The 115,514-nt window shown below is 41.9% G+C and overlaps 1 protein-coding gene across 1 annotated transcript; it reads left to right on the top strand.

Annotated features, from left to right (window-relative positions):
• The first annotated feature begins 10,133 nt into the window (after positions 1-10,133).
• On the top strand, positions 10,134-90,307 carry IRS1 (insulin receptor substrate 1). Its single transcript, XM_075004400.1, has 2 exons — positions 10,134-14,756; positions 89,270-90,307. Exon 1 carries the CDS (start codon positions 11,197-11,199, stop codon positions 14,734-14,736), a length of 3,540 nt encoding a protein of 1,179 aa, XP_074860501.1. The 5' UTR covers positions 10,134-11,196; the 3' UTR covers positions 14,737-14,756; positions 89,270-90,307.
• The last annotated feature ends 25,207 nt before the right edge of the window (positions 90,308-115,514 follow it).

Below are 115,514 nucleotides of genomic sequence, written 5' to 3'. Positions count from 1 at the left end.
CAGAGACTTTTCAGCTTGGAAAAGAGACAACTAGCAGGAATATGCTAGAGGTTTATAAAACCATGACAGGTGTGGAAAAAGTGAAGAGGAGTTATTTACTCCTTTGTATAACACAAGAGGTAGGAGTCACCAAATGAAATGAATAGGTAGCAGGTTTAAAATAAGCGAAAGGATACTTCTTCACACAAGGCACAGTCAACCTTTGGAACTTCTTGACAGTTGATGATGTAAGTCCAAAACCATAACTGTTTTCAAAAAAGAGCTAGATAAATTCATGGAAGATTGGTTCAACAATGGCTGTTAGCCAGGCTGGATACGAATGGTGTCCCTTGCCTCTGTTCGTCAGAAGCTGGGAAGGGGTGACGGGATGGATCACTTGATGATTACCTGTTCTGTTCATTCCCTCTGGGGCACCTGGCATTGCCTGCTGTCAGAAAACCTTGGTCTGATCCAATATGGCCATTCTTATGTTCCTGTTTATGTTCTTAATCCAGAGAATAATGATAGATAACTGCTTGTCCTCCAAAGACCTGTGAGTTTCCAGGAGAGATCCATCCTATTTGTCCTCTTCAATATCTACAGGAGACAAATGAGAGATAGTGGGACACCAGTGTGAAAATAACACTCAATTGTATATCCCATTTACAAATGATACAATCACTGGCACTGCTAAGATGTCAGGTTCCATACAAGAAATCAGCTCTTGACTGAAGAAGGTACTCAAGGCAGGCAAGATGGAAGTGATATTGCTTGGAAGGAAGAAAATACTGAGTAAGACTCTGTCCAAGAAAATGTACACTCACTAGGAACAGGGCAAAGAAGCAGATAATAGGAGCAAAAACCACTTAAAGAGGTAGAAATTAGGATCAAGGTGTAACAGGAGCACCAAAACTTGGCTCTAAGTTTGGGACTTGTGGTAACTGGCAGGTCAATAAGGAAGTGGTCTGTAGACAGATTCAAGGTAGGAAGGTCTGGAAATAAGGATGAGAGGGCTGTAGAGAATTAGAATGATGGTGGGGTTGAGGGGAGCCTGCGACAGTAGAAGAGGAAAAGATACCAGCTAGGCTGAGTAGAAAGTTGCCTGCCAACACTGGGTAGGAAGGCCTGGGAGTATCTTGACAGAGAATGGGGAAGGATGACCTTGAAATACATGGACTTTGAGGATTTCTTGGCAGTCACTGGATAATGAGTAGGATGTCTTCATGTCACCCTAGTATTTGTGAGTCCCTTGATGGCTGATTAGCCTGATTCTAGAGCCACAGATCTTATCACAGAAGGGGCAGGTGTTGGTAGCTGTTGGAGGGGTGCAGGGCAGTTTTTGATGCTCTTTTCTTCTCTGCCTCTCCTCATCTGCACTGTGGCAGGACCTCTCAAATTGTGCCACCCCCTCATGGATTACCATTTTCCACTGGGGACATTTTTGGGTAAGGTTCTCCCAAGTGTCAACACCAATGCTTCACATTTTCATTTGTGCCTTCAGCATGTCATTGTATCACTTCCATTGGCCCCAAACGCTCCTCTGTCCTTCCTCCAACTTGGAAAACAGTTTTGGGAAGCGCTGATCAGACATCTGAACCATGTGACCAGTCATTGCCCCTTCACTGTTCTGCATCTCCATCACCATTATCCTTCATTGATGGCAAGCTTCCAGATGGTGTGAAAATTGTCTATAGAATGAAGAGGAAGCTTTTCAATCTCAGGAGACTGAAGGCTGAAAGAAAGACCTCCACAAACTTGATCATGGAGCTCCCGTACATGGATGACAATATGGCTGCTGCTCTTTCTCCAGCAGCCCTTCAGACCATCTTAAGTGCCTTTGCTGAAGCGTACAAGAATCTCAGCCTCACACTGAACATCAAAAAGACAAAGGTGCTCCACCAACCCTTGCCTTTGGGACAATCTCACATACCTTCTATTGAAGTCAGTGGAGAACTGCTGGAAAATGTGGAGCACTTTCCATACCTTGGAAGTCATCTTCCCACTAAAGTTGACATTGATGCTGAAATCCAGCATTGTCTGAGCTGTGCAAGCTCTGCTTTCACCTGCCTGAGACAAAGGGTCTTCAAGGACTGGGACATCTGTTCCAAGACAAAACTCCTTTTATATCATGCAGTGGTTGTTCCAACACTACTGTACACATGTGAAACCTGCACAACATACAAGCTTCATCTGAAGGCACTTGAACTTTGAAGATGTATTTTGGAACTGTATATGATAATAAACTCCAACCCAACAAATGGTGTTGGTGGCTATGAGAAAGCCGTTCCGTAATTAAGAAGTTACAACTATATCAGTGAAAACAGAAATAGGCCTATTGATCCTTAGAACTCAGATCATAAAAGTTTGACGTGCAAAGGGTATATTCAAATCATATGGTTCATCCCCTGCCACTGCGGGATTTTTTTTATTAATATTGTCCAGTCTAGTTTTAACTGTCTCAACTGGTTTGTCTTCGATACATCTGATTGTTAAGAAATTATCTCCTGGTCTATTCATATTAAATTATTCTTTATTTCTCCCTATTACTTCTAGCTATATCATTCACTCTTTCTTTATGGCATTTATACCCTTCAGGATTTTAATGGATGAATACTCTATAACAAGAAAGCTTCCCTGTTTGCTACAAGCCTGGTAGAAGACAATCTGCAGTGCTTTGATTTTTCAAGTCCCTATTGATTTTTGTAAATCATCTATGTACATATGTGATTCCCTTTCTCAATCACACATTGCTTCAGATTGTCACTTTTTGCTCCTGCCAATATTGTCCATGGAAGAGAAAAAACACAAAGAATGAAAAGTGAAAAAGCTTCTCTGAAGTGCAGCAGCCTTTTTTAAACTTATCACAGAGAAATCTAAAGATAATAGATCCAGGGATTCCAGATTGAGTCGTCTAATTTTGGAAGTATCCCATCATATTCTTTAGTTTGCTGTTAAACTAATAGTGCTATATTGCAAATTAATTGTTCCTCAGTGGGAAGAAGTGGGAACAGTGCTCCATCTCTCTTTCTATCTTTAGCTAGGGAGAAAGGAGTGAGAAGGGGAAAATACAAAATTATACATATGCAGTGTTATTAACCACAGAGTTTTGAACAGATGGATAAACTGATTATTGGTATATAACTGTTTTACAAATTAACTGGCCAAAACACAAGAGAATATACAGGAGAAACAATCTGAACAAACTGGGGCATGAATAAGGTAATTTAATAGGACTCTTGCAATTCTAATTTCTATGGTTCTGTGAACTATAACTGCTGACAACTGAATAAAGCATTAAAGCTTACTGGTTTTGATGAAATAGGTCTGAAGATTCTCATTACTCATTCTATACTTGTTCCTCATCTACAATACGTTTCTGCCCCTAAGATGTCAGTGTAAGTTGTGGGTGTACAAGGAATGCAGGATCCAGCACAATTTTTCTGTGACTTTTGTATTCGTGCCATAATCATAACATTTATAACATTCCTCTGAGAGGAAAATAAAACAACCTGTTTGCTTAACAAAGCAAGCACAGATTCATCATGTAGAATAAGGGTAATTTGGGAGTGCAACCATTCTCAGCTTGGAGTAAGAGCTTGGCAACTTTCATCTATGCTGGCAGGAGGACACACTGAAAAGTCAATGCTATATGTCAGCTTAGAACAAATAAAAGAGGTAATCAAATCAACATTTAAATAAAGATTACAGTAGGGTCTCAACATCTGTGAGGGTTCCATGTCCAGAACCCTTGCAAATATTGATCTTACGTGAATATGGAGGTGGGGGGGTGCCCGGGGCACCGGGGGAAGTGGCAGCTGCCGGTGCTCCTGCCCTGGGCCCTGGGGAAACGGCCACTCAGCCGCTCATAAATAAATTTGCAAACATTAAGTTTGCAAATCATGACTCTACTGTATAATAATGGGTACATATGCCATCAAATCATATATAGTGGGTAGTGATGTTATGGTCAAGTTGTTTTACAAACACTGTATAATTGAGTGCTGGTGCTATTTTCAAGAATAGGAAAGAGATAATCAGGGAGGAAGTAAAATGGAGACAAGAATACAGTACTTCACAAACTGGAAAAGAAGAAAACGCAGCAACCAGAAAAAAAATAGTCAATTCTTAGCTCTGCCAAATGTGAAGCTCTGGCAGCTTCAGAAAGGCATGTTGGAGAAAGCATTCCTAAAAAGCCTTATACTGAGGGGAGGTAGTAAAGGACAGGAGGAAACTGGGGAAAGTGCCCATATGAAAGAGGCTACTAGTATAGACAACAACAAATCTGAAAGAGTAAAACGTGCTCAGTATAGAAGTGTAAATAACATTTCATTTTTTCAAAACCACTTAAGTGATTCAGGTGCATAAAACAAACTACTTTCAGCTGGACTCAGGTACTTTTGAAAATTTATCTATTTTTGTCGAAATATTTTTAAAATGTGTTTTTTAGAAAATTATAATAGGAAAATAATGTAAATATATGCCACAAAAATACATCTTGACTGAGAATGAAAATGCAGCTGGAGTCTATGCCAAAAAGGTGGAATGTCAATGGCAAACACTTCATGACTTCCAATTTTAAACTCTGTTTACTATGAAAAGTTTGAAGAAATTTAAACAGGAAACCTCATAGTTTTGTAGAGGTCTTGCCATCAGATTTGCTAAAAGCCACTTTGGGAACTGCTTGGTAGCCGTGTTCATATTATCACATATATGACTTCAGTGGGGCTGGGATCAAGCCATTGGAACATGATGGGGGAAAAAAGCCCAAAAATAGGGGGGAAAGAGTTAAGGTGTAGGAAAAAGTAGGGAATCCTGGCATCACGAGTGGTGGAATGTGAGCCTTTTCATGGGGGTGGAGCATGAGACTGCTCTTGCCCTCCTGCCCCTCACATTCAGAGACCCTGAGGAGCAGGGTTAAGCAATATCACAGAAAGACTGGGCAACAGAGTGTGGAAGCTGCATAAATGAGTCCTATGGTGGGTGTACCTCTGCAGCTCCAGCATGGAATGCAGGATGTCGGTTTGCTCCCTGACAGTTGTCAGGAGCTCTGCTGAATCCTTGTTCCTGCAGCATGGTTTGATGCCACTGCTAGGTCTGCCTACTGTCAGCCATGGCTTTGGCTCACTCCTTATCTGCCCTGCTACATTTTTCTCATAAATATCTGCATTTTGTTTGCTGACTCACACAGATTCTTCACCCCATACAGAAATGAGATCCAGCATCTCATTATGGCTCCATGCTGGAGAACTTTTGTGACCCTGAGAACTCAGATCAGAACAATCCTGAGTAGTCATGATGGCTAGATGGTTCCTGAGGTATGCTCCACACTAGTCAGAAAGAAAGTGAATTCAGATTCTTGGGCTTCCTGTTGCCTACTGCCTGCACACCTGCTGGAGAGCAGTGGAGGTGAAAGCAGCTAGAACAGACACCTGTGGGGCATTGTGGAGTACCTGTGGGCCTCCTCTGGAGGGCAATAAAATCAATTTAAAGTAATGCTGTTTCCACATAAGCATTAATTTGAACTTTTAAATTCAAATGCGGCATTACACTTTATCAGAGAATCAACGCAAGAATGTCGACCTTAGTGCCCCTTAGTGACCTACATGTATTTGCAGTGAAGCTAGTCACATTGTAAAATCTAGCTAAGTACATCAACTTTATGCTGTAGTGTAGACATATCCTTAGAAGAGGGAACACAAAAGAGAGCAAAGTATTTAAGTAGTACCAAGGGAGTGAAAGGGAGTTAAGAAAAGAGAGAACAAAAGAAAGTTGTGATAAAAAGCAAACTGAAATTCACCTGAAAAGATAAATATGTAATGGGTTCTCACTGCACTGAAGGTATTGGTAGACTTAGAGCTGCTGACTGACCTGTTAGGATTTCAAATGCAAAAATTAAACATATTAAATTAGAAACTCATGTATGTCAAAGCTCTGCTTGGTGGTGCTGGGTTGTGAGTGTGGGTGGGCAAAAATAGTTTTAGGCCAAACTATTCCCACGGTAATTTAGAGAAGCACTGTGGCTATGTCTAGGCTACAGTGATCTTTCACAAGAAATTCTTCTGGGAGATCTCTTCTGAAAAAACTTCTTTCGAAAGTGCATGTCCACACACAGAAAAAGACGATCAAAAAATTGATGTGCTCTTTTGATAGAGAGCAGCCATGCAGTCCCTGTTCTTCTAAAAGAACAGGCCAAGGCCCCTGGGAGCATCTACTCACATTTTTTTTTCCGAAAGAGTCTTTCAGAAAAAGGTGCTCTTCCTCATCTGGGAGAGGAAGAGGGCCGCTGTAAAAAGTGCTGCATTCTCTCCATTTCAGATCAAAAGGGCACATTTTGTGTGTAGATGCTCTGTGGGTTCTTTCAGAAAAGGCCTGGGTTTGTTTCGGAAGAATTTGCTAGTGAAGACGCAGCCTACACCTCTAAATTCTGCTGGCTTGTAATGACCCTCCTATAGGTTGGTCCACAAGCCCAGGGTCACCAACACCCATGACCCTTTCTGCAGCATTAGGTTTGATGGGGCCATGGTAGGAGCTGATGGCATAGAGCACTCCATGCCATATTAATCCTCAGCTAAGTGTACAGGGCTGTTTTGTAGACCCTTTGTGCTCACAGAATGATACAACAAAACTTTAGTGTGGGCCAAAATCTGGTCCATTATTCTATTTCCTTAATTTTTCCACAGTGAATACATTCATTGGCACTCTATCCATAGTTAATTCTGGAATATTTAAATATGGATAACCTGGATACAGAATGAAGATGTATAAGAAATACAGTTGTGTAGGTTGGTTTAAAAATCCTGACACAACTGCCAAAATAGGGACTGCTGTATCATCCTGGCACAACTAGCTCCACAGAAAGGGAATAGAGAAAATAGAGGCAGAGACTCATCCTGCTCATTTGCTTAATGTCCTGACCACTTGAATATTCTTAGATTGTAATAAAGTTAATATTTCAGAAACTAATATGCTACAGACCCAAGTCAAAACAGGTTGGAAATTCCTCCAAGATGGTATCTGCCATGATATAAACTATTCACTGAAGTTGTAGCTTTAAAAGCCTGATAAAAACATCAAATGTCTCCTTTTATCACATATTAAATAAACAGCTTAGATCTGTATAAATATGTTTGAGGAACATTATGGAAATAATTTGAAAATGAGAAACAGAATAAAAAATCTTGATGTCTGCAAAGGAAGTTTGTTGGCAATAAATGAGGCCATGTCTAGATTGCCGAGAATTGTCAGCAAAAGACATGGAAATAGTGCAAAGCATTTGCTTATCTTTTGCAAACGGTTGTCAGGAGAGGCGTTCTTGACATTTGGCCCATTCACATGGGGCCAAATATTGAAGAAAAAAAAATCCCTCTGTCAAGACATCCCGTCTTCCTCGTGCAACGAGGCGTACAGTGATATCAATAGAATGCTCCCGACCAGCGGATCTCTGCCTTCTGTCGACAGAAGCCTTCAGTCTAGACATAGCAGACAGTATTGTCTGCTCAGGCTGAGTGCGGACAGTAATGATCTCATAACTCTTTTTTAAATTTAAAAGTTTACACAGTTATTCTTGTTCCAAATTATCTCTCCATCATTCTTTGGCAGCATGCTGCACACCAGATGTCTGTCCACCTAGCAGTCGTATTTCAGTTGTTGTATGTCCCAATATAATTTACAAAATATGTTGGGATCATTTGGAAAGAAAAGCATGGTATACAGTAAATTTAATAAATTGTCATTTATTACCAGAAGTGTAACTGTCATCAAAACTTCCATTTGACAATAGCCAGATCTACAGTGGGTCTTTACACACATGCATATGCCTCTGGAGATAAGGAGAAGATGTACAGAAGTCATGAGGTCACAGGACAAGATGACTTAGGTCAGACAGCTGCATCAATCTGAAAAACAGCAGTGTGCATCACTCGCTAGCCTAGGCTGTGGAATGCAAGCTGTATGCTAGCTGGCTTTGGGGTCTGGTCGCTTTGCCCCATAGTCAACAAGCCACACCCTCTTGGAATTCTTCATTGACTGGCTGCCATGGTAGCTAATCACTGTTCTCAACAGTCACTTAAGGCTGAAATTCTGCTAAGCAGCACCTCCATGAAGTCTACCAATGGCGGGTGAGGAAGAGCCTTGTCCCTACGCAGCATAACGTAAGATTCAGTCATAATGCACTGAAATCCAGGGTGCATAGAGCTGATTTATTTTGCAAAGGGTGCTTATTTTGGGGGCTGACAACGGGGAAGGGAAGAGCCATATAGGTAATACATGGCTTGTATCCCTGACCACTTCATACCAACTTGATTCTAATCCTTTGTAATGCACATTATAAATAATAATATAATAGTTATGTGTTTGGCATTTTATCCAGATTATTAACTCTAAGAGGAAAAGACATTAAGGCTGCAGTGGTGCCTCTTGCCATTTCCAAGCTCTCCAAATTTTGCTGCACACATTTCAGTGACAGTTCATTTTTGTTCAGATAACTCATGATCTAAAATCATTTTACAACTAACGATCACTCGATAATTTTCGTTGCAACATATGAACATTACCTAATTATTTTTCATTAGCCATGTTTGAAAGTATTTTAAGTATTAATATTGAAAGTAGTTATGAGTGTTATTGCCTTTTCAGATAAATTATCAAATTAAAAGTATATCAATAACAGCCTGTTCACTCAATGTAGTGTCAGCAATGTGAAGATATTAAAGAACTCTTTTACTGTGTAGAACGTGTAAATTAACTCGCGTTTGAATAAATTCTTAGCAACTATTAAAAAACTGAAACCAGTTTGGAACCTATAAATATGTACTCTGTGTCTAGAGTGGAAAGGAGGAAAGATGTTTAAAGATGCTTTAATTGACTGTCCTGAAGATGGCAGCATTGAGTAAATTATTTTTCTTAAAATTGGATTGCAACACTTCTCGTGTCGTCTTTCGCCCTTACGGTGAAATAAAAGTTACACATACAGCACATTTCAGCACTGTAAACTGCAAATCACGTTGAATATTTAATTTAATTTAGCATATAATGATTTCAGGAAATACAGTTAACTGCTTGACACGGCATCACAGATATGCTACAGGGAATCTCCTACCACACAATTCTACTCTAAAATATTATAACATAGATTTGCATTTCCAACAATGATAAATCTCCACCAATCAATAAAGCCTTTATTGGGGCACAACTGTGTTGACAGAAAAATCTGTGTTTTTTGGCACCATGCTAATAGGAAACAAAAATTATAAAACCGGTCACTACTATAGTTTGAACGATAAACAACCCCACAAATGAAAATCACACACGTTTTAGTGTTTCAATGACAATCGGTCTCCACACCATGCATTCTATATGCAAACTCTATTTTCAATTACCAGCCCCATTATGGGTCTTCGCTGGATTTAAATCGGGACAGAACTTCGGGATGCAACTGACATGGAAAACATTATGTAACAAAGCTGTGGTCTGCATTTTGCAATTTTTGCTTACTGGGATAGTTTCGGACCAATGCTCTGAGCAGCCCAGATAACGACAATCTTACTTCGACACAGGAGCGTCACTATCAATGTTACAAAAATCTCCCAACTCCAGGGACACGCATGAACGATTTGCGGGGGGATTTCGAGTGGGAGAGCCTTGGGAAGAAAGAGGGGATAGACGGCTGCGGGAATGTTTCTATTTTGAATATAGGGGTTGCCTTCATTTCTCTACCCTCTTTGCAAGGGAAGCCTCGGCTGCACCGATATGCTGGAGAGCTGGCGTGCACGAGAGGATTTAAGCCCTTCTATGCCTATACTGCAGATCAGACAGCCCTAGAGTTTAGACGCAGCTTGAACGTTGAAGGAGGAGGAGGGAGTCTCGTGGTTACATGCAGCAGCAGCAGCAGCACCACCAGCCGCACCTCGCTCCAAGTTGCCACACTGCAGAGATTCACTCGCAAGCCCCCAGTTTATAAATAACACGCCAGTGAATGGCGTCTACGCCTTTTTACTACGCGCCACGCCTCAACCTAGCCTGGGCGCCTCCCCCCGTGGCAGGCTTGAGAGACAGGCCGCGCTGCCAATAGGAAGGCGGCCCCCCGGGGCGCCGAGCGGATCAGAGCCCGAAGGTAATCGCAGCCGCCGCGGCGCTGAATGAAAGGAGCGGCGGAGAGGAGGGGGCGGATTGGAATGCCGCGGCACCAGGCTAGGTTGGAGCCTCCCTCGGCCGCTGCTGGGATGGTCCACGCACTGGCGCCGTCACGTGTTTCTCTCCTCGGAGTGAGACTGAGTCTCGGCGGCGGCTGGAGGGGGCCGGACTCATAAACACAGACGCCGCCGCTTGTTTGGGTTCGGGGCGCTCCGAAACTCCGAGAAGCCGCCGGAGGAGGAGAAGCCCCAGCGCCGTCGTCAGCCTGGGGCACGGGAGGGGGCTGTGTGGCTGGCCCCGGCGCCTTGCCCGACTGGAATGAGGAGGAGGCGGCGGCGGAAGAGAGGATGTTCCTTCCCCACTCGGGCTGCTTCCCCCCCGCTGCTGCCTGGTTGTGTTTTGTGTTGAAATGGCACGTTCTCCTCCTAACGAGATGGGACTGAATGGGGTCGCCCGCCTCCTCACGTCCAAGCAGCAGCAGCCTCGGCGCTGATTTTGGGGCTGGGCTGTTTGTTATTTGGGGGTAGGGGCGAGGCGTGTGTTCGGGGGGTGAGCGCTGGACTTTGCAAAACAACCCGCTACCCGGAGGATCTGTGATTTGCTCCAGAGATTGCTGCTCGCTGAAGCGAACTTGTGAAGGGGAGGGGTGTTTGTTTGGGAGCGAAGCAAGAGGAACCCCCTTCCTGCTCCTCTCCACTGAGGACTCCGACCCATAAGACTGAAAGATGCGTTTCTTTTCCACGGCGGAGGGTGCTGAGAGAACCAGGCTTCCCTCTGGACTGACTGGGACTGGACTTTTTAAGGATATTTTGCCCTTCGAAGGGTGCTTTGGGCATACACAGCAATTCAAACGCTGCTGTTGTGCTGGAAGCTGCCTCTGCCACTGAACAGCTGCTCTCGCCCTGCCTGTATCCCCTCCCCCCATCCCGTTTTGGAGAGGGGATTCTGAGCAAGCTTTTTTTTTTAATTATTATTATGATTGTTGTTGCATGAATTGTATTTAAAGAGGTTTTTTTTTTTTTCCTCTCTGCCTTCTTTGGCAGCTTTGTGGGCCCGTGCATTGACAGCTGCAGTAAAAGCACCACCATGGCTAGCCCCACGGATAATAACGAGGGCTTCTTCTCAGATGTCAGGAAGGTGGGTTACTTGCGCAAACCCAAGAGCATGCACAAACGCTTCTTCGTGCTGAGGGCAGCCAGCGAGTCGGGACCTGCCCGGCTGGAGTATTATGAGAATGAGAAGAAATGGAGACATAAGTCGGGAGCCCCCAAGCGTTCCATCCCACTGGAGAGCTGCTTCAACATCAACAAACGGGCAGACTCCAAGAACAAGCATCTGGTGGCCCTCTACACCAAGGATGAGCACTTTGCCATTGCAGCTGACAGTGAGTCTGAGCAGGAGAGCTGGTACCAAGCCTTGCTGCAGTTGCACAATCGGGCCAAGGGCCACCACCACCTCCATCATCACCGTTACCACCACCACAGTGATGTCTCGTTTGGGGGTGGCAGTGCAGGACCAGGGGAAGCAGGTGATGATAACTATGGTGAGGTAGTCCCTGGTCCAGCTTTCAAGGAGGTTTGGCAAGTGATCCTGAAGCCTAAAGGTCTGGGCCAGACCAAGAACCTGATTGGCATCTACCGCCTGTGCCTGACCAATAAAACCATCAGCTTCGTGAAGCTGAACTCAGATGCAGCTGCTGTGGTACTGCAGCTGCTCAACATCCGTCGCTGTGGCCACTCAGAGAACTTCTTTTTCATTGAGGTAGGGCGCTCAGCAGTGACGGGGCCTGGTGAGTTCTGGATGCAGGTGGATGATTCCGTAGTGGCACAGAACATGCATGAGACCATCCTGGAGGCCATGCGGGCTATGAGTGAGGAATTCCGGCCCCGCAGCAAAAGCCAATCCTCCTCCAACTGCTCTAACCCCATCTCTGTGCCCCTCCGCAGCAGACACCATGTCAACAATCCACCGCCCAGCCAGGTAGGGCTCAGTCGCAGATCCAGGACTGAGAGCGTGACTGCTACCTCCCCTGCAGGGGGTGGTGGGGGAGGAGGGACAGGAGGCAAACCCAGCTCTTTCCGAGTTCGAGCCTCTAGTGATGGGGAAGGAACAATGTCCAGGCCTGCTTCAGTAGATGGCAGCCCAGTAAGTCCCAGTGCCAACCGGACCCACTCACACCGGCACCGTGGCAACTCCAGGCTTCATCCTCCACTCAATCACAGCCGCTCCATCCCAATGCCTTCTTCACGCTGCTCCCCTTCAGCCACCAGTCCAGTCAGCCTGTCATCTAGCAGCACAAGTGGCCATGGCTCCACCTCCGACTGCCTCTTCCCACGTAGATCCAGTGCTTCAGTATCAGGCTCCCCCAGTGATGGTGGTTTCATCTCCTCAGACGAGTATGGTTCCAGCCCCTGCGATTTCCGTAGCTCTTTTCGCAGTGTGACCCCAGATTCCCTGGGTCACACCCCGCCTGCTCGGGGTGATGAGGAGCTCAATAACTACATCTGTATGGGGGGCAAGGCCGCCTCATCCTGCAGTTTGGCAGCTCCCAATGGCCACTACAACCCTCGTGGTTGCCACCCTCAGCAGCAGCAGTGCCGTTATCCTGGCACCCCATGCTGTTTCCGGAGTGGCGGAGAAGAAGTGACTGATCTGGAAAAGAGCTTCAGGAAGCGGACTCACTCTGCAGGCACCTCACCCACCATATCCCACCAGAAGACACCCTCTCAGTCTTCAGTGGCCTCCATTGAGGAATACACAGAAATGCTGCCTTCCTACCCATGTGGTGGCAACCGGCTGCCCTCCTACCGGCACTCTGCCTTCGTGCCCACTCACTCCTATCCCGAGGAGCACTTGGAGATGCACCACCTGGAGGGCAGCCACCACCGGACCAACTCCACCCCCCACACTGATGATGGCTACATGCCGATGTCGCCGGGGGTGGCCCCTGTGCCCAGCACCGGTGATGCTCCCAAAGGCGGCGACTACATGCCCATGAGCCCCAAGAGCGTGTCAGCCCCACAGCAGATCATCAACCCTGGCAGAGGAGGTCGCCACGCCCAAGCCATGGTGGACTCCAATGGGTACATGATGATGTCCCCTAGTGGCAGCTGTTCGCCTGACGGTGGTCCTGCCGGCTACGGCAAAATCTGGGCTAACGGAGCAGGCCACCACCCAAAGCTCTCGGTAGAGAGCAGCGAAGGGAAGCTCCCTTGCAGCGGCAGTGACTACATCAACATGTCCCCCGCCAGCGGCTCGGCCACCAGCACCCCGCCGGACTGCTACTTCGCCAGCTCGGGGCCGCCCGGCTCGGAGGAGGCCTCGGCGCAGGGTCGGGCCCAGCCCCTCCACAAACCCATCTACTCCTACTTCTCCCTGCCCCGCTCGTTCAAACACGTGCAGCGCCGGGCGGGTGAGGAGAGCGGCGCCCCGCTGCGCATCTCCCTCGGCTCCGGCCGCCTGCTCTACGCCGCCGAGGACTCGTCCTCTTCCACCAGCAGCGACAGCCTCGGGGGAGGCGGGGGCCCAGAGAGCGGCGGCTCCCAGCGGGCGCAGCCCCCGCCGCCGCAGCAGCCGTTCCGACAGGCGGCCGCGCAGAGCAGGAGCCGCCTGACCAGACCCACCCGCTTGTCCCTGGACGGCCCCAAGGCCAGCACCCTGCCGCGGGCGCGGGAGCAGCCGCCGCTGCTGCTGCCGCCCGAGCCCAAGAGCCCTGGCGAGTACGTGAACATCGAGTTCGTGGCCGGTGAGCAGCCGGCGGCCGCGCGGCCCCGCGGGGAGAACGGCTCCGAGTACATGAACATGGAGCTGGGGCCGCCGCGGGCGCCCTGCCAGGCCGGCTTGGCGGCAGGGCGGGCGGCAGCTGCGGCGCGAGGAGCTGCCCCGGGCGCCCGGGACTACGTGACTATGGAACAGGGAGGCGGTGTCGGGGACCCCCGCCCGGGCTACGCCGACCCCCCGGCCCCCGCCCTTTCGCTCAGCTACGGCGATGTGCGGACGGGCCGTACCGGCCCGGAGAACCCGGCCGCCCCCCCAGCCTCCGCCCAGGCGCCGCCGCCGGCCGAGCTCCTGCCGCGCTCCTCCTCCTCCCTCATGGGAGGCCCGGGGGCGAGCAGCGCCTTCACGCGCGTCAGCCTCAGCCCCGGCCGCAACCAGAGCGCCAAAGTGATCCGCGCCGACCCGCAAGGGGGCCGCCGGCGCCACAGCTCCGAGACCTTCTCGTCCACCCCCAGCAACGCCCGCGGCTCGGCGGGCGGCGGCCTCAGCGCGCCCCCACTCTACGGGGCGGCGAGCGCGGAGGAGGCGAAGCGCCACAGCTCGGCCTCCTTCGAGAACGTCTGGCTCAGGCCTGCCGCCGGGGAGCTGGGGGCGGCCGCCAGGCGGGAGCAGCAGCCGCGGGCCGGGGCCGGGGCCGGCGCCGGCTCCGAGAACGGACTCAACTACATCGACCTGGACTTAGCGAAGGATTTTAATCACCGTCGCCAGCCCCCCCACGAGGCCCCCTCCGCGCTGGGGGGGGGGCAGCCGCCGCCCAGAACCCCTCAGCAGCCGTGCGGGAGCAGCCGCTCGAGCGACGATTTGAGCGCGTACGCCAGCATCAGCTTCCAGAGGCGGGAGGACGTCTGAGAGCGGCAAGAGCCAGAGAGGTGAGCGCGCGGGCGGGGCGAGGAGGGGAAGGCGTTTACACGAGCAGAAACGCCCCCTTGAAAGCGAGCCCGGCGGGCCAGCCGCAGCCAGGCACTAGCTGGAGGTCATTCGGACTCCTGGGCTGTCCCCTAAAGGGTGTCGCTTCAGGTGGGGGCTGTTGCCCTTATGCCTGCGTTGTTTTCCTCTTGTCTCTTTGCAGGCTCGCGTCTTACCCTTTCGCATCGAGCCCTTTAAGCGCGTGGCGTGTTTATTGGTAGGGTGTGGGGGGAGAGCCAAGTTCACTCGCTGAGTTAATCCATTGATAAGGGCAGTTGCAAATATTCCATAATTAAGGCTTGGGGGTGGGGGAAGGGGCAAACAAAAATAGACCTAGGCATGGTCATTAGTTAACTGTTAACAAAAATGGATAAAATCTGGAGCGGTGACTCTCTGAAGCTTATTTCTTAGAGAGGAAGTTTCTGTAATTAGGTTGATGGTGGTGGTTTTTTTTGTAAATTAGTCACTGTTTTTAGAACTAAAAATATGTTTTCATGTGGGATGTGATTTGAGAAATATTGCAGCGAAATTGTCAGAACTCAGAAGTGGTAAAGGATGTTTTTTTTGCTTCGCTTCGATTTTTAAATATGCTGTTGCTTCTAGAAGCAAAATTAGCAATTAACATAGCATCCTTGACTCATGGATGTTTTTCAGACATGACACACTGTAAACTTATCCAAGAAACTGAGTATCGTGATTTGTGAACTGATATGGTGAGGTTGTTAACTATCAAAGGTGCTTGAGAATTGCTGCAGAGGCTAAAATGCTGGTTCAGTGTTACTTTGTTTAATCTTCAGAAATACATATATAAATAGACAGAGTGGGACAGGAGCCTGAGAGAGAGGATGTAAAAGAAAGCTGTGGCCAACCTTGAACATGGGAGTGAGTCTCAGATTCAAAAACGCCTATATTCCAAGCATATTGGGGCCTGTTGTGGGAAGTTAGCTAATTTTTCTACTTCATTTTCCCCTTGTGTAAAATTATGTATCTCTACCTCACAAGGTGTCTGTGAAAATTCAATTAGGTAATGTTTTGAAGTACTTAGAAAAACAACTCTCTGATCATTTGCATGTTGTGCATGTATGCAACCATATACCCACACACTTTTGTGTTTAGGTTGATCTAGATGCTAAATATAATTTAGCAAAGGAAGTTTTATAAGTGTATGCAAACTACAGAAGAAGCAAATGGTGTAGAATAGAGAACTTGTGATTATTAGTTTATGGTGTTTATTTTTACACAAATTAAAATCTAGGCAAAGTTTGTTACACAGCTGTATTAACATTGGTAGCAAAAATACTCCTGGTCCTGTGCACACTTTGTAATGCCAGTATGATGGATCTGCTACATAGAAACTGAATACAGAGTATACTCTGAAGAAATACAGACAGTGTTTCTAAATTACGTTTTCTCTAACTAAGTGTATTTCTGTACATTGATATTTTATACAACTGAGTTTTGCTCTAAGTTCTCTCATGAATAAACAACTATAATGAAAACACTAACATGCTTACGTGTAAAACTTTATTTAATTAGTGTGTTAACTCCTAACTTCAGTTTACACTGAACACTTATAACAAACTAGCTGGACAGATTCATGCTTCTTCACTGTCATTGCAATAATATCTTACTCAGTGACTATTTGTATCTAAGCATTAACACCACAGGGAGTGGAATCTGGTAAAAGATTGAACAACCAAATGTAGACTTTTCCTTTTACCTGAACCGAGTGGGTTTAATGTAGGAGTGTGAATTATATATATATACCTGGAACAAAACAAACAACCCCTTTCCCATATTCACTACTTTAACATTTACAGTTATCATTTATTTGAACAACATAATATTAGTAGGTAGTCTTATTTTTGTCTCATCAGTATATGCTTTTTTAAGTTGTACCACTGAGCATGACTTAAAACTTGGCCAGGGTATTGCTGAAGTGTCAAAGGATGTGCCTTCTGCCTTCCCTTGATGAAAAATTGTCAACATTTTCTGTGGGATAGGTTCCTGAAAAAATCTGTTTGCACATATATAGCAGAATTCTTAGAGGCTGGCCCCTAAATAACTTCTCTGCAGATTCCATCAGCCCAGAGCATATAATCCATTTCCACTCAAATTCAGTGAGAACCTTGGTTGTGTGCAGTTCCACGTGGGAACTGAGTAGGACTTCACTTGAAATTCCCTCTTCCTGCTGCTGGGTTTGTACTGGTTCTAGAAGGAAGTGAGGGTAAAGAAATGCTTTCTTCTATTCTTTCATTGCTTGCTTTGCTGGTGCTCCAGACTCTGAAGGAGAGGGAACAAGCAACTTGATCAGAATGCAGATAGAGGATTAGATGGGGGCTAGATTGGAGGAGGTAAGAGCTTGGGTGTGGCTCATACCAGAGGAGCAAAGGGACCAGTGTCAGGGCAGGGGACAGAGTTGGGGTGAAAAAGCAGAGAAGGCTAGAGACAAGTTTATGCAGCTTTAATTTTGGCTCCCTTCTGCATATTCATTAAGAATTTTTAAGGCTAAAAATTGACAAGGAGCTATACACGTAATCTCATAGGACAGCTTTCATCCCCAAAAAGTTTAATCTCTTTGGAGAGCTTTTATTTATCGAGACCAGAATATCTTGTGGTCCCAGGATGTTAAATCAGGACTCAAGAATATTTTCCAGTTTGCCATAAACTTGTGGTACCTTGTCTGTAATCCCTGTCCCTCCTATCACCGCCCGGGTCATCCATGTTATACACATTTAACCTATGTTGAAACCTACCTTGTCTGCATCTCTCTCAGCAATGATTTCTGTCTCATCTAATAGATGTTCCTGTGAAGAAATCACTTGTTTCCAAATCTGTTGTCTTTCTGTGTCCTCCTCACCATCATCCATATTCTTGGCTCTCAGCCTTTGCTGCTGTCCTTAACCCCACTTCTATTCTGGGTTTACAGGGGGCTCAAACTCTTAGGCTGCGTCTACACTGCAGCAGAGTTTTGTCAGCAAAACTCATAGAGCATCTGCACACACAATGCATTTTGTCGACAGTGGACAAAACTCAGCACTTCTGCTGACAGTGTTCTGTCTCTCTGTGATGAGGTATAACACCTTTATTGGCAGTTTCTGTTGACCCAAAAAAAACCCGAACACCATATAGATGCTCAGCAGGGCCCTCTGTTGACAGACAGGGCTTCTGGTTCACTGGGCAGCCCTGTTTGCTGAGATTCTGGTTGGCTGTTCTGTTGAGAGCACAGCTGAGCAGTCTGGCCGTGCTCTGTCAACAGAGCAGATCACTCTTTTGATCCACTTTTGTGTGTACATAATCTGTCAACAGCAGTTTTGCTGGAAGATAGCTTCTGACAGTAACTTCTGTTGACAGATTGCTGTGGTGTAGACATAGCCTGTTTCTCAGCACCAGGGTCCTCTGCTTCTTGCTCCTCTTGCAGCCTGTTTAAAGGATCAGCAGTTTTAAGTGTCACTCTGTTCCTTTACTGTACATTGGTTCCAGTTGCTCTGGTCCTGAGAAAGAACTTTTGATGCTTTGTCTACTCTCCCCCTTATTTCCACTTCCGTTTTTTTCCCCTGAGAGAAGGAGCCTGTATCTCTTGGGTTGCACTTACTGGAACCCTTGGTGAGCTGACATGCAATTCTAGACCTGTGCCAGGCAATTGAATCTACTGTTGCCCTCCTGCTGCCTTGCATCTCCCCAGCCCCATTTTCTGCTTCTCTTCTTGGGTTATGGGAAAGGAGAGTTCTTGAAATTGAGTTAAGGATGAAACTTGTGTTTTAGCCAGTGACTGTAAAAAAAAAAAAAAAAAACCACCACAAATATTTTTGTGTTGGTTTTAAACACTTAACAGCTGGGATATAGAGTCCTGAAGCACATGTGCAGCCAACACCTGTGGAGTTGGAATGTAATCTGACCAAGATCTATTGTGTACTCTGTTACTTGCCTAACATAAGGGATGCAGCATAGTGAACAGCTGAACTTGAAAATTTCAATTAGGAACATACAGTTTAAATGGCTTTGCAAAAATTTGAACACAACCACTAAGGCTGGTTGAATGCACATATGAATATCCTTTAAAATAAACTTGCTGTGATTGTGTTTGTGCATGCACGTGTAAAGAACAAGGTGGTTTTTTTTTTTTGGTTTTTTTTTTTTTTTAACCATTCAAAACAGACTAAATTAATTTGCTGTTGATCATAGAAACTATTTTAAAAAAAAGTCACAAGGGAGTCCTCTGAAATTCACATCTGTTTTTCATGTCATTCATGTGAAGATATATGGATTTTTCCCAATTTAGGTTTTGGGCTTACATGTTTGTGCAGCACGTTTCATTCTAGAACAGATTGTCATATTTCAATTGGAAAGTCAAGAAAAGTAGGGTTCATCCTTTACTTTTAACTTCTTGGCCATGTCTACACTAGCCAAAAACTTTGAAATGGCCATGCAAATGGCCATTTTGAAGTTTACTAATGAAGTGCTGAAGTACATATTCAGCGCCTCATTAGCATGCAGGCGGCCGTGGTACTTCAAAATTGGTGCGGCTCGTCCAGACGGGGTTTCTTTTTGAAAGGACCCCGCCCACTTTGAAGTTCCCTTATTCCTATGAGCAGATGGGAATAAGGGGACTTTGAAATAGGCGGGGTCCTTTCGAAAAGGAGCAGTGTCAATTTCAAAGTGCTGCGCCTGCCCGCATGCTAATGAGGTGCTGAATATGTGTTTCAGCGCTTCATTAGTAAACTTCGAAATGGCCATTTCGAAGTTTTTGGCTAGTGTAGGCACGGCCCTTGTTTGGGTTTCTAATTTAAAGCTGATCCTAAATGCTATTTTAATACTGACTGCAAAACCTCTGTGGTACCAGATGCTATTATGTTGTCTACTTGATCTCTGATTACGTAGCCCCAATTTATAGAACTCTGTAACCAAACTGAAATATCTTGAAAGGAATGTTCCTAAATCTCCCTTGGAAGTCAGAAGTCCAAGTTAACAGTTGCATGTATCTGTCACAATTCATGGAAAGGAATATATTGTAGTTGAAATATTAAAATAAATTCAGTGCAGTGTAAACTAATAATTTAACAGGAACTGCAAGCACAGTGACACAGCCTAGGTTTTAGCGAACTTATTTGAAGTGAAAAAACAGTGCCTACATAAAGTAGGAAACACTCTGTGCTGCTTTCCAGGGATAATTTTGAAAAATATTCACAGTAGAAATCATTACTCCCTTTTTTTTTTTTTTTTTTTGTAAAATCCATGTATGTTTTTTATTTCTTCATTACTTAAGACAGCTTCTTTAGGAAAACTGTCTCTCTTCCTTAGGGTACGCATGTTGGATGCACCGCCATAGATCCTCTGGAGTTCAATTTTTGCCATGTCTGTGGAGTGAAGGGTGTAAAATAAAAGCCCCACTCTACATCAGGGAGCAAAATCGATCCTGATATGTTGGTTCTAGCTGTGCTAATGTCATAGCTAGAATTGCATATCTGGGATTGACTCTGTTCCCTAGTGTAGACCAGGCCATAGAGTTTCTGCTCCCTAGTCATCACAAAATCTCATTCACATTGTTATGCATCCTTTTGTCCTGAGTGACAGGAACAGGATTTTTCCATTTGCTCATTTGTCCTGTGCTCTCTGTCCTTGCAGTTAAGTGCTGTGATTATATAATAGGTAGTACCCTGTTTGTTGACATCAGGCTGTAAGTACACACTAAGCAATACTGAATAACTCCTTAAGCAACCAGGATCTTGTTGTCATGTAAACATCCTCATAGTAAAAAGAGAATGATACCCATATTGATTCTTTTTTAAATTGTATTTTTTCATTTAGATTTTTTTTCTTATACTGTGCTACTACTGGGATCACTGTAATAAACCTGATAAATGAAAAAGCTTGGTGCATGCTAATTTAATTATTCATATCCTGCATTTATAATTAAATCCCCTTTAAACTATTTAATTTAATGTGTAACCCATCAGAAGAAAACCTCAAATTACAAAATGAATGTGACTTGCTGTTGGAATAAATCTTCTTTTGCATATTATAGTAACAGTTGTAATACAAATAACTATGGCTATAACTCCATGTCAGAATACTGAAAACTGGAATTTGGTTCTGGAATATAGTTTGAAAATGTATGTTTTTCAGTAACCTGGAATAGGTTTAAATTTTGTTCTTACTGTCTCTTAGTTTGGTAATTATTTTGATTATAAACATTTACAGTAGTTTGTTACAAAATAACAGCAGTGGTGAAGAGTCTTTTGTGTAAATACCTTTTTCTGATCTATGTAAATGTGGTGGGCAATGGAACAAAAACAGAGGTATGAATAGATAAAGGAGATTTAAATAAGTCTGGTACTCCTAACTAAAAGATGAGTTGATCTGTATTCTCTCTGATCATGCTTGATCTATTTAGAGCACTGTCTCTGATAGCTGTCATGAGAATTTTAGACCTGAGTAACTGGAAAGTGCATTTTTCTTCACACTAATGCATTTTTGGGTCAGGAGGACAGTGATGTGTGTATAAAACTGCTAATTGTAACATGACACCAATTTAAAATCCTAATATTTCAATATCTAAATTGTAATTTAGATGTTTTGGTGGTACACAAAAGGTTTGCCCCATATATTTTTGTCAGCTGCCTTTAATTTTTTTTTTTAACGCGGTGTAATTTTGTTGGTCCCAGGATAGTAGAGAGACAAGAGTGTGTATGAGATCTTTCATTTGGCCAACTTCTGTTTCTCACCCACCTCATCGCTTCAAAATTTCTCTGATTCAGAAAGTAAACACATAAACTGTGTACGCAAAATCCGATCTGCTTAATTTTACAAGAATGGAAGTCTGTCTTATTTGTAGAAATGTCTGAATTTCTACAACCCAAATCCAAATATTTCTATGGGTTGTAGAAATTTTATTCCTAATGACTTGGGCCCAAGCATGTGTTAGAAGTTGGAAAGGTAAAATCTTTAGATTTGTCTTCTTTGCTTTTATTGAGTTTTCTTTTTAATTTGCTCTGTGGGAAGATGTTTCTAAGTCATAGGAATTCTAAAATCTTCAGTCACCATTACCAAAGGTTTCTTTCAAACAGTGAGTTTCAAAAAGAATTAAAAAAAGAAAAAAAAGAGCTACCCCTCAACCTCCAGTTTCTTCTTGGATTACAGTTAGAAGCCTGATCACATGTACTCAGAAGAGAGCTTCTCTGTTTAATTCAGGTGCTTCTAACAACACAGGAGAAAATATGAACAAACGAGGCAGGAATGAGAAGCTCTAACAACCCATTGCCACAGAAGAACAGGGAAGGGAACTGAGAGACCCACTAGTCAGTCATCAGAAATTCTTTTTTTTTAAATCTCTAAAGTCATTGACAGACTTATTTTGTTTCTAGCTCTGTAAGAGACATATCCCAAAACAGCTTTCTAGATTAGCAGTTTTAGTATCTATGACATGCATTTTTGGAGCGTCCCCTTTTCGTTTTTATTATTGACCAAAAAGTCCTGCATACTATAGAACCTTTTGTGAACATGTGTTCTGTTTTCAACTTCCTGTGGTCAGTGAATGAAATAGCCCTCTGCCCTGTGGGTGGATTTCTTTTTTGTTGTTTTGTTTTGTTTTCTTCAGTAATAAGGATCTTGTAATTTTTTTCTGGTAGGCCTGATGTAACTTGCTCATTAAAGTAATTGGAAGTTGGTATCACTTGGAAAAAATATTTTTGCATATACTCCCTTTAGAAATGAAAGCTACTAGGGGAGGAGTGTCTCAGTGGTTAATTGAAGTTTTGTTTTTTTCAAAGGGGTGCAATAACTGATTCATCAGTAATAATTCAAGTCAGACTTTCTCCAGAGTGTGAGAAAACGATTGATTTTATACCATAGTAGAATCAGTATGATTTGATGGCCAATTTTTATATCATGAATCAGCAAGTAGGGAACCTTGATTTAAATACACAATTTCAGTTATGTTCGGAATTTGTATTTCTCATTTTTCCTTAAGGGTGCTTTGACACCCCACCACATACAACCATTTAAAAACGTTGATTTGCAACTAAACATTACTGTGGCAGCAGTTTTGGTACTGCTGGCTCACCAGAGGATGTTTTACATCTGTATGCATTTATGAAGTTATATCACTTAATTGTGTGTTCAGATTTGTGACCTTTACATTTTTATTGGGGCAGTTCTTACTAGATTAACTTTTTACTTTTGATTTGTGTTAAGCTGCATTTATGTGGAAAGTTTTTAACTCCATTAAAATGCACTAAAATAGTGTTTTTAAAATAGCCTTACTTAATCATAGACAATCTTAAAGGTACTGGATGCCAGGTAGTTGTAGCCTTCTTTGTCCCAGGAGATTAGCAAGACAAGTGGTTGAGGTGGTGTGTTTTGTTGGACCAACTTCTCCTCTTGGTGAGAGACACAAGCTTTCCAGTGAAAACAAAGCTCTTCATTAGGTCTGGGAAAGGTGCTTCCAGTGTCACGCCAAAATGCAAGGCAGAACAGATTGCTAAGCATATGTAGTTTAGCCCACACATGGAGGGGACCCTTCAAAGCTGGGTGGTGTGATAGCATCTCAGCAGTCATAGGACAAAGGGGGTGGGAGTGGGTGTTAGTGTATTACGGATAGTTGTAGTATATCCAGTGTCTCTGAGCAGAAGCAGAAGCTCAAAAAGAAAAGAGCTCAAAAGCTCTTCTCACCTAAGGAAGTAGGCCCAGTAAATGATAGTACTTCTCACCCACTTTGTCTATAACTTCATCCAGTCCTTTTAAAACAACATGTTTTATTGAAACACATTTGCATTTAAAACTGATTCCTTAAATAAAGGAAGTATTAGCTATGATTAGTGAATTGAATTGATTGTTTCTGGTTATTATGTCCTTCAGGATTTTAGTACAGGGCGATCTTATCCTCTCACTTCTTATTTTTATTTATATCTTGGAAGCACAAAACAAAGGTTTCCTGCTTTTTTGGCTGTCGGTCACTTTCTTCAGTATTTGAATGAACTAGTTATTGGACTGAAATTGATGAATCAAATGAAGTAAAGAAAATATTCTCTGCACCTGGAGAAGAGGTAGCCTAAAGCTGGCTTAGGACTTTGAAGTTGTTAGCTAGGAATCTGGTTTCAATTCTTCAACCATTTCAGAGGTTAGATTTCCTTTGTAAATATGATAGAAAACATATACTGCTTGAATGTATTTTGTTTAATGAATTTAACAGATTATAGTAAGGTTAGGCTTTAACGTTGTCAATTTTTAAAATGTTGAAAAAGCAATATGAATAGAAAAATCTGCTTGAAATATGACTTTTCTACAAGGGATTTTTATCCACTAAGTATCTAAAAATAAGCTGTCCAATTTACATTTCGAGTTGTTTAGTGTTGAAATATTTTTTCTGTTTGCTATGCTTACATTTTATAGTAGATTTAAAATAATTGTTTGTTTAAAAAACATGGCTTTTCTACATAGAGCACAGCATGGACTGACATATAAATGGTCAGATTAGATTATTATAAAGGTTTCTTCTGGCCTTTTTCATAGAATCATTGACTTTTTTTAAAAAGAGGTTTTCACATTCCTTTTTAAGCTGTTGAACTTAGAGACACTCATGAAGCATCGAGGGTGGGTGGTCATTTCAGGAGTTGCAGAAAGGACAAACGTCCTAGTAGATGGGGTGGAAAGAACTCCAAAAGACTCCTAAACAGAAAATTTGAAGTGATCGTGAAGAGCTTTTTGAGTGATTCCTTCTCCTGTTGGTCCAAGCTTCAGTTTATGCCACTCGTGTCTTGTTTGCTGTGGGTAGTTATATAAATTCAAATGTTTCTGCAGGGGCAACAGTGCGGGGTTGTGACCCATTTTCAGTGCTCTGTTTTCTGGAGTGTACTTTTTATTTTTATTGTTCCTCTGATGTTACTTGTAAAATAATGGCATCCAGAGTCATTGCCTCATGTTTGTCAGTGAGGAGATTCTTATTGCTAAAATGATACAGAGGAGCCCAATTTTATAAAGCCTCTATTGATGCCTTTCTTTTAAAAGAGGCTACTCTGGGGGAGGCTTTCAGCTATATTTTTTTTAAATGATTTAAATCAGAGCCTGTTTTAAGGGGAGCCTATTCAACAGGAATGGGCTCAATGAGTCTCTGACCTACTGTCCTGGAAAAAGGGATTAAAACCTTCCCCAATAAGAGAATAATAGTCAACTGATTTTTAGTTCCTTTCATCACTAGACAATAAGAAATAAGCCACGGGAAGTCTCTTCAAATTTTAAGGTGCTTCTTGAGTATGGGTAGGTGCATGTGTAGAGCCACACATTGGGAGAAAGGTCAAGAGAAGTAATTTGTGTTTAGACACAGGTGATGTCCAGTTAATGGGTACTGGAAGTTACCTATTCACTAATGCAAAAACACTTCAGCCACTCTTTTTTCATTAAACTCTGCCTGCTCCAGTGCAAGCAGATGAAAACGCAGCTGGATACCTAAGCTGGCCCCTTGATTAGAAGCCATTTGTACAGGCTGTAGTTTCTCTAAACTGTTACAGGAGTGGAGGAGGAGGAGTTTGGGTGCTGGGGAAGGTGTGTGTGTGTGGGGGGAAATGAAAACGAGATTGGAACGATTTGATATGGTCTTAGTTCCTCCTTTCCTACATACGTGTTCATCTAGTCTTTTGAAGTATGGATTGCTTGTTTGCTGCTTTACAGCTATGTCCTTTGGACTGATGTGGTGGTATTTTATGGAAAATTACTGCATTTTCTTATGAACTTTTTTGGCTTTCACCAGTAAAGACAGTCTTTCTTAATTATAGTTTAAATTGATAATGTTTCATCTTTTATTTCTGTTCAGTTTTGGAATTTAATTGAGGGTTTTCTTTCATACCATGGTCAGAAATTATGGAAGTAGCCAAGAGTGATAGGCCCAGATGCTTGCTATTCAGTGGTAATTCACTGTACTTTCATTATTTGTCTTAATTTCCATTTTACCTAGAACTGCTTAATTGAAAGTGTGAATTTTCAATCTTTGAATATATAAATAGAACTCTTTTCTTTCTGACTTGTTCATTTTTTCCTTAACAAATTATGGGCAGACTGTAATTTTCTCTATATTCCTGTATGCTCAATTACGTATTTTAGTGAATGCTCCATTTATTGTTTCATGATCTGGATAATTAACAAGGCCGAGTTGTAATTCTACAACTATTAATTAAGCCAGGCTGATGAATATCTGCTTTCTTGTTAGAAGTAATAAACTGTTCATATATTTAATTGCTAGCATGTGTATGCATCAAAGCAATGCCATTTTTAAAAAATATAGGTAAGAGGACACTTTTCAACTTCTAAAAATGCATGGGAATGGAGGGGGAAGGAGATTAAATATCCTCTGACCTCCTAACAACTAGAGGAAAATTACATCTGTTACCTCAAAAATGGTAAGCACATTTTACCACTTCTAGCAGTTGTATTGTAAGCAGTCTTACCCGATTATTTTGAGTAGCCTTCTTTTCCTGCTTTTTTTTAAAATAAAATTGGTTTTCCTGAGTTCACAATATTCAGACTTCGCAGAAAACAAATTGAATAACGTTGCACAAAAACGTGTTCTGTTAAACAGATGATTAAAGTATTGCTCATGAATTTTTTTTTTTAAAGTTTTTGTCAGTTTATGAAAAATATTTAACTTTGTTTAGGTTTGTGGATAATTAATGGACAATTAATTTATTAATTGCATATGAAATGAAAACTGAGGAGGAAGAAAGGTGATGAAAATATATATCAGCCATTCCCTCCTCTTAGTTTTTTTCTGTACCCCTCAGTTTTAATGAACAAAAGTTGAGCACATCCTGGGTTACAGACAGCATATGCATTGCTAAGTTGTGACTTAGATACGTAAATAACTAAATATTTAAATCTTAAGTGGCTAATATTGCTATTGTGTTTATTCTTAAAATGTTTTTTAAAAAAGCCAGACAAATCCAAGAACCCTCAAGCATCTAAATATTTTCCAAGGTTTAACATGATTATCTTGCTAATTGTTACAAAGGAAAAGCCTTTCAGAAGGTGTGCAGACACGTATTTAGGGCATGTTGTTTTTCGAACCTTTGAACTAGGTTCAGAACCTGGTTGACTGTGAAAGGATGGTTATTTCAAGCCCTAAGGGTGAAGGCAGAAAACTCAGAAGGTGTGGTGTTGTGCCTTCAAAGCCTGTTTTCACATAAGCAGAATCTTGGATAGAGTTTTTATATTTTTAGGGACGCAGCAAAAAATATTGGCCCACCCAGTTTCAGCCAATGGATTGGTGATGTTCAGAAACTTCATGCATTTAGAGACCTTACAAGATGAGGTACAGCAGTAGACTGGTTTCAGTTGATCTGTTTAGTACAAAAATCCTTGCAGAATTAAGTGTTTGTGTACTTGGCAAAATTTGCTAAGATGATTATATGGTTGTGGCTGGCTAGATGTAACTCCCTGTATGGGCATCCTTATTCTGAGATAAGTGTCCTTTTTTTCTATTAGTTTGTTTCCTTCAGAAAAGGATGAGCTTTAAGAGGAAAAAATGTGAAACTTTGTCCTTGTTTAACTTGAGATTGCCAGAGCCCAGAGATGGGCACTAATTTTTGATAGGGAGGCCACTCAAGGAATTTGGTAAGTGGTCAAGGGCTGCAGTTGCCTATGGAGGGGGTGCAGAATCTGGGATGGAAGTTGGATGCAGAGTGGCGCACAAGATGGGGGACTGAGGTTCAGGATAGAATGTGGAGTCTGAAAGGGACTTAAGGTGAGGGAGTGGGTTGAGATCTGGAGCAGGGTATTGGGGTGCAGGATCTGGGAGAGTAACAGAGAGGGAGCTGTGCTAGTCTATATGCTATCAAAACAAAAAGCAGTCAAGTAGCACCTTAAAGACTAGCATAACTAGATCCATTGTTTACAGTCAAGCTCTTAGGTACAATCGCATTTGCTCTGATCCAACCGACAGAGACCAAAAACTACAAGATCTTTACCAAATATTCATAAACCTGAATTAACCACCAGAAGTAAAAAAAACAAATGGACAGGGCCAAATGAATACCCAGAGACCAGGTACTCCAAGATTGGCCCAAAAAAGCCAAGAACAGAACACCACTGGTCATCACCTACAGCCCCCAACTTGAACCACTGCAACGAATTATTAAAGCATGCTAGTCTTTAAAGTGCTACTTGACCGCTTTTTTTTGTTTTGATCTGGGAGAGGGCATGGGTGCAGGAGAGAATTCTGGCCTGTGGGAGGGAATCGTGACCTGGCACTGTGGGAGGAGTTTTCAGAGGGTTTGGGTGGTGATGGGGCAAGGGATTGGGTGCAGGGTCCAGGAAGGGGTATGGGCAAAGGAGAGGATTCTGACTCGGGTGAAGGCTGTAGGACGGGGGTGCAGGGTCTGGGCTTGAGGTGCGATGCCAGTGGGAGGCACCGGCTGGAAGGCACTTATCGTAAGGAGCTGCTGGCTAGCATTACACTCAAGCAGTCTTCCCCGTGTGCCAGCAGCCCTGGCTCACTGGTTGTTCCACGTGGCTTTCTCTGCTGGGGGCAGGCAGCAGGTGGGGGATGGAGATGGGAATGAGGAGATGCCACTATGAGAGAGACCCAGGAAAAAATGGTTAGAGAGAGAGTGGGAACCAAGATAGGACAGGACTGTGAAAGTCGGGAGGATGAGTGCACAGGAGGAGTGATCAGCAAAATTGAGGGCTGCTGGCAAAGTGAAAGGTGAGAATAGAGAAGAGGCCCTGTGCCTTGGCCTGGAAGAGGTTGTTGAAAACCACCATGAGAGTAGTCTGCCAAGAGGAAAGAAGCCAAGTTAAGAGGAATTGAAGCAGGAAGTTACCAGAGGGGAATTTGGGGCCTAGGAGCTTGTTTTCAGAGGATGCAAATGGTATTAATGGCTTAGATTAAGCATAACGTTTAATTAAACGTTAAAAATAGAAATAAATGGTATATGTGGAGGTACTTAAGAAGTAGAAATAGTAAGAGGCATTAATGGTGTGAAGAGTGTAACTACAGTGCAGTTTTCTTCAGTAATCAAAGTCAGAAATGTTGGCTGTCCTTTAAGCTTACTGTTTCTGAGAAAATATCTCTTTGGAGAGAGTCATAAAGTTTCCTCCCTCCACTTAGTTCTACAGAACATAAATTGCTCATTTTGGACCAGATATTGAACTTGTGTGACTCCTAGCCCAACTGAAATCAATGGACTAAGACAACTTTCATTGTCAAAGGTCTGTCCCTTAAACTTTAGTTTTTATCATTTGTTTGCAATAAACCATTACTAGCAGCATTGTTTTAATATTAAGTTCCAGTAGAATTTAATTGCAGCTGTGTCATTAATGTTGCAAAATGATCTGATTCTGTGTTAAATATATCTCATAGCTTTGGTTTTCAGAAGACTGTTTGGTAGAAGTAGAGTTCATACTCTGGAGTCTGTTTTCAGGTCTATAAATCTTATTTTAAATCTACAGATGATAGAAACTTGTATCATCTAGCTTAATTGTGTGTAACTGTCTCTGTTCCTAGTTCAGAAAAACATTTTGAGTTTGTTAATTTCATTTCAGGATGGTATGTCACAGGTGGTTTTTTTTGTTTTGTTTTTTTAAGGCTGGAAGGGATCATTATGATTGGCTAGACTGGTTTTTCTGTGTAACATAGGCTGTAGAACTTCACTGAATAATAACTACATTTAAGCACATATTTAAGTGCTGTCCTGAATGTTGTTTTTTTTCTGTCAGGATCTTATTGAACATTTAAGTATCACTTTTTAAAAAAAGCAATGTCTTATGTTTTCTTTGAGTTGGGGTGGAAATATTTTCCACTTTTGTATTTCTTCTTCTTATCTGGGTGCCTTTTCTTGCCAACACCAGACAGATCCTGGCATCGAGCAGACTGTTCCCTATTTCCAGTGAAGTTTACCCTCTGCCAGAAGTAACCTTGAGTCATTTGTGGACTGCTCATTATGGCCACAGCTCAGTCTGCACTGTTTTCTCAATTTGAGCATACCTCCTGGAGAGTTGATTTCCCCTCCCCGCACCCATGCTCACCCTGAGTTCTCTCACCACTAGTCCTTAACTAAGGGCTTCTGTACACTGGGAAACCTTCCTCTTTCTAGGTATCATTAAAGCAGTGGCCTGTCACCGCCCGCCCCCCCCCCCCCCAAAAAAAAAAAAAAAGTGAGAGTGCAGCTATACTGGTAAAAAATGTTATAACAATATAGCTTAAGCCCTGTCGATGAAAGATTCCTTGGTATAACTATAATTGCAAACCCTAATACTGCAAATGAAACTTATACTGGCAAAAGGGTGCTTAATGGCAAAATATTCTGTGTAGGTTCCATCTTATTCTGATTTAGAAAACAAAATAAGCTACAGTGATATAAGGCCTCTTTATACTGTTATAACTTATGTTAAATTAAAAAAACACAAAAACCAAACCCTAACCAGCGTAGCCATATGATAAACCCTTGCTATAATGCCCATCGTAATAATGAAACTCTGTCCTCAATGAGCATAGCCCTTGCATCCTACCTTCATTGCTGCTGCAGTGGGGCTCTTGCAATCAGTAACCCTGGCTATGAAGATGATTTAGTTCCCAACAGGCTTGTTACAGTGATGGTGTGCTGCAGTGGTGTAACTTCATGTTCAGAAGAATCCTTGAAGTCTGAGAACCTGCCTGTAAAACCCTTTTCAGATATGAAACATCACAGGCCAAATGGATACCTAAGAGGTGAGGTTAAAACATGGAGCACCGATATCTATCTACCACTCTTCGCTTCTCAGTCTGACTTAGTGACCTTGGAAAATCTCAAAGATTGATCAGGAAGCATGTTACAATTTACAAATCTCTGCATCCTTCAGACATGTTTCTTTTTGCTTGACAATATAGTTATAGATCAGATGTCAGTTGGTGATTAATTTTGAATCTTTCCTTTTTCCTTTTCAACTATAATTACATTCTATGGAATACTGACCATCTGGTCAAATAAATGTTCAAGGCAAATTACACAAGTTGTGTGGAAATGAAAGAACAAGGAGTAGGTTTTTATGTAGAAGAACCGTGGTCACAGTTTGGAAGTCATCTTTAAAAGATAGCTTCACTCTGCAAGATGCTCTGGGAACCACTAGGCGTCTGTAGTTTAATTTTTTTTTTCCACCTGACTTCAAGTTCACTTTTTCCATTGTAGTGTTAAGGAAATCTTGTTTGTATTTTGCATTAACTAATTCTTCTGCATATCTTGCACCCTCCCCCGGGTAAAATGATAGCAGTGCTCCCCTTTCAACATTCAGTCTGCTTTATTTTTTAACTGGCAGTTATATTTTCAACTGAAATTACACCATTGGTTGGCTGAGGATATGAAAGTAGTAACTGCAGTTCTTTACCCATTTATTAAAGGAATTTCACTTGTCTCTGCAGAGACCGAGAGTGGTGGAAAGGTGTGTATTTTGAAGAAACTTTGCCTTTAAGAGATTTGTGAAAACTACATTTAAAATTAACTTGACTTATTAGTTTAGGTTATACTTTATAGTAGGATAAAAGATGCTAAATTAAGTCCAGAAGGCCATGTGGATGGGTAGTTTTCTTCTACTTCAAGTGATTCTGGCAGTACTAGAAACTTTAGCACCTTTTCATCAGCATGTTTGGAACTTGGTCTGTCTGTCCCTCCCTCTTTCTCTCTCTGACAGGATTCTATCAAGTTCATTTTGCATCAGCAAGTGAAGGTCATGCAGCATGTTTTCTTTTGCCATCTGGCAGTTTATTATTAGTGATAGTATTAGGGTAGATAAAAATCAATTGAATTAAAAAATTAAAATAGGCTTTTTTTATTTAAATTTTTAATTCAATTAAATTCTTAATTTTTTAAAATCAATAAAATACTCAATTTCTCATTTAAAATAAGTTTATAATTAAATCTCATCACATGTTTAACTCATGAAAATGAAGTAACGGCTCTGGTCTGTCCAGCTTAACAACAAGCTGTTGCTTCTTTCAATTACTGGGCTTTAAATTTCTGTTTCACAGCAGACTGAAAAGTAACGTGCAAAGAGAGACACAAACTGGATAGGATTGTTTTAGTTCTGTGCTTATGGGGCGATGGACATAGGCCAAGTATGGCAGAGGAGTTAGTTAAGACATTCACAGAAAGGCAAAATATAGGAAAGATGAAGGCAGCATAGAAAGGAACAGTGGAATGGAAGAAAGAAAAAACATCAACAATTGTGGGTTCAGCACCTGTTGGCATCTGATGCCTCTCTCATTATTTCCTTCCATCTTTCCTTGTCCAGTGAATAGTGGCTTAGTTTCTATAGACTAGCTCCGCACCAATCTACTACATCATCTGTCCATTCTCTATGGGGTCTGCCTCTCCTATTTGAACCATCCATGATGCTGAATACCAGGGTCTTGATTTTCGTTTGTCATACATTCTGCAAATATGTCCAAATAGTTGTAGCTTCCGTTTTATAAACTTCTGCAGCAGGTTCTCTTTCGGCTGTGTCTTCCTATATAATTCCTCATTGGTGACCTTCTGCATCCATCCTATTCTCAGAATCTTTCTATAACAACTCCTTTTGAACGCCAATATTCTTTTGAATCTTTCGTTTTCACCCATGACTCACATCCATACAACATGCTGCTGAATACACACATTTGCAGGACGGCCAGCTTTGTTCTTAAGCTAATTGCTTTGCTTTCCAGGTCTTATCTGTTGCCTTCAAACTCGCTCTTGCTTTCGCTATTCTAGTTGCTATTTCCTTCTTACAGTCTAGATCATATGCTATGTTGCTCCCCAGATATATGAACTTCTCTACATTTTTTTTAATTCAATACCATGCACACTGATCTTTCTTCCTATTTCCTTATCTCCAAATACCATTGTTTTTGTTTTATCGATGTTCATAATCAGTCCGTACTGCTTCCATTCTTCATTTAACACTCACACCGTTTTCGCTAGTTTCTCCTCATCTTCCTCAATGATAACTATATCATCCGCAAACCTCAAGTTGTTAATTCTTTTCCTGTGCACAGATACTCCTTCTGCCTCTTCCTTGATCTTGTCCATTGCTCTCTCCAGATGTGTGATGAAGATACTTGGCGATTTTGGATCTCCTTGTCTCGTACCTCTACTTGTTTTCAACCAACTTCCCAACTCCCCGCATGTTCTCATTGCTGCCTCTGCATTATCATTGATATCTTTCAACAACCGTATCAGTCTGCTATCCACTCCATATGACTCGAGCATCACCTAAGTCACTTTCTGAGCTATACTGTCAAGTGCCTTTTGAAAATCGATGAAACAGTTGTATACGTTCTTGTTCTTTCGTCGAGCTTTCTCCACTATGAGTCTTAATGCCAATATCTGCTGTGTGGTACTTCTGTCTCTTCTGAACCCTGCTTGCTTGTCTGATATGTGTTCTTCTATCTGCGATCTTAATCTCTCAGTCAGTATTGTCATCAGCACCTTACCTAGACTATGCCTTAGGGCAATCGTTGTGTAGTTCTTGCACTCAAACGTACTTCCTTTCTTGGGTATTGTCACTAGCACAGATCTTGTCCATTCCTTAGGTGCCTTCCCTTCTTTCCATGCTATGTTACATAGTTAGTGTATTTCCTGAATCATGCTTTCTCCGCCATATTTGATCATCTCTCCCGTGATCTTATCATTTCCAGGACTCTAGTTGTTTAGTCGTTTCACTGCTTTTTCTACTTCCTCCTTTGAAATATTGGTCTTGCTTTCGATGCTCAGGAGAGATATCTCTTTCAATTTTTCAGTCAGTCTCTCTGAGACACTCGGGTCCAACTGTGCTTTGTATAGCTCGGTGCAATATCTCATCCATCGCTGCACAATCTTCTCCCTGTTCATGAGCACTTCTTTGTTCTCATCTTTGATTGCTATCTGCTTCAGTTGCCGTTTCCTGTTAATATTCCTAATTGTCCTATACGCCTCCCTGGTCTTACATTTGCTGTAATACCTCTCAGTATCTTCACATTGCTCCTCTGTGCACTATCGCAAGCTGGTTCTTAACTCCATACCCTTGAGGAGTCTAAAGTAGCAAACATTGGGATATGTGGTGTTTTTTATTCCGCTAACTTAGGAACTAGAAATCGCCTCTTTTATTGGGTAAATGAGGTGCATGATGTTAGTATTTGAATTCCTCCATAAGAGACAAATAGCCATCCATTTCAAGCAGGAGCTGCAACTGGCAACTTCGGTAGTCTTATTAGAGAGATCAGAAAGAGCTTGTGGCAAGCAGCCAGAAACTTGGTTCAGTTTATTGAGACCTGGTATTCTGCGTAAATTTAGGTTCTTTTCTCCAAAAAGTAAATAGAAGACCATTTTACAAGCCCTTACTATGCTTAAAGCACTTGAAAAGCTTTTCTTTAATAAGCGTGTTTAATGTGAAATTTGTAATCCTTTTGCAAAAAATGCCAAATGGTCTTCTGTAATACAAATAAGGTGTTTCAAATTTTGTAGCTAATTTTTTTTTCTTCATGGCTTTTTAGCCACCATTAAACTTTCTGCTACCTTCTGTGTCTTGCTACTCAGTACTACTTTTTTCAAACCAGCTCTCTTGCTAGGCTCATTCTGCATGAACAACGAAGTTGGTCATAGTTGGAGATGGCAGGGCAGCTGCAGAAATTCAGAGCTTGCTGCAGGATCTATGCCAGAATGATCTTGAATTTTTAATTCATGTTATGCTTTTCATCCTTGTATGCTGAGGTATGGTAGTGTTTCAATGACAAAGCAGCCTTCAGCATGATTGCCAAACAACTTCATTATGTTTTTCTGTTACAACTGTTTTACAGTAAACTCTGTTTTATCCGATATTCATTCAACCCGAACTCTCAGATAAATGGCACAAATATGCTGCTTTCCCCTGGCCTTGTCATTGCTGGAGTTCCCCCAGTCCCAGCTGGCTTCCTGGAATTGCCAGCATTCCCGTACACCCCAGTGGGCTGCCTGGCCCCAGTGGCTTGCTGGCTTCCCAGCTACAGTGACTTGCTGGCATTCCCCTGGCCCCAGCAGCTTGCCGGCCCCAGCGTTCCCCTGACCCTATTTGGGGATCCCACAGCTTTGCCTTGCCTGAGCCCTGCCTGTGCCTCCCCAGCTGCTCTCCATTAACTGACATATTTGCATGTCCAGCAGGCTCCTGGTACTGGGGTTGCCGGATATGAAAGAGTTTACTGTATAGGCATTTTGTTTCCAGTCTCCTGAGAACTTTTTGCTATTCGCTTGTATTTTCTGTCCAGACTTTACTAATATGTTTTTCAGTTACAAGTAACATTGCTATATATATATTAAGCTGTTGTTGCCACAGCTAAAAGAAACAATATATTTTGACCTTGCTGACTGTTGTTGGGCAGTGAATGCTCTCATTTAGCAGTTTATATAGTGCTGAGCAACATGGCATCCTCAGTGTTTTCAACTGTCATTATGATGACTGCATGTGTTAATAACTTAATTCCTTAGTAAATCAAATGTTAGTCAAAAGCAATTCATATTAATAATTGAAACAAAACAGAATAAACAAACATCAAAATATGCTTAAACCTAGTTAACTACAGTTCGTAGGGCCTTAGTTACAAGATCAAGGGCGCATTCTCATGGACTTCAGCCAATATCGTATGTGCCAACAATGCCTCGTCACTATGTACATTGGACAGACCGGGCAAACGCTTCGCCAAAGAATGAATGGACGCAGAGCACACATCAGGAATCTCAATACGCATAAATCAGTCAGTGAACACTTCAGTGGAGTGGGCCAGTCTGTTAAAGGCCTGAGAATTTTGTCTAGAAAGAATGAGACTTTAAAAACAGGTGACAGATTCATGAATTGGAGTTTATATTCAAATTGGATGCGTTAACACTTGGTATGAACAAAGACAACAATAACCTTACATGTTGTTGCTTCCCTTCCTTTGTTGTTCTTAATTATTTCAGGCAAGACTCTTAACATCCCCTACTCCTCACCCCCTTCTTCAGTCCTATGTACTTGATTTGTCAGGTTTTATTGCAATTTTTTTCGACCTCTGTACTTGTATATGTCCATCTGTACTGGAAATGCTATTGATCTGAGGAAGTAGGTCTGTCCCACAAAAACTCATCACAGACTAAATCATTTTGTTAGTCTGTAAAGTGCTACATTTCTGCTGTTTTGTTTTGCAGTTAATAGGGGCATTTTGTTTTACACCGAATTCTGCCCACCAAAGAAAGGGACTTTTTTCCAAATGTAATATCCCTGCTACTTCCATCAGAGTTCATAGCCCTGGAAGTAACAAGTTATACCAGTGGAAGTAACGGAATGTCTTAAATCCTCCAAAAAATGTCCACTCTTCCAATGGGGTATAAAGCAAGTGTCAAGATTATCATCTGTTTAGTGGAAAGATACTTTCTCCTTTAAGTGATCCCTGCGGGTACTCCACTCAGGTCTTGGTACAGCTGGGCACCGCAGATTGGGAAGCTTTTCAGAGCAGTGTTGTTCCCTGTCCCCTCCTGTGTGCCATGCCTGCACACTCAGCGTCTTCAGCTACCGTCAGTCTGTTGGAGTGCATGCGAGGCTCAGCCCTTGTCAGTTCCTTTTCAGATGTCCCAGGCTGAAGACAGACTTCAGAGCAGCTCTACTTCTGATTGGAAAAAATAAAAATTGATTGTTAACTTTAATCTTTTTCCCTCATATTTTTTTTTATAGTTTTACCTTTTTCAAGTTAACTGGGGGGGTGTGGGCAGGGGAAATGGCAGTTGCTGCAGTGTGTTTTTTTTTTTTTTTTCGCCCTCCAACATGCCAGGTTCCCCCAGAGTAAAGAGATGTGATCCATGAAGAGCCTCAGTGACCATTTCTGAGGGACATGCCTGGTGTGTAAAATGCCTGGGAGAGTCTCGCCCAACAAATAAGTGCCCTCATTGCCTGAAGATGTCAGCAAGGGTGAGAAAAGACTGTGAAGCGTGGCTCAAGGCTGTACTCTGGGAAGAGTCTCTGCTACCAAGTGACAAACCAGAGGAGATGCAGGTGCAGCCAAAACCCTCTGATAGGGCAGCTCTGTTACCCCACAAAAGCTCTCAAGCCACAAGGGCTTCACTGGCACACTCTCCACCAGTGCTGCCCAGAGCCTCGTGTTCCCCAGGGCCATCGGTATCTGGTGCCTTGAGGAACCGCAGGTCCACCTCAGCCAGAAGAACTGAGATGGAGACCAAATGGGCCACATCAGTTGGTGCTATTGAGGCATCAGCTTCAGAAAAGCTACATAGGCTTCCACTAGCAGCTCTTACCAGCGTCACCTCTGTGCCAGAACAACTGGTACCACAACACAGAAAGTGTTGCATAAAACACCACACCTACAGAAATCTCCCCAGCCGGACACACACAAGCAGGAGCTGTTCACCATGCTCCACAGCACAGCTGCACATTAACATACCCCATTCCTTTCCGCCATTTATTCTTGCTTCACACCGCTCCCCTCAAGCCCCTCTCCTTCCCTGCTCTTTCTGTTTTACCTCAGGCTTATAGCAGTTCCTGCTGCACATACCTTACAGCTCTTGCCTGCCTGTTTTACCGGGCTAGATAGAGCCTTTTTATTTGCCTGCAGGGAGAGTCACTGAGCGCAAGGGCTGTTTTTAAGTGAACCCTATTTTCTCTCAGCATTTTACAGGGTACAGTAGTGTTTTTCCTCTCAAATGATGTTTTCTTCAAGACTGCCAACTGCGCCTCAGACATGGGTTCTCTCTCTGCTTGTACTGTCTGGCAAGTGTAGCACAGTTTACTGTCACTTGGCGACTGACAGTTAGGGCTAGGCGAGTTTTATTTGTTTTTGTTTTGTTTCAAATTAAACTGTTTTCCTCATGTGCTTCCTCAGACTGGTCAGATCCTGATCACTCTGCATCCCTGCTTCTACCATCACCAGTAGCAATGTAGGGCAGAGCAGTGTCCCCTGCCTCAGCTGCCTGCTTTTTCTCTTACAAACAGAGGAGAGCACATTCATCAGCTAATGGAAGCCCCTTTGTGTACATAAAGAGTGATCGCTGAAGTCTAAGCCAACTCTGTTCCTCCTCTGGGGCTCTGGACAAGCACTTACTGGGGCAGTGTTTGCCACCTCCCCAGGGTCGAGGGACCTGGCCAGCATGCCTGAGCATTCTGAGAAGCCCAAGCCGACAACAGCTACCACAGGACTGTTACACCATTGCCTGCTGTTCCAACGCAGAGCAGTGGTGTACACAAGTTCTTTCATTTCATTTTTCATTTTCTTTCTTTTGCCTGAGGAGACCACCTCAGACCATTCCCCCTCATCCCCCCCCCATTTACTTCAGGCATCTTGCAGCTGCTGCTGCATCTACTTCACTGCTCTCGCTTTCCTATCTTTATGAGGCAAGTTTTTTATTTGCTTGAAGGGGGCCTCAGCGGGGGAGGGTACGTGCATGTTTTTCGCTGAGCACATGACATGTTCTTGGATGAGCTCTGTCTTGTCTCAGCATTTACACAGCACAGCACTTACTTTGTTGCAGCACTTCACCACTTCTGTGTTTCTCTGCATCCTGTCTACATTATTGATAAAGCAGCTGCTGCTACTCCAGCTGCAATCTCTATATCCTCAAAAACAACCTAACAGTGAATGTAGATGCTGACAGAGAATCCTCCTCACTCAAGAGAGGGTGATCCCATGATACCAGACTAGCTCTGTTCCCCTCTGGAGCTCCGGACAAGAGCTTGCCAGGGCAGCTGTCTCCTACTGTACCCCAAGAGTCGCAAAACCTGGTTGTAAGACCCGAACAAGCAGGCAAGCCTAAGCCAAATGCAGCTCACAAACATAAAGCCATGACTTCACTGCACAGACACCATGCTCTGCCACTGGCACAATAGCAGGTCGAACAGAGCCCCATGTTTGACCCCATCAGCTTGTGTGCTTATCCAGTTGCATGACAAGGTAAGTGTCCACAGCCGCATACTGCCTGCCACTTCTGCTTCACTCATACCCTTTTACCTCCTGGGACTGGTTATGGGCAATCACAGTGTCTTGCACTTTGTTTTTGGTACGGATGCCTCACCGTCACTGGCCAAGCTGTATCCATCAAACATGACAGCTCCTGCACCCTCCCTATACAGTGAGAAGGAAGCTGTGTCTCCATCAAACATTGTCTCACCTAGGTGCCCTTCCCCTAGCAAAGGGACATATCAGCCACGATCAGTGATGCATCAGTGGCTCCCTGGTCAGTGCCAACCACCTGCTTATATCCATGCCTCTTGCCTGGCCATACTAGGATCTCTGGGTACCTCTCGGAATACACCGGGAGCAGGAGGAGCAGCAGCAGCAGCAGCAGCATGCTGCTCAGCCGTTTTCGAGGCACACTTCAGACATATCTAGGGATGTGGCTGAAGATCAAACTGAATCAGACCAGTTACTCAGTGATGATGACTCCTGTGATTCATCACACACTTGATTGCAACTCTCCTCCTCTGAGTTGATGCCACTGCTGCCTTTTACAAGCAATGGCTTGAAATTTTTCCAATATCTGACCCGCTAGAGATTCTACTGATGTCGTAGCCCAATACCCAACATAAATTCCGTGGCATACTCGATGCCATGCTGTCAGTAAAACTGGTGTTGCCCTCATGGATCTGGCTAAACATGTATGGCAAACAGCCACCATTTTGCCACTGGGCATCAAAGCAAACAGAAAACATGTCACCTTGCAGGGTGCGGAGTTCCTCTTTACACACATCTCTATCGATTTCCCTCATTGTTGCTGCTGCCAACCAGAGGGGTAAACAGATTTTAACTAAATCCATTCCTCCTCATGAAGAGTGGAAGTGACTTGGTAGCATGGGTAGAAAAGCCGTCTCCTCTGGTTTCCTCCAGCTACATCTATCAAATTATACAGCGTTGCTAGTGAAATATACACACCATATATTTGAACAGATGTCTACCTTTATTGAGTACATTCCAACTCATAAAAAGAGAGCAATTTACAGTCAATACTAATGAGGGCTCATAGTGAGGACAGCCCTGCACGGCCTCTCTTGAGTCTGCTGACACCGCCGCACATTCCGTAGCAGTGGCAGTGGGCATGAGGGAAGCCTCATGGCTCCAAGTTTTTGGTTTCCCAATGGGGAATCAGACAAGGGTGGACGATCTCCCCTTTGAAGGTCCAAAACTCTTGTGGAGTCCACAGATGCGTCCCTGAAAAACTCCACAGCCACCCTTCACACTCTGGGCATTCAGGTCCCTGTGCAAGATGAAAAGAAAATAAGAATCATACTTACACAGTATAGCAACTGTTTCACTTCTAGTGTTTCACTCTTTAATTTCCATGTTTTTTTCTATGCATCCTGCTTCTACCATACATATGGTGATGTTAGATAACGCAGCTGTTGCTGTTCCACCTGAGAGCTTTGCAACCTCTAAACAATCTAAGAATTTAAATGCAGATACTAACAGGGAATCCCCCTCACCCAACAGAGGGTGATCCCATTACACCAAGCCTTTTCTCTTCCTTGTGAAGTCTCCAGACAAGAGCTTGCTGGGGCCACTATCGCCTAACATGCCCTAGAAGTCGGAAGATCTGGGTTCAACCCCCTAACAGCTGGGCAAGCGAAAGACTCAAGAGCCGAAAACCATTGCATCACTGGCACAACACCATGCCCTGCTACTTGGAAATTAGCATGTCTAACACAGCCCCACACCTGACTCTGTGAGCACGTGCACCTCTCCTGCCATATGGCATGATAAAGGGGTCACAACTGCTGTACTACTCTTGACCTTCAGGACATGTATTTCCATATAACCATTCAGCCCGCCTACAGGAAATACCTCAGATTTATGGTGGGAGGACAACACTTCAGTACATGGTACTTCTCTTTGGCCTCTCCACTGCACGAAAGGTATTCTCCAAGTTATTGGAAGTACTGGCAGCTCATCTGCGCAAACAGAGTATGCATTTCCTCATATTGGGACGACTGCCTGATAAGAGGGGACTCAGCAAAATATACCAACAGCAGTTTGTAAACAAGTAACAATTTTCTAGATACACTCACTAGGTCACCGTTGGAGCCGCTAGCCAGCCCACCACAGTAATACTCATCTATGAAGGTGACCTTCGTGGTGGCAGTAACATCAGCAACAATGGTAGCAGAAATTGTGACCCTCATGGTGGACTCTCCTTTCACCACTTTAACCAGAGACAAAGTGATACTCAGGTCCCACACAGGGTTTCTCCTGAAAGTTATAACCGATTGTCACATGAATGCGCCCATCTGTTTTCCTTTATTTCCCTAAACCTCATGCCTTCTCCAAGCAGGCTATATTGTGCTTGATGCAAGGTGGGCAGTTGTGTTCTACCTTGAGAGAACTAGAGCAACCAGAAGATCGGACAAACTGTGTGGTGTGGTCAGGGCCTCATGCAGGAGCAACTAGCTGTTTTGTCACAATGCCTATCCAAGTGGATTGCAGGTTCCATGTGCACTGCATACAAACTCAGAGGCAAATAGCCACCACAGACTATCAGGGCTCACCTCACACGGGCAATGGCCGCCATGTTGACCTTCCTGAATAATGTGCCCTTAGTTGGCATCTGTACTGTGGCCACGTGGTCCTTACACCATAGGTTTGCACAGCATTGCAGTTTGGCAGATGTGGTCCTGGCTCCATACACACAAGATTCCAAAACCACCCTCCACCAAAGGGTCCTGCTATCCCCCAGGGACCACTCACCTTGTGCAGTAACGATGGTTCTCCGAGATGTGTGTCTGTAGATGAGATGCTCCACTGTACGTGCGTGCGCGCACACACACACACACACACACACACATTCTCTCCTCTGCTTGAAGTGTATAGGAATTTCAGGGTAGAAAAGGAACTGACAAGGGCTATGACGCTCATGCGTTTCAGCAGACTGGCAGCAGTTTGAGATGCTGAGTATGTGCAGGGTAGGGCACTCACTGCTCTGTAAAGCTTTCCAATCTGTGGCCCGAGACACACTGAGACCTGAATGGAGCACGTGCAGGGACACATCTCGGAGAACCATCATTACTGCACAGAGTGAGTAACTTCTTACTATTGAGTGTTTTCACTTGTAACTTGGTAAGTTTATTTTCTTCTTCAAACCTACTATGAATTTTTAAACTAACTTTTGAAATAAATTTATAACTCAGAGAGACAAGATGGCTGGGGAAATATGTTTTATTGAACCCAGCTTCTTTTGCTGAAAGACCAGCTTTTGAGCTTATGAAGAGTTCTTCAGGTCTGGGAAAGGTAATTATAGCTAAATACAAGGTGGAACAGCGTGGAGTTAATGTCACAAGAGATGAGTCAAAGTTAAATGGCAGTTAACGCCTCTGCAGTCCTTGTGAGGTTTAGATTGTTTTATTGGATTACAAATTCTGTCTGTTTAATAAATTTGTTAATTTTTAAAATCTACCAAAGTTAGAAATGTAAGCCCCCAGGCTCCTCCTTTTAAAGATATTCTGTATCTTTCCTTAGGACAAGAGCTGCGAGGTCAGGTACAGAGGAATGTCTTGTAAATGTTTGCCCACGGTAGTATGGTGTTTTCTTTCTGTTGTAAATTCATTCAGTAACATAGACCTAATGAAGGGATTAGTGAAATTGAGAAAATGTCAAGTATTGGAATAAAGATGTTATGCATGGCTCCCATAATATAGATGATAGATTTTTATGTCTGTTTATTGGCCCTGCTTATACGGTGTAAACCATACATTAATAATCCCATTCTATTGTCTGTTGTTCAGGTTTGAGTCTAATAAAATACCACAGATACATACGTTTTTTATTTGTATTTAGTAAGTTACTTTGTATATATGTATTGGGGAAAGTGAGCGGAATCTGTTCTAAGAGCACGAGACCCATTGAAGCGTATAAAGCTCTCAAACTGAAATTAAGAGGACGTTCAAGGTCACAAAGCCAATGAAGTGTCACTTAAGACTTTCAATATCCACAAGAGAGAGACCAAAGTTGGTTGCATATAGAGGCAGCAGTGGAGCAGTGGAATGTTAATGTTTTCTTCAAATGTTTAAGAATGTGGTATTAAGCTTGTCTTACGTTTTCCAGGGTTGAAGTAGGTGGTACGTCTGGAATGGGACATGGCTGGAAAGGATTCCTGTGATGAAAGGAGTAATATTTGGAAAATGCTTCTTTAATGTAATAACATTTACATAATCATTACAGGTAGTTAGAAAAGATTTAAACAAACTTTGTATTAAGTACTCATGTAATTCTGAAAAGATGTTTCCAGAAGAACTGTAGCACTTCATTAAATTTTTTGTTTGAAATAAGAACCTTTTACCTACTTTTAAGAAGAAAGCAAAAATGTTTTGTTTCCAGTCACAAGGTCAGAAATAACTTTGAGAGAATTGCAATGTATCCTGTCACAGAATAGTATCTGTTGATCTGATCTAGATTGAAGTTCCTCCAGGACAGGGTTTGGAGGAAGCTGAAGCTGTCTGTTGTCTGGGACTGGAGTTAAAGAAGCATTGAATGACTTCCTGCTCCAAAATGCTCAGCTTCCAAGACAGCCATGCATGACGTTTTTGGAACTATCTTGTACTATCTTTAGGAAGGTAACCATGATACGTAGTTGAGGCTGCCAGGCACTGGTAAACACAGCTAATATTTTAACAAGAAAGAAGTGTCTGTGTGTGAAATTTATACCTGTGTAGGATATGTAAATATGCTAACAAAGTCTTCCTTGAGGTTGTGTTCAGTAACAGTTAGAGTAGAGGGAGAAGTAGAAGTCGGGACTCCTGGGTTCTGTTCCTAGCATTAGTACTGACTTCCTGTATGGCTTTGGGCAAACCACCTAATCTAGCTGTTCCTCAATTTTATTACAGGAATGTTTTAGGGTTAACTTTTTGTGAATTGCTTTCAGACCATTACAAGCCATGAAAGAGGTGCACTGTTTTTGTGCATTTATCATCTTCCTGTGTCCTGGTATAAATGAGGTCTTATAATTTTTCTTGTGCTGGCATAACCCTTGCCACACAAGTTCAATTCAAGCATCTGTACTACTCATACTTGAGTATCTCCTTTTCGTGAAACAGAGGTTAGCGGGATTATCTGTCCGGGTGCTGTACCTTGTGGCCATTTCATTGTTGAACCCTGGGAGAGATGTGTCCTAATCCTAACGATAGGATATTTCCTGAAGGGCATGGGCAGGCTATATCTGTATTCATGAACTCTAGTGGCTGTTTGAGATCTCAGTCAGGTCATCTGCAGATTAATAGGAGCCCTATTTGAACCCAGGTAAATCCTGGTTGCTCCCTTCTGTATCCTTTTTTACAGAAAAGATTTGCCATTACATCAGCAAGGAGGATGCCTGAGTTAAAATCGTTAACCTCTGACTGGGCCCTCTTCCCCCACCCCCATGGCCCTCTATAAGGACAAGGTGCAACTGAGACCTCACCCAGCTTTCCTGCCCATGGTAGTATGTCAGTTCCCCATTGGCCTTGAGAGGTCATCGTGTCCAGCCTCCTGGCCTCATGGCAGGACCCAGTACCGTCTAGACCATCCCTGATAGACATTTATCTAACCTGTCCTTAAATATCTCCAGAGATGGAGATCCACAACCTCCTTAGGCAATTTATTCCAGTGTTTGATCATCCTGAGAGTTAGGAACTTTTTCCTAATGTCCAACCTAAACCTCCCTTGCTGCAGTTTAAGCCTGTTGCTTCGTGCTCTATCCTCAGAGGCCAAGAAGAACAAACTTTCTCCCTCCTCCTTATGACACCCTTTTAGATACTTGAAAAACGCTATCATGTTCCCCCCCACCCACGAAATCTTCTTTTTTCCAAACTAAACAAGCCCAGTTCTTTCAGCCTTTCTTCATAGGTCATGTTCTCTAGACCTTGTTCTTGTTTGCTTCTTGTTGCTCTTCTCTGGACCCTTTCCAATTTCTCCACATATTTATTGAAATGCAACGCCCAGAACTGGACACAGTACTCCAGCTGGGGCCTAACCAGCACAGAGTAGAGCGGAAGGATGACTTCTCATGTGTTGTTCACACCTGTTAATGCATCTCAGAATCATGTTTGCTTTTTTTGCGACAAAATCACACTGACTCATATTTAGCATGTGGTCCACTATAACACCTAGATCCCTTTTTGCCATACTCCTTCCTAGACAGTCACTTCCCATTCTGTATGTGTGAAATGGATTGTTCCTTCCTAAGTGGAGCACTTTGCATTTGCCTTTATTAAACTTCATCCTGTTTATTTCAGGCCATTTCTCCAATTTGTCCAGATCATTTTGATCCTATCCTCCAAAGCAGTTGCAACCCCTCCTAGCTTGGTATCATCTGCAAACTTAAGCATGCTGTCTATGCCAATATCTAAATTGTTGATGAAGATATTGAACAGAACCGGTCCCGATTACAGACCGCTGCGGAACCCCACTTGTTATACCTTTCCAGCAGGATTGAGAACCATTAATAACTACTCTGAGTACAGTTCTCCAGCCAGTTTTGCACCCATCTTATAGAAGCCCCATCTAAATTGTATTTGCCTAGTTTATTCATAAGAATATCATGGGAGACTGTATCAAATGCCTTACTAAAATCTAGGTATACCATATGCACCGCTTCTCCCTTATCCGCAAGGCTCATTATCTTATCAAAGGAAGCTATCAGATTGGTGTGACGTGATTTGTTCTTTGCAAATCTGTGCTGGCTGTTCCCTGTCAGCTCACCACCTTCCAAGTGTTTGCAGCTGATTTCCTTAATTACTTCTTCCATTATCTTTCCTGGCACAGAAGTTAAACTGACTGGTCAGTAGTTCCCTGCGTTGTTTTTATTCCCCTTTTTATAGATGGGCACTGTATATGCCTTTTTCCAGTCTTCTGGAATCTCTCCTGTCTCCCATGATTTTCCAGAGATGATAGCTAATGGCTCAGATACCTCTTCCATCAGCTCCTTGAGTATTCTAGGATGCCTTTCATCGGGACCTGGTGACTTGCAGACATCTAGCTTTCCTAAGTGATTTTTAACTTGTTCTTTTAAACCTACCCCTTTCCCACTAGCATTCACTATGTTAGGCATTCGTTCCTCAGACTTCTCAGTGAAGACCAAAACGAAGTCATTCAGCATCTCTGCCATTTCCAAGCTTCCTGTTACTGTTTCTCTCTCCTCACTGAGCAATGGTCCTACCCTATCCTTGGTCTTCCTCTTGCTTTTAGTGTGTTTATAAAAAGACTTCTTGTTTCCCTTTATGCCAGTAGCTAATTTGAGCTCATTTTGTGCCTTTGCCTTTCAAATATTGCCCCTGCATTCCTGTGTTGTTTGCCTATATCCATCCTTTGTAATTTGTCTAAATTTCCATTTTTTATATGATTCCTTTTTTACTTTGAGATCACACATGATCTCCTGGTTTAACCAAGGCAGTCCTTTGCCATATTTTCTATCTGCTAAGAGAAAAAGTTTCTGAATATCTGTGCATGTGGCGCATGCACGCCTGATTGTAATGGACATGAACAGTGAGTCTTGAGCTATGAGAAGGTGAATAAATTTTTTTAGTTCCTGTTTTAATAAGTTATTGTAATGCTTGAAATAGGCAGTCTGAAGTCTGGCCTGTGCTAGGAAATTAGGTCAGTATAACAATCTTTCAGGTGTGTGGAAAAAATCCACCCTGCAAATGACAGTTACACCAACCTATTCCTGGGTTATGCAGCTTTAGGTTAATGGAGAAATCCAGTTGACCTAGCTACTGCCTCTTCCCAAGGCCAGGGGGGCTTCAAGATGGGTACCCCACCTATGGCAGTGGGATAAGCTGCATTGGCATAGGTGATGTGCCTTCAATGAAGACTGGAGATAAGCTTTAAAAGAGCAAGGGGGTAGGTAGAAGGAGGGATTACTATAAACAAGTAGTCACAACTATGCTCAACACATGTTGTTAATTCTGCTTCCTCTTCCCGTTCTTAAATCCTCCCCACGTTTCCTCTGCCTCTCAATTTACCCCAATGTCATTTGTTTAAAAATAGGCAATTTAAAAAAACAACAACTTTCATTTAGTCAGAAAACCCTCATCTTGTCTCCACTGTACATCCTTTATCCACTCTGTCATCCAGATGGCAGACTATGCTCATTCTCCAAATTACCCCCTAATCTAAGTTAGTTACTGCAAATGCAGTTCAGAATGGAAATGAAAAGCAGCATCCTGGATGGAGTTGAGGATTTTGTTCCAAGAATTTTGGTCTCATTACCAGGAAGTCTCTTCACTGTGGCGTTACACAAATTTATTTTAGGCATTCCTATGTATTTGCCATTTATCTATACGATGCACACTGTTGTCACTCTGGTATATTTGGAGATATTTTAGTAGTAGATGTCCTTTTACCTTGTGCAAGATGTCCCACATATGGGGAAGCTCTGTGTCATAAGTAGTTACACATTATGGAGAAGTAACGTCACATTGAGAGAAGTAACTTCATTTTGTAAATGGGGATCCTGCTGATAGGATCACCAGTGTGTACTCCAACTTCTTCCATTATTAATCTTAACAATATTTTCTCATTTTGTGCTGTGTCTGTTTCTAAATGGCTGCTTTGAAATAGATTGAAGAGTAGGGATGCAAAATTCCGTTTAATTGGTTACCAGTTAAATGCTAGGTTTAACCTATTAAACTGATTAAATGAGTTGGGGGAGCAGCTGGGGAGGCTGTTCCAGCCCACCTGGCTAGAATGCTGTTCCCTCCACCCCAGCTGCAGACAGGGACAACGAAAGCTGGACTGGAGAATCCCTGACCATGGAGCCACTTCAGGTGGGGAACCGGGTGCTCCAGCACGGCTGGAACAGCCCCTGTCCACAGTGCCCTGGCCCACGAGTGCTCCAACACATCAGGGGCAGCCCTGTTCTGCAATGGCTCCAGGCACACTAGGGGGAAGGGGCACTCCAGCACAGCCGGAGCAGTCCTGGGAGTGAGCAGCCTCTCCGGACACTCCCCACATTCTTCCCAGCTGAACCTCCCACTCAGGACCACCATGGATAGGGCTTCTCTGGCCTGGCTGGAGCATTTCTGCCTGCCTGCCTCAACCCCTCAGGGCTAGGGCAATTCTCTGCTGATGGCAGGTGAGGGGCCAACACCCATATTGGTTAACTGTAGCTGATAAGCCTCACCTCTTTAGGGTGAGGCTTACTGGTTAACCAAATAAACTTTAACATCCCTAATTCAGAGGAGTGTGGTCACAAAATTCTCCTTGTGTTAGTCATATGGGAAGAGGGAACCCCTTGTCAGGAATGGTGAATCAGTTAGCCTTGTCCTATGCTGCAGAGTTTGGATGAAATTTAAGCATTACGTATGTTCATCCACACAATGCGTCATCATCTGTTGGTGGATCCACAGTTCATGCTCTAACATTGATAGGGAGAGCTGTGCATTTTGGGTACTGTACCACTGTAGCTCTCTGTAGATTGACTGTTGGGCTGCAGTAATGGAAGTGTACGGGACTGTTAACCACATCCTGCTGTAAAAGGACTGTCTCTCTTGGCAACGTGTGAAATATTGTATGGCTTTACAGCAATTGGATTCCCTAACCATGCCAGGCCTGCATTTTCCAGTTTTGGCCACAGACATCTTGGAATGGAGTACGTTAATGGAGGGGGGCACTTCTCTGTGGTATTGCAGTTGGTTGTGGATCACCCCTGGGGTGCTTCACAGACATTAGTGTGGGGTGGACCAGGAAACTTGTCACTCACGTGTTAAGGAACGCTGTCCTGTGCAGGAAGCAAGAATTTTTTTAGCAGACTAGAAGATTCCACTGGAGGATGATGAAATACCCATTATGATAGTGGGTGATCCAGTATACATCTTACTCCCAAAGCTCATGAAGTTTTGCATTGAAAAACCTGGACAGCAACAAGGAATCCTTCAGCAACTGGCTGCGGAGGGGCAGAATGACTGTACAATGTCTTTGGTAGATGCAGCAAATGCTGCCTTTATGGCAGGTTAGGCCTAAATGAGGAAAATTAATTCCATGTTCTTTGCAACCTGTTTCTTATTGCCACTACTTGAGCATCAAAGTTGTAACTCTGTGTATTGTACTTTCCATAAGGTTAATATAATACTTTGGACAAACTTTTTTGCCTTTATTTCCAAATTGAATATTGTGCTTCATAGATCACAAGTGATATGCCGTTATAAAAGGTGTCGCAAGCATGAGGTATTAGTAGAATACACCCATCCCTCATTTAATGAGTACTTTGCTTATGAGTACTCGATAAAACGAGGAACATATATACTTACCTTTATTCACTGTACGAGTGAACTTGCCCCACTTATATGAGCAGGGTCCCTGGCCGGTGGGTGGGGAGACCCACAGCCTTGCGGCTGGCTCAACTGTAGTTCTGGGGTCCATGGTTGGAGGCGGGGAGACCTGCAGCTGGAGCCTTCTCCCTCCCTTCCCTCAGACATGCAGCTGTCTGACAGCCCTTTGGCTGGGGGAAGAGAGGGAGAAGGCTCCTAGCCTGGTTCCCTCCCCTGCAATGGTGGGAATGTGAAACTGACTAGCCATGAGCTGATCAGTTTCCCGGCCGCAAGCCATGGGGAGACTGGAACCAGCCTGCCCCTGGAGCTCCTGCCACGCTGGGAGCCAGGAAACTGACCAGCCATGTTTTTTTCTGGCTCCACTCTCCTTGCAGGAAAATTCGAGTAATGCAGGGGTTGCAGGAATAACCCCTGGGTAACTCCAGGGTTTACTGTATTAGACCCCCTGCGCGCCCTGTAGGTCTCACCCTCAGCCAGGTGTTAACTGCCCCCCCATGATCCCAAACTGCCTCCAGCCTTAAACCCACCCAGCAGCCCAAAATCTCTTCCAGCCTTAGACCCCCCCCCCAGCAGCCACAAACTGCCCCCAGTCTTAGAGCCCCCCAGCAGCTCCAAGCTGCCCCAAGGCTTACACCCCCCAGCAGCCCCAAACTGCCCCCACCTTTGCACCCCCCAGCAGCCCCAAACTTCCGCCGGTCGTTGACCTCCTCACATCTTTCAACAGCCCCAGCCTTAGACACTCCTTCTCCTCCTGCAGCCTCTTCACTGGGACTGCTAAGCTGGGTGGCTCCCCCAGCTCTTCTGCTCCCAGCAATTAACTCAAGTGTTAAAGTTTCAGCACGTCGGCATAAGGTAATTGCTATACCTACTGATAGAGCTGCCATCTCCAGCAGTTACTGCTATTGATAGATATCGGCCTGAGGCAGCAGTGTTAAGAAACTGCAAGTGGCTTCTTTAACAGCCACATGCAGCTCAGAACTGCCCAGCTGTTGACCTTTAACAAATCTCTGACTGATAGGTTGGAAATCCCTGCTCTACGTACGTAGACTGCATCCTATTTCTGGTGCCAAACTATTCAAATACATCAGAAAAGTACCTAAACTCAACTGATCTATGTCAAGTTACAAGCCCTTGGAATGAATTGGAGACTTTCCTATGTATTTTAGTGGGAATTTAGTGTTGCTCCTATGCGTTTTTGCTTACGAGCAGAAATTTGGGAAACAATTGTGCTTGTATAATGAGGGATGAGTGTATACAAATTTGCATAGATTCTTCAGAGGCTTTCAGACAAACAGTTCCTTCAACCTTTTTCCTGTGTGGCAGCAATAGCCTGGTCTGCCTCGAAGACAAAGTGCAGTAACCTGCTGATGTAGGAGACTTGCTTCTCTTTTACATTTGAAAGAAAGAATGAAGTCTTGGGCTTGCTGAAGCCAATAATAATCTTGCTGTTGACGTCATAGCAGCGTTCCTTCTAACTTTTTTCCATCCATGGATGGAACAAATTTTATGTGCACCAAGTTGTGTGAATGTGCACCACCAACATAAACACATGCTGCCCACTGTGGGTGGCTGTGGGTGCTTTGCTAATCAGCTGAGAGGCACCTAAAACTCTCCTGGGTGGCAAGCCAAGCACTTGACTTACAGGGAATACTACTTCATAGGGACTATGATTTAACTCTAGAGTTTGTTTCTTAAGTGTAATGTCAACTAAATGGACAAAATGGCCAACTTTGGTCTTCTGTTCATGTTTTTTACTATTGTACAATTAGATCTGGAAGCCTTTCCAATGACTGCCCCCAGCTGTCACATACGCCAGACAAGTGTCTGGTTCATGTTGTTGTTGTTCCCTGGTTGCAGTAGATGATCTATTGTAACATACAATTACAAGAATACTGCAGTCTTTATTTATTTATTTAGTTTCAGAGTTAGTTGTTGCTGTAGAAATACTTTATTTACGGAAGCTACCTCAAACTGATTGCATCTTTAGGGGTTGTATGATATTCTCCTTCCCATAGACCAAAATATGTCTGCTTCTCAAACTAGACACAGTGAAAAGTCCAGGTGTAAAAGATGCATGGATCTTTTGCTGGAAGAAAAAATTTTCAAGCAAATGTTTTTAAAAAAAAAAAAAAAAAAAAAAAGTTCACATTTTCATTCCATTGCTGCTTATTACTAATAAACATGCATGCCATTTTATGTACAGGAAAATTTTTTTTGCAACATAAAATTGCAAGCAAAGTCTTTTTTATTGTTACACAGGCAGAACTCTCGTTTACATCAATAGAAATCTTTCCTGACTTAGCACAAGATTAGGCTCTCTAAATACATTCATGCATACTTAAGCATTTGTCTTGATTTTTCTGGATGCTCAATTTGGCTTCTAACTTTTAGTTTCACATAAACAGCCAGTGAAACCTAGACCTTCGTTTTCACAGAAGCCGTGAGGGAAACCTCAGAAACCCTTGAAGTTCTGCTGTAATGGATATGGATGGTGCAGTTTAGTAGAACAGTACTGTGTTGCTCTATGAGGACTTAAAGTGATTTTTTTCTCAGCATGTGCATATTGAATACTAATGCTGTTTTATAACTGTAAAAAATCTTTCTATCTAGTTGGTTGGTTTTAAGTTCTTAAAAGCAGTTTAAATGGTGCTGGAGAAGAAGTGTTTAATTTATTTCTGAAGATGATTGTTATGCAGCGGAGTTCATATGTAACAGCACTTTTTAGTTTTGGGCTTGCTGAAGTCAGTGGCAGTTTTGCAATTATGAGGTTTAAAACACTGTCTTAGGAAACTTATATTTATAGTATATTTCATGAAATTCTATTGACTTGTTGTAGTGATGAATTCTTTGTGTAATGCATATACTTGTGCTAAATAAAATCTGAACCAGCTGTACTTGTATTCTTACAGAAGCTTGTAGAAGGGTTCCCTGACATAGGTATTAGAGATGCATGGGAATGTTAAAAACAAGTTATGCATGCAGGCTTTATTTATTAAGCTTATGTTGAATCTTTTTTTAACTAAATGCCTGTGTTTGTTATTTATTGAAAGGTAAGTAGGATGCCATGATTGTTTCTTTTAATTGACATTTAAATATTTCTTCAATCATCCTGTGTATTTACTGTAGCTAGACAAGTTGGGGTTCTGATCCTGGTTTAACACATCTGTGCTGTTGTAATAGAAATAATGTAGTGTTAATGAATATTTTAAAATTCACTTATGGACAGTCTTGAATCAACATAAAATTTGTAAACTCTATACAATTTGAATGGTAATATGTTTTCGTTAATGAAGTTTTACTGCAAGTTGTTACATTTCTATATTAAGGGAGAGCTGATGTTATAGCTGATTCCCTGTCCTGCAGGGAAGGTCCAGAACTTCATCAGGTCACTGGCTAAGTAACCCCACTCAAAAAAGGAGAGAGACACCCTTCACAAAGCATTTTAAATCTTTATCTAGAAAATTGAAATATGGGTATCAATTTTTCATCCAATATGGGTCATATTGCAGTATTATGACTTAACATTATATTTTATTATTTGCAGTACCGTTAACTGTCTAGTTCATGCAGATGTTAAAATATATAATATATATATTTATTTATTTTCATAGTAGCTGTGGCAGACCACAGGCAGCATGCTATAAGAGCCTGGTGGAAGGCAAATATACTGGGAGCTTGGTCAGCACCATTTGGTTTTGCCCCAGGCTCACAGGCACCCAGCTGGGTCTCATTAAGAATGAGTCTGCCGCAAAAAGGCTAATCAGACATCTGCTGCCAGTTAAAGCCATCTGGTTCACTATAAAAGGTGTTGCCTCTCTCCACCCAGCAGAAGCAGAGAAGGAGAAGAGGAGTAAACCAGGCAGGGAGGCTGGAAGACTGAGGTTTGAAACAGAGACACGGCTTAGCCAAGTATAAGGGGAAAGGTGCGATAGGGAAGTCATGGGAGAAGTGGCCCAGGGCGAGGCCTGCTCTGTTTGGGGCAGGAGAGGCCCCATCAGTTACCACCCATCTATGATCCATCCTGACTCCAACCCCCAGCCATGGTATCCATCCGTTTGTCTCTGTGCTCTTTGATGTCATGCTCTCATAGTGCAGTAGACCCCGAATTCTTTGTGCAATCCCACATAAGTCAAATTTCGTGTAACTCGGGGGAGCCAGTTTCCTGTCTCCTGTGAGTGGTGGGAAGCTGAGAGCCTTGCTCTGGGCTGCCCACTGCTCACACGAGAGGGGAAACTGACCAGCGCTGTTGTGCTGACCAGTTTCCCAGTTCCTGTCACTGATGGCAGCCAAGAGTCAGGGTGCTGTCCCTCACAGGAATGGGAGGTTTCCCCATTCCTGTCAGTGGTGGCAGATGCTCCTGTGAATTGCGGAGAGCTGGTACCTTGGCTCCCAGCTGCCTGCCACTTGCATAAGCTAGGAAGCTGACCAGCGCTGCTGCACTAATCAGTTTCCTGGCTCCCCGGAGTGGCAGGCAGCCAGGTGCTAGTTTTGTGCTACTCAGTCACATTAACCCAAGATTCGCACAACTTGACTGTGCATATCTCGGGGTTCCACTGTACACGTATAAAGGGCCATTCTGGCCCCTCTGTTCCCTTTTACTGCTCATGTCAGTCATTGAAATGTTATCTTTTGCTCTTGTTCTTGCAAGTACTCCTTAGTGGACTTTCTCTACCTTTCTTGCGTGTAGTTTATTATCTTGAGCAGTAAGCTTCAGTTATTAGCTGCCTAGCTAGCTAGCCGCCCAAGTGTGTTTTCACATGCTTCTCCCTGCCACCAGGGTATATGTCAGTCTTCTTCTGGTTTTAAGCCTTTTGAGTCTTGTTACAAGCAAATGCCTGTGAGTGATCCCCATTCCAGCAGCCTTAAGTTTCTAGGGGAAACTCATGTACAGGAGCAGTGAAAGTTTTGTAGGGAATTGAAGTTCAACACTGAGAAGGATAAAAAGTATCTAGACTAACACGGCTGTCTCTCTGTTTCTAAGAAGGATAGAGATGCTAGACTTTGCTCTAGCCTCCAAAGAGGCAGCTCTCTGACCTCCATCTGAACTGGCCCACCCAGACTCAGCACAGTACTTTGGTTTTGGTAAAGAGTGCCCAGGTCTCACTTTGAGATGCCCAGCACCATTGCCAGAGTCCAGCATTGAGTTGAGACGCTTTGACTATATCTAAAGAACTCTCACACCAACAGTAATTTCTGGTGCCACAGAAAGCTATGCTGGAGAGAGACACTAAGCACCATTCGCTGTTTCTGGTGCGTGGGAAAAAACAAATGAGGACCATAGGAGGCTTATCACCAACAACAAGATTGGCAGGACAAGAGGATATTGCCAGGGTGCACCAACAACCCAGACTCGCCAATTGAGTCTGGCTCCTGAACAGGTGTATTTGAGTCTGACACCAAAGGACCTGCTGCCATGAAAGAGTCTCTGGTTTCCTGCAGACCTGCTGATGCAATTGACAGTGGGGCACTTCACAGCAGTGAGGGCCCTACTAGCACTTCCAGTGGCAGATATCCCTGGCTGCACTGGTAGGAAGGACCTGCAGATGTGATGTCACAGATAGCTTGGAAGGAGAGAGAAACCATGATGGCACAATACTCCTAGTGCCATTCATGGGCACTGCTTACCTAACCTACCCCACTTGCCACTGCTCCACCCGGGTTTCTGGAGGGATCCTCAGAAGTGGATCATGTGCAGAAAGATGAGCTGTCACTGCCTGTCTAAGCATTCTCCCACTAATAGTTTAGGACAGTTTCAAGAGTAGTCTGACTTTCCATCATCATTACACAATTTTACAAGGTAGATTTTAGGTACTGGGATTTTTTTTCATTGAGCTTCTCTTAATCATGTCAAACTCAAACACAATGGTTTTGTTTCCATAGTCGTCATTTTAACATTTTGTGGAAAATGGTACTAGTGCCTGTGTTGAAGAGCCATTGATGTCAATCAAGACCAAATCTGATTGAACACTACCTTCGATGTTATTTAATAACACTTTGATTTCCATTTCCAGTAGTGTTCAAGTTTGCCTGCACAGAGGACAGCGTAGTCCTCTTGGCTATACTGAAAAGATCAAGACAGTATTTCATTTTTTGTGCCTTATGAGATGGTATAGAAAACCTAGCAGTTTGGACTGATATATCAGTGCTTACATCTAAATGTTCATAAATGTGTACATATAATAATCTTAGGTAAAAAACAAGGTTGTTTTTTTTTAAGTATTCAGGTTAAAAAATAAGTCTTTCAGAATCTCAGAAAAACTTGGGTGTGCTGCAAGTTCTCTAGTATACAGCAGCTTTTGTTTTGTAGATTTTAAATACATCTGTGATGTTATGTGTAAATAGTGTCTCAAACTGAAGTATAATTAAAAATTATTTGTAAAATAATCCCTGTCAATATTTCTAACTTTCACCGCCCAGTACATAACTTTTAAAAATAAAATGGTTGTCTCATGCAGTGCTGTATGTTATGGAGTAGCGAGTTAGTGTGTTAGTTTCCTAAGTTGGTGAGGGGCCAAATCCACAGAACTTGAGGAGGTTCAGTGTAACTTTATCCAAAGAACAGATACTTGTATAACTTCAAAAAGAACGTACCAAGTTCTCTCCTGATACACAAATGTTATACCAAGTTATAAATGGCTAATGTGATGTTAATAGTTTCCACATTGATTGTAAAAGGTGTCAGAGGTACAAGAGGGGGAGGGTAAACATAGTTGCTTTACCAAAAAAAAGTTACTTGAACTAATTTTTATTTTACCTAGTATGTTAAGCCTTTTTTGACATCTGCTACTTAAGTTAGTGGAGGTCATGGGGCTGGGGGGATGGAGTTAGGCTTCTGAAGCAAAAGTACCAAAAGTGTATTGGTTTGTTAGCTACATTTCTACCATGTTCTTTCCAGTTCATCATACTCAAGGAAGGAGACTTTTGTAAACAGTGTTGGAATGTAGTATATGTAAAATTTTGAGTTACGGTATCACTATATACTAGCAGTGTTAGGTTTGCTTTAGTAATAAAATGTAGTTGCTTTTGTAGTACAGTTTTTTAATTACCTCAAAATGGTTTTTGGATATTTGTTACTTTTTGTTTCCCCATACTAGAATTTATTTTAAATGTGCCTTGTATTTGAAAAACTCAACAAGCACTTTTGTTTCCTAAATGACCTTTTCTCTTCTCCCAACTCCATTCCTTCCATATAAGAAAAATACTTCTTGAAATTGTTTACCAATCCTAACAGGCACCACAGCCCCCAACTATAAAAGATTTAAAAATGACTGTAAGAGGATAAACAAAACGGAGTCCTGTAGCACTTTAAAGACCTAACAACTTTATTTAGGCATAAGCTTTCATGAGTAAAACCTACTTCATAAGGAGCATTGGAAAGCATTGAATTGGAATTCATTGCAAAACATCTGATGAAGTGGGTTTTACCCACCAAACCTGATGCCCAAATAAATTTATTAGTCTTTAAGGTGCTATAATAGGACTCCTTGTATTTTTTTTCCAGATAGAGACTAACATGACTATGCCTCTGAGACTTGTTAGAAGATACGTATTCCCTGGTAAAATGCATATTGAAAAAGAACTCAGGCATGGCAGGTACTTACATGAACAAACCTTTTGTTCCCAGGTTTTGTTTAAAATGAAATTACTAAAGTTCTAATTAGGTTTCGCTGCCATTCTCTTTGCCCTCAATAAGCTGCTTCTGTACAAGCTTTGGTTTGGTGCGAACTGAGAATAAATGAAAAATATCCACAAATTATTTGGGATCAAGAGAAGTGCACTAAAAGTATTTTATTACAAATGTAATGCCAACACTACCATCATTAGCAGCGCTTTCTCCTGTAACAAAATAGCATTACTCTAATTTTGTGGTTGTATATAATCTCCTACACTTTAGGATGGTATGGGAGAGAGTTAGATCAGGAATGGGTACTTTGAAAATCCACCCCCTAAGTCACTATAGATGTAGCTAGATTTACATCTTACGTAGTCAGTACTGCTGCCAATATTAAAATTAGCAACAATAGTGCACTGTCTAAAGCCATGCTGTCTAGGATTTCTTTTTGCAGCAGTTCAGTATTATGTTAATCACAAAACTCATTGTCCATATTTTATAGCTAATATGCTGTGTAAGCATTTCTAAAATTATACATGTCTTGGGATTTAAAAAGCTGTCTCAGGTGCCAGTCCTGACTTCTCTTTCTAGTTCTCCGCATGTGTAGCGGTCCACCCACATGCAACAATTTGTATATTAGTTAAAGACTTCAAGCACCCTTCTTTGGTCATCCTTATAATGCATGTTTTGCAATGTGTGCTTGGATTTTGTTTTTGTTTTGCAAAAGTTGAGAGAGGCAAAATATTGGATGTATCAAAATATTTGTTTAATAGAAGTTAACAGAAAATACAAATTGAAGTCTATGATTCATTCTTGTAGTATGACAGGGTTCTCAAACTGGGGGTCGGGGCCCCTAGGAGTCGCAAGCTTATTATGTAGGCAGGTGTGTAGCCATGTTAGTCTTCATCTGCAAAACAATGAAGTCCTGTGGCACCTTATAGACTGCTCCAAAAATCTGTTAGTTTGTAAAGTGCCACAGGACTTCTTGTTGTTTTTTACATAGGGAAGTTGTCAGGTGTCAACCTCCATTCCAAACCCTGCCTTGCTTCCCACATTTGTAATGTAGTGTTTGTTCTTATCAGTTTAAAAGCCTATGTGAAAGTGGTCACCAGTACGAAAGCTTGAAAACTACTGTTGTAAGTGATACAGGTCTACTTTGTTTATTTTTGACCCTTTAAAAACTCATGTTTTAAGGACAGCTGTTAGCCTATGCTTTGGGAGTTGGTTTCTTTTAGTTAAATTGAATAATTTCTATTTGCAAATAAATGTGTGTATATCAAACAGGCTTACAGTTAGAACTGACATAAATCTTGGCATTTTGCCACTTTAAGGAACTAGCAAAATCGTTCTATTCTTTAGGCTAATCCATATCAACAGAATAGGAATGTAGGGTTTCTTAGGTCATTTTGCAGTCACAAAACCCATGTTACTTAGGTTACTTTAATCACTACCTAGATAGGAGAATGTGTTTTGTGGAACATTTGGAATGACAGGAATGGCTTGTCTTTTAAGGGGTTAAGGGGTTTTGAAATTGTCAGCAGCGATAATATGTTTATCACTTTGTCCTTAAGATATACCACTGTTAAGAGGTTGTATGCAAAGTCTAAGTTTAGTTTAAATTACCGTAAATGGTGGAGTGTGTTAAAACTAATGCGATTGTTTATCTCTTATTCGGGCATGGTGTATTTTAATCTCTAGGGAATATTTTGAAGAGAGGATGCCTTAGAAATGTAAACAATTGGAAACGAATGTGCAGCTATTTTCTTTTACTTTTTAATATTGTGTCCTTCCATGGCCTGTAATCTAACAGGGTACTTGTTTACTTATTGTAGTACTGTGGCAAATATTTACTTACTTACTGTAAATATACTGTTTATGGGTGTATTTTGGCTTTCTATATAAAGAGAAAAAATGAAGATGTACTTGTGAGAATTTCAGTGTTTGTAAGAGCCAGTGAGAAAACGGAAGTGGAAGGGTTTCGTAAGGGTTTTGGAGATAATTAACTTCTGTCCTTGTACTTTATTTTAGAGCTCTGACAGATTTTAACTTGTTAAAAATGAAATTTTCCATGACTTGGTGTCTACCTCATGTTGAAGTTGATCAGTAAGCTTGTTCTAGAAGAATTCAGCCATTTTCAAGAATATGGGCAATGGAAAACCGCATAGTTTTAATTTATGCAATTTTTTTGCCCAAATGATATTTTGAACATTTTATGTCTTACAGGTTTGGAATAGAACCTTCAGATTTGGCAGACAGATAGCCCTAAAGTTTGAGAGAGGTTTTATACTGTCCCAGCAAATATCTGCCTAGATACATTAGAGGTGTAAATCCCTGAAAATGGTCACTTGTGCATATGCATTAGAATAAACTTGGTCATTAATTCTGAAAGTTATAACTCCTTGTCACAGTAACGGCATCTGTAGATCTTTAATTTTTTTTCCTCATGATAGTGTTTTTCTTCCCCCTCCCCCCAGCCCTGCCCCATAGGGAACATTCAGAACACCTACTAACTGGTTAAATGATGAGGACGGGTCCAGCCTCCCTAGTGTGGCACCCCTGGAACCTGAGCATTCCCAGACAGGGGATTTTGATGGACCAAGGTGGTCCATTCTACCCCCTTGCTGGTATTCGAGCCCCTGCTTTTGGGCTCCCCTCCTCACTGTCACCTGCCTCTCCCTGACTTCCTATGCCTGCAGGCTCCCTGGCTGCTGGTTCCTGGCCCCAGCCACCCCTTCCTCAGATGCAGCTTCTCACCCATCCCTGGCAACAAGCCGTCACTTCCCAACCTGGGGCTTCCCACCTGGCCCCAGGGATGAGCCACCACTCCCTGGCCTGGGGCTTTCTGTCCAGCCCCAGCTGAGGCTTCCCACCCGGCTCTGGGGCTAAGCTGCTGCTCCCTGGCCAGGTACATTCCATCCAGCTCCTGCTGCAGCCCGGGGCAAGGGTCTCTCGCGGTGACTCCCTGGCATCTGCTGCTGGTTCCCCTCCCCCACTTGCTGCCAGACTAGCTGTGGCTGCCATGCCTGGGCTCCTATCACTGGTCTGGCTGGCCCCTCATCCTCCCAGCTCTGGGACTCTTAGGTCCTGCAAGATCCATGGTCCTTGATGATGGATGTTGTTGGATGAGAGAATGCCGGATTTGGGAGTTTCAACCCATAGTATTGTGTAAAGATTCAACTAGGAACCCTAATAAGTCACTATGACACAACTATTCATATTTTTGAGAAATCCCATTCCAGTTAAAAAAAAATTGATGTAGGGATAGTTCTGGTTCTGAAAGTAGTGTGCTATTACTTAACTGAGCCAAAGAATACCCTCCCTTTCTTGTTGTTGGGCATAATACAATTGTCCCACTCTTGCAAGCAAGTTTGACTTACTTGGACTTCTATGAGTTCATCTGAGAGTACATGGATACTTCTGCAGAATGTTAATTTTAGTTTTGTTATAGTCTTACACTTTCTGTAACTTACACTGTACAGCAGGGATGGAGAACCTACAGCCTGCGGGCTGTTAAAAATTCCAAACTTTCTAGAGCAGGAGTGGGAACACTGCTATACTTACCTGCACCTCCATGTGTATCGGGCGATCACAGGTCTCGTTAGCTGCAGACCACTGTTTGCTGCCAATGAGAGAAGCACGAAGCACCATTCCAGTCTGCACTACTTCCCGCTGCTCTCATTGGCAGTAAAGAGCAATCTGCGGCCAGCGAGAGCTATTATTGTCTGACGCCTGTGGAGGCACAGGGAAATACAGAGGTGCAGACCCATCAGGAGTTAACCCTGCTAGACTGGATCCAGCCCAAGGACTGGTGTTTGCTCACCCTTCTTCTAAAGAATCTGTATGTTTTCAGTGTAACAGTTGAATCTCAAGATCTTTTCCTACCTCACTTATATATGAATGCTCACATTTAAAACAGTCACATTTAAGTGTATGTTCAAAAGGCCACCCTGTTCCCCATTGCTGTATAAACTCATAAATACCCCAAAACCTATTTGGGGAAAACATATTCCTCCAAAACAACATGGGTTGAAACACCCTGGCATGCTATTTTGTGTTTAGTGTGGGGTTTTCATGAAACTGAAGGTTTGCAATGAAAGTACTAATTCTGCCTTTACAGTAATGTTGTTGTATGAGGTCCCTGGCCCCTTTGCATGAGTGAATAGGTGGAAGAGATCTGCAAGGTGCTTTCTGCCATCCTACTTCACATCCCTCCTATCCCACCTTAAGGGCTGGGGAAACATTTGTAGTGCCTGTGCTCAGAGAGATGCATGGACTGCCCTCTGCATGCATCTGTGGAATGCGGACAAACCAAAGGTTATTGAATACATTAAAAAAGACAACATAAAAAATCATCTCAGGAAACCGCCAGTTCATTTACCACTGTTAGCTTTTAGTAAATAGATAATGGAAAGCTAGTTTTGTAGCAATAAAGGACATAAATTGGTACATTAATTGGAACGTGCATTTTGGACATTAAAAGTATACGTCTATTATTGATCATGGGGTGACCAGTAAATTTAGGATTTGTGTTGAGAGAACAAGGGCAGGAGTTTTTTTTCTGGGATGACACAATAGGTCTCTTATTTTCTTGGTGACAAATCTTATGTAGCTTATAGACAATGCCTAGCAGAGCGTGCATTTTTTTGAAGATGCAACGCAGTTTAATACGTCTTTTAATGTGGCATTTTGTGTTATATGCCCTTTGTTTGAGTTATATAACCATTGGTGGTGATTTGTTCTGTTCACTCTTTGGTCAACCCAAATCCCCTTATTTTTCCCTTTCCTAAAGTCATAGGAAAATTTGTAACAAATACTTATCACAATGAAATAACAGCTCTAGTGAAATAAGGAAAAAAGGGGGCTTGTTGTAATCACATGACATACTGAATGGACATGTCTTGCAGTAAGATTTCATGGAGTGCAAAACTGAGCCTTAGCTTTGTTACTACCTGCCTAATAAATTGGATTGAGAGAGGTGCTGATTAACAGGTGTCCTACTGATGTTTGTATTTTTAAAAAACTAACTGGTGGTTACTACTACTTACCTGATTTAAAAGTACACTTTTTTTTTTGGTTGCAGTATGTCGACTTTTGTCGATATACTGTTGACAAAATACATTTTGTGTGTGGGTGTTCCACCAGTTTTGTTGGCAAAACCCGCTAGTGTAACCGTAGCTTATGTGTATTTCTTGAGGCAAAGGGTAACAAGATTTCCCAACTGTTTGGACTTAAGAAAAGTTTTTTCTCAAAGGTTAGAAATAGATCTTTATCTCCTCCTTAAATTCTCTCACCTACTGTTTACACATACATAGCTGTTGCAGAGCTAAAGGCTATGTTGGCTTGTTAAAATCCAGCTGTGTGCCTCATCCTGGACTTACAGGAAATCATGGTCCATGTCCAAACAAATTTGTAATTAAAATGCAGACACATACAGGTTGAACCTCTCTAATCCGGAACGCTCTTGTCGGGCAACATCTGTAATCCAGCATGATTTTAGTTAGCTAGATGGTGACATCCATGGTAAGTGGTGAAGTTTCCCCTGGTCCCAGTAAGTTTGTTTACGGCTGCCAGTTTGGGTGCTCAGTGTTCTGGGCTGTTGTTTAGCTGTAATTTTCTGCTAAATGTTTTCTAATAGCTCAGTAAGTAGTGGAAATGTTGGTAATGTGCTAGACTATATTGACTTTCTGTGGTCAGCAAATGCTCTTGTCTGGCACTGGTCAGGTCCGAAGGGTGCTGGACGAGAGAGGTTCAACCTTTACAAGACTGGCTTCAGAGAATGGCGCTAAAGTAGGTTATGTCCAGACTCAGATAAAGGCTCTTTGTTTTATTTTGCTGAAAGTATGTTCTAAAATACTAATACAGGGCAAATTATATTTTAATATGTTGGTTGAGGTGGTCCCTTAGCTATAGCCATACAGCTTACTCTGTTGATGCTGGAGTTGAGAAGTTCACATTTGTGTGACTTTTAGAAAAAATTAAGTCTTGAAGAAGAATTTGTTGTTTTCCTGACTGGAAAGGTAGAATGACTCAGGCATATAGTGTGTTGTAAAAGAAAGGTGTAGAGAAAGAAACATGAAGATGAGTGAGCATGTCATAGAGATAAGCAGGGAATGTAAGCAAGAGCAGAAGACAGGTATGGGTAAAGTTTGTGATGAGCCATGAAACTGAGGATAAGAAACTTGAATTTGATGTGGCTGGTGAGAGGAAATAATTGAAGGAATTTGTAGGGGAATTCATTATGTCTGCACACAGTAGTGAAATTCATTCTCACTTTTGAGTTCTTGAGTCTGGAAGGAGTTAGATGGGATTTGGGAGTGCCAGGAAACTTTTTAAGAAAAGTAATGAAACAAGAGTGTGCTGAACACAGAAATGGACTTGTTTTTCTTGTTCTAACGTCAAACGCATGAGCTATATTTATATTGACCTTTTGTTAAGTGAAATGTACTGAAGACTACACATTTGAATTAATCATTAATTTTAAAAGAATAGTGGAAAATGCAAGATGGAACCTTTTGAAAGAACTAATTGAACTGTGGGGTCTGGAGAAATGGCTTTCAAACTGAGGTATACAAGCTCTCATGGGGATATATCAGAACAATCTTTCACTGACTCACAACACACAGTGTTCAGAGGCTTTCACACTGTGGGATGGATCTCCTACAGGTCTGTGTGGAGGAAGGTGAGGGAGGGAACTTTCAGGGAGGCGAGTTACCCTGTCTGACAAGGCTCAGGGAGGGAGTACCACCTCCATCCACTGAGGCATTGCAGCAGGGCACCCAGCCTGCAGTAAAGGGACACAACCAAAATCTGGAAATCAAAAGGGGGCTTACTAGCTGGAGGAATGAATGTGGACTTGACAATCACAAAATCCTAAATTCTATTTCCAGTTGTGCTAGTAACATTCTTTGTAGTTTTGCACAGGTTACTTCACATTTCTGCCACGCATACCCTTAAGGTAGTCTTATGATAATGCCTGTGTACCTCATGGCATTGTTATTGAGAGTAATTAACTAATGTCTGCAGTGTTTTGAAGTTGTAAAATGCATCATAGGTTTTATTTTCTCTTTAGGTACCTTGGGTAAAATTATGATTTCACTTAACTTCAGTGGAGCCAGCATTTCACTCATAGTACAGTGCACATCCTAGGGAAACCAGGGATGATCAACAAGACTGGAGAAATGAGCTGGTACAGGTTGCAGCTCTCTCAGCTGAAATGCCCTTTTGTCCGTTAACATCTGCAATCCAGCATGGTTTTAGTTAGCCAGGCAGCTGCTTATCAGTGTGGCTAAGTTTCCTGTGGTCCCATTAAGTTTGTTTACAGCCACCAGTCCTGGTTCTGAGCATTCTGTGCTTTTATTTAGCTCTAATTTACTCCTAAATGTCTTGTAAGATCCCAGTAAGCAGTGGAAGTGTTTGATACTGTGCCAGACAATATTGACCTCCCATGGTCCTGCAGATTTTCTTGTTTGGCACTGGTCAGGTGCTGGGTGAGAGAGGTTCAACCTGTAGTCTTTTTAATGTATCTCCGACACTGGCACACAAGCAGTTTGTTATAATACTGAATGACTAGAACAAAATGACACTAATTACTACAATAAGGCTTAAGAAATGCTTTGCTCTTTCAAGGTGAGATTCCATGCTTATCCACTAGTAAAAAAAAAAAACCTAGAAGGTCAGGGCTGATTCTTCTAGAACACATGCTGTCTTCTTGGAGGGAGTGAGGAAGTGCATTTTTCAGTGTATGATTTGTAATACTCCCGTTTAGTGTCCAATCTGCAACTTCTCTGATGTACTTTATGGACTAAAATCCTGTTCTTAAAGAAGTTAACAAAAGTTTACACATACATTTTCAATTTGGCCAGTATTGGCTCTCTCTATTAGATGTATTCAGTTTGTCAATGCAGATCTTTTTGGCGCGTGCGCGTGCATGTGTGTATTTAAATGTGTGCTCCCACGTTACCCTTTCTGCATTACTATAGATGAAACTCTACCAATCTAGTCTTTTTTTCTGGCATGCTGTCAGAAACTTGCTTTGGTCTAGGGTCACACCAGTTTTCAGACTGTGCTTTAGCTTTCTTCTCATTGCCTCGGTATTTGTTATATTGGTGCCTTTAAATTTTAGCTAGAGCTCTACCAAATTCATGGCTATGGAAAAAAAGGGGCCCTGGCTCATGAAGTCTCTCTTGGGAGAGAGCAGCATTTCTCAAATTCGGTATCATGACTTGAGAGGGAATTTCAGGGAGGAAAGCTGTTTTAAAGGTTATTTTGGGGGTGTCACAGTATTGCCACCTCTTACTTCTGCTGTTCCCTTAGAGGTGAGCATCCAGAGAGCAGTGGCCTTTGGCTTGGTGCATAGCTCTGAAGACCTTCCTCTGCCAGCAGCCGTGCAGAAGTAAGGTTGGCAGTACTGTACCATGCCATCCTTATTTCTGCAGCGCTGATGGCTGTGGTTTTGCCTTCAGAGCTGGGCTCTTGTTGGGTGTATAACTGGCTGGATAACTGTTCTGAGAGAGTAGTTATTAATGGTTTGCAGTCATGCTGGAAGGGCTTAACTAGTGATTTAGCTATTGGCAGAGAGTATGCTTATTAAGTGTGCAGATGATACCAAGCTGGGAGGGTTTTCAACTGCTCTGAAGGATAGGGTCATAATTCAGAATGATCTGGACAAACTGGAAAAATGATCTGAGGTAAACAGGATGTAGTTTAATAAGGAGAAATGCAAAGTACTCCACTTAAGAAGAAAAAATTAGTTTCATGCATACAAAATGGGAAGCAACTGTCTCGGAAGGGGTCACAATGGACCACAAGCTAAATATGAGGCAACAGTGTGATGCTGTTGCCAAAATAGCAAACGTGATTCTGGGATATATTATCAAGAGCGTTGAGAGCAAGACATAGGAAGTCATTCTTCCACTCTACTCTGTGTTCATTAGGCCTCAGTGGGAGTACTGTGTCCAGTTCTGGGCTCCACATTGTGGAGAAGTTGGAGAAGGTCTAGAGAAGAGCAACAAGAATGATTAAAAATCTAGAGAACATCAGCTATGAGGGAGGATTGGACTTAGAGGGGATATCATAGGGGTTTTCAGGTACCCAAAAAAGGGTTACAAGGAGGAGAGCAAAAAATTGTTCTGCTTGGCCTCTGAGGACAGGACAAGAGGCAATGGGCTTAAACTGCAGCAATGGAGGGTTAGGTTGGACATTAGGGAAAACTTCCTAACTGTCGCGGTGGATAAACACTGGAATAAATTACCTAGAGAGGTTGTGGAATCTCCATCACTGAAGATATTATTTAAGAGCAGGTTAGATAGTCATCTGTTTGGGATGGTCCAGACATTGCTTAGCCCTGCTGTGAGGATAGGTGCCTGGACTTCTCGTGGTCCCTTCCAGTTCTCTCTACCTGCCTAGTTCTGAAGGCAATACCACCACCACCAGCCTCACAGAAGTTAAGGGTAGCAGTAAAAATATCCCATGTCTGTGAAACTGAGCATAATGGACCACAAATTTGCTAAGGCCCTAATTCTAGCATCAATAGCTAGTTCAGCCCTTGAACTGAAAGCTGATTAAATTCCTCAGTGCTGCTTTTGATGTTTATGCCATTGAAATCCAAAACATTGTTATCAACTTCAACTTTTTTTAAACTAGAAATCCTATTTTGACTATAGACAAGAATAACTTCCCTCTTCTGTGAAGAAAAGACTTTGAAAACCACAGTAACATTTGTTGGTTCTTTTTTCAGGAATTTATTACTCTTATAGGCTTACTGTTTCTATATGCTTTATAAAGAGAGAGTAAATTTTAGAAGGTTGTGTATGTGTACATGTGCTCATTTAAAAAAAAACCCTGTTGAAAAGGTTATTTAGGTTGCAGAGTCAAGCACTCAAAGTTAGGAAAGTCAGATTTCAGGTTGACTGACAAACCTTAATTCTAACCCTTCTGTGCATCTGCATTGTGATCGCCTCTGCCTTCATTGTCACACATGCAGAATGGATGTTGTCCAGTGAATGAAGCAGCCTCTCTCATTTATTGCGCACCAAACTGTACCATCATCCCTGTATCTCTTTTCTCTTCATGAAAGCTTATGCCCCGTTACATTTGTTAGTCTTTAAAGTGTCGCCGGACTCATTGTTTTTGCTGAAACAGACTAACATGGCTTCCCCTCTGAAACCTATTTTACAAATGGGGAATGAGGCAGAAAGGCTGAGTGATGTGTGTATGACCAGCAAGGAATCATTAAAAGACTCAAGGTTAGATTTCAGGCTCTCCTGACTCTGAATCCCATGCTTATTCATCCAGGCCACACCGAGTTATCACATCATCTATAACTTGCATTGGCTTAGTTGCAGTTGAGTGCCCTGCACTTTTGATAATCAGGTCCCAGGTATTAGGCTGGGTCAGAAATGGGGAATAAGCAAATGATCAGCTGAAAAATCAGTTAGTGTAGTCTTCTTTTTCTATTTGCAAAATATTTTCTTGTACAAATTGTGCAAAAAGTGTGTGGATTTTGACTAGACTACCTGGGAATTACTAGCAATAGGCACTGCTAGATCTTCAGGGAAGGCAAGACTGAGTTCAGATTACTGGAAATACAGGGTGTCCTTATAAGTTGCCTCGTAAGTCGTTTCTCATACAAGGTGTCTATTAAAGAAACTAAATGCTATATACATTGCACAGATCTGCTCTTTGGTCATTTTTCAAGGGACCACAGTCTTTGTGACCACTCATCAATGGTGGCTAGGAGCATTAGAGAATCTGTGGCTTGCTTCCGAGAAATATTAAAAGCAAAACAAAAAGTAGGAAAGCAGACAACCCTTGATTCTTTCTTTAAAAGGAAAATGAAGCAATCACTCCCTGATGAACTTGAAGCAGGTTAAAATCCTTTAAAATGTATATTTAAATTTATAATTTTTTTACATGAAAAATGTTTTACTGTATGCTGTATGTGATTCGTTGCTAACAGACATTAAAATAAGAAAACAACTTAAAATACTTGGTCCCTATCCCAATGTATCTCCATGTATTTTTATTGTAGAAAATTCCCCTTTGTAAGTCATCTGGGCACCATTAGTGTATGTAAGGTCCCTATCCCCCTGTATTTACGTGTATTCTTATGGGGAACTTCCCCTTTATATGTCGTTTCGCTTTACATTGTGACTTCACAGTCCCTAACCATGATGTGTAAGGGGACCTCCCCGTATGTCAGGAATGCAGCGAGAATATTCTTATAAAAACAGTTTTACGGTTTTCAGTGTCAGAGTTTTATTTTTAGTGCTCCAAATAAATAATATGCCCGTACTCTGTGATTTAAATGTTTTCTTGACATGAAGATGATTGCTAGCAAACTCCTCTCTTTAATGTAGTCACTATTAGGAGGACAGTGGAATTCTAGTAAAACACTTGTTTGCGTTTAAGTGACCTGTTTTATTTCCTTATAGGCTAGTCAGAGCTAGTACCTCATCACTCTGCGTTGTAATTTTTTCATACAGGACTTCATTCTCTTTTTAATTCTGTATTTACTTATGCATTTTTCTGCTGGGCAGTACCACTTGCTGTGTAAGGCACAGTGAGCTCTTTTACCAGAAAGTTAAGGTGCACTATGTGTACAGTGCAATGCAGTAGTTGGCCGAGGTAGATGTTTTGTCGTCTTTGTATCCCAATTTCTCTCCCTCAATTTTGGGAAGCATTGTTTTTCCTGGTTGGTTCTAATGTATTTTGTGCTACTGCTTTCTTGGATGTCTGTTCATTCTTTTGTTCTGCCTCCCAATTGCACCTTATTGCTGAGTCTTAGTGTCCCCTTGTTGGACACTAGAGAATTTTCTTTCTCTAGTCAGTAAAGCACTTGTTCCATACTTTTAAGTAGTGCTGTGTGTGCAGGCTAATGACTTCACTTTGGACAGGCAAAACTTCCAGGGGAGCAGAAGTGGTACTGTAGTCAAGCGACCAGGTTCCCCACTTCAAAGGCTACTCTGTTTTTTCCTTTCTCTAACAAAGGGTATGTCTACACAGTGAAGCCACAACTGGCCTGTGCCCATTGACCCAGGCTTGCAGGTCTTGGACTGTGGGCCTGTTTCACTGCTGTGTCGACTAGAGGCTCAGCCTGGAGCCCTCAGACCCTCCTTTACTGCAAAATCCTGGAATCTACGCTCCAACAATGAAAGAGCCCTGCAGCTTGAGCCCAGCTAGCCAGATTTCGCTGGCAGTATTTTGTTTGCTTGTTTTTTAAACTTTGTAGACGCACTCCAAACTCTCCCTTCAGGTTCTGCACTCTCTATACGTGGTCATCACAAGAAATGGCTCCAGCTAAGCAGCATTTTGCAAAATGTAGCTTTATGGTGGGCATACGTGAACTTGTGTTCAAAACAAAATTTCAGAATGGTCACCGCAGGACTTCTGTGGATGTGGCTTAATGGTGCTGACATAAAGAAGTTTTGTCTCACGGTACTGCCTGCCAGCTTACTTATCTGTGGACAAATAAGTCTTTCTTGCTAACGGGAACACACTTTGTTTAAATTTGCTCCAAAGCTGTCTAGCGTTCATTTTATATGAAGAAACAATAATATTACTTGAATAAAAGTTGTTTTTGATACCTCTGAATTCTGCCTGTGCCCCTTACTCTGGCCCTGTATATTCTTCATGCTGAAAAAGCTTTTGGTGCTCAGACATCAGTTTTAGATATATGTCCCTCTCTTCTTGTTTTAAACCAGCAAAGAGTTTACCTTCATTTTGAAAACAGCATGTGACTTATGAGAGTTGAAAATTGAGCTCTGTTATAGTCATATTGCATTGAAGAAAACCTTTTCATCTTCTGCTATGGTTGTCCTACCAATCTATGTGATGCCTCAGTGTATCTCTGTAAGTTCAGTAAGGTTTAATTGTGAGTTCAAACTGGCTGTAATTTTGATGCCACGTTAATTTACCAAGAGCCTACTGCTTTCCCTGGAGAGAGGAGAGTTCCAATTGTTACTAGTATTGGTGGGATTGTGTAACTGTTAGCTGCATTAAAAGAAATAAAGCAATGTGCTTTTGGAAGAAACTCCTTTTAAGAAATGAATTATATAATGAAAATGTTACCTTCCAAGGTAGTGATCTTATATATCATTTATATTATTATTATGTCATGGTAAACATAATTGCAGTATTTTAATAATCAATACTTAAATGCCATCAAACAAGAAGTTTAATTTTTTAAAAGACTTTTGGTGTTCTTGTGTTTGTGTGGGTGGTTTGGGTTTTTTGTTTGTTTTTTACGTTAAAAAAATCTGGATGGAAAATATGTTTGAGTTGGTAGCGTATTAAAAAAAATGTGATTATGCTTTTTTTGAACTTCCCCATACGTGGGAGAGGTACAATAGGGTCAGATTTGTAGTAGTTTCCAAAATGAATATTTCTTATAAGACATTATTTCCATTTAAGATTTTTTTTTTGTACAGATCTCTGGCATAAAAATAAAAGATGGGAGTTTTCAAAAAAAAAAAAAAAAACCTCAGCATTTGGCTGATTCTGCTCTCATTGAAGTAATGGCAATTTTGCCATTCCTTTTTTATTGGGAACAGTTAGTACATTGCTAAGTGCTCTTGAAAATCTTACCCAATATATCTATTTTTTTAAAAAAACGTTATTGCGATGAGTAGTTTACATTGAGTAGCATGATGAAAATCTATAATGGTGCTAAAGTAAAAGTTGGAACTTTTTTTAAAAAATTGACTTTTGGAATATAGTAAAAAGAGGTGGTTACTCTTAGGTTTTCTACTTTGGAGACGCTAGGCAGTGGGCCCAATCTTGGAAGGCATTCAGAATCCTTGATTTCCAGCAACTTTGGAAGTTGATATCATCATCTTCTGTGAATGGAGGGTTCCCAGCATCTCCCAGGTCCTTCAGATTCATCAAACAATGGAGCTTCTACAGTAACCGGGTACTGCTTTGTCTGACTTGGTTAGTTTCTGTGAGATTTTTTGTAGCAGCAGCAGCAGCGGCAATTTATTGAACTCATAATGTAATAATACACATTTAGTATCTGATATGTATACCCTTTGTGGCAAATTGAGCTAGTTGATAGGGTAAAGGAGGATGGGTACCATCACTATATGCTTACGTAAGGAACAGGAGAAAACTTGAGATGCCGAGAGTATTAGAGCAGCGTTATGAAAGGTTTCAAGGTGAGCTAGATGAACCAAATTTAGCTGCAGTCTGAATTCTCTGACTTTATGGAAAACTTCATTACTTTTCTTTTCCTGGAAAAATAAAATTTCCCTTCATATTGTTTGGAATGGTGCTTTGAGTGCTTAGTCTAGATTATTAAAAAAGCCTGTAGAGAGGATAGAGAGATCCAAAACACATTGTGTTTTTATTAAACTGGGGCAAAAAGCCAATAAGAACTTCACAAAAAATGAAACATTTATCTATGGGAATACACACGCTCATTTCCCATTTTGTAAGAGAAACTCACAATCTGCACATTGTTTTCCTGTTGTTCACTCAATTGATAGGTAATATTTTCTTTTTCAAAACTGTGGAAAGGTAAAAATGATAAACTAGAAATTCAGATTTTGATTGAGTCAGATGTGCTCAGCTTCTGTCTGCTATTTAACTTTCATAATAAAGTAAGAAGAGGCTTCCTGAAGCATCTTGTTTTCTGCTCTTTCTACATGAAGCATACACTTATAACCTGTAATTATCACTCCCTCCAATATTAGATGGTTGCTGGCTGCCACCCCCATCAGTTTCCTATTGCTAACCTGTCCAAGCCCATTTTTGCTTACTGAACTGTTTGGTTTGGATTTCTCACTGAGTAGACAGAGTCTGTAAGGACAAATTAAAACTGATTAATTATTACAGTTGCTCCTTTTGCTGTAGCCAGGTTGGTCGCAGGATATTAGAGACAAAGTTGATGATGATGTGATGTCTTTTATTGGGCCACCTTGTGTTGGTGAAAGAGATAAGCTTTTGAACTACACGAAATTGCTCTTTGGGTATGGGAAAGGTATCAAATACAAAATAGAACAGATTGTTTAGAGTAATCATCTCTCAGGTACTGAGAGACTATTCAGGAAGTGACCTGTTACAGCCTTAACAGGAACAAAAAAAAAGAGGTATTAGCAAGTTACAAACTGATGTAATAAGTAATAAATCCACACCTTTTCTTAAAGTTAAATCTCTGCATAGTAGAGATGGGGTCCACCTTTCGAGGAAGGGGAGGAGAGTATTTGGATACAGAGTGGCTAACCTAGTGAGGAGGACTTTAAACTAGGTTTGATGGGGCAGGTGATCAAAGCCCACTGGTAATTAAAAGATGTGGAGAGATGGGTCAGAAACAGGGCTGGGGTGGGAGTGGATAGCATGGGTTATAATAGCAGGGATAAATCAAAACAAGGCAATAATGTGGCAGAGGGGATGACAAAATCAGTATCTTTAGTTTGTATACAAATTCAAAAAATGTGGGGAATAAGCAGGAAGAACTAGAAATGCAAGTAAATAAACACAACTATGACATAGTTGGTATCATAAAAACTTGGTGGGATAATATAGATCAATGGACTGTTGATATAGAAGGGCACAGCTTGCTCAGGAGGGATAGGCAGGAAAATAGACATGAAGTGTTGCTTTATCGATTTAAACTAGTTTAGAATTTGAAAGTAGAATGCAATGTAACTGAAAATAATCATAAAATAAGCGCGTTCGTGATTCTAAGGGCTGGTAAAAGGAAGAGCAGCAAAATAAAGATTATGGATTTCAAGAAGGCAGAATTTAGCAAACTTGGAGAGCTGGTAGGTAAGGTCCCTAGAAAAACGAGTTTAAGAGGGAAAACAATAGCGCACAGTTGGCAGTGTTTTAAAAGGGACATGATTAAGGGTGCAAGAGAATACCGTTCTACTGCATGGAAAAGACAGTATGCATAGCAAGAGACCACCCTGTCTTAACCATGAGATCTTGAGTGATCTAAAAGTGAAAATTAAATCAAAGTACAAAGCATGAATATAAGCAACACAAGTATGTAAGCACAAAACAAGCTCTGACTAGCTACAGACATAAAGGGTAGCAAGAAGACATTCTAGAAATATATTAAAAGCAAGAAAAAAATCAAGGACAGGGTAGGTCCATTGCTCAATGAATAGGGGGGAAAAACAAAACAAAATGTGGAAATGGCAGAGGTACTTAAGTTTTGTTTGTTTTCCCCATGAAGTTTGGTGGTGATTGGATGCCTACAATAGTGAATGCTGCATAAAGGAGTATAGGTTCAGAAGATAACATACGGAAGGAACATAAGTTACATGGAGAAGTTAGATGTCTTCACGTCACCAGAGTGTGATGGAGTGCTTTCCAGAATACTGTGAGCTGATTCAGGAGGTATCTGAGCCATTAGCTATCATCTGTGAAAAGTCATAGAAATTGGGAGAAATTCCAGAAGGCTGGAAAAGGGCAAATGTAGTGTCCATCTATAAAAAGGGAAATAAGGACAAACCAGGAAACTACAGACCAGTCAGCTTAACTCAGCATGCATCTGACGAAGTGGGTCTTTGCACGTGAAAGCTTATGCTCCAAAAACTCTTTTACTCTGTAGCTGTCTACATGTTCTGCGTCTTCCAGAAGTGGCATGTTAATGAACCGTCTAGAAGATGCCAATGAGGTACAGATGTAAATTTCCCATGCCTCATTAGTATCTTCCGGATGGCTTATTACCATGACGCTTCTGGAAGAGGTGGCACATGTAGACATAGCCAGTAAATTGCCACAGGAGTTGTTCTTGCTGTTGCGGATACAGACTAACATGACTATCCCTCTGATACTTGTCAGCTGAACTTCTATGCCAAGAAAGATAATGGAGTAAATAATTAAGAAATCCCCCTGGAAGATACTAAGGTGTTAAGTTACAGTCAGCATGGCTTTGTCAAGAACAAATCCTGTCAAACCAACTTAATAGCTTTCTGTGATAAGATTAGAAGCGTTGTGGTTAAGGGGGAAGTGGTAGGTTTAGTGATGCATTTGATAGTCTTGCATGACATTCTTAACAATAAACTAGAGAAATAAAATGTAGATGGGGCTACTATAAGATTGGTGCATAACTGATTGGATAACAGTGACGCTGGAAGGGCATAACGTGGAGTTCTGCAGGGATAAGTTTTCAGACTTGTTTTGTTCAATATCATTAACTATTTAGATAATTGTGAAGAGAGTACTCTTTTATAATGCAGATGATCCCAAGCTGGGGCGGGGGTTGCAGTTGTTTTGGAGGATAGGTTCATAATTCAAAATTATCTGGACAAACTGGAGAAATGGTCTGAGGTACATAAGATGAAGTTTAATGAGGGCAAATGCAAAGTATTCCACTTAAGAAAGAGCAATCAGTTTCACACATACAAGAGAGCAACAAAAATGATTAAAGATCTAGAAAATATGACTTCTCTGGGACAACAGAAATAACTGGGTATGTTCAGTTTGAAAATAGAAGACTGAGAGGGGACGTAACAGTTTTCAACTACCTAACTTTTAACATCCAATGACAGGACAAGTAGCAATGGGCTTAAATTGCAGCAACAGAGGTTTAGGGCAGACATTAGGAAAAACTTGCTATCTGCTAGGGTGATTAAGTACTGGAATAAATTGCCTGGAGAGATCATGGGACTCTTCTTCTTTGGTGCTATCTAAGAGCAGGTTAGATAAATATCTGCCAGGGATGAGAGATGGTCCTGCTTTGAGTTCAGGGGGCTAGACCGGATGCCCTCTCGAGATCCTTTCCAATTCTAGTGTTCTGTGGTACATGTACAGCACTATAGCTGCATCACTGCAGCATGTCTGAAGATACTTCTGTGCTGATGGGAGAGATGTCGCCCAAAGAGATTGTTTAGAGCAAGAAGTTCACATGTACTATAAGAAAGGAAGTGGCCTGAATGATGTCAGCAGGAGAAGCTCTAGCCACACTTCATCTTTTGTTGGTGGAGTTTGTCAAAGAGGTAGTTTATTTACACCCCACAGCAACAGAAGTTCTGCCGACAGATGCTGTAATAGAAACATAGTCTTACACTATGATTTTTTTTTATTGTCTAGCAGAGCTATAAAAGTAGACATCCATGCCCATCTCTTAAAGGTGTTGTACAGATTTCTCTCTCAGATGAGGGCTGAGAGGTCAGATACAGCAATAATTCCTTGAAAAGTATTTGTGGTGGTCTTGTCACTTATGTTTTCTGTGTGAGCTCATTTGAGAGTGTGCTGATTGTTTTATTTCATCCATATTATTGTTGTGGCATTAGTGCACTGGATGAGGTAAACCACGTGTTGTGATAGGCCCCTGGGATCGTCAAAGGTGTGTTATGAGGCCCTCATATCAGTGGATGCGTGTCTCTAGATTTTGCATCTGTTGTTGTGGCAGGATCTGGTTGATGGGTCCTGGGCTTTGGGGATCTCATTTCTTATTGAGTGTGGTAATGTGGGCAGGGTGGCAAGAGAAGAGAGTAAATTTAATGCTGATCTTGGGTAGTGGCAGTCCTGGCAAGGCTGCTTACCACCCTTTCCTTCATTGGAGTTGTGAATAGTAAAATGATCCATTTGTGATTGGCCAGCTCCTGCATTGCTGTATCTTTTTTTAAAGTCCATCCTTGATAATTGCAAGGTGCTTTGGGAACTAGTTCAAGTGATACACCTCTTGTTCTTTTGTAATTTTTTTTGGAGACATGGAGTATAATTTTGGGGCAGGTGAGAATGGGAGGATTTTTCTCCCCCTTCATTATTAGCCTTGTCACAACCTAGCCTGGTATCACTCAGCATGGCCATTAGTCTTTTGTAAGTGAACCCATTCATTTTGCCTATTAAATGGTAATCAGGGCATAAACTAGTTAGATTCTATGCCCAAGTCTGTAGGACAGACTCCTAGGCCTTGGATATTTTGTCTGAAGCCTGTTCCTTAGAATGTAAGACTATGCAGTCTGACTACTTTGGACCACTTCAGACCACTGTGAGTCCCTCCATTTTCCTCCAGTCCATCATAATTCCATCATTGCTGTGGGCTTTCTGGGCTTCTACTTAAATCCCTCTTAGGATAATATGGCAGGAAAACAGAGAACATAGGCTTAGTAAAGGGATCTCTCAACCACAGACCCTTTACTCTTAAAATTACTGTACTTGACAGTTACAGATCTTTGAAAAACAACGAAGTCCTGAGATCCACCCTCCCATGTGAGATCTCCAGCCCATCTATGAGGCTGACGTTCATGAGCATTAGGGGTTTGGTAGTTTCTCCTCCATGTTGTGCTTAAGCAGTGCATAGCATCCTGCTTCAGAGCATCTCCCCTTCTTAGGTAGTCTCTTTCCTTCTTGTCATATCCTCAGCTGCTTCTCGAGACAGTGTGTGGCCATAAATAAAACTTGTGTACTACCACGACTTCCTATAGGCCAGGGACGACAGATTTAGTTCTGTCACCCCTCTGACATGGAACGTGGGGAAGTGGCATTGTGACATGATAAATGGGATGCAATGCCTCTCAAGGAACATTTACACTACGAAGTTTTGTTGTCAAAAGTTATGTCTACACCCAAAAGTCGACAAAACAAAAAGAGCCAGAGGATGCTCATACTTGCTCCCTCTGTTGACAGATCATCTCCATCTTGGGGCACCTCTTTGAGAGTGTGAGCAATGGACTGTGGGTATGTATCCTGTAGTACAGTGTTGTGGGAAGGCAGAGCTGCTCCCTGTGCATCTTGGGATTCCCTCTGAGTTCTCTCACAGCATCCTCAGCTCTTGGGAGTGGCATCATGAGTAGCTCTGGGAGCTCTCCCTGCTTAGGAATGTCAGAGCAGCAGTCTGTCCTCCTCCCCCTGCTATAGCAGTCTGCCTGAACTGAGGAGCATTCCAATGATTTGTTCTTTGCTCCCCACATGGAGCAGCACGCTCAGCTGTCAGATATTTCCCAGAGCTTTGATGGGCGGGGGGTGTGTGTGCATGCCTGCAGGTCAGCAGAGATCAGAATACTCAGCAGAGCCCTCCGGGCAGACATTGTGGGATACTGGAGGAGGCCAGTTCTGTTGACAAACAGCAGTTGTTTACACTGGCTCTTTGCCCACAAGAAAGGGAGTGGAAAAGAATAGTCTCTCCTATCATCATGAGAAGACGCTGGAGATGGATAGGTGACGTGATGAGAAGGGAGGCAGATGCCATTGTAAAGATAGCATTTTCCTGCAGTGTTTGGTGCAGACCACTGTTTCTGAAAATGTGCATCATGCACTTTTCCACACCATCCCTCATTTATGTCTGTAAAACAGCCATTGTGATCTACAAGCACTTGGAGCACCATTTGAGAAGTACCCCTTATGGTTGATGAATTCCAAGGCAAGGTTGGGGGTGGGCGGGGCTGAGGATTGGAATATATGGCCCATTGGTAGCCATTTCTGCAAAGCCAACCACACTCTCATCCATGTTCTCCAGATTCACAATCTGGTGCAGCAAAACACATTTGATTGCCCTGCACACCTGCAGAAGCACTGTCCTGACAGTAGACTTCCCCACTCCAAACCGCTTGGTGACTGAGCAATAGCAATCAGGGGTAACCAGCTTCCACAGAGCAATGACAACACTCCACAGAGAGAGCAGCTCTCATTTGGATCTCCTAGGCTACGTGTACACTAGCCCAAATCTTCGAAATGGCCATGCAAATGGCCATTTCGAAGATTGCTAATGAGGTTCTGAAATACATATTCAGCACCTCATTAGCATGCCGTCGGCTGTGGCACTTCGAAATTGCTGTGGCTCGCTGCCATGTGGCTCGTCCAGACAAGGCTCCTTTTTGAAAGGACCCCGTCAGCTTCGAAATCCCCTTATTCCTATCTGCTGATTTCGAAGTTGGCGGGGTCCTTTAGAAAAGGAGCTCCATCTGGATGAGCTGTGGCAATTCTGAAGTGCCGCGGCATGCTAATGAGGCGCTGAATATGTATTTCAGCACCTCATTAGTAATCTTCGAAATGGCTAGTGTAGACATGGTCCTTGTGTTGCAGTTCTGGTAACAGCTGAGCAGAGAGCTCAAGGAAGGTGGCTTTACGCATCCCAAAGTTCTTTAGCTACTGTTCATCATCCAACATTCTCAGGACAGTTCAATTCCACCACTCAATGCTGGTCTCCCTGGCCCAGAAGCAACGTTCCACAGTGCACAGGCCCTATGACAGAATGGGAAGCATCTGCTGCTGTCTGAGACTGTGACATGAGGCACTCATGACTGTTCTTTCTCCTTCTGCTCCTCCCCCCTGTGATTCTGTTTGGACAAAATCAGAAAGCTCAATGTTAGGGCTGCTGCATGTTGCCCACATCACCTGAACATCCTAAATCTGTGATTGCTCTGACAGGAAATCTAGGAATACAGGATCCAGGACTGCTGCCTGCAGATGCTGGCATGTTGAGCCAGGTCTGGCAGTTTCAAATGGCACGCAAAGGAACTGGAAACTGTGCGCAGGGGAGCGGGAGGGGGCACCTCCTAGGCTGATGGAATGAGGAAATTGTCCTAGGAAAACTTGCACTTCCTGTTGAGTTTCCACAATGCCCAGCAAGAGAATGAGATGCTAGCACAGTGGGCTACATGCCCAAAATACATTGCTCTTCTTTGTTAAATTGAGTTCTTTCAGTGTTAACATTTACTTTCAAAATGCTGTGTCTGTGTGAAAGCAATTTTCCTACCTTTACTCATTCAGAAGTAAGAGCATCGGCATAAGTAATGTCGAAAAAACCTGCAGTCTAGACATGATCTTCAGGTGGAAGTATTTTGTTGCCAAAAGCCGGGTGCTTCTTCTGACACAAGTCACAGTGAAGTGTAAATGCTCTGTTTTATCACCAAAAGGCAGTTTTGGGGACAAAACTTCATAACATAGGCAGACTCTCAGGTTTGACCTGGCTGCCTGTCCTTCATGAAGGGGTGACTGGGATAAATCTGGCACCCTGAGCAACTGCTTAGTTTGCTTACAGCTGGAGCAGACCCTGCCTGTGCTCAACTGCAAGACACCAGCAGCTCCCCAGTCTTCTCTCACTTGTGTAAGAAGACAGCATTGTTCTGTAGGGTGGGCCAGTGGTTGGAACTTTCAAAGCTGATAACCCTACATTGATGTCTTGATTTTTTTTTTTTTTTTGTGGGGTGAGGAGGAGGGGGTCTGTCAGTGATCCTTCAGTGGGATGCGAAGCCTCTTTCCTGAGCCACAGGCCTGATGCCTGAGCCCCACCAGATGTGGGCCTGCCTGCCCGAGCACCGCCTGCTGCAGGCCCTGCTGCCTACACCCTGCCAGCTGCTGGCCCACCCTCCAAGCTGGGGGCCAACTGCCTGAGCCGTGCCAGCCATGGGCCTGCTGCCTAAGCTGGAGGCCTGCTGCCTGAGCCCCTTTCCTGGGTGGCGTGGTTATCTGTACAGTAAACCCTCAAGATATGTGCATTCAACATGCGTGTATATCACATTAGCGCAGTTGGAGGGCCCCAGGATCTCCAGCTCCAGGCAGCCACAGAGGTGGGGAGGAGGAGATCTCCATGTCAAAGGGGATCAGAGCTGGTGCAGCCAACTCTTCCCTGAGTGCTGTTGCTGGAGGGGGTGGCGCTGGGAGGGGGAGGGGTTGAGGGGCCCCTTGTTAACAGGGATCTCCCTGTTTAAAAAGCTGCTGGCTGGTGGAGCAAAGATCCACCAGCTCAGCCCGAGACAGCTGCCGCTGCTGCTAACAAGGAGATTCCCAGCTATCAGCCTTTTAACACGGGGACCTAAGGGTTATGGTGGATGAAAGGCTGGATATGAGTAAACAGTGTGCCCTTGTAGCCAAGAAGGCTAACAACATATTTAGGGTACATTAGGAGGAGCATTGTGAGCAGATCTACAGAAGTGGTTATTCCCCTCTATTTGGCACTGGTGAGGCCACATCTGGAATACTGTGGCCAGTTTTGCCCCCCCCCCCCCCCAGTATTAAAAGGATGTGGATGTGCTGAAGCAGGTTCAGTGGAGGGCAACAGAAATGATTAAGGAGCTGGAGCACATGACCTGTGAGGAGAGGCTGAGGAATTTGGGCTTGTTTAGTTTATAGAAGAGAAGAGTTAAGGGTGATTTTATAGCAGCCTTCAACTTCCTGAAGGGGTGCTCTAAAGAGGGTGGAGAGAAATTGTTCTCAGTAGTGACAGAATGGCAGAAAAAGGAGCAATTGTCTGAAGTTACAGAATGAGAGGAATAGGTTGTATATTAGGAAAAACTACTTCACTAGGAGTGTGGTGAAGCACTGGAATGCGTTACCTAGAGAGGTGGTGGATTCTCCATCCATACTGGGTTTTTAAGTTCCAGCTTGACAAGGTCCTGGCTGGGATGACTAACATCAGGTTGATCCTGCTTGAAGCAGGGGTCTGGACTAGATGACCTCCTGAGGTCCCTTCCAGGCCTATGATTCTATATTCTACTCTGTCACATGCCTCACTGTTCCATTTATTTATTTATTTTTTGGTATTGTCTTCTCTCCCTTTTGTGTAGCCATCTTCTGGCTGTTTCTCACCCCATCCTTTGCCTCGTCTACATCGTGTACTCCTTACGTTTCATTCCCTCTGCCGACTTCTTTTGCCCCATTTTCCTTCATCTAGTATGGCCAAGACAGTAGTTCTCATTTCCTGTAATACTGCTTTCTGGATCTATTAGTGCAATGGTGGATCAGACTTCCAGCAGATTGCATAGAGTCCTGCATTTCTCACTGACTGAATGAAGAAACTACACAACATTAAATGAGTTCAGGTGGAGAAGCAAATTAGTGGGAGAAGGTAAGAACGTATGAAGTAAGGAAAAATAGAGGGATAAAAAGAAGGCATGGGAAAACAAATTAATACTCAGTCCTTTCTCTTCCTTCCTGCCTTGTGTGTAGAAGTCTAGAGAGAGATTCTTCCTACCTAATTAGAGGATTGAAGTTGGGAAGAGCTTAATTTGTGTGTATCTCTTGTAGAGAGGTGAGGGAGGGAAAATGTGGAGCTTGTAATAAAGTGAACCTTTTTGTCAATGTTCCCTTTAATTTTTTTTTCCATCTATGGATGGAATAAATTTCATGTGCCCTAAAATGTGCACCACCAATAGAAACTCACACTGTCAGTTATGAGAGCTATGTGTGCACTGCTGATCAGACGGACTGCATCTGAATCTCTCCTGGGCTGCCGTCCAACCGCTTAGCTTACAGGGAACACTGGTCTTCACATAGTTCCCATTTCGAAACACAGTATTGAATAAGGATCTTGAGTGCCGCAGGGTGACCAGGAGCGTAGCAGTTACAGAGCAAACGACCCATATTCAGCAGAGGATACAACTTTCCAGGTCTTGCAGAATAGAATTCTGCATTAGGGGCAGTGAAGAACTATGAAAACAGTCAGAAAAATTCCAGATGTACATTGACTTACTTGACTTAAATCCTTGTAGCCCGAGTGCAGCATAGGTCATCTACAAGTCTTCTCCACTTCACTCTGTACATTAAACAGATCCTGTTTTGCTTAGAATAAAGCTTGTTCAAATTGTGTGGTTTTCCTGCCTACACTACAGGAAGATGGATTGGTATGCTAGTATATTGGTAAAGAATTCTATCCCCATCCTGTAATTGACTGTTTTCTAGACTATCCAAGAATATTTCCACATATGGTAACAGAGAGGTAGCCGTGTTAGTCTGTATTCCAGCAAAACAAAGCAGCAGAAATGTAGCATTTTAGAGACTAACAAAGTGATTTATTTGGTGATGAGCATTCGTGGACAGACACACTTTGCTTTCCCCTCCCAAAAGTGAAACAAAACAAATACTGAGACAGTGAAACCATTTCCCTGTTGTTTCCTTTGTGGAGAAGAAGGAAGAGACATCCCTACCTAACACCTTCTAACTGTTTTCCCATTTCTCTCTGCTTTTTAAAATTGTATTGATGCCCCATTGAAATTACAATGTAGTGTCTCAGTATATCAAGTAGGCCTGGTATTATCAGAGATGCATTTTGCACTGTTTGCCTGGCAGGTTGAGCAGAGCTCAAGTAAATTAGTTGCCTCTATTTCCTTAACTGCAAACAGTTTCAGCTGAGTCAAATTATACTGTGGAGAAAAGTGCATAATTACATGTTTTGTTTTAAAGAGGGTAATTCTGCAGTTTTCATGGGACTGTTACTTACGTCTTGTGCAGCACCATGCACAGTGTTGGCACCTAATAAATCAGAATAAGAAATTCTTTTGCTTTAACATAGCTCCGTTTTTCATTTAATATTTTGGAAGTATTTTAGTCTTGTGTTGTTTTTTTTTTGTTTTTAAAATGAGAATTGCTTGAGGAGGAAAGAATGAGGATGATACTTTGAATACATTTTAAGTACACTTCCTTTACAGGGTTGAAGTTTCAATTGACCTCGGGGGAAAAAACAAAACACTGTCTAGACTATTTGGTGTTTTAGGATAGTTAAACCCCTAACTATGCCCTCTCTTCTCTCTTGTTTTGTTTAATCCTCCAATGTGAAATAAGTAAACTTGAAAAAGTCTTCAGTTCCTGGTTTTAAGGGTACAGCTCCAGGAGATGTAAATCACATGCTACTAACATAAAATCTTAAAATAAGCTTCAGTAATAGTGGGTACTACAGTGGCTGTTTTGTATCCAGTCTGGCCTAATAACCTGCTGAAAAGTTAAGTTCTGCCAACTGGATCATATATTAGTGTTAAGTATGTCTTTTAATAGATGATGAACAAAGATCACTTGACAAACACAATGTGTAGTAACTTTTAAAGATGCTCGCTTGTTTCAGTACATTTTTCTTGCATTACCAACTTCTTTCATAAAGTTAACCACAAACCATATTATTGGGGACACAGCTACAGCCTGTGGTGGGTAGGAAATAGATCAAATGTAGGGTTCCCTTTTGTTAAGCTGCCAGTAGTGATGTCAGTAATTTTAATTACCCTTACCTCAGCTTGCTCTGATCCTAGCACCATCTATTAAAACATTTGTCTTGTGTGTGCTGTTTTATGTTGTTAAGGAAACACTGATGCTTGTTGATTTTTTTTTAAAAAAGACACCCAGATGATGACTTTAAATCTGTATCTGCACTTTCCTCATTGAAACATTTTCTAATAGCACACTGTTGAGAGGACAAATGAAATACACTTACTGTTTTTAAATAAGCACTTAGTTGTTCTTCTAAATAAATATTTGAGGGTTTTTTTCCCATTTAGTACAAATTTAGAAAATATGAAACTAAAATTTGTTATATTCTGTTTAGGCTGGTTTAGTCTGTTAACCTGGTGTTGAACACGTGCTACTAAAATTATATATTACTCATGATGTTTCACAGTTGAGAAAATTTCAGATCAAACATGTCATTAAACCTGGACAGCAAGTTTTTAGTACCTAAAACTAGAACATGATGCAAAACCATGATTGATAGAATAATTTCTGTGTTTGCCATAGAATAATTTTAAAGGGGATGCCACAACTTTAGCCATGGAAAATCGTACTACAAGTCGTGTAACATTTGCCGGTGTGAGTCCCGGTTGTACAATTCAACATGTGCAGATAAGTGAAGGAGGTTTATCTCTGTCAGAATATTTAATAAAATGGGGCACTGCTTAATCTATGGCATAATTCAGGAGCCTCGTATTAAATGTGTATGTGTAAAATAATACACATTTCCATATTTGATGGTGCCATATATATTTAAAAGTCATCATTTTAATGAAGAATTCTTTTCCAGTTGGTTTTCTGCATTCGTATATAAAGTACTTTTAAATCTCAGTATGTAGTGTTAGTGCGACAAAATGTTTGTAATGCTCTGGTAGTCACTTAACTTGGGAAATTTATTCAGAAATCTACTTTGCAGTTTAATTTACTGGGTAAAACAATGAAATCAAAATTAATCAAAATTTGGTCCCAGGTGGATTGGATTTTTATTTGACAAAGTTGAAAATTAGAAAGTAATAATCTGTTCAAGATAAAGTAGCATATACTTGTTAAATTTGTATTTAAACACAGATTAAAATCCTAGAATATAGTAATTTGATGTACAAATAAACCCTCTTAATGTTCGGCTTGCTGGGTGATCTGTTAGATCATTTTGTAATACACTGCCTCTAATTATGTTATTTTGGTTGTATGTTCATCTTTCGCGGATGAGCATCTACTATTACAGCAGTTTCCTGAGGAAAACTATGAGGTGTTATTTCAAAATACAGTAAACTCTTTCATATCCAGCAGCCCCGGGACCAGGAGGTTGCTGGATGATATTATATTCTGGATAATAGAGAGAGGTATACCTAGCAATGCATAATAGTTAAGAAAAACAAGGCTAGATGTTGAACAAAAATGTATGCAGACTATTTGCCAACAATATATTGTACACTGCAAACTTATACTGTATTAGCTGTATGTATTTGCATTTACTTTCACTATACTGTACTTACGGACAACATAACTGGCATTTTAACCATATGTAAATTTTAGATATTTGGGAGTTCTGGGTAGTAGAATGTCGGATATCTTTTTAAACCTGAAAAGAATGGGTTTCTCACTCAAGAGGAGTTACAAAGGGTTGTCTGACAATTTAAAGACCTCTGCAACCTCCACATAGCTTGCATGAGCAATTCTAATGGTGGTGGATAGTATGGTAAGGTAGTGCCTCTCAAAATTAAAGGTTTCACAGCCTAAGAACATCTTTCTGGAAAATGTCTTCTGATAGCCACTTGCTCTGATCACAGCTAGTTATGCCATGTAGAATAGTAAGTTCAAGATGGTGATGCTTGCAACCATTATTCTGGCACTGGGCAGAAGCGACTGGCTCTCAGCTCTTGACCTACAAGATGCCTATTTCCACATCACTATTCACCCAGCACATAGGCATTTCCTTCACTTTTATGATGGGGTCCCAACATTATTAGTACTGGGTCCTCTGGTTTGGGCTCTCCAGTGTCCAGGGATTTCTCCAAAACTCTGGCAGTTGTGACCGGCCACCTGCATCGTCTTCCCCATCTGGGCAGTTATCCCTTAAAAGGGCAATCATTCCCTGAGTCACTTTGCGTGGTGACTGTCACCACAGACCTCCTGCTAAGTCTGGGTTTTCACATAAATTTATGAGAAGTGCACACTTCAACTTACACAGTCCCTCGAGTTCTTCGGAGCTCACATTAAACACTACCACCACCAGAGCCAACCTCCTGCTTCAGATTTGTGGCCCTGTGCAATCTCATCTTGGTGCTGTGACTGTCTGTCTCCTACTGTCATGATGCATGTTTGCCTCAAGGTGCTGGGTCACATAGCTTGACCACGTACACGGTAGTGGCCAGCCAGATTTCACAGGCCATGCCTTCAGTCCTGGCTGTCCACATGCTATGCCCCTGCAAGGGATCCACTGTCCAAAGCTGTGGACGTTTTGCCACCCATTCTTGCCTCCCTTTGGTGGTGGATGTGTCTGGACAATGTTCTCAATTCGGTGCCGTTCTGTCAACTGCCCCCTGTGGTTTCCTGCTTGCCATGTGCTGAGTGGGGACCATATTGGACACTGCGGATCTAGACCATCTGTGGCAAATGTTTGTCTTACTTCTTAAAAATCTTATTCTCTTCCAGCATGACTGGGGACTATTGATGATTACTTCCCTTAAATGGTTATCCAGCAAGTTGAACACTCACCTTATCGTGGCCCCATCCAGGTTGCATTTCCCCAGTTCACTAATGAGAAGGTTACTTACTGAATGTCTTCTAGACTCTTTCCCACATTCCATGACTTTTCGGATAACTCCTCAGTCAGCTCCTTGAGTATTCTAGGATGCATTTCATCAGGTCCTGTGACTTGAAGACATCTAATTTATTCTTTCCCTTCAGCTTCTGAACCCACCCTGTTTTCACCAGCATTCGCTATGTTAGGCGTATGAACACCACCAAATTTTTTATGAAAATCTAAACAAAGAAGTCATTAGGCACCTCTGCCATTTCCACGTTTTCTGTAACAGTTTTTCCCTCTTCCTTGAGTAATGGCCCTACCCTGTCCTTTGTCTTCCTTTTGGTTCTAATATATAAGATTTTTTGTACCTTTTACTTTGAGCTTGTTTTGTGCCTAGACCTTTCTAATTTTGCCCCTATGCACTTGTTTGTTTATAGTCACCTTTGTAGTTTGATCCTGTTTCCACTTTTGTAGGTCTCTTTTTTTTTTTTTTTTTTTTTGATTTTTAGATAATTGAAGATCTCCTGGTTAAGCAAGGATGGTCACTTCTTATCTTTCCTAGTGAAATAGTTTGCTCTTTTACACCCTTAGTAATGTCCTTTTGACAAACTGCCAACTGTCTTCAATTGTTTTTTCCTCTTAGATTTGCTTCCCATGGGATCTTACCTTCCAACTCCCTGAGTTTGCTCGTCTGCCTTTTTGAAATTCATTGTCTTTATTTTGCTGTTCTCCTGCATACTGTTCTTTAGAATCAGATACTTTATCATTTCATGATTAGTTTTACCCAAGCTACGTTCTATTTTCAAATTGTCAACCAGTTCCTCCCAGTTTTTTTAAAACCAAATCTAGAACAACCTAGTAGCTTCCTCTACCTTTTAAAGTTAGAAAGAAAAAATGTCTTCAATGCAGTCTAGGAACTTGTTGGTTATTCTGTGGGCTGTGTGTGTTATTTTCCAAACAGGTGTCTGGGTAGGTGAAATTCCCCCATCTCGACCAAGTAATGTTCCCTGTAACCTGAGCAGCTGACCAAGAAAAGTTCGGGTGCTGCCCAGCTGGTTTGCAGAGTATCCACAGGCACCCACAGTGGGCAGCATGGTGCACATCTACAGATGCCTTGGTACACATATCAAAATTTATTCTGCCCAGGAATGGAAATATTTAGGAAGAACACTGGCATGAAGTCCTGTGCTTTGGATGATTGTGTGTGTGTTTTTTAAAGTCTCATTGACTTCTTTTTCCTGGTTAAGTGGTGTGCAGTATATGCGGTGATATAACCCTTGTTTTTCACCCCTTTTATCGTTACTCAGAGACTTTCAAAAAGTCTGTGTCCTATTTCTATCTCATGTCAAATGCATACAAAACACAGGTTGGTTTGGTTTTTTGAGTTATTTTGAAGATTTAGACCAAAATGATATGGACTGTGGCATTATTTTTTGATCTAAATGATCAATATTTGTTCAAAAGTAGAATCACTTCACTTCAAAGGGAATGCCTGTCTTTATAGATGTATATTAAACTGTTTCAGAAAATGTAGTATGGACTATTTCTTTGTTCCTGTTTAAAAAACAACTGATCCATTTGAAATAAACTTTTGAAAGGATGGCGTTTTGAGATGTTGGACGTTGAGGAGTATCCTGTCCTGTTGTAAACATATAGACAATGAAGGTGTGGTAATAGTTCTGAAACTGACCCATGTAACTACTGTTAGGAGTATCCTTTTCATTATGCTTTTCTAAGGAAGTTATATACATCCATTGAAACAGTACTACTGTTATTGCTCCATATATTTTTGGACAGTCATCCTGAGTCACAAATTCCTAGATGTACAACTTACTTCATATTTCACCCCATTTCACTTTTCCAAAATTTTGGTGACTTCTGTACCCAGTAAGTATGAAAGACTGTTTTCTTCTGGATGATTCCACTAAGTAATATTTCCCTGTCTACAGTAAATGCTTTTTCTCTTGTTTCTATGTACAGAAGTCAGGAGAGTAATGCCTAGAAATTACACCAGGTTTCTTTACAAAGGAATCTTGATGGTAATGGTTGTGTTGGGGAAGCAAGAGAGGTTTTTATAAATAATGCATGACAGATTTGGGAGTAGAGGTGGACTACAGAAACATTAGCTCATAGATGCATTATTTTGACAGTGGAAATTTTGTTTTTTGTTTGTTGAAATATCTCAAAACAGCAAGATTGATATAAGTAGAAAAACTGTGCACTTCCCCTCCCCTCCCCTCCCCTCCCCTTTTTTTGCACTCTGCAGGTTGCAGCATGTGACCCGCTACTGGGTGCAGGTTTGTTCTTTTACTATGTTGACTCAGATATGCTGGAGAAGAGCCATATATGAAATCCAAAAGCGAAATGCACATTTCACTCCATGGTTTAAATTAGGCAATTTCTTTCTTGGACACTCATCTTTTATTAAAGTGTGGCATTACTGTCTATTTTTAGGTTCAACATAGTTGAAAGCTGTTAAGTTGTATGTAAATAGTCTGGTAGGAACATTCCAGTAGAATGCAATACAAGTTCAGAAGAAAGTTGAAAGTAAATGAGAGAGCTGTGAGAGAATTCTCCTGGGAGTTTTCACAGCATACCACACATCATTTGCAAGGATAGGCTTTCCTTTCACTTGAAGGGACACACAAAGTAAATTCTGTTTTTGGAGAAATTAGAGTATAGGACAGGAGGCCTTTTCAGTTTTTGCTTCAGTGTCCCTATGGGAAGTCTTTATTGTCAGGGAGATAATATACTGTTAAACTGTCTTTTTATTCATAGTTAATATACCTTATGAAAAATATACACTTCTATAAAACCTTAATTTTAGCTTATAAAATCTTACTTTGCCCAAAAGTACCGTTAAGCCAGTTAAAACGGACAGTGATGTTGTGGAATATTGTTCTCTAGTCGGTCGCCTTTGTCAAAGTCCTAGTTTAAGTGATGTCTTACCCTACTGAGAGGAGGCTCAGAAGCAGAATTATGGTTGCCACATATTGTGAGGAGTGGGACTTTGTCTCTACCATCTGTATGTTGTCTGTTATCTATATGATTGTCAACATCAGTTGGACTAGTCCAGTGGTCCTAGTGCTCGAGTGAACATGTTAGTGCAGTGGTGAGCAGCCCCTGGCACATGTGCCAAGAGTGGCATGTGAGGCAGGAGCTCAGCACTGTCCCTCCTCCCTCATGCAGCTGTGAGCTTGCTCAAAACCGTGCTACCTGTAGATTAACAAAAGACCAGCTAATACCACTAACCACCACCTAGATGGTAAAGCTCTGTATGTTTATTAATGAAGTTGTTGTAAGTAGGACTATTAGTGCCCTGGAAAAGTTTCACCTGGTGCTCGGTCAAAAATTTCGGAACACCACCACAGAAAGTTTGGTGACCCCTGCCTAATCTAGTATGTCACTCAGGTCAGCTGGAGCCAGTTAGTGTGTACTGAGTTAGGTTAGAACTTATCAGTGTGGACTAACGTATCAAATGGATGAGGTATCCGTCATCTGTGAGTTATATAAGCTATGTTTTTAAAAAGAGTTTAGTGTACCTCTTATCAGTGTGTCCTGACTTATGCCTCCAGAGCAATAGCCAAAATTTTCATTTTTACAGTTTTTCATAACCTGTTAATAATGGTCAGCTGTAGTCATATTGCATGGTCCATGGTACCGTCTCATACAAGAAAATGTGCACCTAGGTAGGTAGAAAAGTGGGGCCAGAAATCTAAGCAAAAACCTCCTTGCTGAGAACACAAAACACATCAGAAGATTTTTTTCCCCCCTTTGGTACGGAAATTGGTGTCAGGACATCTGATCGGTATAAATATTTATTCCCCACAGGTAAATCTCTCAAATATGTTAAAATATGTTTCTGATGGTTTCAACAGCTTTACATAGATATTCTTTTATAAGGTGCTAAATACTGAAGCTTGAATAACACATTGTATTTTTGTTGTTCAGAGGGTAATTATAAGCCATGTGTTTACAAGCCTCTGATGTTTTCTTTTCTCTTTCAATTTCAGGATGATGACCTATACAACCTCAGCAATTCCTTCTTTTAAGTCATGGGTATCCAGACTATAAATGTTACATGAATCACAACTAGGACCTCACATCCTCCTCCTTGTCCATAGATGGGTACGATGCATCCAATTCAGTTTGTTTACTTTACACAAACCTCAGGAGTTAGTTGACTGAACTGCACAGTCTATGTTGTGCCAAGCAAAAGCACTGTGACACCTGGATATTGAGTCTGTATTGCTTCATCCTCTACCATAAGGACTTAGCTGGACACAATGAACTTATGTGCCCACCACTATGTTATGGTGAGAATGGGTATTGTACTAGCACATTTACATGATACATTACATTTGCTGCTGAAAACATGTATGACAAATCATCATTGTAAATTATTACATACAAAACTGTTAATGTTGGTTGAAGAGTATTAAATATTTAACATAGGTTTTGATTTATACATGTACTTTTTTAATTAAAAATAACTTTTCCTACAGCACATCTTTTTTGATGTGGGACTGAGGTATACTATATTCTGTTGTAAACAGAGAGGGGAACCTGCTTAAAACAAGGCTAATAAGAATAGAGTAGGGTACTATTCTTGTTTTAAGATTGTAATTCAGAAAATAATATAATATGAATCATTGGCCCTTGAGCCTGGATTGTACAGTCATATTTACTGGTACTATCAGTTTGTAAGATAACCCTCATGTTGAGCTAAATTCTTTCCAAAAGAAAAATAATAATTTTGTACTCCTCTTGTAAAATAGGCTGTATTAACTCAAATGAAGATAAACTTACTGTACATGGTATTTACAAGTGTCAACTTGAACTCATCTATTGCACAGAAACTTACAAAAAACAGAAAGGAAATCAAAGTCTTCCATTGTATATATTGTTAGGAGAAAAAAAGGAGAAAAAAAAGCAAGAAAGAAAAGAAACATGGGTGAAGTCTTCAAATCAAAATTCTTTCTGGAATGAAAAATGTGGGTGTTTGTAAATTCTGGAAATCTTTCTATACGTAATAAAACTAGATACTGTTTTATCTGCTTATTTTTTTTTCCTGGTAAATTGTCTGCACTGTCTACCCCATCTATATTGAGACATTCCACTGACCTTTTTTGTTAATGAACAGTGCCAGGTTAGTATAGATCTTGCTAATTTAGAATTAAAATTTCAAGCATAATTAGGAGATAGTGTATGTTAATAGGGAGCACGCATCTGTGCTACTTTACTAAGGGCTTGTCTACACTTGCCCCCAACTTCAAAGGGGGCATGGTAATCAGGGTGATGGGAGATTACTCATGAAGATGCATATACAGCATTTCATTAGGCTAATTCTCCACCGTGACAGCTTCGAAGTGTCACACTTTGAAGTGCCGACATGCATGTAGCCGCAGGCACTTTGAAGTGCCCATGCTACTTCGAAGTGCTTTTACTCCCCAAAATTTTGAGGAGTAAAGGCACTTGGAAGTGCCCGCAGGTACACACGTACTGGCACTGCGAAGTTGCCACTGGGGAGAAATAGCCTAATGAAGTGCTTTATATACATCGCACCACTTCATTACTAATCTCCTGTCACCCTGATTACCGTGCCCCCTTTAAAGTTGGGGGCAAGTGTAGACCCAGCCTAAGGGTATGTCTATGCTTAGTGTGCATTTGACATGCCGTAGTCAGTCCTCAGGAGTTTGATTTTGCCGTGTCCGTGAAGACACGGTAAAATCAATCTGTCTGGGCTCGTCCGTCAACCTGAAGAGCCGCAACCAACACAAGGGAAGAAAGTAGATTTATAATATGTCGATTCTAGCTAAGCTAATGGCATAGCTAGAATTGTCTATCTGAGATTGACTTTCTGCCCTTGTGTAGATCAGGCCTAGATGTCAGGGATGGTGCTTGGTCCTGCCAAGAGGACAGGGGACTGGACTAGATGACCTCCCAAGGTCCCTCCAGTTCAGGGGGGCGGAGAATAGCTGAGTGGTTTGAGCATTGGCCTGCTAAACCCAGGGTTATGAGCTCAGTCTTTGAGGAGGCCATTTAGGGATTGGGGCAAATAGATGTCAGGCCTAATACTCTTTTCAGTATTCACTCTCCTCATTCCAATTAAGTCAATGGAGAAGTTCACACAGATATCCAGTGTCTGGACTTCAATTCATCTTTTTTTAAAAGCTAAATATGGAAGAGGTGTTTTTGTTTGTTTTTTTTTTCCTGTTTTTGTTTGTTTGTTTTGGAGTTCAGCATGTGCAAAAGGAACAGTGCTGCTTCTGTGGCACTATCTTATGTTCTTTCCTGGCTTAGTGAATTTCCATGAATAACATCTGCAGAGCTTCACTAATTTGTGGCAGGGCAGGCCAACAGAGATCAGGCTCTGCAGTTGGATTTCCATGTAAAAATATGGTCAAGAAATAATATAATTTGAAGCATTTTTGGTTATTCCTATGTCCTTTCTGGTGCTTATGAGAAGCAACTCTAGGCTGTTTTCTGTGCATTTACAGTTGGCGCTGCCTTCCTGAGGATAGACAAGCCTTTGGAGCAGTAGCTATCTTTTCCTTTTGGTCTCAAGGACCATTCTGCTTTTTTTTTTCCTCTTCAGTTTTCAAGACAGGCAGAGTTGGAAGAGCGTGCTGCCTTTGAAATTCCTGCCTTTGCCCAAAGAAAGTGTCTCTCCAAAGAAGTTGGTGCCAGAAAAAGGCACAAATCCTTTTCTGTGGTGGTTTCGAAAGGACAAGGGATTCTAGTGTATTTGATCTGCTATTCCTGAAGGGCATTCATGTGCCTTTTACTAAAGAAACATGACCACATAATAAACCTCTTAAATGTCAGACCAATACTTATAAACCTCAGTTACCTTTCATTTGTTTTGCACCTCGGAACCTTTCAGCTTTTCTTTACACATTTAAATTGCAATAAGAACTTGTATGTGTTTTAAAGAAATGTCTGGCATGCAGCTTTGTCTGTTTTAACAAATTAACGTGAGCGTTGAGCGCATTTCATTCAGTTGCTGAATATTAGCCAGTTCTGGTGTTAAATTAACCTGGATTCTTTTGTATTTCATGGCCAATACATTTTGTATTGTGTCGGATAATTTGCATGCTGTAGAATTACTAACATAAATATGTTGTAGCTACTGTAAGCTACAAATTAGTGTCTTTTTAAAATGACCTATTCAATATCCTTTTTAATACATATGGAAGAAATTTTAAATGTATGTTTACCAACAAAATTTGTGGAAGGGTATCGACTTTTTCTTTATTTAAGAAATGTAATTTTAAAATGAGCATGTGATTACATTGGGTGAAAGGGGGTAGTGTGTTGGGTGAGAGCACTCTTTCCGTTCCTGTTGCAACTAATATGGTTATACCTACAGTAAATTAGCAAAGTTAGCACTAACTGGTTTTATGTCTTTGCTTATTTTCTCTTCGTAAACATAGTACCTATTTCAGCAAATATTTCTTGAAAAGTCACATGAAGCTGAATGCATTCATAATTTAAAATCTCAATCTTTTTTCTCCTTTCTTAAGCTTACTTAAACCATTTAGACAGAGAAATCGTATTATAGGAAAGCTGATACAGGTTTTCAAGAAATATTCTGTTGTTTGATCATGCATTGTGTCCCTTACAAAACAGATTTTTTTAGGACTGTCAGGTGATTAAAAAACTAATTGTGCCGTTAACAACAGAATACCATTTATTTAACTATTTTGGACGTTGTCTGCATTTTCAAATACGTTGATTTCCCGGTAACAACACAGAGTTCAAAGTGTATGGTGTTCACTTGATATTTACTTTTATTACAAAAGTTTTCAAACAAGTATTGTAAAAACAAAAGTAGTATTTTTCAGTTGATGTAGCACAAGAACTGTTGTGCAATATCTATTATGAAAGTAGAATTTTGCACAATAACAGCACTCAAACAAAATATTGTGAAACTGGAGCCTACAAGTCCACTCAATCCTCCTCCTTGTTCAGCCAGTTGTTTAGAGAAGCTTGTTACACTTTCAGGAGGATTGTTGCCCACTTCACGTTTTACTGGGTCACCTGAAGTATGCCTGTTCATGCTTCAGGCACCTTTCTAAAGGATTTTCATCCATACTTATGATGGGTTCTGCTTGATAACTATCAAAGCAGTGTGGACCAATGCATGTTCATTTTTGGCATCTGACTTGGATGACACCACCAGGAAGGGTTTTGTTATATTGTTTTTTTTTGTGGTTTGGGTTCTGTTGTTTCTGCATCAGAGTGTTGCTGTCAGAAGTCTTAAAAAAGCATGCTCTACATCTCCCCCCTCTGATTTTTGGAAGGCACTTCAGATACTTAAACCCTTGGGTTGAGTACTGTAACTGTCTTGAAATCTCTTTGGTATCTTTTTGCTGCTCTGGTGGGAATATACTTAAGTACAAGTCACTGGTGTCCATCTGGAAAATTACTTGAGTGAAAATACAGACACGTGCACACATACACACATTGCATCTTTTATTGTACCCAAGTATCCAGAAGTGAAAATAGGTGCAGTTTTTGGGTACTTTTTCCACCTCTGGCTCAGACGTGCAGTGAATGTGTTCTTAAAACGAACAACATGTACTGGGTCACCATCTGAGAATGCTGTAATGTGAAATCTATGGAAAAATGCAGGTAAAAAAGAGCAGGAGATTCCCCCAAGAAGTTCACTCACAAATTTAATTAATGCATTTTCTTAATGAGGGTCATCAACACTGAAGCGTGACCTCTGGAATTTTGGCTGAAGCATGAAGGGGCTTGGGAATGATGAACATAATTGGCATGTAAATGCTTTGCTTAAGCTTCACTTTCACAATATAGAGTAATTGTTTGAGGTGAATTGAAAAATACAACTTCTTTATCATTTTTCCACTGCAAATATTCGTATTAAAAACAACATAGGGTGAGCTCTGTACACTTGGTAATCTGTGCTGTAACTGAAATAACTATTTGAAAATGTACAAAAATATCTAAAAAATTAATACATTTTAATTAGGACTGTTTAACCTCAATTAAAACTGATTAATCACAGTTAATTTATAGTCATGCATTAACTGCAATTAATCAACAGTCCCTACCCTTTTTTCATAAGTTACTTAACTGAATAAATGAGATCGGTGTTACATGTACTCGAGAAAATATATTTTGTTTGGTTTAGTTTTGTCTTTAACATTTTACAAAGGAATGCTATGTGTATCTAAAGATTTATCTAACTTGGACACTTACTGATGAGGGGTCCATGCATATGTGACTTTAGCAATAATTTCACACTGTCATTAGAGAATGAAAGGAACTGACGCTGAAGAAAGGTTGAATTGGTGTCCAGTGGTATTAGCAATGTTTACACCTTGTGATCTGAGGATTGCTGCAGTGGAAGCTCATTTTACTGCTGAGCTGGCACATGGACCATGGAACTGTAAACGAATCCTGATCCTTTTAGTTTTCGACATTAACCTGGCTTCCTAGCATTTTAAATGTCAGGTGTCTCAAATAGTGTTCAGGTCTCAAATATTTAATATCTTCCTTTTCATTTCTGAGTATGCCTCTGTTGGAAAATATGTCCATGTCATGGGCAACTTTTAATACTGCCTTTTGTCCTAGGTATTTTAAATAGTAGACTATTAGAGAATCTTCCTTTCAGCTTGGTGTTACTTCACAGTTCAGTCTTTCTCCAAACTGACATCCATTAGAAGATGGTTTTACAATGAGCAATGCATGTTTTTAAGTTATGGTTAGTAGTTATAAATGTGTATGATATTTTTAGATGCTTAATGTCGAAGTCACAATAATTAACATACATATGTTTGTATATGTGTAAGTAAGTGTTTGTGTTTGCTTTTCAAATGTTTGGTTGTTGTTTTTTTTTTTCCCCATGAGCTAATTTCAAATCAAGGAAACATAGTAAACTTTTTTTAGGTATTAATAATTTACTATAAAGTGTCACCACCTCCTTCAGAGAAATGGCACAGAAGCCAGTGATATAAGGAATGCAACAAGGGAAAACATGTTCTCTAATAGTACATTTTGTGTAGAATAGTCTCATTTTTATCTCCTTAGCTATGGAGTGGTGAAGCTCCCTAAGCTATCAAGGCTTTTTGGTTCCTGAGCACAGCAGTAGTCAGAAAAGGCACAGACCAAGTTCCCCGCTGCATACACCTGTTGAGTATAAATGTTGGTTTCCAGATGTTTCAGCTGGTTAGTTGCTTTCTATGACGATCAGAAGTCCCTGCAGCATCTAGTACTACAACAGGCTGTTGTTCCAGTTCTTTTTCACATCACAACAATACTCACTAGATCTTCTTTCTGGGTTCCAGTCCTGCTTTTCTGTCCAGGTATGTTTCAGTGTATATCTGCAATACTTTAGTGCCTGTCTTGCTTCTCATGTCTGTGTTGAATCTCATTTCTGTATTGTACAAATAGTGTATGTTTGCATACAAGGGGTGTCTTGTGGACGAAGATTATGGATGCAACTTGCTCAAATAATAGACTGTCACACCGTTGTGTAATAAACAGTTGTGATATTGGGTGACCAAGAATGCATTGTAGGGACAGTTTATAACTAAAAATGCAACTGTTTCCTCCACTGACAGGCACAGACTGTTGGTTTGTGAGCAATCCCTGTCAGAAGTTTCTGGATCAGCACATGAGGGACCAGATTTTCCTACTATGGGAGAGACTGCTTCTATCTCATTTAAGCAGAAAGCTATCAGGAAGGGGTTGTGGTTGTAAGGGCTGCCTTCTCCATCCACTCCTGAATGAAGTTTGTTTATATCGCTTTTTTCCAGCCCTCCTGCTAGCAAAAGCCTTGGCCAAAGCTCACGATTGGAAAAATGTTCAGTGATGGTAACTGCCCTGCACTCGCCCAGATGGTTCTGTTGAGCAAAACTGGTGCAATCAGGTTGAAAAATCTAACTTCTGCTCATCAGTTGAAGCCACGGCTTCTTGGATGGAGTCTCTGAGCAGGTGCCTTTTGTCCCCCTGTCATTTTATAAGCCATCTGGCAGACCGACATACAACTTCATGTGGAAAAGTTTTACTCTGTGGTGTAACCATGTTTCATGTACAATAGCTGCTTGTCTATCATCTTCACTTACCTAACTTAAGGCTAACTCTGCCTCAGTATGTTTGTCAGTTTGGCCCCTCATGAACTAATGGAAAGTAAACTAAGCTCCCTGTGTTATGTGCATGCAGAGCTTTACACTTTAACACCCAGATCCACCCTAATTTAAAAATCCATGGTGTTGTGGGATAGCAAGAGTGATGAATGCTCATTTCAACAACTGCTTCTTGCCTGCTTGATTTTTGTTACGTGGAAAGCCATTTTCCTTTCGGCAGTTACTTCAGCTCAGAATGAGGGAGCTTCAGACTTTAGCGATAAGCTCATTTTTATAAGGTTTTACAGAGATAAATGTTCAGCACTTGTATCCCCAGGATTCCTCTCCAAGGTGGAGTTGGAGTTGTACCTTGATTAGCCTGTCAATCTGCTGATAGTCTGTCATCCCTATGTGCTCATCTCTGCGAGGCCCCTCTCCATAACTGGGGTTGCCAGGTGTCTGATTTTTGACTGGAATACCTGGTTGAAAAGGCACCTTAGTGGCTGACCAGGATGTTAAAATGTTATCAGACTCCCTAACTGGTTCAATGGAGCTTCCAGGAAAGTAGCAGCATATTCCTCAGGCTTCTAGAGAGACCATGGGCATTCAGTGCTCTGCTCCTGTCCTGAGCGCTAGCTCTACAGGTCCCATTGGCTAGCAAGCACAGACGGTGAGAGCTTCAGGGCTGGCACCTGCGGGAAGAGACAGCACACACAGCTGCCTGGCCACACCTCACTTAAAAGTTGGAGGAACATGCTGAGTGCTCCCTGTGAGCTGCCTGAGGTAAGGGCCATCCAGCACTTAAACTCCTCACCCTTCACACATCCAAATTCCTCACCCTAGTCTTGAACTTTCTCCCACACCCAAACATCCTCCTTGAGTCTGGACAACCCAGAGCCCACACCTTCCTCCTCCAAATCCCAACCCCCAATCGAGCCTGGAGTCCCTTCCCCCACCGTGAACCATTTATTTTGGGACGCAGCCTGAAGTCCCCTGACACACTACAAATCCTTCATCCTTAGTCTCGAGTCTCCTCTGCACTGCAAACCCCTCATTCTCAAAGCCCGAATCCCCTGCTCCAGACTGGAGTGTCTCCTGCATCTCTTGAGCCCCTCATATTTTGGCCCCATCCTGGAACCTGCACCTCCAGGTGGAGCCCACACCCTCTGTCTCAGCCCTGTGAACATGAAGCAGTGTGAGAGGAGGGTCGCCAAGGAAAGGGAGATGGATTTGGGGGTGGGGAGGGTCCACCTGGGGAAGGGGCAGGGGTGTTCAGTTTTGTGCTGTTAAAAAGTTGGCAGCCCTATCCGTGACCTTGATGTTAAAAATGTTCTCTGGGGTTCTGCTTTCAATAAACTAAATATCTTAAAAGTCAGTTCCCTTTTTTTGTTGTTTGTTGTTGTTGAATTTGATGCAGATCCAGTGGGCAGTGCTGTCTTAAATTACGGTCTGGTTTCGTTTTACATTGCTACTAGTAGGCAGGCCTGAAATTTGAAGCCTATGTCAAGACTTTCTTGAACACAACAAGCCAGCTCCCCATCACGTTCAGGCATTCTTTGTGCTCTGAAATTTGGCCCCAAAGTAGAGGAAACCAACCTCTCCCCCCCCCCCTCCTTAAAAATGTTTTACTAGTTTTGTGTTTCAGATGTTTTCCCTGGGGGATTACTTCTCTAGTTTTGGCTCATTCTGCAGGCTTGCACTTCTTTCTTGATGTTCTATTCTGATACTGCTTAGCCTTTTTTAGTGACATTCCTCAAATTTACTCTCTAGGAGCTAGAATAATCCACAAATTAGATCATTGGAATAGTGCAGATTACTTACCATGAATTTTGTTTGCATGAACGTCTCATCTGTCCACTTCCTTTAGGGTTGTAGTTTGCTGGTATGGGGCTGGAGGTTCTTTTAGTTGACTTCTCTTTTTTTCTGGAGCATACTTTTCTTTCTGAGTGAGTGAGTGTTAGCTCCCTTGCAGATTGGCCAATAGGCATTCAGGCTTGCTTGGTCTGTTTACTGCTGACATCGGATCGTGATGTTGAGAGCTGGCATGTTTCACTCATCGTATATTGAAGTGCTAAAATTTTCAAGCAAGGCTCTTGAAATGAGGAACCAAAATTACACAAACAGATTTCAGGAAAAAAAGGAAATTTTAAATTTCACTGGACAACGGTCTCTGTTAAATTTTGTTAAATTTTTACAACAGTCATTTTTTGCCTCAATTGATTTTTTTTTTCTGAGCTTCTTTCGCATTCAGACCTCTTTCTTGTATTCCTAACCCACTGAATGAACACTCATTGTACAGCCATTTTTTTTGTTTCCCCAACAGCCATCCGCCACACCCCTGAAAAGGGGCTTAGCACTGAACTAAAACAGTCTCTCTGCTGCAAACAGGGCATACAAATAGTCGTTGGCCTAAAGTTGTAAAGCTTGCACGTCCCCACTTCACAGTGGTTAAGGTTACAACACAGTGACCTGTCGACAGGAGTCACTAGGAAGAGATTTCCTGACAAAACTTCTGTCGACAGGGTGTGGCCCCACACAAAAGCCAGTTGGAGGAGTGCTCCACTCTGTGAACAGACCGGCCTGACTGCCCAGCTGCTGTGTTACAAAACAGGCACCTGGAAGCGCAGCAGATGGCTGCCTGTCATCCTGGATGCCCTTTCTGTGGAGAGAAGGCCCCTGCTGAGCATCCACATAGCTTTGTGTCCAAAAAAAAAAATAAAATGAAACCCGTCGACACAGGCACTCTTCCTCATCTGTTAGAGGCAGAAGGTTGTCAGCAGAAGTGCTGACTTTTGTCAACATACTGTCAACACAACACATTTTGTGTGTGGACATTCTACCAGTTTTGTCAGCAAAACTTGTTAGTGTATCCATAGCCAATGTGTTTGCCTACTTATTATCAACGAACATAATTTCTCATAGCTGCTATTGTAAGAATATAAATAATTAAATCACATGCCTGTGTCAGATTCTCAAGGCCCTGAGCAGGCAGACAGAAAAGAAATTAAGGTCAACCACACCAGTTTTCAGGAGGCAATTGTTGCTAGGTAAGTGAAATGAGAAATCAGGTTAAGATCACCCAAAGTGCTTCCACACTATGGCTGTGTCTACACTGACAAAAAACTTCGAAATGGCCATTTCGAAGATTACTAATGAGGTGCTGAAATGCATATTCAGCGCCTCATTAGCATGCCGCCAGCCACAACTCTTCGAAATTGCTGCTTTTGCTGCTACGCGGCTCATCCAGACAGGGCTCTAACTTCGAAATCCTCCTAATTCCTATCAGACCTCTGTTTGGATGAGCTGCACAGCAGTGAAAAGCAACAATTTCGAAGAGCTGCCGCCAGTGGCATGCTAATGAGGCGCTGAATATGGATTTCAGCGCCTCATTAGTAATCTTTGAAATGGCCATTTGGATGGCCATTTTGAAGTTTGTACTCGTGTAGATGTAGCCTATATGTCAGAATAAGCAAAGAAAAGAGGGTGAGAGGTTAATTTAAGTTCCTGAAAAGGAAGAGGAGCAGAAAGATGGTCGAAATCAGTAAGGATGTCCCAAGAAACAGTATGTGATTTCCCCTCTCCCCCCAAAGGTTTCTTTAAATGTTTGGAAGTTAGTCTGTGTTATTTTAAGTTTGAGTCACATGTAATTTCTTTGATAGATGATCAGTATTAAAACGTGTATGTTGGTGTTCCCAGGATGCAACCTGAACTTGGGACTGCTGATCTCTGTCTTACCAACCTGGGGCATCCCCATCCCACTGTGGTGATGTGTCAAGCTACAGAATTCTGGCAGGTGCTGCACTTACACAGACATCCACAGGCAGAGACAAATTCAAATGAATTACATCAGTGCTCTTCCCAGCCACTTAAGAACCAACAAGAAAGAGGCTGCAGCCAATTCTCCCTATCCCAACATCCCTGGAATATACCATCTTGCCCTGGTTGGAAACCTAACCAATGTACCCAGCCCACTCCTCCCTTGATGTGGAGATAACATATGCACCCTACTTGGACCTGATTTGTTTCTTCTGACAACAGTGATAAAACTCTGCCTTTGGTTTCAGTGGGAACAGGATCAGACTTTTCAGTCTCCATAACAATACCAATCCAATAACCATAACCCACCAGATGCGTGTTTATTTTTGTGTATATACATGTATTTAGAGATACAGAAATAATCTAGCTTGACCTCTTGGGGAAAAATACATCTTGCTTTCTGGATCTGACTGGGAAATATCTTTTATGGAAGGGAGTTGATGTTATTGTTTGTTGTGAAAGTGATACTTAAGTGCACAAGCCCGTAGACTTTTCTTTGATCTATAGGTAATGCTGCTTCAGAATTCCCTTAATACTACATAAATAGAGCTTGCTGCCTGAAGATGCTTCATATACCATAATTACTCCATCACCTGCCAACTCTGATGTTACATTAAGAACTCTGAGATTGAAAGCAAAAAGCTTTATGCCCTCTAGAGCTTAGACAGATGGAACCAGTCATATAAAAGTAACTACAGTAGAACCTCAAAGGTATGAACATCTCGGGACTAATGGTTATTCATAACTCTGAAAAGTATGTAACACTGAACAAAACATGACAGTTCTTTCAAAAGTTTACAACTGAAGTTTCGCTTTGTACAGCTCTAAAACGTCATTAATCAGAAGAAAAACGCTGATTTTAGCCACCTTAATTTAAATGAAACCAGCACAAAACCGTTCCCTTACCACATCTAGTATTTTTTTTGTGAAGTCCTCTCATTCCCCCACCTTTTTTATTGTGGTTTGTTTAAGATAGTGTTATACCCTATAGGGTTGGTTTTTTGCCTCTGCTGCCTTATTTCAATATTAGACTGAGTGACTGGTTAATCTGTCAGTTCATAACTCTGGTGTTGATATCCTGTAAGTTTTACTGTGTGTTATCTGTAGACAGCTTAAGGGTAATGCATTAAAACTGAAGCTAAATGAGTATCAAGCCCTTCAGAAAATCAAATATTTCTAACTGGTCTATTTCATGATGCTTCTACAGATTTTTCTTAATTTAGTTTTATTTATATAGAAATTGTGCGCATGCATGATGTATGGGTTGAGCTGATTTTTGCCAGGTGAAAAACTTCAACATTTGTATTGAAAACCATGAATATTTGTTTCCTTTGCTATTTTTACAGATACTTATCTTTTAATAGGGAATTTTACCCTTACATCCCCAGCTTCTGTCAAAGATGGGGGTAAGGCAGAGATGGAGACACCCTGGAAGTGAGTGTCTGGCTGTGAATATGGTGTCGCATGGAGAGCTTTTTTAGACCACAAGGCACTGTTCTGGGCAGGAGGACACCTAAAAAGATAGGGAGTCCACCCGTCAGAGAAAAGCAGAATATATTTGAATACAAACTGGCTAACCCAGTGAGGAGGGCTTTAAACTGGGTTTGAAGGGGACAGAAGACCAAATCACGGGTAAGTCGTCAATATGGAGATGTTGGAGAAGGGTCAAAACTTGGGCTGTCATAGCACGAGTAAAGGAGAGATGAGATAGAACTGGGGAGGGGCGGAGGAAATCAAATCAGCATCTTAGAGGTCTGTATATGAATGTGACAAGTATGACAGATAAGCCATAAAAATCTTGAAATGCTAGAAAATAAACAACTGTGACACCGTGGGCGTCGTAGAAAATTAGATATTACGCAACTAGAATATTGGTACACAAGGGGTACAGCTTACTCAGGATGAGCAGGTGGGAGAAAAAGGGAAGAGGTGCTGCCTTTTATATATAAAAAGTTATACACTTGGGCTGAGATTGAGGTGAAGAAAGAAGACAGATTTGAAGACTTGAAAAGGGCAAATACAGATGGACACATACAAAAGAGAAATAACAACAACCCAGGGAACTGCAGACCTGTCAGCTTCACTTCTATACCAGGAAAGATAATGGAGTAAATAACTGAGGAATCTGTTTGCAATAATCTAGAAGATAAAAAGATGATTTATGAAATAGACAGCATAGAGTTTCAAGAAGAAATCATGTCAAACTGAACTGATAGCTTTGGACGGCGCAGAAGTGTAGATGCAGCATATCTAGCCCTTAGTAAGACATTTACACAGTCTCTTGGGGCCAACAGAATTGCCAGGCCCTTAGATGAGTTGGGTAGTGGTCAGTGTCTCCATGCTGCTGAAAGAGGCAGGGACTCAGGTGGAAGGAACAGGGCTGGGGCAGCCCAACTTCGCTGCTAGATGGAGTGTGCTGTGGCCCCTGCCCTTCTGGCCAAATGTCAGAGCCATTTGGAGTGTTCCACATGGCGATTTAAAGGGCCCAAGATTCCAGACACCTACCACAGTATCAGTGTTGATGGCCAGGAGCCCTGGAATCTTTTTGAATTGCCAGGCCCTGAGAACCTACCCCCTTCCCACCCCATCAGCAGGCCTGCAAGTCTCACATGGCCTTCTCATTAACAAGCTAGGGAAATACAACCTAGATAGAGCTACTGTAAAGTGGGTGCGTAACTGATTGGATAACCATTCCCAGAGAGCAGGGTTCCCTCTAATTCCCCTACCCATGTGACGTTCATATTGGTGCATTTAAAAAAATTCATTTGGTGGGTATGAAACCAAGAGGTTGTGTAGGAGGGGGCTCAGTGTGTGGGCTGCAGGTGTGTGAGGGCTTTGGCTGTAGGGAGGTGCAAGCTCTGGAGTGGGGCCAGGGATGAGGGGCTCAGGGCTGGGACAGGTGAGCTGTAGGAGTATGAGGCCTACAGCTAGATGGGTGGGTAAAGTAGATTGTAGGGTGGGGAGGGTCGAGAGATCTGGGGTAAAGGAGAGTAGTTGGGGGCTACTGTGAGGGGAGATGATTCCCCCCAGCTCACTCTCCTCAGAGCAGAACCTGGGCTGGGATGGAAAGGCACCGTTCTCTGCCATGGCAGGAGTGGCACACCTCGCACCCAGCAGCTTTGGGGCTAGGGCTGGGTTGCAGCTGCTAGGAGGCGTGCCCTAGCCATGGCTGGGTTCAGGACAGGCCTCCATGGCTACAGCTAGATTTGGGCTGGTGCTGACATCAGGCCATCCCTTCCCTGGTCATGGCATGTTGATGGCTGAGCTGTGTTGGGGCTGAGGGAGGACATCATCTTCCAGCTGCAGCAGGTCCTCACTCGGATTCCCTGAGTATCTGTGTGGTGCTAACTAGACAGCAAAGAAGCTGGACAGCTTACAGGGAAGTTGGTGAGAGAGCAGTTATCAATGGTTCACAGTAATGCTGGTAGGGCATAATGAGTGGGGTTCTGCAGGGGTCAGCTGTGGGTCTGGTCCTGTTCAATATTTTCATCAGTGATTTAAATAATGGCATAGAAAGTACAACTATAAAGTTGGTGGATGATACCAGGATGGGAGGGGTTGCAAGAGCTTTGAAGATAAGATTGTAATTCAAAGACATCTGGACAAACTGGAGAACTGGTCTGAGGTACATAGGATGAAATTCAGTAAGGACAAATACAAGTATTCCACTTAGGAAGGATGTAATTTTTCTACTCTACTGCATACCAGTGAGGCCTCAACTGGAGTATTGTGTCAAGTTCTGGGTGCCACATTGTTTGAAAGGTGTGACAAATTGTGGAAGATGAAGAGAATAGTAACAAAAAATGATTAAAGATCTGGAAAACGTAACCTACGAGGAAAGACTGAAAACAATGGGTTTGGGTAGTCTGAAAAAGACATGACTGAGAGGAAACACAACAGCTTTCAAATACCTAAAAGTTGTTAGAAGGAAAGGGGAGAAATTATTCTCCTTATTCTCTGAGGTTAGGTCAAGAAACAATGGGTTTAAATTGCAGTGAGGGAGATTTAGGTTGGACATGAGGAAGAACTTCCTGTCAGAGTGGTTAAGCACTGGGATAAATTGCTTAAGGAGCTGTGGAATCTCCAGTATTGGAGATAATGAGGAGCAGGTTAAACAAGTAAGGATGGTCTAGGTGGTGCCTCCATGAGTGTAGCGGACTGGACTTTATAATCTCTCAAGATCCCTTCCAGTCTTATGATTCTGTCATGCTTGCATATGCAATGAGTGAAAACTGTGAAGTCACAAAACAATAATCTGGGTATATACTGATACCACAAATTCTGTGTTTTCACTTTGTCATAGGTGTATTAAGATACATGGTATTTGAAGCATAATAGGCAAGGAAACAGTTATAGAAGATGAATATATATAGTATATCACATAATATGCTAAAATAGAATGTCAAAGTTCCTCTTTTGGAGACTTGAGAGTTCTACCCAGGAGTCAGGTTCTGTATAATATCCCTTTTAGGGTTTTTTTTTTTTTTAATTTGTACTTTGGACCCAATATCAATACATTTGTAAATTTACGGTTAATGTTACATAACTGAAATAATATCAGTGGCCAACAATTGGGAAGATCTGTTTACTTTGTGCTTGTGGCATTCCCTTAAGTTCTCTAATAAAACTGCTCTTTGTCCACTTGTAATTTTTCACAGTAAAGCTGAAGGGAAAATGCACCTTTTGTAAGTGAATTTCAATGTATTGTACCATTTTATCTTATGAGACTGAATTTTTTTGATCATTTCAATTCAAGGTTAGAGCTTTTGTTCTTGGAATTTTGTAAAAGAAGGGGGTGAAAATGGCCTCTTGCTGTATCTCATTCTTCATCGTGAAATCAGTACAAGGTCAAATTGAAGCCTGTGCCTCAGCTCTCAGCTCCTGGAGTCCCATGGTCTGGTTAGGATTTCCACATTTATTTAAGAAAGTAAACCCAAGGCAAGCTTCTTGCTTTCACGGTTGTGAGAAGAGAACAGGCCAGAATGTGACACAGTGATTCCGGCCTGAGTTGGCTGACAGCATGAAGCAATGACTCTGGGAGGTGAGAGTTGCCCCATCCTTTTAAAATGGGTTGTTGTCAGGGAGATCCCTGCTACTGTTGCTCTCTCTGTACTGATTCCCAGCTCTTCTGGGCTGGTATCAAGCGGAGATCCCTGTGCTGCTCCTTCCCACGCACACCCAAATGCAGTGTGTTCTTCTCAGGGGGTAATGGCTAAATCCTCCCAACTGCACGTAGGACAGCCCATAGCCCCCTTGAAGGAAGGAGAAAGCCCAGCTTCCCAAAGTAGGGTGTTGATGGGTGCTCTCTGTATAACAGACAGCTCCTGCGTGAGTAAGCAGAGCCCCCAAAGGGTGACGCTTGGTACTCCCAAGGCACAGAAGCAAGGCCCCACGTAGCTCCAGGTGTGGGGTGCATGGAGCCCTGGCACCCTAATCCCATCATGAACCAGTATTTTCAAGTCGTTGTGTTTGTGCATGTATGGCAGTATTTGGATCAGTTATTAAGCCCTTTGAATGTGCATATTAGTGAATATGTCTTGAGGATAGCAGGGGTGATTATAGCAAATATATTGAAAATGAATTGCAGGTTTTTTAGCATTTCTAGCTTGGCTTCTTACTTAATATTGAACATTAAACTCCTTGAAATTGAAAGACTGTTCTGCCAGAGATCATATTAGCAACTTGTTTCTTTGGCAACCTAAGTTCTTATACCTGGGCTGATATGGCATTTGACATGGAAGCTCACGCCCTGTGCTGCATTCCCATGTTAGGCTGGGTGTTCTCCAGAACACAGAGCGGTAGAAAGTGAAAATTTCTTTCCAAACTGTCGGGGGCTTCAGGTGTATTAGATTTTCAATAATGAATCATTTTTCTTGTTGTTCAGCCTGAAGGCTCTGTGCTGCGTTTGTGTTCCTTCTAGCTCTCCGAGTGGGTGGATCAGTGCAGCCCAGCCCAGCCTGCCATTTACTTCATCATTTTCTGGCTTTCCTCAGCTGCACAGCAGAGCAGTCTAGCTCAGCTAGCCTGTGCCAGTAGACCTCCTGCATTCATTCCAGCTCCCTCAGTGTCCGTGTATCCTCACCCAGCCTGCTGTTTTGCTCTCCCTTCTGCTGGCTTCTCTCCGTAATTCAGTGTAGTCTGTCTCCAAACGCCAGCCTTTCCTCCATCCCAGTAGCAGGCTCCTGCAGGACGCAGGTAAGCTGCAATTTAATTTCTCCTTCATTCCTGTTTTGTGGTAGAGGTGGGGCCCCAACTTAGGCTGCTGCCTTACTGAGCTCTTAGGTCACCCTTCAAAGAGCAACACAATGTTCTGGTAGCTCATACCTCCAGCCTATCAGTCCCTTTCGGCAAACTACATGGCTGTAACCTTTGGTAGAAGATCAGTATTAAGGAGAAAAGTGCCTCAGACCCATGACTTAGACCCTGCCCCCCATACGTCTTACAGAGCATATTACATTAGGTACTAAACTGAGATTCGAGACCTTTGTGTACTACTCCTTTCTTGGCCATAAACATCTTTGTAATCTTGGTCTAGTCATTGAATCTCTGGCTTGTTCTCTACTGTGAAAAGACAATACTTTCTAACCCCACTGGGGTTTTATGAGGATAATGTAATGAGAATGTGTGAGGCGATCAGATACAGCAATGATAAAGTGCTTTGTAGAAAAACCTATAAACAAAACACGAGTTTCTGTAAGAGCAGTTCTTTAATCCATCTGGCTTTAGTCTTCCATGATTTATACCCCTTTAATATCTTGCCCTGGGCCAGCAGCCTCCATTACCTAAAGGTTCAGTTAACTGTCCTTGGGGTTGTTAATCCAACCATGTCAATGTCACTCTTCTCTTCATCGCTTCTGTTTCTTCATAACAGACATGAGGCTGCCAGGGAACTGTAGCACTCAATCTGGTACTGCAGGCTATCTCTAAAAGCTCCCTTTTTTTTTTGACCCTTGTAAGGAAAGCTTACTGCATTTCTTATTTCAGGACTCTGGTCTTTTCTACATTGAAATCCAGAGATTTTAAGTAAGAGTTTAAAACAGTCCTGTTTTGAGTAGGCAGAGGCTTAAGAACATGCTTAAGTAAGGTCCTAAATGATGGCTTTTGCTTCCTGCTTTTAGTTTTTTTAAGAATTATGAGAGCTAGGGGAACAAATGAGCTGTGTGATCTGTCTGATGAAGAGCTTCAAATTGAAGTCTTCAAAACATCTCCTGAAAAGGTGGCACTCTTTTTAGTCTTCATGCCTTGACTTTGTATGCAGCCAAAACAAAAGTGAGTTTCACTTCTGTTAATGTGGCACCTCCCCTCTTTGCACACATGTTCCTTCCACGAACTTTATGCTGTTAGATCTCTTGCCAGTGATCATTCCACATCTGCCCCTCCTAGAACTGTGAGGGTTTTTTTCCCCACAGTGTTATGTCTTGCGTGGTATGATTCTGTTCTGTGAAGCGTTGAGCACTTCAAAACTCTCTTATTGACTTTAACAAAACTGGAAGATACTTGGGGCATTATAGCCTCAGGACCTTTAGAACAAAACCTGCCTGACTGAAGGCAAAAGGAGTTTCCCCACAAACTTTATTGGAGGCTGAGCCTAGCCCTTTGTAAAATGTGAGGAGTAGGGACACTCTTGTTTCTGTTTTATTTCAACACCTTGTAGCTTATAGAGCTGTGTAATTGTTTCTTAATAAAACCCCCATCAATCTGTAAAATATTCAGGATTCTTGTTAAATAACATCATGATAACAGCTGTGGTGTTAATCCATTGTTTTAAGTGTTATTTAAGCAAGAGGTTTCTCTCATGACATTACAATAAGCCAATGCTGAATAGACTAAATCTTTTAAGAAGTGCCATGATCAGCATGTTTCAGTATTTATTGCTTGACTTTTTAGACATCTAATGAGTTTCTTCGTGTTTGTGTGGATAATCATTTTAAAAATCCTATTGTCAGGGAAGGATCTATGGTTACTCACATTGTAATAGATGAAGTGGATGTTAGCCAAAATCAGATGTGATTTACAGTAGACATTCATGGGGAGAAGTGGGGCAGGTGTGAAGAAGGTGTTCAATTAACAACATAGATGGCCTCCTTAAATTAGTCCATCAAGGATAACCTCAGCCCTGACCCCCTTAAGTGTCAGCAACTTTGGGATAAGGATGCTTGGAGGTTAAAGTATGTTCAGCAGCTTCATCCAGAACAGCGTTTCTGTAGTGAAACTATTTGAATGAACATCAGGCAGAGTTATATCTCTGTGACATCCATGTCAACTTGGAATACACTCTGCTGAAATGGAGTTATTCTGGATTTATGCCAGTTCACATGAGGTCTTCCCCTCGCCCCATAGAAAGCTGCCAAGGAGAAAATCCCTTTGAACTGGTGTTTGAGATGAGATAGATCTAACTCTGAAGAAGACAAACGTTCAGATAAATCTGCCTACCTGTTTGTATCACATTTGAAATATTTCTGGGGAAAAAAGCTTTAACAAAATAGAAAAACTTCCATGGAAATTCTAATAAATCAAGTGTGTGTTTAACTCTAGGCATTTATTTGTAATGTTTATTGTATATTCTTAATATTGATCATAATGAAAAAGATTATGATGAAACTTACACAGAAATGCATGAGGTTTCGGTAGCCTTGTAACATAACGTTCTGGTTAGCGTGACCCAGGTGTCAAATGTGACAGATCAGGATACTGTTTTTCCCCTGGAGGATAGACGGGGTTGGGCGGGAGGGATAGTTGCATATATAAGATTTTTTTTTGTTGTTGTTTTTTTTTTAAAAAAAAAAGTAGACTATACACCGAAGCCTACCCTTTACGGTAGGACTCTTTGAAGGCATCTGAGCTCTGTGTGCAAGGCTGAGCTCCATGCATCTGGGGTGGACTTGGATTCCTTCAGCCTGGTGAAAAATCAGGACAGATGGTATCTCAACAATACTTTGATCAGGATGGGGGACAAAAGCTTCCAAGATAAGGACAATTCTGATTTCATTGGATCATCTGCTCACCCTAACTCAGATGGATGTCTGTACGTGGGTTCTAATGTTCAATCTTCCTCTAATTCTCTTCTCGCTGTTTTACCAGTATTTGGACTGACGAGGAATAAATGTAGCTGTTTCATACTTCTCTATGTGCATGCTGAAAAAATGAGACCATAGCTCCTCATCTCTTTCTCTTCCTGTTTGAGCATTGCCACTATCTATAGAATATTGGGCATGTGAACACAAACAGAAGTCACTTCGGGGTTTTTAGAGTTGTGAATAACTGTTGAATACAAATTATCTCGGTTATTTAATTCACACTTTCAGAAATGAGTGGCCTGATTTTTTGAAGGCTCTGAGCAATGCCACTCCCATTGTTTTCACTGGGGCTTGAAGTTGGACAGCATCTCTTTAGGTACTCAGGTATGAAAGTGGTGATTTATGCATGTTCCTGTTCTTGTGAGGTATTTAACACACTTTTGTGTGCTCAGAAATTAACTAAAATAACAACGTCTGCATACAAAATCAACCTCTGAAAAGTGCTTTTGGAAGTCTGGTGAATTGTTTTGTAATTTGTTGATTACAGATTGCATAGTATAATGATGCCTTTTTTCCTTTAAAGAACGTGGTTCTGATAATCAATGGTTACTCTCCATCCAGGAGGTACAAATTACTGCTTGGCAAGTTATGAAGAAATCTTATTTAAAAAGGATTTATATACAGCCAGGACTGAGCCTGGAACTTTATGAAATGATGGGGGTGGGGTATGACTATCCTGGAAAGCTATGATAATTTAAGCTTCTTCTATTCCCTAGTGATGATCAGTTCTAGGTCAATTACTCTTTTTTGCCTTGTATAGTAGTTCCTATTGCAACTGTTATATTCTTTCTCAGTGCTACATGTTTCTCCTTTTAGGATCTGTAGCAGATTGGCAGCCCAATTTTGACACTCTGGCACAGCAAATCCTGTAATATCTAACTTTATGTACTCCACTGGGTAATGTGTCATGGAGGGAAAAGCCAAAGCTGATACATTTTGTCCTTCACTGAAAGAATTTGGAATGTATGAAGATTAAAATGAGTGGTATGTATTGCAATACCAACCTGCCGAGCTAACCATACTTAGGTTTGCTAACCCCAACGTGATCTTTGACAAAATGGCTTAGCTTTGCAGTCACTCTGATACGTATCACTGGCTAGAGGCAGGAGAGGTTGCCCAAGATGAGACAGACTGAGATATCACGTTCCTGGAACATTAAAAATCAGACTTTCAGTTTTGCAAATTCAGACTTTTGAGCCAGTGTTACAGGCTACAGCATATTGCTGGGTCTGCTGATCCCTGTTACCAACCAATCACTGATCATGCTACCCCTACTTCTCGACTATTTTTAAAGATTGTCTGAAGGTGATCCTCAGAATTCAAATATTTTCCCTCACTGTTATAATGACTCTTTAGAAACCTCAGGTTGAAATCTATTCCTGGCAGAAGACTTCCCTTCCATCACACATGCTAGTTATTATAGAGTATTTGAGCTGCCTGTTGGCATTGGGATGTACTGGGCTTTTATTTTTAAGTAACATTAAAGCATATAAAGTATAGAAAGGAAAACATATACACAGAGTATTACATGACAAAGCTATTGTGGGGAGGAGGCTAATTTGTATGTAGGCTAATTTGTGGTCTGCCAACCTTTGGAGTGATCCTTTCCAAACTTTAACAGCAGTTAAATAACTATGGGTCCCCAATTCCCATATGTAAATGGACCACTGCTCATGAGGGTTGTTAATTTACTGTGGCACTTGCCACAGGACCAAGACCTAGTACAAATCTCTTCATAGCTAACTACAGTAAACTCTTTCATATCCAGCAGCCCCAAGACCAGGAGTTTGCTGGATATTCAAATACTCTGGGTAAAAGAGAGGTATACCTAGTAATGCATAACACTGAAGAAAACAAGATTAGCTATTAAGAAACAAGCAAAAATGTATGCAAAGTACTTTATTTACCAATAACAGTATTATTGTACACTGTAAATTTATACTGTATTTTCTGCATTTGTATTTACTCTCACTAAACTGTACTTATGGAAAAAGTAACTAAAATTTAGTTATGGTTAAAATGCTGGCTGCTTGGAGAGTTCTGGATAATAGAATGCCACATCAGAAAGAGTTTACTGTAACAGGTTTCTGACTTGAGGAATTTGAAGGGTTTGGTACAGGAGAGCAGGCTGGATGCCACCATAGCCTCCCCCTCTCAAAATCATAGAGGTAGCCTGCGCATAGTTTCTTGAAGGGAAAACAGGACACCGTTGGAAGCCAGCCTGAGGCTCCTGCTGTCCACCCATCTGTGAGGTCAGCTGTGTGCCCCACTTTATTCCTCATGTGTGGGGCTGACCCAAGACCCCTTATTTCCTGCCCATCTATGAAGAGCCATCCGAAGCAATGTTCCCTCTAATCTTTTCCATCCTTGTGTAGAATCTTTCCATCCATATGTGAAATAAATTTTATGTGCACTGAGGCATGTGCAAATGTGTACCACTGGTAGAACCAAACCTAGCAGTGGGTGCACTGCTAAACAGTTGTGTCTCTTGAATCTCTCCTGAAGAGTTACACAGGTGCACAGCTTACATGGAACACTGATCCCAAGGCTCCCCTGTACACTTTGGCTATGTCTACACTAGAGAGCTCTTTTGAAAGAAACCCTTCCAGAACATCTCTTCTGAAAGAACTTCTTTCAGAAGAGTGCGTCCACATGCAAAAAAGAAGATCAAAAGAGTAATCTGCTCTTTTGAAAGAGAGCATCCCCACAGTCCCCTACTCTTTTTCAGGGATTGAAAAATCAGGTGCTGTGAGGACCGCTCTTTCGAAAGAAGGGCCCTGGGGAGTGTCCACGTTTTCTTTTAAAGGAAGGCATTCTGTGATTCCTGAAACGGGAGTGGAAGAGTACTTTTGAAAGGAGCACTGCATTCTTTTGATTTACTTTCAAAAGAAGGCTTTTTATGTGTAGACGCTCCGCGGGATCTTTCGAAGAGCCCTCTTTTGAAAGAACTTGCTAGTGTAGACACAGCCTTTATGTGCGGGACTAGCCCAAGATCCGCAGTGCCCACCCACACAGGGCTTTCCCACCCCCAACTACTCTCAAGAGCTCTTCTTGCTGCATAGGGCTGGTATTACTGCTTGTTCTCCTGTCGTGTCCCAGCTAATTCCTACTGGCCTCACTAAGGATCACACCCTACTCTTCTGGCTAAACTGCATTTGTCCAATTTGCACTTTTCTGTTTGGTGACCAGACAAATGCCCATTTGTGCCAAGACAGTTGGAGGGGCCAAGATAGGTCTTAAAAAGGAAACCTCCTTTTAGAGAGTGACTCGAAGACAAGTGGGGCTTGTCTGATACTGGTCACAGAGTCTATCTTGTGGGACCAGGAGGAGTCACTGCGAGTGAGCAATGGAATAGGTGCAAGATAAGGAACTTAAAAGCTCAGAGTGATTATCCTGACCTTGTTGAAAACAGTGGTGCTTTTGTCATGGATTGAAGTAATCTCTCCCTGACTTGAATTACTCCTATGGAGAACAGGCCCTAATAGGGAAACATCCTAACTTTGTGCTGGGGATGTCATGATTGTCTTTCATGCAGAGTAGCTTTCCCCCATTTTTTTTTTTCAAATAAACTCTTGCAGGCAGGATTAAATTACAACTGGCCTAGTGCTTTCTCAGTTCAATATTTACTTAGTCAGTTTTGCTGATCTTAATTTACTTACATTTGGTGCTGATGCCAATTTCTTCTTAATTTTTTCTTTTCCTTGTAAAAGTGTTTTTTTATGTTGCCCTTGCTCTTACAGGAGATTAGGTTCACAACAGCAAATCTTAAGATTTTAGCCTGTAGGACTTGTGAAACAATCAAGGAAGAATACACTACAGGTTGAACCCCTCTCATCCAGCGCTCAAGACCTGATGAGTCCTGAATGAGAGAATGTGCCAGACCACAGGAGGTCAATATTGTCTAGCAGATTATGGACACTTCCACTGCTTACTGGGCTCTTAGAAGACATTGAGGGGTAAATTACAGCTAAATAACTGCACAGAATACTGAGAACCAGGACTGGTGGCTGTAAACAAACTTTATGGGACCACGGGAAACTTGGCCACACCCATGGTAAGTGGTTGTCTGGCTAACTAACATGTTAATGGATTACAGATGTTGCCAGATGAGAGAGTTCTGGACTAGAGAGGTTCAACCTGTGCATCAAGTCCTGCATGATTTATATTATCATATGTATAGAAATTGCCAGTGTTGGGTTATAGATACTGATAAACTGATTATTTCAGTGGTGACTGATGCCAGTGGGGTTTATGAGAGGAAATTTAAAGATTTTTTTAAAAGGAAAAAGTGTTAAATTATGCAGCCTTTATGAAATCAGATTTCATAAAGTTTGCATTCAGTATTGAGACAAGGCAGAGTTACAAACTGTGTGGAGTTGATAATGTAATGGAAAAACACTTTTAACATCTAAATAATCTCTCCCCAAACTAGTCAAAAGCACTCAGTTCTTGCCAGGACCAAAATGTTAAATGTAAAATTCCTAGGCCAGGCAATTTTTGAGTTATGACTTGCTAAAGATCACATCTTTTTTAAAACGTTATCTCCCAAACACTTGCTTCAGACTTGAAAAATAAATTCTGCCTTGGCGTAAGCCCTTGCGTGTGAAATTTCAGATGGCTTAGTTTCATTTTGATGAAGTCAAGGCTGAATATGTCTAAATCAGCCTGCAAATGGAAAGGTTCTTTCAACCTGAACTATGGAGAGACTATTGTCTCCCCATAATAAAATAATAGATGTTTCAGAAGTGCTTTGAAGTTGTTCCAGCCTCTTCATGGTGCTGTGAAATGTGATACTTCAGCTTTTAAGCAGTCTGTGAAAGTACAAACTGTAGTACTTGTGGAATTCATTTAGTGACTTCCAAGCTCAAATCTGGCCCGAGAATGGGAAGAAACAGTCCAGTGAGAGATGGGCTCTGGTTGGGGGGAAGTTTCTGTAAAATGTGGTGGGCAGTAGTCAATTGTGGCCTATTCTCAGATTTGTAGCTTCATGCTTTCTTGGGGATGAACTATGACTTTTTGCAAGGGATTGAAGGATTTTTTTTCCTGTTTTTCCATCGAAATGTTTAGAATCATATGGTCGTGAACTTAAGTGAGATACGAAACAGCCATAAATTGTGCTTTGTTAGAGTGTGTAGGTGTTAAATCTTTTGGTTGGTTGCAAGACCTTGTCTCCACTTACATCAGTGCAGTGCATTTGTCGTCTTCAAAAAACAACCGCTGTGCCCCCACCCTCAAGAAAGTACCATACTGTGTAACAGTCAAACAATGTTGGCCTGAAACCCCTCATCCAGTCAGCAGATATTGGTTCTTCCTGGAAAAGTGTCAATGTTTTGCTGGTTTAACAGTTTCTCTTGTGTTAACAGGATGTAAAGGAAGTGGCAGAAATGGAGACAGAGGGGTTGGAGAAGAGACTGGCTGGGAAGGACATGAAAGGTCTCTTTGTCCAATCGTGAAGGACAACAGTTTTATTCTACGGTAGGCTAAAAAAGCACCTGATTGTATGTTGCTTCTTAGCTTTTTCTTTGGACTCGGTCTTACAAATTGAGAATTGTATGTAACTCGAGTCATGTCCACACAAACTCCCCCTTAAATTCAAGGGTGTGAATTTTAACCCTAACTTGGCTGGGCCCAAGAGTACAGCACTAGTGAGCGCTGCTTCTCAGTTGCTAGCACAGCCACTCAGTGCAGCAGCAATAGAGTTGTTCTGCAGCGTGGTGGCTTTCCATTGAGCTAGGCTGACTCATGAACAATAAGTCAGGTGTGGATAACTCCAGTTAACAGTGCACCAGAGGACTAACCATGACTCCCATTTAACCATTCATCTCCTGCTTCCCCCTTGCTCTCAGGAAAGAGTAAAGTGTTCCACCTTTTTCTGTGGAACAATTTCTTCTCCCCTCTCTGTGCTCGTATAACTACTCTGACCAGTGAGGACTACTGCCATTGCAACCAGCTTGCTTGATTGCAGGAGGGACTATCTGCAGAGTAGCCCTTCCACTGCCTGGGCAGTCTGTCACAATCTGAGCAAGGAAGAAAAGAAGTAAGGGGGTTGGAGGAGGGGGCAGGAATCACTCCCTAGCACTGCACAGTACGAGTTGTGACCATCTGAAATATACGGAATATCTAGACTGGCGTTCTGAAAATAGTGCCACACAGAATTTCAGAAGTGCACGCATACAGTTGTGTACACGCAGTCTGCACGGTTGTGCCCCTAATTAGCATTCACCAGCCCCCTGACAACACCCAGAGTTGTGGTAACAGCATGCAATCAG

Source organism: Carettochelys insculpta, chromosome 10, assembly GCF_033958435.1.
Source record: "Carettochelys insculpta isolate YL-2023 chromosome 10, ASM3395843v1, whole genome shotgun sequence".
NCBI lineage: Eukaryota > Metazoa > Chordata > Testudines > Carettochelyidae > Carettochelys > Carettochelys insculpta.
Note: the sequence above shows the minus strand (reverse complement) of the source record. Positions and strands in the feature narration are given on the sequence as shown.

What these genes read in the sequence shown, in the direction of transcription:
- IRS1 (XM_075004400.1), top strand. Translation starts at nt 11,197, where the DNA reads ATGGCTAGCCCCACGGATAATAACGAGGGCTTCTTCTCAGATGTCAGG.